Source organism: Hemitrygon akajei, chromosome 22 (assembly GCF_048418815.1).
Source record: "Hemitrygon akajei chromosome 22, sHemAka1.3, whole genome shotgun sequence".
Lineage (NCBI taxonomy): Eukaryota > Metazoa > Chordata > Chondrichthyes > Myliobatiformes > Dasyatidae > Hemitrygon > Hemitrygon akajei.
In genome coordinates, this window is record NC_133145.1 from 4721896 (window position 1) to 4866074 (window position 144179).

At 45.7% G+C, this 144179-nt stretch overlaps 1 protein-coding gene and 1 non-coding gene across 3 annotated transcripts; one reads left to right on the forward strand and one right to left on the reverse strand.

Annotated features, from left to right (window-relative positions):
• The first annotated feature begins 24470 nt into the window (after positions 1 to 24470).
• On the forward strand, positions 24471 to 97189 carry tmem260 (transmembrane protein 260). 2 transcript variants are annotated; one of them, XM_073026632.1, is made up of 16 exons: positions 24471 to 24649; positions 29421 to 29452; positions 31245 to 31396; positions 43416 to 43593; positions 48773 to 48886; positions 50648 to 50827; positions 51362 to 51402; positions 55460 to 55546; positions 58855 to 58969; positions 71062 to 71234; positions 74747 to 74918; positions 80615 to 80763; positions 82660 to 82836; positions 83442 to 83495; positions 91854 to 91944; positions 95452 to 97189. In XM_073026632.1, the coding sequence occupies exons 1-16, from the start codon at positions 24502 to 24504 to the stop codon at positions 95710 to 95712; spliced, it is 2124 nt and encodes a 707-aa protein (XP_072882733.1). In that variant the 5' UTR covers positions 24471 to 24501; the 3' UTR covers positions 95713 to 97189. The 2 variants fall into 2 exon arrangements, with proteins under 2 accessions (XP_072882733.1, XP_072882735.1); XM_073026634.1 differs by lacking the exon at positions 48773 to 48886.
• A 5536-nt stretch (positions 97190 to 102725) lies between these two features.
• On the reverse strand, positions 102726 to 103046 carry LOC140715003 (small Cajal body-specific RNA 2). The gene has a single exon (XR_012096044.1).
• Between the last annotated feature and the right edge of the window lie 41133 nt (positions 103047 to 144179).

Consider the following 144179-nt stretch of genomic DNA (forward strand, 5'->3'; position numbering starts at 1 on the left):
CATATCCTTTCTTAGAAAAGGAGCCCAAAACTGCTCACAATTCTCCAAGTGCAGTCTGATCAATCCCTTATAAAGCCTCAGAATTACACCCTTACTTCTGTATTCTAGTCCTCTTGAAATGAATGCAACCACTGCATTTGCCTCCTCACCACTGACTCAACATGCAAGCTAACTTGCCAATAATTTTCTTTCCATGAAGAGTGCAATTTGCAATTTTCCAGTCCTTATGAACCATTCCAGAATCCAGTAATGATCTTTCAAGAATCACCAAACCTCCAGAATCTCTTCAGCAACTAGTATCAGAACTCTGGGGTGTAGTCCATCTGGACCAAGTGATTCCTAAGCACCTTTTCCTCAATAATAGCTTACTTCTGCATTTCTGGCATTCCATATGATACAGGAGGTGGCCATTTGGCCCATTGAATCTGCTCTGCTATTTCATCATGGCTGATCCATTTCACTCTCAACTCTAATCTCCTGCCTTCTCCCGGCATCCCTTCATGCCCTGACTAACCAATTTCACAGACTGACCACTCTCAGGCCAAATTCCCATCTCCATTCCAAATAGACGTCACTCTATTCTGAAGCTGTCCCTCTGGTCAAAGACTCCCTCACCACAGGAAGCATCCTCTCCACAACCTCGAAGTCCTTTCAATATCTCCCCCCCCCCCCACTCCACCCCATTCTTCTGAATTTCAGTACAGGCCCAGAGCCAAAAGCTCCTCATACAAGCCTTTCAATCCTGGAATCATTTTTGTGAACCTTCTTTGAACCCTCTCCAATGCCAATCCATCCTTTCATCCTTTCTTCAATAAAGGGCCCAAAACTGCTCATAATATTCCAAATGAAGCCTCAGCAATGCCTTATAAAGCATCCTTGCTTGTAATCTAGACCTCTTGAAATAAATGCTGACATTGCATTTGCCTTTCCGGCCACTGATTCAACCTGCAAATTAACATTTAGGGTATCCTGCATGAGGACTCCCTAGTCCCTTTGCACCTCACTTTTTTGAAATCTCTCCTCATTTAGAAAATAGTCTATGCTTTTATTTCTTCTACAAAAAGTGCACAACCTTAACTTTCCTGACACTGTTCCATCTGCCACTTCTTTGCCATTCTGCTAGTGTCTTCCACAATAAAGACTGATGCAAAATACTTAAGCTTGTCCATTTCTTTGTCCCCCCATTACTACTTTCCACTGTCATTTTTCATTAGTCTGATGGCCACTCTCGTCATTTTTACTTATTATATATCTGAAAATACTTCTTGTATCCTTTTATATTATTGGTTCTTGCCTTCATACTTCATCTTCTCTCTTTATGGCTTTTTAGTGAGAAAAGATGAAATATGAAGGGAAGCTAGCAAATAGTATGAAAGATGAGAAAGAACAGCTTCTTTCCCTCTGCCATCTGATTTCTAAATGGACATTGAACCCTTGAACACTACCAGATATTATTTTTGTTTTCTGGCATGACTTTTAATCTATTCAATATATGCATACTGTAATTGATTCACTTTTATTATTTTGTTCTTCCATATTATGTATTGCATTGAACTGCTACTGCTAAATTAACAAATTTCACGACACATGCTGGTGATAATAACCCTGATTCTGAGAAGTAGGACATGGATAATAACTGGGAGGGCATCAAGAAATGCAATGAACAGAGAAACCTTGGGGATCAAGTCCACAATTTCCTGAAAGTGGTAAAGACATGTGGCATTCTTGTCTTCATGGATTAGGGCACAGAATACAAATGCTGCAGCCTTACAGAACACTGGTTAAACCACACTGGGAACTCTGGTCACACCATAGGAAGGACATGGATGTCCTGGAGAGAGTGCAAAAGATATCGTTTGGAATTTAGTTATAGAGAGATAATTAGATTTTTTTTTTAAAGAACACAACTGAGCAAAACAGGCTCAATAGAGGCAAACAAAATTTTGAGAGGCATAGATGAGATAGTCAGCCAGAATATTTTCCCTATGACAGGGGTATCAAATACAAGATTAAGTTGAGAACTTTGATGTTGAGATGGGGGAAAGCTGGGGTGTTTCCCTCAGTGGTTGATATCGGGAACTTGCAATCAGAGTTACGTTCAATCACTACATTTAGACAGGTACTCAGATGGGCAAAGTAAACCCAATCTGGACAATGTAATTAATATAAGCGAGTGAAAACAAAACAGGATGGATACAGAGAGACAGAAAGTCTGGTATTGTGTTTGTTATGTGAGAACTGGTCCCTTCAACCAGACAACAAGTGAGCTTTTAGAGTTCTCTACCCAAGTGCAAAGGCTCTGTACATTCATGACATTTCAAAATTAATCTATTAAGTGAATCATAGATATAGGATTAATTCAAGAATGTATCATAAAATTGACAGCCTGCCCCACCACCCAGTACATGATTGCTAATCTGCCCCAGACCTCAACTTCTCCACCAGAGCCTTCAATCTTTCAAATCTACCTTCACTTAACTATCAAAAGATGCTTGACCTAACTGTCAAGCATCTTTTGATAAGAATCTTTTCATCCCAAGAATTAGCCTGGAGAATCTCAAAGTTCAAAGTACATTATCAAAATATGTATACTATATCTAATTTGTCTCCAACAGTTACCAAAGAAACCCAACAGAACCCATTAAAGACCATCAAAGACTCAGACAAAAAGATATATCAAACTGTGCAAATAATAAAGGTAAACAAACACTTAAAACTGAAGCTCACAAAAGTGCGTTCACAGCCATGAAGCCTGTCACAGCCGATTCAGGAACCCGCTAGTTGAAGGTCACAGTCTTAGTTCAGTTCAGCATAGAGGTGAGTAAACCTCGCCACTGGCTGATTTGCTGAACTTTTCAACCTGGCCCAGTGCTTAAAATCATCCAAATAGCGGGCTGTTCCTCAATGTTGGGCCTGGGCCCACCACCTCAACTTGGCTCCAGGCCCACTCCAGCGATGGCTGCTCCTCACTCTCGGGCCTGGACCCACCACCTCAACTCGGCTCCAGGCCCACTCCAGCGATGGCCGCTCCTCACTCTCAGGCCTGGGCCCACCACCTCAACCCGGCTCCAGGCCCACTCCAGCGATGGCTGCTCCTCACTCTCAGGCCTGGGCCCACCACCTCAACCCGGATCCAGGCCCACTCCAGCGATGGCCGCTCCTCACTCTCAGGCCTGGGCCCACCACCTCAACCCGGCTCCAAGCCCACTCCAGCGATGGCCGCTCCTCACTCTCGGGCCTGGACCCACCACCTCAACCCGGCTCCAGGCCCACTCCAGCAATGGCTGCTCCTCACTCTCAGGCCTGGGCCCACCACCTCAACCCGGCTCCAGGCCCACTCCAGCGACGGGCCCGAGCTCCGTCGCCTCATTTGGCCAGTATACACCACACCGCAACATCCTACACTTTCTAGACTTCAGTTAACACTGCAAAAGTGCCAGGCTGCATAGGCAATTCAAAAGCTCTACTCCAACTGAGAAGTTACAGTCCATTGATTGCAGCGATAGTTTATCAGAAAAAGCAAGAGTAATAAAGTAGTTTGTAATTTTGTTTACTCTCAACAAGTTGTCACTGTGCTTCACCAACACCATGTTAAAACAAAATCTCTTTTGGATTCCTTCCAATGCTTTTTTTTTTTAAAAATAAAAAAGGAGACCACAACCACACAGTATTTCAGGAGTTGCCTTTGCCAACATTGATAGTTAAAACAACATTTCACCATTTCTGAACTCCAACCTCTTTACAATAAACATCATCCTTACACTTGCCTGGTTAACTCCACCTATCTAACTCGTGATTTGAGACCATGAACACCTTCAATTTCATTTGCACTTCACTCATTTGCAATTTCTTCCCTTTCAGATAAAAATCTGCTTTTTGATTCCTCTCTCACTATACCACTTTAAACTCTATTTACAGTGTTTCACCCATCAGTCAAGCTACATCACCTTGCAATGTCACAATATTCTCATCACAACTTGCCCCTCAACTGTTTAAGTCATCAACAAATGTGCTCACCTTAAATGCTGCCCCTCCTGCAGTTCATCAGTAATAGGCGAGGACCAAGAACCACATCCTCCAGGTACTATCACTCCAGTCTTAAATGTATTTATTCCAACTGTCTGCTACATGTTAACTACTTTGCAATCCAAGTTACCCACTTTATCCATACCCAAGCCCTTAGCTTGTGCAGCAACATTTTGTGGCACCTTGTCAAAAGCATTTTGGAAACCGAATACATTTACCGATTCCCACCTATCTACTCTATTTATTACAAGCTCAAAAAGCTGTTAAACATTTCAGAGGTCCTGAAGAAGGGTTGACTGTTAATTCATTTCCATAGATGCTGCCTGACCTGCTAAGTTCCTCCAACATTGTGTATTGCTTTGGATTTCCAGCATCTGCAGACTGTTTTTGTTAAACATTTGTTGCCCTTCATAAAGGTTTGATTATCTTCAACTTTGAACTGCTTCTTGGATTATTGGTGGCAGCATCTTTCCAACAATAAACATTCAGTTTTACTGTCGTTTGACTTCCTCCCTTTTGGAATCAGGGACTGACATTTGTTCCTTTTCCAATTCACTTTCATCCACTTAGAATTTAGATTTTGAGAAACTTCAACAATACATTGACAATCTCTGCAGTCACTTTTGCAGCGAAGACCAGTGCAAAAAATTAACACACCTGCCATTTCCTTGTTCTACACTACACCAACCTTAAAATCTGTTTTTATGCACATAAACTTGCAGCTCATTTTGTTATTACATGAAAGTTTTCACTTTTGATCTTTTTAAATTTGGTTCCTGAAAGATTCAGTGCCCTTGTCTACCACTAGCCTCTGCCCTACTTTTTGATTTAACATCATCCTTGACTAAAAGGATCAGCATGAGCAATAAAATAACCTAGTTCTGCTTCTATTTTTATTGCTCCATTACTAGGACAGAAATGTCTTCATAATCAACAGGTATCTTTTTAGGCACTTCTCACGATAACTTGGAAACATTCTCCATAATCCCTGATGTCCTGCCTATTATTTATCCCCTAAAGTAGAGATTTATCAGGTGCATTGGTAAATGATGCCTGGGATAACAACCCAGACAGCAGAATTCAAATCCCATCATGGCATTTGTAGAATTTTAATAATATTAAAAATCTGTAATTTTAAAAACAAGATATAGTAAGCACCAAAAATAGAGCCTGCTCTGGCATTTACCGCAGCAGATCTTTACCTCAATAGATACATTAAAAGTCAGAAATGTATACAATATACATCTTGAAATACTTTTTCCTCAGAAACATCAATGTCATCGTGCACTATCACAATATCCCTCAATTTTCTTATATTCAGTTTCAATCTGGTTTGAATACAAACACTGAGCCTCCACAGACCCCCGCCATCCCCCCCCCCACCTTCAAGGCAGAGAATTCTAAAAACGCGCCACCTCGTGTGAAGAAGTTTCCCCTCCTTTCACTAGGCGTCGGATATCCGGTTGTGAACTCAAGACTCCACAGTTAAGGAAAACATCTTGATCAATTATATCAAACGCTGCAAGAGTTTTGTAAGTTTCAATTGTATCATTTCCCATTCTTCTGATCAAAACAATACATTTTCAAATACCCACTCTGTCCTTGTGCAGCAAACCCAGTCTCTGAAACCAGCCTTCATAACACTCCTACTGCACCAAGTACATCCTTTTAGGCAATGTAACCAAAATTCCAATGCATTCTCACCAAGACCCTATATAATTACAGCAAAATATTTTACCCTTATATTCAAATCCTCTCTCAAAGGCAAACATACAATTTGTCTTCCTAAACATTTGCCATACCTATGTGTCTGTCTTCCATTACTTGTGTATAGAGACCCTGGGACAACCTTTCCCAATCTGTCACCATTTAAAAGGGCTACTTTTCTGTCCTACCACTGTATAAACCTCACTTTCTACTTGTGCAGTCTTTTATCCACTCAATAAGCTTATAGTTGCAAGAAAAAGTTGGGCAACCTTTGCAAACATCTGCTTTTCTGCATTAACTACTCATAAAATGTGGTCTGATCTTCAACCAAGTCACAATAGTAGACAAACACAATCCACCTAAACTAATAACACACAAATGATTGTACTTATCAATATTGATTACAGTACACCTTTTAAACAACCACAGTCTAGGTTCAAAAAAGTATGTGAACATCTGGGGTAATTCCTTCTGCAAAAAGCTATTTGAGTCAGGTGTTCCAATCAATGAGATGAGATTGGTTGGGTTGTAGAGGTGCCCTACACTTCAGTCAGGTTACTGACAGAGCCTGCTCTTCAAGAAGAATCTGTTTGTGTGCACCATGCCTAGACCAAAACAACTCTCAGAGGACCTTGGATTGAAGAACCGTAGGGAAGCATGAAGCTGGAAAAGGCTACAAAAGCATTTCTAAAGACCTGAGTGTTCATCATTCCACAGTGAGAGAAACTGTCCACAAATGAAAGAAACTCCAGTACTCCCTAGGAGTGGGTTTCCTGCACACCAGGAGCACAACATGCAACGCTGAAGGAAATGAAAAAGAACCAGAGGGTAAAACGAAAAGTCCTGCAGAAATTTCTAGAGCTTGCTAAAAGTCCCCGCTCATGTGTCCACTAAAATAAACACTAAACAAGAATGATGTTCATAGAAGGACACCATGGAGGAAACAACCACTCTCCAAAAAAATCTATTTATTTATTTATTTTTAAAACAAACATTGCTGCACAACTCAAGTTGGCTGAAGATCACCTAGATGTTCCACAATTCCCTTGGGACAATGTTCTGTGGAAAGGTGAGACGAACGTTGGAACTTTTTGGCAGAAATACACACAAATCAGTGAGCGCTCATCAGTCTGATAGCCTGGTGGAAGAAGCTGTCCTGGTGGTAGCAGCTATAATATATTGTGGTTGGGATGGTTTGAGTCCCCAATGATCCTCTTCACACACCTGTCTTTGTAGATCTCCTGAGTCATGGGAAGTTCACAACTACAGATGCACTGGGCTGTCCGCACCACTCTCTTCAGAGTCCAGCAATTAAGGGAGGTACAGTTCCCATACCAGGCAGTGATGCAGCCAGTCAGGATGCTCTCAATTGTGCCCCTGTAGAAAGTTCTTAGGATTTCAGGGCCCATACCAAACTTCCTGAACCGTCTGAGGTGAAAGAGGCGCCGTTGTGCCTTTTTCACCACACAGCCGGTGCGTACAGACCACGTGAGGTCCTCGGTGACGTGGATGCCGAGGAACTTGAAGCTGTTCACCCTCTCAACCCCAGATCCATTTATGTCAGTAGGGGTTAGCCCGTCTCCATTTCTCCTGTAATCCACAACCAGCTCCTTTGTTTTTGCGCCATTGAGGGAGAGGCTGTTTTCGTGACACCACTGTGTCAGAGAGATGACTTCTTCCCTATAGACCACCTTGTTATTGTTTAAGGCTAACCAATGTAGTGTCGTTGGCAAATTTAATCAGCAGATTGGAGCTGTGGGTGGTGATACAGTCATGGGTATAGAGGGAGTAAAGGAGGGAACTCAGTACGCAGCCCTTAGGGGCTCCTGTATTGAGAGTCAGAGGGCTGGAGGTGAGGAAGCCCACTTTTATAACCCGACGGTGATCTGACAGGAAGTCCAGGATCCAGCTGCACAAGGCAGAGTCAAGGCCAAGGTCTCTGAGCTTCTTGTCAAGCCTGGATGAAGTATGGTGTTGAATGCTGAACTGTAATCCAAGAACAGCATTCTCACACATGTCGGGGGAGATAGTGGGGATAAGTTCCCACTATCTATTAAATGCTCCCATGGCCTGAATCTCAATAGCCTCTGACAACCAAGTCTGGCTCCTGCGGCTTGGCTACTAAGCCACTGAAAGGAGAATGAGCAAAAGCAGGTTACTGGCAGCTTGAATCCAGCAGCTTCAGGCAGACGGGGTTCATTTACTGTGGTTGGTGGCTCATCTAAGAGATGGAACTGATCTCACACCTCCATTGATGTAGCTATACCCACTCATGGGGAAGGCTTCAGGAGTGAACCCAGAGGGGAAAATCGGGAGCTGAAGTCCCTAAAGCTGTCCCATGTAGTGTTCAACACCTACAACGCTGCTGGTGGCAAACTGCCCTTCCTTTGCATTTGTCAGCTGCATGGAGAGGAGGAGCCTGCTACATGGGCAAGAGTTTGCTCTTCATAGGCCAGTACATGTAGGCAGCTAGGATGCAATATCATAATCAATCCTGACCAACGGAGGACTTCAGCAATATCTTCAAAGAACTCCGATAGATTTGCTGGATGTGACTTCCCTTTCAGAAACCCGTGCTATATCTGCTCAGTACTGTTACTCTTCCTGGTGCTCTGCCATTCTATCCTTCATTATAACAATCTATCCTTCAATCTAACAATTTATCTACGACTGAGACTGGGCTAACAGATCTGCCCTATCTACTATAATTCTCTGTCCCGTTCATAAATAGAAGGTCAAACCATTAACCCACAATCTGCATGAACCATTTGAGAATCCAGAGAATTTCTAAATTTATTGTTTTATTTTAAAAAGAGATGGTAAAACCAAATGGATCCTTACAATGTTAACCAGAAAATCTACCATCCTTTCCCACGTGTGCCTCCAGACAGTCAGCAATGAACTTGGCACTGAAGTGGCCAAGAAAATTATCTGGTTGTACCTTAACCACAATATTAAAGTAGAAAATAAAACTAGACAGAATTAGCATGAACTCTGCCTGTCAAATTGGATAATAGAAAAATGGAGGACTATGTAAGAGGGAACTGTCAGGTTGTTCTGGAAGTAGGTTATCACAAGTCGAAGGTCCTGCACTGCACTGTTATGTTCTATCCTTGCAAAGGTTTCCTCAAACACCAAGCTGATCAGTTTGTGTGATAGTTCCCCCAAGACAACACTCATGAATCTTATACAAAGGATCAGACTTTGTGCAGACTCCATTCCAATCCCCAAGTCATTTCTCATCACAGGGGAGACAGTAAAGTTTTCAGATTGAGAGGCATGACTTTTGAGATGTTAGGGTAAGACTCACTATTTTCATATTGTTAAACAAAAGCCTTCTCTCTCAACTGATAAATCAATGTTCCTCCACATGCAGCAACTCTGAAATACTGTAACTCTGGAAGCATCAAGAGCACAGAATGAACTTTGACATTGACAAATAATCAAGGTATAAAACTATGACTTTCTTCAAATACATCTATGACAAGTAACTGCTGCATGGTACATATGGAAATAAAATTCACCTTCACATTGTGAGGCACTACATTTGTATCAAGTAGGATAAATTCAGCACAGATCTGGGTGCTTAAGACTCTGGACCAGCAGCACCCTATACACCACTACACTCTGTAACCTCACAACCCAGTATATCCCTTACTTCTATCACCAATTAACCTTAGTTCAATTAAGCAATGGCACTCTGGGAGCAGAACAAAGTTAAGCTGCACAGGACTGCATGCAATGGACACAGCTAAGTAATCACGACCAACAGATCAAGTCTGCAGTTTTGCCACATCTAGCAGCAAATAGTGGACAATTAGCAGCAAATGGGGGGAGGTGGCTCCAAGGATAATGTCCTCAACAATGACGGGAGAGTGTACACATGGACTAAAGATATGAAGCAGATGCAATTGTATTGTCAAATGGGAGACCCATCAGGGCTTCCTCAAAACCATCACACAAGCCAGACACCACACCCAGAATGCCAGTGGAACGCAGCAGGCCAGGCAGCATCTATAGGAAGTAGTACAGTCGACGTTTCGGGCTGAGACCCTTCGTCAGGACTAACTGAAAGATTGTAAGACAAGCCAGACTTCAGCTAATTCAATTCACTCTACAAAATATCAAGGAATCACTGAGGACAGCAAAGAATCAAGGACCGGGTAACATCATGGGTACAGAGCTAAGTCTTGTGTTTCAGCCTGGCCAACAGCACATCAAGCTCTGAACATTGGCACTGGCCGACTGTGGAGATTTGATCAGGCATGTCCTTTCACAAAACAGAACAAATCCAGTCCAACTAATTACTTCCTTATTCAAGAAAGGGAGAAGAGGTAGCCCAGGAAATTATAGACCAGTGAGTCTTACCTCAGTGGTTGGTAAGTTGATGGAGAAGATCCTGAGAGGCAGGATTGATCAACATTTGGAGAGGTATAATATGATTAGGAATAGTCAGCACGGCTTTGTCAAGGGCAGGTTGTGCCTTACGAGCCTGATTGAATTTTTTGAGGATGTGACTATACACATTGATGAAGGAAGAACAGTAGATGTAGTATATATGGATTTCAGCAAGGCATTTGATAAGATACCCCATATGCAAGGCTTATTGAGAAAGTAAGGAGGCATGGGATCCAAGGGGACATTGCTTTGTGGTTCCAGAACTGGCTTGCCCACAGAAGGCAAAGAGTGGTTGTAGACGGGTCATATTCTGCATGGAGGTCGGTGACCAGTGGTGTGGCTCAGGGATCTGTTCTGGGACCCTTCTTCATCCAGGTCATTTATAAAAATCACGATGAGTAAGTGGAGGGATGGGTTAGTAAGTTTGCTGATGACACTAAGGTTGGGAGTGTTGTGGATAGTGTGGAGGGCTGTCAGTGGTTACAGCAGGACATTGATAGGATGCAAAACTGGGCTGAGAAGCGGCAGATGTTCAACCCAGATAAGTGTGAGGTGGTTCATTTTAGTAGGTCAAATATGATGGCAGAATATAGTAGTAATGGTAAGACTCTTGGCAGTGTGGAGGATCAGAGGGATCTTGGGAGTCTGAGTCCATAGGACGCTCAAAGCAGCTGCACAGGTTGACTCTGTGGTTAAGAAGGCATATGGTGTATTGGCCTTTATCAACCATGGAATTGAATTTAGCGGCCGAGAGGTAATTTGCAGTTATATAGGACCCTGGTCAGACCCCACTTGGAGTATTGTGCTCAGTTCCTGTCGCCACACTACAAGAAGGACGTGGAAACCATAGAAAGGGCGCAGAGGAGATTTACAAGGACGTTAACATGAGGAAATCTGCAGATGCTGGAAATTCAAGCAACACACACAAAATGCTGGTGGAACACAGCAGGCCAGGCAGCATCTATAGGAAGAAGCGCTGTCAACATTTCAGGCCAAGACCTGACAAAGGGTTCTCTATGTTTCTACGTTTCTATGATCTACTCAAGCACTAATGACTTGATGGGAGGTTTTGTCATAGTTGGTGCTTAGACACCAATAATCAGATCACTAGTTTGTATTATGCCCAGACCATTCTGCTTCAGACAACTGGTAATCCATGATTAACAATTCAAAGGGCACCACCAACCAAAGAAGAACGACCTGACCATATCTGGGACAAAGCTTTTGTTACTCCATCCAGGACCTTGATTATTCACTCCTTCCACAGATACCCAAAAGAGTAAATATGCACCATGTGCAGAATGCACCACAGTTACCTAGCACCTCCCAAACATCCAGGAAGGCAAGGCAGGAATGGGGATATGACCTGTACGTAGCCCTTTGAACTGCATATCATCTATGGAGGGAATACAGGATCTCAGCCTGAGAAGTCAACTCTATTCCCCTTCATAGACGCGGCCTAACTTGCTGAATTCCTCAGGCACTCTATGTTTTCCAGAATCTGCAGATTCTATTGTGTTTGTCAGCATCACTGGTTTAACATCCGGTCTACTCCGCAGCTGAGAGAGTACTTTCCCTAAAAGGCCAGAAGCAATTCAAGGTGCAACGCCCCATCTTTAAAAATGTCAGAGGAATAGGTGATTACCACTGGCCTTAACAGTGACATCTAAATCCTGAAAAGTAATTAACAAGGCTTTGATTTACAATTTATCAGAGTGAGATGTGCACAAATTACACAACACTTTTCTTGCATTATGTTGCACATGTAGACAGAACTGAAGGGTTTTTGGACACTGAGCTTGCATAGGTGTTTCTCCCACTCATCCTGAATTTTCAACTACAAATGCCTTCCTCAGCTCAAGAATCAGAAGAGAATTTAAAAGTTGATCTGAAATCTTAAATACTCATAGCAGCATCAGGACAAGTTTCATTTCTCTTCAGCTTTTAAACACAATTTACAGAAATAAATAGAAACGTTATCATATACTCAACTGAGTACAATTCCACAACAGACAAGCCAATTTACATGTTTGATATATGAATGGGCACATTCACACTTTCATGTACACAATTCTGTAACCCCCAACTTTAGCAGCAGTGTTGTGAGAAAGACTCAACACCTCACTGGACCACTCCCTGAGAGAAGAGGAGCGCCGAAACCCGCACTGCCCCCTTCTGGTGGTATCAAGGCCCAACCACGCCACATTAAATATTTCGCTGACTGAAGAATCCTTTAGTGACCCAAATCAGGAAACAATTTCAACTATTCCCTCTCATGCACCCCCAACTGATTCAGTCATTCTGAGAGGCAAAAAGCCAACAATTAAACCACTAGCAAACTAACAATAGAGAGAAAACATTTAGGCACACATCACATGCAGAACACAAACTACACGGGTACAGCTCCATAGTCCCCTAAACCAACCACCACCCTCACCGACACCCGCTGACCCGCAGCAATTCACTCACCGCTTTCAGTGTGCGGCCGGGGATAAGGCAGTGATCGCAGATGGTCATTACGTCGTGCAAGAAAACACGATCATTGAATTTATCAATTCCTCCAAGTTTATCAGTAACCGAAATCACACAAACCAGTCTTAACAGTTAACCATTTAAGTTCCTGCATCTAGTTACCTACATGGTTCAAAAGCTCAAACAATTTTTAACATAATTATTACCTTCTGCCAATTATTACAGTTCTATCAACCACCATGGGTAAAGTACCCATTTACACTTCCTAATGAAGGGTCTCGGCCTGAAACGTCGACAGTTTGTTCATTTCCATAGACGCTGCCCGACCCTTTGAGTTTCCCCAGCATTTTGCGTGTTACCCCTTTAGACAGATAGAGATCAGAGCAGCCGACAAGTTATCTGTTACGAAACTAGCAGCAGCGTTTACCCCGCTGGATCGCGGCCTGGTCAACACCTCTGGTCGAACACCCGTCTGCAACAGCACCCCGCTCCGCAGAGCCACTGGAGCCTCACTTCTCCCTGACAACCGAGCCCCAGGCTGTGCCTTCCATCCTAGGCCCCAAGCCGGGCAGCCCGGCCAGTCGAGGGGAGGGCGCAGGGCGCGTCGCCCCGCCGCTCGCACTTACCTGGGTTCTCGGCCAAGTCGCGCTGCCTCCCAGCCCACCTCTAGGTGTGTCCCAGCCGGATCCAGCGTCACCCTTCCCGCCGGCCAGGTGCGGGCGCCAGGTAGCCTCTTAAAGGAGCTGCGCCGGCCCGGCTCGGTTCGGCTCGGCTCCGCACCGCGCAATCAGAGCCGCCGGTGAGCAGCGCCTCCCCTTTCAACAACAACGACCGGTTTCTGCACAGCGCCCCGAATGTACCCCTCTGCCGCAGCTGACTTTCCATGGGCGAGCAGCAGGGAGTTACAGAAAGTGGGAACATTGTACGGGCTGGAAAAAATAACAGCCTTAAATGAGAAATTAACACGAGAATATTAGACTGAATACCATCTGTTTGAGCTGTTGATCATTGCCTTTGATCGTTTAAGAAACACAGGTGCTTTTGGTAGAAATGTCAGAAAAAGAGAGGCAATATATGTCCAGATAGGGATGACAGGTGACTTGAAGGATATAGCATTCATAAATCTGATTGTGTGTGTCACAGAGTTATGGAGTGAAACAGAGGGACACTAATCCCGTGGCGCAGAAATAACATGCCAATTATCAAGCACCTACTGTTAAGGGTTAGACACAGTTAGAAATTGGGCATCTTTAGGGGTTATGCAATAGGCATGGCAGGTATTAGCACAAAGACCACCCAGTCTCAAAATCCCTTTTGGAATGTAAAAACACACTGTGATCAGTTTTGGAATTAAATGGTGTCAAGAGATAGGGTTTGTAACATGAAATGTTATGGTTTGCATTAACCAAGCATTAGACAATGGGGGCTACGTTCAATTGGCCTACATCAAACCAACTGCCTCTCAAAGTCCAACCTTACACCACAGGTAAGTCCGGCCAATGGGACTCTGGTGAAGCTGTACAGTGGATACAATGGATTGCGGAAGGATTAATGACCTCCAAACATACTATCAACTTCAGAGGACGATGAAAACAGGACGTCATCAGTGGCTAATTAGGAGCTAATGGCCCAGGTAAGTCAACCAACTACAAGACAGGTTATTTTGTCACTTAGCATATCGAACATGGTCAAGGGCGTACTTACTCCATCACAGAACTAATTTTGTGTGTTTGTGTTTTCTGTCCACAACAGATGACTCCAAGGGTGTCAGCAATTGTGAAGAGGCTTGACCTCAAAGCAAAGCAGTAGAGATGATTTGGCAGTAAATGATACTTTACTAATAAACTGCAAAGTAACAAGCCACAAGGAGCCACAAAACAGGAGAGAACAGATATTAAAGAAATGAGGTAACAGAAGGTGAGGAGCGATTGGTTGAGACTAGCTGGTTCGATGAGTGAACAAGGACTGTGAATGAGTGCTGGGTTTAAATAGGCTGCAGGTGATGAATAGAAAATAAGTGACAGGTGATTCTGGTGCATGCCTGACAGGATCTCCTTCCTACATTGGCATCCAACAGCCCACAGCAATTCAGATGGGTCAAGTGAATTCCTCGATGAGCAATGGATCCAAAATGAAGCTTATGACAGCCAAGACCTCTCATTCAGGCCTGGTATTCTTCCCGGTCGACCAGGTACTGCACACCCCATCCACGATGACGTGAACCACGTACACTGGACCACCCTCAGTGCAGGCTCAGGTGGATTGAGTGATCCATGAGGCACAACACGTGGAAGGTAGGTGTGATCCGGTGGCAGCTGGAGACAGTTAGTGACTGGGTTGATGCGATGGATGATCTTGAAGGGATCAATGAACCGGAGGAGAGCTTCCAGGAGTCGTTGTGCAGGGGAAGACCTCGAGTGGATAGCCAAACCCAGTCCCCAGACTGGCGTAGTCTGGCTGGGTGCCGCTAGGGGTTAGCCTGGTGACACTAGCCATGGTGGTAGTTAGGATGGTTCTCCATGGCCTCTTCCAAGCAGACAAACCAGGGCCCTGGTGGATGAACCCTCCATCATTGGCTCCTCCGCAGGGAGCAAAGGGGGTAGATAGGCATGAAGCACCTCAAAGGGTGACATACCCATGGCAGAGGAGGCGTGTAAACTGTGGGGCAGCTCAACCCAGAAGAATTACGCCTGCTCTGAGAAGGGTTAGAGGTGGCAAAGCAGCACATAGATTTCTCTGCTTGCTGAGTGGGTCCTTCTGACAGACAATAGCCGGGGACAAACTCACTGAGGTGTGGAGGAGGGAACAGAAGGCTGGCCAGAAATGGGAGATGATTTGTAGACCCTGGTTCAACACAGTATCTTGAGACTAGTGGCTGACAGAAGTTTGGGAGGAAGATGCGGTGGGCTGCCTCAGAGAACCAACCCACCACAGGCAAAGGGATTCGGCCTGAAACGTTGACTGGACTTGCTTCCGTAGATGCTGCCTGGCCTGCTGAGTTTCTCCAGCATTTTGTGTGTGTTGCTCACCACTGTCATGATCACTGAGGCCCCATCAGATGGTGAAAACTTGTGAAATGCATGGGGATGTGGGACCACGGGCGTCACAGGGTCGGTAGGGATCACAGGAGCCCAAAGGCCACTGATTGGAGAAATTGGACTGGGCACATTGAGGGCAGGTAGCAAAGAACTGACATACACCTCTGATCATGATGGACCACCAGTACCAGCACTGCAGAAAGTTCAGAGTTGGTCGTACACCTGGATGGCCAGAGAGGGTGCAGAGCCCACATGGTTGATAGGGGGTGTCGGTCAGAGCAGGTTCATGCTGTAAGGTTGGCAATGGTGCAAAAACAGAAAGAAAACATCCAGTAAAAACAACTTGTCAATGAGAGAGGTCAGAGGAGAATGGCCAGACTGGTTCAAGCTGACAGGAAGACGACAATAACTCAAATAACCACATGTTACAACAGTGGTGTGCAGAAGAGCATCTCTGAACACACAGCCAGTCAAACCAGTCAAACCAATGGCCAATTTATTAGGTACAGGACATATATGATGAAGTGACCACTGTATGTACATTCCCAGGGTACAAATGTCAAGAAAATTAATCTTTTTTCAGCAGTGCAGTACATTACAAACATAAATTAACATAAGATGTACATGACTTGCAAGACACGATAAACAAAGATAACATAACAACATTAAACAATGACATTTGTGCAAGGTGAGGGAAATATCGTCCAACGTAGAATTATGGATTTTCACTTGTTGGCAGTAGGGACCAACAAAGGTGTTTGCACCTTCACTGACAGTTACTGTAAATATGTCATTTGTCAGACGCAAAATATTGAAGTAAGCAATGTTTTTGTAACTATAGAAATTGTGTTGAATCACTAGTTACCTTTGATCTTGAGAGTATAAAAATCAAAAGATAAAGATTAGCTTTATTTGTCACATGTACGTCAAAACATACTGTGAAATGTGTCATTTCTGTTGAATCAAATCAGCAAGGATTGTGCTGAGCAGCTTGCTATGCTTCTGGCATTAATATAGCAAGCACGCAACTCACTAACCCTAACCCTAACCCTAACCCTAACCCTATAGCAAGCATGCAACTCACTAACCCTAAACATTACACTCACTAAACCTAACCATTACACTCACTAACCCTAACCCTATAGCAAGCATGCAACTCACTAACCCTAAACATTACACTCACTAAACCTAACCATTACACTCACTAACCCTAACCGTTACTCTCACTAACCCTAACCATTACACTCACTAACCCTAACTATACAGTCACTAACCCTAACCATTACACTCACTAACCCTAACCGTTACTCTCACTAACCTTAACCATTACACTCACTAACCTTAACCATTACTCTCACTAACCCTAACCATTACTCTCACTAACCCTAACCATTACACTCACTAACCTTAACCATTACTCTCACTAACCCTAACCATTACTCTCACTAACCCTAACCATTACACTCACTAACCTTAACCATTACTCTCACTAACCCTAACTATACACTTACTAACCCTAACCATTACTCTCACTAACCCTAACCATTACACTCACTAACCCTAACTATACACTAAATGTTTCACCACTGGGCTGCCCTGATGTGCTTTGAGTTTGGCAGATGCTGCACAGAGGACAACCAAGAGAATGGATACTTGTTGTAATGAGTGAAGACTTGCCATGTTCACCAGTGCCTTCAGCCATAGTCCCGATGCCCACTTACACTCAGCTTGTGCTAATCCTGTTTTTTCACCCACATTCATTCCATCAACTCTCTTTCCCACCAGACTCGATGCTTACTTACACATCAGGGCCATTTTACAGCAGCTAACCCACTAAACCACATCAGACAGTCACAGGAAGAACATGCAAACTTAAAAGTTCAAAATTAAAAGTAAATTTATATCATAGTATGTATATATAATCATATACTACTCCGAGATTTGTTTTCTAGTGGGCATTCACAGTACAACGATGAAATAGAATGGAATCAATGAGAAACCACACACAAAGCAACTACTGTAATGTGCAGAAGACAAACTGTACAACTACAAACAAAACTGATACTGAGTAAATAAACAAGACTGAGAACACCAGTCCTTGAAGGTGAGTGTGCATAGGTTGTAGAATCAGGTACTCCAACCTGAGTGTAGCCTCATCACAACAGTAGAGGAGGCCATGGACTGACATGTTAGAATGGGAATAGAAATGGGAAGTAGAATTGAAATGAGTGCATAGGTTGTAGAATCAGGTCAGAGTTGAGGTGAGTGAAGTCGTCTGATGCACAGACAGGAGGTCGGGATTAAATCCAGGCTGCAGGAGCCGTGGGGCAGCGGCTGTAATAACTACGTTGCTGAGAGTCACATAGGCCAATATTTTGTGGGAGACTTTTAAATCAACTATCAGGAGATTTTAGTGATCAGTGCATGGAGAATCACCAATTGCATGAGAGATCAGAATTATCTCTCGCCCCAAATCACTGGACCCGAAATAATTCGGGTCCAGTGATCACAATGCCATTAGTTTCAATATAATTATGGAGAAGGATAGGACTGGACCCAAGGTTGAGATTTTTGATTGGAGAAAGGCTAACTTTGAGGAGATGCGAAAGGATTTAGAAGGAGTGGATTGGGACAATTTGTTTTATGGGAAGGATGTACTAGAGAAATGGCGGTCATTTAAAGGTGAAATTTTAAGGGTACAGAATCTTTATGTTCCTGTTAGGTTGAAAGGAAAGGTTAAAAATTTGAGAGAGCCATGGTTTTCAAGGAATATTGGAAACTTGGTTAGGAAGAAGAGAGATATCTACAATAAATATAGGCAGCATGGAGTAAATGAGATGTTCGAGGAATATAAAGAATTTAAGAAGAATCTTAAGAAAGAAATTAGAAAAGCTAAAAGAAGATAAGAGGTTACTTTGGCAAGTAAGGTGAAAGTAAATCCAAAGGGTTTCTACAGCTATATTAATAGCAAAAGGATAGTGAGGGATAAAATTGGTCCCTTAGAGAATCAGAGTGGATAGCTATGTGTGGAGCTGAAAGAGATGGGGGAGATTTTGAACAATTTCTTTTCTTCGGTATTCACTAAGGAGAAGGATATTGAATTGTATAAGGTAAGGGAAACAAGTAGGGAAGTTGTGGAAACTATTATGATTAAAGAGGAAGAAGTACTGGTGCTTTTAAGGAATATAAAAGTGGATAAATCTCCATGTCCTGACAGGATATTCCCTAGGACCTTGAGGGAGGTTAGTGTAGAAATAGCAGGGGCTCTGACAGAAATATTTCAAATGTCATTAGAAACGGGGATGGTGCCGGAGGATTGGCTAATTACTCATGTGGTTCCATTGTTTAAAAAGGGTTCTAAGAGTAAACCTAGCAATTATAGGCCTGTCACTTTGACGTCAGTGGTGGGTAAATTAATGGAAAGTATTCTTAGAGATGGTATATATAATTATCTGGATAGACAGGGTCTGATTAGGAACAGTCAACATGGATTTGTGCGTGGAAGGTCATGTTTGACAAATCTTATTGAATTTTTTGCAGAGGTTACAAGGAAGGTTGACGAGGGTAAAGCAGTGAATGTTGTCTATATGGACTTCAGTAAGGCCTTTGACAAGGTTCTGCACAGAAGGTTAGTTAGGAAGGTTCAATCGTTAGGTATTAATATTGAAGTAGTAAAATGGATTCAACAGTGGCTGGATGGGAGATGCCAGAGAGTAGTGGTAGATAACTGTTTGTCAGGTTGGAGGCCAATGACTAGTGGTGTGCCTCAGGGATCTGTACTGGGTCCAATGTTGTTTGTCAGATACATTAATGATCTGGATGATGGGGTGGTAAATTGGATTAGTAAGTATGCAGATGATACTAAGGTAGGTGGCGTTGTGGATAATGAAGTAGGTTTTGAAAGCTTGCAGAGAGATTTAGGCCAGTTAGAAGAGTGGGCTGAACGATGGCAGATGGAGTTTAATGCTGATAAGTGTGAGGTGCTACATTTTGGTAGGACTAATCAAAATAGGACATACATGGTAAATGGTAGGGCATTGAGGAATGCAGTAGAACAGAGTGATCTAGGAATAATGGTGCATAGTTCCCTGAAGGTGGAATCTCATGTGGATAGGATGGTGAAGAAAGCTTTTGGTATGCTGGCCTTTATAAATCAGAGCATTGAGTATAGGAGTTGGGATGTAATGTTAAAATTGTACAAGGCATTGGTAAGGCCGAATTTGGAGTATTGTGTACAGTTCTGGTCACCAAATTACAGGAAAGATGTCAACAAAATAGAGAGAGTACAGAGAAGATTTACTAGAATGTTACCTGGGTTTCAGCACCTAAGTTACAGGGAAAGATTGAACAAGTTAGGTCTTTATTCTTTGGAGCGTAGAAGGTTGAGGGGGGACTTGATAGAGGTATTTAAAATTATGAGGGGGATAGATAGAGTTGATGTGGATAGGCTTTTTCCATTGAGAGTAGGGGAGATTCAAACAAGAGAACATGAATTGAGAGTTAGGGGGCAAAAGTTTAGGGGTGACACGAGGGGGAATTTCTTTACTCAGAGAGTGGTAGCTGTGTGGAACGAGCTTCCAGTAGAAGTGGTAGAGGCAGATTCGGTATTGTCATTTAAAGTAAAATTGGATAGGTATATGGACAGGAAAGGAATGGAGGGTTATGGGCTGAGTGCGGGTGATGCACCATCAATAACTCTAGGAGACTGGAAGTGAACGATAGGCTTTAATTAACAGCGAAAAGGGAGCACAACATGTCGAAGACTGAGGGAGGAGCAGCACCCCAATTGCCTTTATACAGGGGTCTGTGGGAGGAGCCACAGGAGCTGTCAGCAGAGGGGCGAGTCCAGATAGTTTACCACAGCGGGTCAGTGGGACTAGGTGAGAGTAAGCGTTCGGCACGGACTAGAAGGGCCGAGATGGCCTGTTTCCGTGCTGTAATTGTTATATGGTTATATCTGTAGATGGCAGCCCATGATATTCAATATTCATAGAAGATGAACGTGCGAGAGCACAGAAATCATTACATGGGAAATTACTGTGAAAGCTATACGTGAATTCAATAAACTACATGGGAGATAAGAATTATTAATATATGGGTGATTAGTCTAACCATCAGCTGGGAGATCTCAGTAATCAGTGCACAAAAGATCATTGTAGTTAGTGCATGAAGTACAGAGAGTTTGGAACACAAAGAGAGCACTGTATTCAATACATCTGAGGACTCAAACAGGACTCACCAGAGTAATTAGTACATTGAGGATCCCAGTAATCAGTACGTGCAAAAGTACAATAATGATATCACAGTCATCAGTAATTAGGAAAGCTTAATAATTGACGTAAAAATGGAAACTTCAATCTCACAATTGAAACAAGCCAATGGACAATTTCACTGGTCTGCTCTGGGTCATGCCAGAACTTTCAATTATAGATCATGAAATGAACCACACGGGGACAACACACTGATTGGAAACATCTCTTCCGCACTCAGGTGACTTATGGGGGCCAGTGGTTCTATAGACACCTGCTATATAAAAACCATCAACAATCACTGGGACAAGCAGTAGTTCAATTGCCACTATTATCTGTGTATTATCAGAGGTGGAGAAACAAAGTCTTTGATGGGGCAAAGACTAAGAGAGGCTGAATAGCACAAGGAGTCTTGGTGCTCTTAGAGAGAATGTGCAAAGGTTTGTTAGATAAAGCTGAGCTGCTTGGAGGGTGAAGAAAATCTGGAAAAGGGGATAAGGGTTCATGTCGAAATTTATCCTGAGCAGCTGGGTAACAGGGGACTCATGAAACGTACTGGATTTCCAACACAATGAGATACCCATAAGGAAACACTGACAACTGGCACATCCATGGCTGCAGGAGTACGTGCTGTGCAGGTTGACTCTGTGGTTAAGAAAGCATACAATGTATTGGCCTTCATCAATTGTGGGATTGAGTTTAGGAGCTGAGAGGTAATGTTGCAGCTATATAGGATCCTGGTCAGACCCCACTTGGAGAACTGTGCTCAATTCTGGTCACCTCACTATAGGAAGGATGTGGAAACCATAGAAAGGGTGCAGAGATTTACAAGGATGTTGGCTAGATTGGGGAGCAATGCCTTACGAGTAAACTTGGCCTTATTTCCTTGGAGCGACAGAGGATGAGAGGTGACCTGATAGAGGTGTATAAGATGATGAGAGGCATTGATCATGTGGATAGTCAGAGGCTTTGTCCCAGGGCTGAAATAGCTAACACGAGAGGGCATAGTTTTAAGGTGCTTGGTAGGTGTTACAGAGGAGATGTCAGGGGTAAGTTTTTTTTCATACAGAGAGCAGTGAGTGCGTGGAATGGGCTGCTGGCAACAGTGGATACGATAGGGTCTTTTAAGAGACTCCTGGACAGGTACATGGAGCTCAGAAAAATAGAGGGCTATGGATATCTCTAGGTAATATCTAAGATCAGGACATGTTCAGCACAGCTTTGTGGGCTGAATGGCCTGTATTGTGCTGTAGGTTTTCTATGACACGCTGAAGCAGTCTTTCCCCTTCATTTTGGGGGAGACTGCAGTCCAAGATCCAGCCTCTACTGGACACTGAGGCACTGGGACTTGTTGAAAAGCCTCTCCAAACCTCAAAGTATGTATTGTTCAAAGACAACACAAAGGGGTCAATTTATATAGGATATGCCGTACTAACATTACAAATGAATAGATTTGGTAACATTATTAATGTATAGACTGGAGGACACTGACTGTAAGAAAAGCTATGCTTTGCTGCTTCTGTATTATTGGTTACAGTTCTGTATATTATTTATGAATGAAGTTTAATTTGCAAATAAACAAAAGATACCGATGTGTGGTGGAGAGCATACTGATCAATGCAGAGGCTCAATGCACACGATCAAAAGAGGCTGCAGAGGTTTGTAGATTGAGTCAGCTCCATCACAAGTGCAACCCTCCCCACCATTGGGGACATCTTCCAGAAGACAGTCTCCATCATTAAGGACTCTCACCACGTGGGACATGATCTACCAACAGGGTCTTGAAGACCCACAGTGTTTAAGGAACAGCTTCTTCTCATCTGCCATCAGCTTTCTGCACAGATTCAGAGTCCAATTCATTTTTCACATGTACCCTGACCCTGATGTGTTGTTTGCTTTAACCAGCACGCCTAAGGGTGTGCCAGGGGCAGCCTGTGAGTGTTACCACATCTTCAGGTGCCAACAGAGCATGCTCACATTGCTTGGCAGAACAGAGAACACAACAAGTGATAGAACAACAATAACAAAGCAAGCCCCGGTCCCTAACCCCCCCCCCCCCCCCCAACGCGTTTGGATATGGAGTTAATGCCGGAAGGTCATTCATAGCAGTGAAGGGCTGAATGGACACCTGCTCTTATTCTTTGCGTTCATTCGGTTTCTCCCCAAAGCTTGACCTGCCGAGCCTGAGACCTGGAAGCACTGGAACACACGGCAGTATTCACCCCTGTCCTCAACCCTATCCATCACCCTCCCTTACCACCTATCATCAATTCTAACCCTCCACCTGCCCTACCCTCAAACCTAATCTAAGGTCCAAGGGGACACCCACCCCCACTGACCCAAGGAGCACCCCGATTAACCCGGGCCACACCCCCACAAACCCGATGTTTTATGTCAGCGTGGGCCAGATCAAAGTGGCAGGGTTCTGTGATACTGAATCTCAAGTGACGAGATCAAGAAGCACAAGAGGGCTGATTCGCCCACTGCCCGCATACTCTCAACCTACCCCTACCCCTCACCCTACCCCTCACGCTACCGCTACCCCTCACCCTCACCTCCCCCTCCCCCTCACCACCTGCCGTCCCCGGCAGGCAACACCCTCACCCTCCCCCTCCCCCTCACCCTTCACCTGCCGTCCCCGGCAGGCAACACCCTCACCCTCCCCCTCCCCCTCACCCCTCATCCTCACCCTCACCTGCCGTCCCCGGCAGGCAACCCCCTCACCCCTCACCCTCACCCTCACCTGCCGTCCCCGGCAGGCAACACCCTCACCCTCACCCTCCCCCTCACCCTCACCCTCCCCCTCACCCTCACCCTCACCTGCCGTCCCCGGCAGGCAACACCCTCACCCGCCGTCCCCGGCAGGCAACACCCTCACCCTCCCCCTCCCCCTCACCCCTCACCCTCACCTGCCGTCCCCGGCAGGCAACACCCTCACCCTCCCCCTCACCCCTCACCCTCACCTGCCGTCCCCGGCAGGCAACACCCTCACCCTCACCCTCCCCCTCACCCCTCACCTGCCGTCCCCGGCAGGCAACACCCTCACCCTCACCCTCACCTGCCGTCCCCGGCAGGCAACACCCTCACCCCTCACCCTCACCTGCCGTCCCCGGCAGGCAACACCCTCACCCTCACCTGCCGTCCCCGGCAGGCAACACCCTCACCCCTCCCCCTCACCTGCCGTCCCCGGCAGGCAACACCCTCACCCCTCACCCCTACCTGCCGTCCCCGGCAGGCAACACCCTCACCCCTCACCCTCACCTGCCGTCCCCGGCAGGCAACACCCTCACCCTCACCTGCCGTCCCCGGCAGGCAACACCCTCACCCCTCCCCCTCACCTGCCGTCCCCGGCAGGCAACACCCTCACCCTCACCCTCCCCCTCACCCCTCACCCGCCGTCCCCGGCAGGCAACACCCTCACCCTCCCCCTCCCCCTCACCCTCACCCCTCCCCCTCCCCCTCACCTGCCGTCCCCGGCAGGCAACACCCTCACCCCTCACCCCTACCTGCCGTCCCCGGCAGGCAACACCCTCCCCTTTAAAGGATTTTATGCCGACACTCCCAGAATGCTGTGCGGGACGGGACGGGACGGGACGGGGCTGGGCTCAGTGATGGGCTTCCCTGGAAACGGGAGGCCCGAGGGTTCTTCCCTTCCCTCCCGGCACTGGCTGCCGTCGGGTCCCGCCGCGCTGCTCTTCGTCTTCGTGGCTTCTGTGTACCTGCAAACACTGCACCGTGCGGTGCCGGGCGGCGACTCCGGTCAGTGTCGGCGGGCTGAGGGAGGGTGAGGGGAGGGGGAGCGATGGGTGGCGATGGAGGGGAGGGTGAGGGGAGCGATGGGTGGCGATGGAGGGGGAGCGGAGGGGGAGCGATGGGTGGCGATGGAGGGTGAGGGGTGTGCTGGATGGTGGGGGAGGGGGAGGGGGAGCGATGGGTGGTGGTGGGGGGACAGAGTGTTGGTGGGGGGGGAGAAGAAAGGGATTCAGATACAGGGAGGGTGAGGGTGTGAGAGTTTAAGAGAATCTGGAGGGTTTGTTGGAAGGGTACTGTGATAGATTTATTGAGGGTGTTGCAGGGATCAGTGTTGGATAGGCAGTTGTATAAAGTATAACTGAAAGAACTGATGTACTGTAGTTAATACAAAGGTAAAGTAGATGGATTGTGGATTTAGGAAGTGGAAACAGAGCATATAAAGAGATTGATACGGTTTATTGTTGTCTCCTGCACTAGGGTACAATGGTAGACTTGGTTTTGCAAGTCGTCCAAGTTGATCATTTCAGAAATACGTTCTTTGAGGCAGTACAAGGGAAAACTGTAAGAGTGCCGAATCTTGTGTTACAACAGTGAAGAATGCTGAAGGATTGGACAAGAAGCTGGCTGATGGAGAAGAAGAAATTAAGAATGAAAAAGTAAATTATGATTGAAATATAGTGAGAGTACAACATGTGATATCTAGGTATTTGAAGGACATAGTGCCTGAGGTATTGTATAATGTAGGTACATGAGGAAATTGAGAAGGGTGATGGATGGAATGGAGTGTGTTGCCGTTGTTGGAGCAGACGTACAGGTAATTTGATGCTGCAGAGGTGAGACAAAGCCCAGGCTCAACAGTGATGACGTGTGATCTATCTAAGCACCAAGCTGAACTGGAAAGGTTCGGTTCGAGTTGAAATGGGACAGCAGGATTCCGGCCCAAGAGCATATTGAAGCGGCAGGGTCTGGTTTTAAGTGTAAAAAACGGCCAACGTTTGAATAATTTGAGCAATGGGCCAGATTGAAAGGTCAGGGTGTCGGGCCGGGAGATCAGGTCGCTACCCCACAAGGTTTTCTCGTCTCTGAGCTCAGCTGAGGTTGTGGCCTGTGATTTCTGAATGGGCTGTGGACTCACCTTCATGAACTTCAGTTCTGAATGCTGTTCGCTTACCTTTACTGTGTGCACGGGTTGTTTCTTTCTTTCTGCACTCTGGGTGTTTGCTGCCTTTTGTTTTAATGGGTTCCATTGGGCTTCTCAATCTGTGGGTGCCTGTAAGGAGATGAATCTCAAGGTTGCATAAAGTATGCATACAAATTTCCTCCAAGCAAGGGCCAAGCACTCCATTCTATCCATCACCCTTCTCAATTTCCTCATGTACCTACATTATAAATACTTCAGGCACTATGTCCTTCAGATACCTAGGTATCACATGTTGTAGTTCCAGGAAATTTACTTTTTCATTCTTAATTTCTTCTTCTCCATCAGACTTCATCTGCCAGCTTCTTGTCCAATCCTGCAGCACTCTCCACTGTTATAACACAAAATTGATAATATTGGATTAACTTTATTTCTTACATCCTTCACATACGTGAAGAGTAAAAATCTTTGTTACATCTCCATCTGAATGTGCAAATTATAGTAATTTGTAATAAATAGTATGTACAGAAAGATGTACAATAGAACAGACAATATAGCTTAGAAATACGATTGTGTCAGAGTGAATTAATCAGCCTGATAACCTGGTGGAAGAAGCTGTTGGTCCAGGCTTTTATGCTGCAGTACAGTTTCCTGGATGGTAGCAGCTGGAACAGTTTGTGGTTGGGGTGACACGGGTCCCCAGTGGTCCTTCGGGCCCTTTTTACACACCTGTCGCTGTAAATATGCTAAATAATGGGAAGTTCATATCCACAGATGTGCTGGGCTGTCTGCACCACTCTCTGCATAGCCCTGTGACTGAAGGAAGTACAGTTCCCATACTATACAATGATATAGCCGGTCAGGATGCTTACAATTATGCCCTTGTAGAAAGTCGTTGGGATTTGGGGACTCATGCCAAACTACTTCAACCATCTGAGGTGAAATAGGTGCTGTTGTGCTTTTTTCACCACACAGCCGACGTGTACAGACCTCGGTGATGTGTAAGCCGAGGAACTTAAAGTTGTTCACCCTCTCAACCCCAAATCCATTGACGTCAACAGGGGTGAGCCTGTCTCCATTCCTCCTGTAGTCCACAACCAGCTCCTTTGTTTTGTACTTGGAACTTTGAATCTTGCCCTTTATTGTAAGGGCAATGGGGTGTAAGGTAAGGAAACTTTAACTTGAGTTGAAAGAGCTGTTGAGATGGTACCTTGAGTACTGGGCGCAGGTTTGGCCTTTGCAAGGATGAAGGTTCACCTGGCTGCTGTAAGGAAATGAATCAAGCAAACATTCTAGTGAATATAAAGTAATCTTGTAGGGTGGGGGTAGTGTGGGAATGTGGTATGGAGACATCCTACTTATTTGATATTTCTATCATAATGAAACACACAATTCTGAGACATGCTGATGCAGTAGGTACTTCAGGTAATTTCATTGGTGGGGTTTTCTAGCTCATGGGAGGGAGATATTGTTTCAAAATAAGCATTTGCCCAGTTATGATTTTTCTGTAAGGGTTGTGAGACTTTGGCTGAGTGATGCAACCTGAAACCTGCTCCTCATTGCGTCAGAAACCAGGATTCCACTCTGACCTTCAGCACTCTGTTCATGGAATTTCAACAGTTCAAACTTTGTGTAATTTTTTTTTAAATAAAAGTACTTATGTTGCCCATATACAACCCTAAGATTTGTTACCTTGTGGGCATACACAGTAAATTTGAGAAACACAATACAATCAATGGAAGACTGCACCCTACAAGATGGGCAAACAACCAATGTGTGAAAAAAAGAACCATCTACGAATACAAAAGAGAGAAAAAAAGATAAATAAGCAATAAATATGCAGAGTATGAGATGAAGTGTCCTTAAAAGTGAGTCTATAGGGTGTGGGAACTGGGGTGAGTGGCATAATCCCCTTTGGTTCAAAGCCTGATGGTGAGGGGTAATAACTGTTCCTGAATCTATTGTTGTGGCTTCTGAAGCTCCTGTACATTCTTCCTGAAGACAGTAGTGAGAAGAGAGGGTGGCCTGGGTGATGGGGGTCTTTGATGCTGTGTTCCTACAACAGCACTCTGTGCAGATGTGCTCAGTGGTGGGGAGGGCTTTACCCATGACGGACTGGACCATAACACTACTTTTTGTAAGATTTTCTGTTCAAGGGCATTGGTGTTTCCATACTAGGCTGTGATGCAACCACTGAATATACTCTCCACTGCACACCTATAGAAGTTTGTCAAAGTTTTAGATGTCATGCCAGATCTTTGCAAATTTCTAAGCACATAGAGATGCTGGCATGCTTTCTTCATTATTACACTTTTGTACTGGGCCTAGGACATATCCTCTGAAAGGATTACACCGAGGAGTTTAAAGTTGTGAACCTGTGGTCAGGATCATGGAGGAAATCTCTTGGTAGGTAAAACAGTCAGCATTTAACCATTAGATACTCTGGGCCAGAGGAACAAGAGTACGACAAAACTGGCACAACCGAGCACCACGAAGAGTTTATCATGAAACACGGATGCCAACCTTTTTCATTCTCCAAATCAGCTGTTCAGTCCATCCCGTGTATCCAGGTCTTACCAACACATCTGGCGTGTATCGAGTGAGCAAGGTCCCTGAAACAAGGAATGCAGCAATATCCCCTTTCCCTCTGATACAGCAATCTTGCCCTTAGGTCCACAGTCTTGTTCTCCAGTGACTGTACATTTGCTAACCAGATGCTGGGTAGAGGAACTTCATTTCAGTTTGTGTTGGGAGTCCTTCCGCCTCCCTCTCTTGAAGCCATGGCGACATACCTTCATCTACTTAAAGGTGTCGTACCTGCAAACTTGAGAGTTATGTCCACTGGGTCCTTGAGAAAATCGTGAAATTACTAGTTCATTAAGATTGTTCAAAAGTATGTTGCTTAAAGGGAAATTACAGGCGCAGTTTGCAGTGAGTGTTTCAGAAGAGCTATATTTAGAAGTTTAATAAGCAGCTTGCAACTCGTTACTGTGATTCACTGGCACCATCTTAATGTCACTTTCTCCCTGTGACAGTGTGGGTTTCTGTTTTTTTATTTCCCATTTCCAAAAGGTGTGTGGGTTGGTAAGTTAATTGGTCACTGTAACTTTCCTCAGTGTATGTGGGTGATAAAATCTACAGGTTGGAAGGAAGAGAGGGAATATAGAATTAATATAAATTAGATATTTGATGGTCATTACAATCCTGGTGGGCTGAAAGAGCTGTTACCATGCAGTATCCAATGCAAAGATAACCAAGCATTTAAAATACAAGGGTGTTGAGGGTGAGAGAGAGAGAGAGCTGGAAAGTGGTATTGAGGCCAAGATTAACGAACAAGGGAACAGGCTTGTGGGGCACATTGGTCTACCATTGTCCTTGTTTATTACATTCTTACAAAGAAGGGAGTTGAGTTAGCTGAGAGGATGAGGGAGGCTTCTGGATTGAAAGGAATGCGAAATGAAGGGAGGATGGTGGCAAGGGAAGGGAGAGAGCTGAAGATTTGTGCATATGGTAATGGGAATTGGTTAGAGGTAGCAGGGCTGGGGTACAGAGATTGAGGGGTGACCTCTTTGGATGTTGGCTAGGGAAGAGTCTCTTTCTTGATCTATTTTGTCAATAATTTTGTCATTTTTTTTATAGGTGAGTTGTTGACGGCTGCCTGTGAACTGGGGGTGAGTGGCTGCCAGTTTTACACTCGTGGATTGATCTGGGGATTCATCTTGCTGAATTGTTGGTGTGGGCTGGATGGGATTTTTCTGGGTAATGAATCAACTATAAATGTGATTTTTCAGAATAATGACAAGCTACAAGTTGCCTCTGGCAGCAATGGACAACCTGGTAGCTAGGTTTTTGGCAGGAGTGTGTTTTGGGCATTGGTCAGTCTTGCAATCAAGATTGGGGTGTTGGTGAGGGTGCAAACAAATGGGTGGGCAGAGACTGGCCTTGGTCAGTGGAGAGTGGTATCTTGGGTAGTGGATATTGAGTTGGTGTTGAGGAGTCTAGTTATAATGAAAATCTGACTGGAGATTGTGTACAAAGTAACTTGTGGATTTATTGGGAGGGTAGCAGTGTTACATATATGAAGGATTACTGCTTTGGTTTAGGTTAAGTCATGATTTTAAAAAAGCAGACCAAGATTTTATCTGCTGACTATCAAACCTATATAAGAACTAGGAACAGGAGTAGATCATTTGATCCTTTGAGTTTGTCCTAGTCATTAAAGTCCCGGCAGATCTTGTATCTCCTAATCCATTAATATTCCAGAAATCTGTTTTGGATAAACTGAATAACTCCAGAGCTCCCTCAATATTCACCACCTTCTGGGGGATGAAATTACTTCTCAGCTCAGCCCTGTATGGCCAAGCCCCTGGTCATACAGTTGTTTGGATTCTGAACCCTGGTCCTACACATCCAAATATCCTCCCTGTATTTGGCCTGTTGAGCTCAGTAAGTGTATTCAAGTTTCACTGAGCCATCCTTTCATTCCCCTAAACCAGGGTTCCCAATTTTTTTATATGTGCCATGGACCCCTATCATTAACCAACACTTCCATTGACCCCAGGTTGGGAACCTCAACTCCTAAACTTTAGAGATTAGACAGACTTGATCTTTATTTCTTTACAACAGGGAAAGAAGCCACTCGGTTCATCTACACCCACTCACTAAACAATTCTATTACCATGCCTATTTCCTTGTAACCTTGCATTTCACGTATGCTTGCCAACATTCCATTCTCCCATCAACTGTGTCACTGTAATCAGTCTTGTGAATTTTTTTTTACCGCATTTCCTGTACGGCAAGTATCCCCTTTTAGTTCCTTAGGTAAGGAAACTAAAATTGCACAACATAGTCCAAATGCAGCCTCACAAAGACCCAAAGTAACAGCAGTAAGACTTAAATCCTCATATAGTAAGGAACAAATGTGCTTAAACAGCTTTGGCACGGGTCACTACAGCTGTAGGTAGGTTTTCCTGATTTGTGTACTGGGATATGTAGGTCCCTTTGGATGTCAGTATTGAGGGACTTGGAACATTGATTTCAGTGACTGGGGAAAGGTAGAATGGAAAATGTAAGGAAATCATGTTAGTGGACTATATGGTAGCTGGATAGTGTGGCAAGTTTGTGTAAGGGCCAATGAAGCCATTTGTTGAAGTTGTAAGAAGAGGAGAGGCAGGAAAGGGAAGAAGCAGTTGTGTCCCGGTGGGAAGTAGTGTTTCTCCACACTAACTGAATAAGGTTGGACAGGGGTTTATGTTATGCTGGGGTGTGCATCAGCTGTAGTCAATTGTACTTGGCATCATGTAATGGTGCTTCATTTTGTGCATCCCATAATTTGCCAGATTTCCTTTCTGTTGATCGGTGCCATATCTACTGCTGAGTGAGAGGAAGGGTGGGAACATGCAGTCTCTTACATTATGAATACTGCAAGTGGTTTCACATCCTCCTGTCTTCCCTTTGTTGCAGGTAGCACATCCTCCTGGGTATCCATTGTTCACTCTTCTGGCAAGGCTAGCTATGACCATTCTCCCAATGGGCTCTCCTGCTTTCAGAGTTAATGTATTGAATGCAATGCTGGGGGCAGCTACAGCACCTCTGCTCTTTGAGGCAGTTAGCAGGTGAGTCCAGGCAGGAACCAGGGGATCTGTGGATGTTTTGTCAGGGCCATCAATGCCACTCGACTACTGTGAGTGACAAAGCAACAAGAATGTTCCATTGCATTCTCTGAACCTAGTTCACCGTTTAGTTAGATCATGGACAATCTGCATCTTAATTCTCTTTAACTGTAAAACTTACTGTCATATGTAATATTGTATTGGAATGTTGCACAATTAAAAACAATTTTTCTGGAAAACTTGAGTTATTGACAGCTTTAATTGTCAATAAAATGGCAATATTTTTGTGGTCTGAATAAAAACTTTGATTACACAATTTACAAAGGGCAATGATAAATTACTCACTGTTTGAAAACTTGTTCTGAAACATGGTTATGACTTTACTGTGAATAGTTTCGTTCTAATTTTAATGTCAAATTTTGGACTCGTCTATGGATCATTGTACTTCAGGGAGCGCGAAGCGCAGAATCAAATATCAATGTGATGATTGTACGCTCAATTGTTTGGTGACAATAAAGTAAAGTATAAAGTAAAATATCATTGAGACTCCATTATCAAAGAACCATAGAACATTACAGCACAGAAACAGGCCTTTTGGCCCTTCTTGGCTGTGCTGAACCATTTTTCTGCCTAGTCCCACTGATCTGCACCTGGGCCATATCCCTCCATACACCTCTCATCCATGTACCTGCCCAAGTTTTTCTTAAATGTTAAAAGTGAGCCCGCATTTGCAACTTCATCTGGCAGCTCATTCCACACTCCCACCACTCTCTGTGTGAAGAAGCCCCCCATAATGTTCCCTTTAAACTTTTTCCCCTTCACCCTTAACCCATGTCCTCTGGTTTTTTCTCCCCTAGCCTCAGTGGAAAAAGCCTGCTTGCATTCACTCTATCTATACCCATCATAATTTTATATACCTCTATCAGGTCTCCCCTCATTCTACGTTCCAGGGAATAAAGTCCTAACCTATTCAACCTTTCTCTGTAACTCAGTTTCTCAAGTCCCGGCAACATCCTTATAAACCTTCTCTGCACTCTTTCAACCTTATTAATATCCTTTCTGTAATTCGGTGACCAAAACTGCACACAATACTCCAAATTCGTCCTCACCAATGCCTTATAGAACCTCACCATAACATTCCAACTCTTACACTCAATACTTTGATTTATAAAGGCCAATGTACCAAAAGCTCTCTTTACTACCCTATCTACCCGTGACGCCACTTTTAGGGAATTTTGTATCCGTATTCCCAGATCCCTCTGTTCTACTGCACTCCTCAGTGTCCTACCATTTACCTTGTATGTTCTACCTTGGTTTGTCCTTTCAAAGTGCAATACCTCACACTTGTCTGTATTAAACTCCATCTGCCATTTTTCCAGCTGGTCCAAATCCCTCTGCAAGTTTTGAAAACCTTCCTCACTGTCCACTACACCTCCAATCTTTGTATCATTAGCAAATTTGCTGATCCAATTTACCTGATCCACTCTGACTTCTCCCATTGAGCCAATGTCTAATCCAATTTACTACCTCATGTACATCCATGTACACCTAGCGACTGAATCTTGCTAACTAACCTCCCATGTGGGACCTTGTCAAAGGCCTTACTGAAGTCCATGTAGACAACATCCACTGCCTTCCCTTCATCCACTTTCCTTGTAACCTCCTCGAAAAACTCTAATAGATTTGCTAACCATGACCTAACACGCACAAAGCTGTGTTGACTCTCTCTAATAAGTCCCTATCTATCTAAGTACTTGTAGATCCTATCTCTTAGTATCCTTCCAATAATTTACCTACTACTAACGTCAAACTTACTGGCCTATAATTTCCGGATTACTTTTAGAGCCTTTTTTAAACAACGGAACAACATGAGCTATCCTCCGATCCTCTGGCACCTCACCCGTAGATACCGACATTTTAAATATATCTGCCAGGGCCCCCACAATTTCAACACTCATCTCCTTCAAGGTCTGAGGGAATACCCTGTCAGATCCTGGGGATTTACCTACTCTGATTTGCCTCAAGATAGCAAGCACCTCCTCTTCAATCTATATAGGTTCCATGACCTCACTACTTGTTTGCCTTATTTCCATTGACTCCATGCCAGTTTACTTAGTAAATAAAGATGCAAAAAACCCATTTAAGATCTCCCCCATTTTTTTTGGTTCCATACATAGACGACTACTCTGATCTTCAAGAGGACCAATTTTATCCCTTACTATCCTTTTGTTCTTAATATACCTGTAGAAGCTCTTGGGATTATCCTTCCCCTTGACTGCCAAAGCTATCTCATGTCTTTTAGCCCTCCTGATTTCTTTCTTCAGTATTTTCTTGCACTTTTTATACTCCTTAAGCACCTTATTTGCTCCTTGTTTCCTGTACATGTCATACTTCTCTCTCTTCTTTATCAGAGTTCCAATATCCCTGGAGAACCAAGGTTCCTTATTCACTTTGCCTTTAATCCTGACAGGAACATACAAACTCTGCACCCTCAAAATTTCTCCTTTGAAGACCTCCCACTTACCAATGACATCCTTGCCAGAGAACAATCTGTCCCAATCCACGCTTTTTAGATCCTTTCTTATTTCTTCAAATTTGGACTTTTTCCAGTTTAGAACCTCAACCCGAGGACCAGATCTATCTTTATCTGTGATCAAGTTGAAACTAATGGTGTTATGATCACTTGAAACCAAAGTGTTCCCCTACACACACTTCCGTCACCTGTCCCAACTCATTTCCTAATAAGAGATCTAATATTGCATCCTCTCTAGTTGGTACCACTATATATTGATTTAGAAAACTTTTCTGGACACATTTTACAGACTCTAACCCATCTAGACCTTTAACAGTATGGGAGTCCCAATCAATATGTGGAAAATTAAAATCCCCTACTATCACAACTTTCTGTCTCCTGCAGTTGTCTGCTATCTCTCTGCAGATATGCTCCTCCAATTCTCGCTGACAATTGGGTGGTCTATAATACAACCTCATTAATGTGGTCATACCTTTCCTGTTTCTTAGCTCCACCCATATGGCCTCGGTAGACGAACCCTCTAATCTCTCCTGCCTGAGCACTGCTGTAACATTTTCCCTGACTAGCAATGCCACCACCCACCCCCCCCCCCCCCACCCTTCATCCCTCTGTCTCTATCATGTCTGAAACATCGGAACCCTGGAACATTAAGCTGCCAGTCCTGCCCCTCCTGCAGCCAAGTTTCACTAATGGCTACAATGCCATAATTCCACTTGTCAATCCATGCCCTCAGCTTGTCAGCCTTCCCCACAATACTCCTTGCATTGAAATAGACACACCTCAGAAGATTATTACCACCACACACAACCCTTCTAATTGTGACTTTGCATGAACCTTTAACATCATTTATTTTCACCCCCGCTCCATTATCTGCTCTGACACTCCAATTCCCATCCCCCTACAAATCTAGTTTAACCCCTCCCCAATAGCACTAACAAACCTCCCTGCAAAGAAAATAATTTCTCTCTGCTCAATCAAATCTTTTTAATAGTCTTAAACACGATAATAGGATCAGATTTGATCTTTTGAAGAAAAGGGATTGCAAGCCTGGTCCTTGGGACCCGTCTCCACCATTTAACACTTTTACAACTATTTAGTTTGTTCCAGTGACACTTGGGATGATGTGCCATACCAAAGGTACAAAATAGTTTGGTCAGTGTATTCTTCCTTAGGTGCAGTGTCCAGACTCAACACATGGGTTTTAAAACAACTTCTGCATTATTCTTTTTGCAGTCCAATCTTCTGAAAATGGAGGCCATTGTTCATTTAGATTTTCAAATTGCTTTTGATACCTGTCCACTGGTCTTGTGCTTAGGGATTTGGATCTCTAATTATGTGCATCCTGTTTGGTGCTTTACCTTTTATAGGCCTTGGATCACTTTGATTGGAGATGAGGGGAAAATGCTTACTGCATTTCTGGTATAGCTGTAATGACGCGTCTAGTTCCTTTGGGGGATGCAGGGTGGACGGGTTGCAGAAGAAGGAGTTACCAGGGTATTTACTTAGAAGATCACCAGAAAGATTTTCTCAGGGTTTTGATTCCTGCCACAGACAGTGCCCTTGCCCAACCCACAGTTCCTGAGTAGATTATTTGTTGCTCCAGTTTCCAGGCTCTCGTGACTCAGGTTATCTCATTATTTGATTTCTACAACATTTTTGGTTGTACTTCATACTTGTAGTAACTGCAGTTTGCTTTTCCGCCATGGTAACAATAGTCAGAGGCTGCAAGTGACTCTCCAAAGTATTTTCCGCCATGGTAACAATAGTCAGAGTAGGCCAGAGGCTGCAAGTGACTCTCCGAAGTATTTTCAGCCATGGTAACAATAGTCAGAGTAGGCCAGAGGCTGCAAGTGACTCTCCAAAGTATTTTCAGCCATGGTAACAATAGAGTAGGCCAGAGGCTGCAAGTGACTCTCCAAAGTATTTTCAGGCATGTCATGGAATAGCCTTCACTTTCCTGGTTGAATGCGGTGCACCATACATATTTCCTCCCTACGTCACTAGTATACTGTGGCTGCAACGTACCAAGGTGTAGGGAGAGCAGCAGAACAAAACATAAGAGAATTTTGCAGGTGTGGAGACTAAAAATAAGTAAAGTCTGTAGTTATGTTTTTATAGAAAGTTCTAATAGGAAGTAAAAATAGGAATAAAAAAGTGAGATAAATGGAACTAGAGAACCAGAACAGTTAGTGGAGAGGTTGTGGAGATGGATGTTGGTTAAATATCAGACAAAGTCAGGAACCAAAAGGCTGAGCATGGTATGACTAATATCCTGAGTTCCACATATCTCAATGCAAGAAACATCTTAGGAAAGGCAGATGAGCTCAGCATGGATCAACACCTGGAATTCTATATTGTAGCCATTAGTAAGACATAATTGTAGGAGAGGCAGGACTGGCAGCTTAATATTCCAGGGTTTCATTGTTTTAGATGCAATAGAGTGGGGGCAATTAAAGGAGAAGGGCTGGTGTTACTAGTCAGGGAAATGTCATGGCAGTGCTGGATCAGGACAGACTGGAGAACTCGTCTAGTGAGGCATTGTGGGTGGAATGGAGTAATACGAAAGTTATGACCATGTTAATGGGGCTATATTACAGACCAGCCAATAGTCCGAGGGATTTAGAGGAACAAATCTGTAGAGAGGTCGCAGACTGTTGCAAAAAGTAAGATTGTTATAGTAGGTGATTTTACCTTTCCATGTATTAACTGGGACTCCCATACTGTAAAAGGACTCGATGAGATAGAATTCGTCAAATATGCTCGGAAAGTTTTCTTAATCAGATAGATTGATAGATTTTTGGATTATACTTCACACTTCCTGTCAGTCTTACGGAGTCATAGAGAAGTACAGCACAGAAACAGACCTTTCAACCTTTCTAGTCCATGCAGAAACATTTAAATTGCCTAGTCCCATTGACCTGCTCTGGGACTAGACTCCTCTACACCCCTACCATCCATGTACCTATCCAAACTCCTCTTAAACATTGAAATTGAGCTGTCTTCTACACTTCGAATCTTGGTATCATTTTCTCATCCATTTAACCACATTATGGACTCAGCACCAATCCGTGTGGCACACCACTAGTCACAGGACTCCAGTCAGAGAGGCAACCATCTGCTACCACTCTCTGGCTTCTCCCACAAAGCTGATGTCTAATACAATTTACTATCTCATCCTGAATGCCAAGCAATTGAACCTTCTTGACCAACCTGCCATGTAGGACTTTGTCAAATGCCTTACTAAAGTCCATGTAGACAACGTCCACTGCCTTGCCTTCATCATCTTTCTGCTAACTTCCTTGAAAAACTGCAAGATTGGTTAGACGTGACCTACCATGCACAAAGCAATGCTGACTATCCTTAATCAGTCCATGTCTATCCAAATTCTTATATATCCAGACCCTTAGAATACCTTCCAATGACCTTCCCACTGCTGATGTCAGGCTCACTGGCCTATAATTTCCTGGAACACACACAAAATGCTGGTGGAACGTAGCAGGCCAGGCAGGAAGAAGTACAGTCGACGTTTCGGGTTGAAACCCTTTGTCAGGACTATAATTTCCTGGTCTACTTTTAGAGACTCTCCGAACAGCGGAGCAACGTGGGCTCTCCTCCAATACTCTGGTACCTTACCTGTGGCTAATCTCTGATAGGGTCCTGGCAGTTTCTGCACTTGCCTCCTGCAGGGTCCAGAGCATAATCCAAACGTCTATCAGAAGCATGTAAGTGAGAAGAAGGCAGCACAACTGAACTGCTAAGTGAATACTCAAGTTTCTAAATAAAAATGTCATTGTTATGTTGAATGGACTAAAACAGGTTGAAGAAACACCAGGTTTAAATGTATAAATATTTCTATCCAAATGGGATATCTGCCAGGTTTCTGGGGAACATAATGGTGGAAATTCCAGAGGTATTGTACACAGTCTTCCTTCCAGGTATATATATTCATCAATGATGCCTAAAGAAATGGAAATACAAGACCTTTATTTAGCAAAGAATATGTAAAGTGATCATCAGAGGCAGGTTAAATCACAGTGTTCAAAAAGCCACTGATAAGTAGCTGAAGGGAAAACATTCCAGTGCTGTGTGAGAATGGAGGAAATGGAACTAGATTAATTGACCCAACATGGACTTGATTGGAAAAACGATTTTCCTGTAATTTTCATTGATTCTAAGTGAAAGGGAGAACACAACTATAACTGTGAAGATCCTTGCTGCACCTGATGGCCCTGTGATCTCCGTCTCAGAGGCTGATGTTAGACTGTCTTTAAAGTGAGTGAACCCTCGCAAGGCAGAAGTTCCCAATGGAGTACCTGGTAAGGCTCTGAAAACCTGTGCCAAACAACTAGCGGGAGTATTCAAGGACATTTTCAACCTCTCACTGTTACGGGCAGAAATTCCCACTTGCTTCAAAAGGCAACAATTATACCAATGCCTAAGAAGAATAATGTGGGCTGCCTTAATGACTATCACCCAGTAGCACTCACATCTACAGTGATGAAATGCTTTGAGAGGCTGGTCATGACTGGACTGAACTCCTGCCTCAGCAAGGACCTGGACCCACTGCAATTTGCCTATTACCACAATAGGTCAATGGCAGATGCAATCTCAATGGCTCTCCACACAGCTTTAGACCACCTGGACAACACAAACACCTACGTCAGGATGCTGTTCATTGACTATAGCTCAGCATTTAATACAATCATTCCCACAATCCTGATTGAGAAGTTGCCGAATCTGGGCCTCTGTACCTCCCTCTGCAATTGGATCCTAACCAGAAAGCCACAATCTGTGCAGATTGGTGATAACATATCCTCCTCGCTGACGATCAATGCTGGCACATCTCGGGGGTGTGCTTAGCCCACTGCTCTACTCTCTATATACACATGACTGTGTGGCTAGGCATAGCTCAAATACCATCTGTAAACCTGCTGATGATACAACCATTGTTGGTAGAATCTCAGGTGGTGACAAGAGGGCGTACTGGAGTGAGATAAGCCAACTAGTGGAGTGGTGCCACAGTAACAACCTGGCACTCAACGTCAGTAAGATGAAAGAGCTGATTGTGGACTTCAGGAAGGGTAAGACGAAGAAACACATACCAATCCTCATAGAGGGATCAGAAGTGGAGAGAGTGAGCAGCTTCAAGTTCCTGGGTGTCAAGGTCTTTGAGGATCTAACCTGGTCCCAACATATAGATGTAGTTTTAAAAATAGTGGCTATACTTTATTAGGAGTTTAAAGAGATTTGGTACGTCAACAAATACACTCAAAAACTTCTATAGTTGTACCATGAGCGTATTCTGACAGGCTGCATTATTGTCTGGTATGGGAGGGGCTACTGCACAGGACCGAAAGAAGCTGCAGAAGGTTGTATATCTAGTCAGCTCCATCTTGGGCATTACCCTACAAAGTACCCAGGACATCTTCAGTGAGTGGTGTCTCAGAAAGGCAGCACCCATTATTAAGGACATCCAGCACCCAGGGCATGCCCTTTTCTCACTGTTACCGTTAGGTAGGAGGTACAGAAGCCTGAAGGCACACACTCAGCGATTCAGGAACAGCTTCTTCCCCTCTGCCATCCAATTCCTAAATGGATATTGAAGCTTTGGGCACTACCTCACTTTTTTTAATATACAGTATTTCTATTTTTGCACATTTAAAAAAAATCTATTCAATATACATAATTGATTTACTTGTTTATTTATTATTATTATGCTTTTTTTTCTCTCTGCTAGATTATGTATTGCATTGAACTGCTGCTGCTAAGTTAACAAATTTCATGTCACATACCGGTGATGATAAACCTGATTCTGAAGTGTAGGTGCGTAGAGTTCAGGGAGTTGTAGCAATGAATACTCATAGGAATATGATGTATTAACAATAACTGAAATACCTTTTAAAAACGAATAGGTGTACAATCTTTATTTCTGGAAATGTGTTTTAAAAAACTCCAGGAAAAGGGAAAGGAGGTACTGGTTAAGATAGTTGACTTTTGGAGAAGATGATATCCATGTGAGATCAAGGAAGGATCCTATGGATATTCTGCAGACCAATAAATTGTGATGGGGAGATAGAGAGCAACTTGCAGTGATATTAGAGAACTTTTATCGTTTGTTTTTGGGATGGGAGAATAGGTGGCAAGATGAGCATTTGTTGTCTGACACTTGAAAAAGTAATGGTGAATCTTCTTGGAAAGTTTGGAAAGTTGTTTTGAAAGAATATTGGAATAAGATGGTAGTTGACTTAAAAGTAAACCTGAATGACTGTATTTCTGTAAGTGCTTAAAAAGTTTGCACCAACTGTGATGAAAATCTAACAAATCCCATGTACCTGCACATGGTCTGCATACCTTTATTCCATGTCTGTGTGTCTGTGTAAATAACTCTCAAACATTACTATTATATCTGCTTTTACCACTTCAGTGTATTCCAGGCATACTGTGTGGAGAAAGAGCTTGCCTCACACATCTCATTTAAACTGATTAAAGTCTGTGCCCTGTAGTATTTAACAATTCCATACTGTAAATAAGACTGACTCTCTATCCTATCTATGTCTCATAATTTTATATATTTCTATCAGGTTGCCCTTAATTTTCTTTCTCACACCCCAATGCTCCAGAGAAAACTATTGAAGTTTGTCCAATCTCTCCTCATGACTAATGTGTTTCAATCCAGGCAACATCCTGGTAAACTCTTCTAGACTTTTTCCAGCGCCTCCACACCCTTCCTATGTTGTGGTGACCAGAACTGCACTGAACACTCTAAACATTTTCAATGAGTCACCTGGGTTGCCAAGGGAAATTAGGTTGGAACATTTAGACATTCATGATTTCTAATTCTCCCTCAATACATGGAAGGTAAAGGATGTAAAAATATCCTTTAATCAAAAAGGACGTGCTTGGAAACAGCAACTGGTCATTTTGCCCTTGAGGTTGGAATTTTTAAGAAGCATTTTATCTTTTAAGAGGCATTTGGAGAGGTTAGCATTTATGATGGAGAACTAGAATGGATTTGTTCAAAACAGATCCTGCTTGACTAACTGAATTGTTGCAGTAAGAAAGCTGATGAAGTAAATGCAATCAGTTTTGTTTGCATTGATTTTTAGAGGGTGTTTGATAAAGTCTGACAAGGAACTAGCAAAATTGAGGTTCTTAGAATGGGACTCCCAGGTCCTTCCCAGCTTACAAATGTCCAACTTGTGTGCAGTCCATACGTATGAATGAGTGTTCAGGAGACTAGTGGCATGGATGAGGATGGATTTACCGGTTGCTGCTGTGTGGGAACTCAGCATTTCTGACTTGCGAACCGTCTGGGTTATAAACTCTTCACTGGAATCATACAGGTCCTGCCCACAACCTGGAGTGGAGCTGTATATGATTCATGAAGGTACCAGAAAAAGTGTGGGAGCAATTTAACAGAATGATTCTAACAATGGGAATGTCCGCCTTACAGCAAAGTTTGGAGGATATCTGATAGGTGTACAAAATATTGACTGGTTTAAAAAGGCTAATTAGCTACTATTTACCGTCACAGATACTCAAGGACAAGAGAGCGTAGGTTCAACATGTTGGGTATAAGATACAGAGGAGGTGTGAGGAAAACTTATGCAAAAAGTGATTATGATTTGAAATTAATGTCCTATAACTTGTGAGAATCAGGACATCTGAAAGCATATTGGAAAGGCACTTGAAGGAAAATAATGTGAAAGGTTGAATGGAGAGTCTGAGGGACTGAACTGACCAGATTCTCCTGCACAATGTTGGTATGGTGGGTAAGGTGGTCTCCTGTGCAAATGGGTAATTTAGAGATCGATGTGGCAGAAATAATGATGAAATGGTTTGATGGGTTAAAATATTTTGTATCTCCTATTATGCACAGTAAATGCATTGTGGATATTGCAGCATAAAAAAAACAACTTCACGAATTCGGTAGCTTTTACACCCACTGGATTTCCTATGAGATGGAAGGTGTCTGGCGTTTCCTCTAAGGGCTGTGAATCATTGGAGCTCTGAGTGCAAATTGGAAATTGAGATTAGAGATAGATTAGCCATTGTCTTTATTCAGTAGTGGACTCAGTCTTGTGACCTGTTCCTGCTCCTCTTTCCTATGTTTGTATTGATAGATTAGTGGGCAAAAATGATAGGTGGCAAGTGCAAAACCATTTGCATGACTTCTTTTTGTCTGCCCTTCCACTCTGCCTTTTGCATGCTCAACCATTCAATGGCTTTTGCATCCATGTCTAAGGTCTCTTTCATTTATTTCTCTGTCTTTCTATTCACCTCTCAGAGTACAGCAGGTCTGGGAGACGGGTCAGAATAGTGAGCTTCCTGTATAAAGGTAGAGACAGGTCTGTGCCTTATTTGCAGGAGATTCAAGACTCAAGATTCAAAAACTTTATTGTCATTCTAACCGTACATCAGCTCTGCAGGGCAGAATGAGACAGCATTTCCCAGGAGCAGTGCAATCATAACATAACAAATGCAACACTAAATAATAAACATAACAATAAATAGTAAAACACAACAGCCACATGTCAGTTAAAAACAAGTTATAAGTGTCCAGTGCAAGTTAAAAGTGTCCAAAGCAGAGTCAGGTAGAGCAGCTGTTTAGCAGTCTGACTGCCTGTGGGAGGAAGCTGTTTAGTAGCCTTGTGGTTTTAGTTTTGACGCTCCTGTAACGTTTACCTGATGGCAGAAGAACAAACAGTTCATGGAGAGGGTGTGAGGGGTCTTTAATGATGTACTGTGTCTTCTGGAGGCATCGACTCTGAAGGAGGTCTTGGACAGAAGGTAGGGAGACCCCAATAACCTTCTCTGCTCCCCTAAACACCCTCTGCAAGGCTTTTTTCTCGGCAGCACTGCAGCTGGAGTACCAGGTTGTGATGCAAAAGGTCAGCACACTCTCAACCACTCCTGTGTAGAGTGTAGTTAAGATGTTAGTGGGGAGTGATGCTTGTTTAAGCTTCCTCAGAAAGTGCTGTCTCTGCTGGGCTCGTTTCACAATCGCATTAGTGATGTTGGTTAGTGGATTAGTGGTGTTCCTGGACCAGGTGAGATTGTCAGAGATCTGCACCCCAAGGAACTTGATGTTTTCCACTCTCTCCACTGTGGAGCCGCTGATGCTGAGGGGTGTGTGCTCAGGCTGAGACCGTCTGAAATCGACGATCATCTCCTTGGTTTTGGTGACGTTTAGCATCAAGTTGTTGTCACTGCACCAGCTCTCTAGGTGTTTGACCTCCTCCCTGTACATTGTTTCATCATTTTTGCTGATGAGCCCCACCACTGTGGTATCATCAACAAATTTAATGATCAGGTTCTCCTTGAATCTGGCTGCACATATGAGGCATTTAACCTTTCAGTGTAGCATGTGTGAGACTGGGGCTTGTTGGGTGCCTATTATTGGGAGGGGCTGTGGGCTCTGTGGGTTACTCATGCTGGGTATTCTCTGTGCATTCTCCTGTGTTCACATCTCATTCCCGTGTGTTTCAGACTGACAGGATCCAATGCCGGAGGGATTCTCTCTGCGGGTCTCTTTGCCTTTTCCAGACTGGGGTGGCAGTGGTCCGTTACAGCTGAGGTTTTCTCCTTGAACAATTTCTTCATCAGCCTCCTCATGGTGTTAACTGTCAGATTCAGCACAGCAACAACTGCAAGGGAAAGGTCAAAGGTAAAACTTGTACGGGCCTGTTGACTCTAGTGTATGAGACTAAGTATCCTGACTTCAGACTAGATTACTAACTGTCGATGTAACTGAGCCGTGTGAAAGGAGGTGGTCAGCACAAAGTACACTGCAGATGCTGTGGTCAAATCAACACGTACAAACAAGCTGGAAGAACTCAGCAGGTCAGGCAGCATCCGTGGAAATGAGCAGTCAACGTTTCGGGCCGAGACCCTTCGTCAGGACCAGCAGTCAACTGATGCTGCCCGACCTGCTGAGTTCTTCCAGCTTGTTTGTACGTGTTAAAAGGAGGTGGTAGTCTGTGAGGTTGCTTTTCAACTTTGTCAAGTTTCAGATGCAGAGTGCATCATGATTAATTACTCTTGACCTGGGAGGGCATCCTGAGCTGCCTTGGCCTTCAAACACCCATGAATCAGAATCAGGTTTATTAATACAGTCCTACGTGACACAAAATTTGTTGTTTTGTTACAGTGGTACAAAGGTTCATTTATTATCTAAGTATACAGCTCTGAAGTTCTTCTCCGAGTAGGCAAGAAAGAAAATAAAGGCAGCATAATCATCAGCCCCCAAATCCCCCCTCCCGCACAAAAATACAAACAAAACAGAACAGCCACATCAGCCCCCAAATCCCCCTACCCGCACAAAAAAATGAGAAAGATTGGGTGAAAACACAGAAAATAAAAAACTATAAGACTGAGAGAAGTCCATAGTCCAAGGCCACATTCAAAGTGCAGAAAACCTGGGCAACTTCCTCTGGGCACAGCGACAGGCTCTTCTCTCTCTGCTGGAGCAGCAGAGTGATCTTCAGAGATCAAAAGGCAGGCAGCTGGTGTTCACCTTGATGTTTCAATATCCCTTGTCACTTTAATCAGTGAACAACAGAAGCTTTGATCACTGAAATGGAGTCAAATATTGGCCTGAGCCCCACCCTGCACCCTGCCTGCCACGAAGGTCATACATGCTGCCTCTGTCTCCCGGAATTCTCTCAGAGACTACAGAGCGCCGAAGCACCCAAACGATCTCCAAGCTTCTGCACAAACAAGAGAAAATCTACAGAAGCTGGAAATCCAAGCAACGCACACGTTGCTGGAGGAACTCAGCAGGCCAGATAGCATCTATGGAAAAAAGTTCAGTTGACATTTCAGGCCGAGACTCTTCAGCAGGACTGGAGAAGAAGCTGAGGAGTCGATTTAAAACATGGGGTGGGGAGAGAGAAACACAAGGTGATAGGTGAAACCTGAAGAGGGAGCGATGAAGTAAAGAGCTGGGTTGATTAGTGAAAGAGATACAGGGCTGGAGAAGGGGAAGTCTGATGGAAAAGGACAGAAGGCCATGGAAGGAAGAACAGTGGGGAGGAGCACCAGAGGGAGGTGATAGGCAGGCAAGGAGATGAGGTGAGAGAGGGAAATGGAGGCGGGTCATTACCAGAGTTCAAGAAATTGATGTTCATGCCATCAGACTAACCAGACGGAAGATAAGGTGTTGCTCCTCCAGCCTAAGTGTGGCCTCATCGCAACAGTGGAGGAGGCCCTGGACTGACATATGGGAATGGGAAGTGGAATTAAAATTGGAGCCACTGGGAGATCCCACTTTTTCTGGCGGATGGAGTGTACGTGCTTGGCAAAGCGATCTCCCAATCTGTGTCCGGTCTCATCGATTTACACCGGGAGCACCGGACACAGTAGATGACCCCAACAGACTCGCAGGTGAAGTGTCGCCTCACCTGGAAGGACTGTTTGGGGCGCTGAACAGTAGTGAGGGAGGAGGTGTTGGGGCAGGTGTGGCACATGTTCCACTTGCAAGGATAAGTGCCAGGAGGGAGATCGAGGGGGAGGGATGAATGGGCAAGGGAGTCACGTAGGGAGCAATCTCTGTGGAAAGCAGAAAGTGGGGGGGAGGGAAAGATGTGCTTGGTGATGGGTCAATTCACTTTAATCGACAAACAATGGAAGCTTTAATTGGTGAAATGGAGTCAAACATCAGCTCGAGCCGTCCTGCAGCCTGCCCTCCTTGAGGTACACGCACGCTGCCTTTGCCTCCCGGAATCCCCTCAGAAACACAAGAGCACCGGAACACCCAAACAACAAATCACTGTCTTTAACATTTCCAGGATCGCATCCGAAACAAAAAACTAATGTAAAAGACTTAAAAGAAGTGAAATGTATGATTTCATGATCTATCCAGGCGATAGAAGTTGTGTTGTATGCAGGTGCTACCTTGACAGTGCAAAGACATAACATTACTATAAATTACAAAGCAAGTACATAGTGCAAACATTTTTAAAAAAGAAATAATGAGGTTGGCTTCGTGGACTATTCTGAAATCTGATGATGGAGGGGAAGAAGCAGCTTCTGAATTGTTGAGTGTGGATCTTAAGGCTCCTGAAATTCTTTCCTGACAGTGGTAACAGGAAGAGGGCATGTCTTGAATGGTGAGGATCCTGAGTGATGGCTCCGTCTTGAGGCCCTGCCTCATTAAGATGGTGGCAAGGATTTTGCCTGTGATGGAGCTGGCTGAGCTTGGAACTCTCTGCAGCCTTTTGTGATCCTCTGCATTGGAGCTTCCATACCTGACAGTGATGCAGTCAGTAACAATGAACGTCTGTTGAAATTTGCGAAGTCTTTGGTGACATACCATAATTCCTAACAACGTGGAGATGCTGGAGGGCCTTCTTCATGATTGCATCCATCAGTTTTTGGCCCAGGAAGATCCTATGAGATGTCGACACCCAGGAACTTAATGTTGCTCATCCTTTCCACCACTGAACTCTGAATGAGCACTATTATATATTCTCCCGACTTCCCTTTTCTGAAGTCCACAATCACTTCCTTGGGCTTGCTGATGTTGAGTGTGAGGTTGTTGCTGTGATGCCACTCTACCAGCTGATCTACTGCAGTATGACTTCAGGTTAGATGGTGGCAAGCTAGGATGCAGTAGCCACTCCAGGTCCAATCAAAGATGTATTTGTTAATCCTGTACATCTTTTTTTATGATCGCAAGTCACTGCTGGGTATTAAGAGAATCGAGTACTACAGGACTATCCCATCAGCGAGTTGCTTGATACCGATGAACCTGGACTTACTGCATACTGTTGTATTGTCACCTGGACTTGTTGTGTACCATTGTGCTGTGATTGCCTTGGACCTGTTGGACATTGGGAATGTAATACTGTATACAGGTAGTCCCCGAGTTACGAACGTCCGACTTACAGACAACTCGTACTTACGAATCAAGGAAGGAGAACACCGTCCGCCATTTTAAGTCGTTGCCGTTGACACTGTGTTGAGTGTGTAACTTTGTATTTGGCTTAAATTTTTCTTAGCAAGGTTCACCCTGACCCCAGCACCCCCCCCCCCCCCATTCCGGTCGGCTGGTGGCGCAGTGAGATCAGCGCCGGGCTGGAGAACGGAGTTTCTCGAGTTCGATCCAGTGACAGACCGCTCCCGTGCCGGGTTGATGTCGATCCAGTGACTCCCGTACCATCCGTGCCGGGTTGATGTCGAGCGCGCAACTCGACCTCGTAAAAAAAACACTGCCACCTCCAGTTTAAATTCCCACGAGGAATATTGTGGAGGATTAAATGCCCAAACCCAGCACAGCCCCCACTTGTCCCATTTAGCCTGTTCAGTGCGGTGGAGTGTAGGACCCGGGGAATTCAGTGCGGGGGTCCTATGGGAAGTAATCGTGATTGAAAATAAAGTGGAAATAATAAAGCGTTTGGAAAGAGTTGAAATGCCGTTGGTCATTGGAAAAGCATTAGGCTACAGTCGGTCAACGATCAGAACAAGTTTAAAGGATAAAGTGACAATAATGGAGCATGTGAAAGGCCCTGCCCCGATGAAAGCTACAATTATTACTAAGCAACGTAGTGGTTTAATTATTGGAATACATACATTTCTTAAGTGTTTTATATGCATAGAAAGGCAAAATATATACTATATACTATGACAAACGTTTGACTAACTGACGCTAAATAGTACTGGATGTTCTTGTTCCGACTTACGTACAAATCTGACTTAAAGACGGACTCAGGAATGGAACTTGTACCTAACCCGGGGACTGCCTGTACTGCAAGTCCAGTTCACTAGTTCATTTGCTGTTGGCAGGGAAGCTGTGCTGTCTCGGTTGTGTCAAAGATGGCGTCGAAGCCCTGGGGGGCTTGCCTGTTGCAGCCACCCAGGAGAGGCTACTCCGAGGCAATGTGAGAGCGCCTCTGCAGGCACACTACTGTGTTAGGGCCTGGTCGCTTCCCTAAGTGCTGCCTTTAGTGTTTGCTCGGTACTGCTCTCTGGTGTTTGTTTTCTGGAAGGACAAGCTGGACAAGGACTGCAGTCATGCCACTCAGAGGCTTGGGCGATCTTGTTTTCTTTATTTTGTGACTGCATGTTTTTCAGAAATTGGAACCATATGGGCTATTTGTGTTACGTGCTGTGAGCAGCTGGTAATGTGACCCCAGAGGAACGCTATTTTGTTTGGCTGTATTTATGTAAGGTTGAATTTGAACTTGAACTTGAGTGGTGCCATCTGTGAATCCATAAGTGGCATTTGGACCATACTTACCACACAGCCATGAGTTAGAGAGGGACTCGAGCAGTGGGCTAAGTATGCATCTGTGAGGTGTGCCGATGCAGAGGGGGTGTCACTAACTGTGATGGGCCGGGAGCGGTGCCAGCCCCACATGCCCAGCAGGTCAGACAGAGCAAAAGTATACAGCTTGTCGTGTGAAATGGAGGCGGTGGTGAAGGCTGTCCTCTGACACGTCCAGGAACGTGTAACAGACATGAGACATGACAGAGGAACTGGTCACTTCAGCTCCATTTATTGGCTGTCCATAAAATCTTCTATCATTCAAACATATAACTTGTTTGAACATGTCTTCTTACACAAAGGAAATCCCTTCTTCTCTTTTTAAGATCAGACTTGAAGTATTGTGTACACTGTAAGAAGAATGTGGTTGCACTGGAGAGAGTGCAGAGGAGATTCAGCAGGGTGTTGTCTGGATTAGAGAACTTTAGTTATAGTGAGAAGCTGGATAGGCTGGGCATGTTTTCAATTACCGACAAGTATGCCTTACTCTTCAAATGTGATCACCATCTCTATCACTGGGAGAGTCTTTGGACATTGGTTGAGGCGACACAACTGTAATAAATGTGTTTTCTGCTTACAGATTTCTCTACAGGGTGCATTCTGCTGTGGCCTGAGTCTCTGTAATCAGCACACAATTATTCTCTATGTGATGTGTATTGTTCCATGGGTGTTGCTTCGATTATTCAGAGAAAAGGTAGAACGTTACTCACAGATGTCCTCTGCATCTCTCAATCTTTGCCAATGACATCTCCATTCTCTCTCTTTCTCTCTCTCCCTGCTACGTTCTTCAAGTTTAACTTTACTGCTCTGTCTCCCTCATCTTCTATGAGAGTTCTCAATTCTCTTTGCTCCTGTGCCTGCCCTCCCTCCACATGTCCTGACTTATTTTTGTTCTTTGTAAATCCTCTACTTCCCCCTTATTTTCAATCTGTTGCCATCTACGTTTTTTTCTTTCCATGATATCGCGTGATGTTCTTACCTTCCACCTTTCTCTTCTACCCTGTCCTCCACCTTCTACAGCTGCTCTTGAACTTGTACACTAGTGGTCACCAAGCTTTTTAAGCCCAAGATCCCCTACCTCGGCCTTAGTGAAAGACGAGATCGACCCCAGATTGATTAGCTACATGCATGTGCACCGGGGCAGAAAAGACCGGAAGTAAAACCCCACAACCCGGAAGTAGAAATAATGTATAAACACCAGGAATACCCACCGTTTTTTTTGCTCCGCGGACCGATTTAATATTGACAATATTCTTGCGGACTGGCCGACGGGGGGGGGGGGGGGGGGGGCGCTGTGGTGTTAAACACGACCGGAATACAGCGATACTCGAAGCAGGTTCCTTATGTTCTGTCTATTCTGCAATTTACTATTTGCGGCTCTTAGCACTTAGCCGCTGTCTCGCGCTGCTCACGTTTTTTCTGCTGAAAAGACTCAACGGGTTTGCCTTTAAGTGCAGGGTGCTTGGACTCAAGGTACCGAAGCAGTTTTGAGTGCTTCATTGCCTCATTAGACAGCCTCCGGGCCTGAACTCCAGCCTCCCGCCCACCTGCCACCAGACGCCTTGGCCAGGTGCGGCTGGTTGTGGGTGGGTGAGAGGACAAGGTCAGGGCCGGAGGTCCCCGTGCCAGGGCTGTGGCGATCGCAGTCTGGAGAGAGCGACCGACTGAGCGAGGAGTGTGACAGGGTGCGCGCTCACCTTCCCCCCACCCCCCATAGGATCTATCGACAGACAAAAGTTTGTTTCAGTAGATCGCAGCGAGGTAGCTGCTCTGCTACTTACGAAACCCTGAGCCCGAATTAGGTCGAATGTGAATATTTTAGCACCGGGTTCCCCACGAACATTCGGTGTGCTAAACAGGTTTAGAAACGATGCCCATTTGTCCATGCTCTGGTCCGGTAGCAACGGTGCTTCCCGGCGGCCACTCAAAGTCAATCGGTGGCCCCTGGCGCGAGGGTATCACAGCGTTTAGGCGACTGATGCCCTCGCGTGTGTTCAAGTTCAATAGTGGGCGTGACAGGGAATGAGGAAAGATGCAGCTGACTCATAGTGTTTCCTCGCGGCCCAGTGGTTGGGGACCACTGTGTAGTGCGGGGGAGCTACACACATGCGCACTGGGCAGACAGAACGGAACTAAAACCCCACAACCCGGAAACGATCGCTCAACAGTATTTGTGTATTTACTTTTCATTTTTTTCGGGATCTACTAGGAAAGTCTCAAAGATCGACGGGTTGGCGACCACTATTGTACACTTTGCCCTAGCCATTCTCCATTGCCTTCTGTTTGATTGCAATGTTGCTGCTATCTCTGTGTTTCTCTCCCCCCCAACCCTCCCCTCCCTTCCCCCCATCCTCCCCACTCCACTCCTACCTCAGTGTTGTGTTCAGCTGTGTTATGTTTATATTATCTTGACTGTGGAATAGCTAAGTCAACATCTCTGTTACATTCCCATCAGGAGTTGTCCGTGTGTGGTGTCCAGTGGTTGGGCATGAGCTTTGGAGCAGGCCTGCTGCCTTATCTGTATCTGCCCATCTCCTCTTATCTCAATCAAGCACGCTGGAGCTGGGGAGACCAAACCACCCTGAGAGGCTTCAGCACCCACCTGCTGCGAGAGGAGTATGGCACCTTCAGTCTGGTACAGTCTATCCTTTAAGTGCCTCTCTGGGCTTTAGGACCTGTGGGATCACAGACCCAAATTAGAAGAGTAGGACTGTTCAGCTATACATGGGTTTGGCAAGTATTAGAAACTTAAGGAAAAATAGTGAAATTCCACCTGCATTGATCAAACTAAAGCTTGCTTGTTGGTAATCCACAACAATATTCCAGTGCTTGTATTTTCCTCAGTCCTCCCAGTCCACAGGTGAACTATGGTACACTCTGTCCTTCATGCCAACATCCATTATCCACGTGATAACATTTTTGAATTGGATTCATTTTTTAAATTAACTCATTTGCTGCTCTGATGCACAGTCGCAGCATTTCACTCACCATCATTTCCACATTCCCACACCGGCTTGCAGAAACTTTTCAGTCAGTGCCTCACCTTCCTTTCAACTTTCAAGATCCCCCATATCTAATGAATGGATTTCATGCTTCTGGGGAATCAATATTCTTTAAAATCGGAAATATTAATGAAAATGTTTCTTCATTGAACTTCATTTGTTTCTAGGCCAAATATGAAGTGAGTTCAGGACTTCTGCATGTCTGGAGGTGAGTGGAGAGTGATATTTCAACACTCTGTTCAGTGTGTGTTCACAGTCTCCATGTTTCCACACTCCCCTCATTCTGTGTTCACAGTCTCCATGTTTCCACTCTACCCTCAGTCTGTGTTCACAGTCTCCATGTTTCCACTCTCCCCTCAGTCTGTGTTCACAGTCTCCATGTTTCCACACTCCCCTCAGTCTGTGTTCACAGTCTCCATGTTTCCACACTCCCCTCAGTCTGTGTTCACAGTCTCCATGTTTCCACACTCCCCTCAGTCTGTGTTCACAGTCTCCATGTTTCCACACTCCCCTCAGTCTGTGTTCACAGTCTCCATGTTTCCACACTCCCCTCAGTCTGTGTTCACAGTCTCCATGTTTCCACACTCCCCTCAGTCTGTGTTCACAGTCTCCATGATTCCACACTCCCCTCAGTCTGTGTTCACAGTCTCCATGTTTCCACACTCCCCTCAGTCTGTGTTCACAGTCTCCATGTTTCCACACTCCCCTCAGTCTGTGTTCAGTCTCCATGGTTCCACACTCCCCTCAGTCTGTGTTCAGTCTCCATGTTTCCACACTCCCCTCAGTCTGTGTTCACAGTCTCCATGGTTCCACACTCCCCTCAGTCTGTGTTCAGTCTCCATGTTTCCACACTCCCCTCAGTCTGTGTTCAGTCTCCATGTTTCCACACTCCCCTCAGTCTGTGTTCACAGTCTCCATGTTTCCACTCTCCCCTCAGTCTATGTTCACAGTCTCCATGTTTCCACACTCCCCTCAGTCTGTGTTCACAGTCTCCATGTTTCCACACTCCCCTCAGTCTGTGTTCAGTCTCCATGTTTCCACTCTCCCCTCAGTCTGTGTTCAGTCTCCATGTTTCCACACTCCCCTCAGTCTGTGTTCACAGTCTCCATGTTTCCACACTCCCCTCAGTCTGTGTTCACAGTCTCCATGGTTCCACACTCCCCTCAGTCTGTGTTCACAGTTTCCATGTTTCCACACTCCCCTCAGTCTGTGTTCACAGTCTCCATGTTTCCACACTCCCCTCAGTCTGTCCACACTCCCCTCAGTCTGTGTTCACAGTCTCCATGTTTCCACACTCCCCTCAGTCTGTGTTCACAGTCTCCATGGTTCCACACTCCCCTCAGTCTGTGTTCACAGTCTCCATGTTTCCACACTCCCCTCAGTCTGTGTTCACAGTCTCCATGGTTCCACACTCCCCTCAGTCTGTGTTCACAGTCTCCATGTTTCCACTCTCCCCTCAGTCTGTGTTCACAGTCTCCATGGTTCCACACTCCCCTCAGTCTGTGTTCACAGTCTCCATGTTTCCACACTCCCCTCAGTCTGTGTTCAGTCTCCATGTTTCCACACTCCCCTCAGTCTGTGTTCACAGTCTCCATGTTTCCACACTCCCCTCAGTCTGTGTTCACAGTCTCCATGGTTCCACACTCCCCTCAGTCTGTGTTCAGTCTCCATGTTTCCACACTCCCCTCAGTCTGTGTTCAGTCTCCATGTTTCCACACTCCCCTCAGTCTGTGTTCACAGTCTCCATGTTTCCACTCTCCCCTCAGTCTGTGTTCACAGTCTCCATGTTTCCACACTCCCCTCAGTCTGTGTTCAGTCTCCATGTTTCCACTCTCCCCTCAGTCTGTGTTCAGTCTCCATGTTTCCACACTCCCCTCAGTCTGTGTTCACAGTCTCCATGTTTCCACACTCCCCTCAGTCTGTGTTCACAGTCTCCATGTTTCCACACTCCCCTCAGTCTGTGTTCACAGTCTCCATGGTTCCACACTCCCCTCAGTCTGTGTTCACAGTCTCCATGTTTCCACACTCCCCTCAGTCTGTGTTCACAGTCTCCATGTTTCCACTCTCCCCTCAGTCTGTGTTCACAGTCTCCATGTTTCCACACTCCCCTCAGTCTGTGTTCACAGTCTCCATGTTTCCACACTCCCCTCAGTCTGTGTTCAGTCTCCATGTTTCCACACTCCCCTCAGTCTGTGTTCACAGTCTCCATGTTTCCACACTCCCCTCAGTCTGTTCACAGTCTCCATGTTTCCACACTCCCCTCAGTCTGTGTTCAGTCTCCATGTTTCCACACTCCCCTCAGTCTGTGTTCACAGTCTCCATGTTTCCACACTCCCCTCAGTCTGTGTTCAGTCTCCATGTTTCCACACTCCCCTCAGTCTGTGTTCACAGTCTCCATGTTTCCACTCTCCCCTCACTCTGTGTTCAGTCTCCATGTTTCCACACTCCCCTCAGTCTGTGTTCAGTCTCCATGTTTCCACTCTCCCCTCAGTCTGTGTTCACAGTCTCCATGTTTCCACTCTCCCCTCAGTCTGTGTTCACAGTCTCCATGTTTCCACACTCCCCTCAGTCTGTGTTCAGTCTCCATGTTTCCAATCTCCCCTCAGTCTGTATTCACAGTCTCCATGTTTCCACTCTCCCCTCAGTCTGTGTTCACAGTCTCCATGTTTCCACACACTGCTCAGTCTGTATTCACAGTCTCCATGTTTCCACTCTCCCCTCAGTCTGTGTTCACAGTCTCCATGTTTCCACACACTGCTCAGTCTGTGACCTCGGTCTGCACACTAACCCAGGCAATAGTACATGGCTGAAACTCATTTTTTGTTGTCAAACAGAAAGGAAATTCATTACAACATGCTGGAGGAACCCAGCTGGTCGGGCAGCATCTGTGGAAACGAACAGTTAACATTTCGGGCTGAGATCCTTTGTCAGGACTGAAGAGTGAGGGGGCAGGGGCCCTATGAAGAAGGTGGGGGGGGGGAGGGTGGGAAGGAGAAGGCTGGTACGTGCCAGCTGAAAGGGGAAAGATCAAGGGGTGGGGGTTGGGATGTAACGAGGGGAGCACCGGGTGCAATTCTGCAGGGATCGTTCCCTCTGCGACTCCCTGGTCCACTCGTCCCTCCCCACAGATCTCCCACCGGGTACTTAGCCCTGCAAGCGTAAGTGCTACACCTGTCCCTATGGCCTGAAACATTGACTGTTCGTTTCCATGGATGCCGCCCGACCTGCTGAGTTCCTCCAGCGTATTGTGTGTGCTGCTTTGACCCCAGCATCTGCAGACTATTTTGTGTTAAGGAAATTCATTATGTGTCCATTGTATCGTCTTGGTCTTTGTTCATAAAACGAGTGTTGTTAACTGAGTTTTTGTGCTTAATTTGAGCACTATTGAACTTTGTTTAGAATATGAAATGACAAATTACTCTCCTGTTCTCATTTATCTGCGTCTGTGGGCAATGTTACACATCTGCTGAGAGGATGAATTAGACACAGTTGTATAGGTCAATGGGAGAATGGAGTTGGATTGGAAACCACTCCCAACATTGTGGAGTCACCAAGAGCATGGACACAGTAACAGCATCTACTGGGATAACACAATGGGATGAGTAACAGCACTCCCTGCGAGTATCAGCTGATTGTTTGCCCTTCAATATAAACACAAGATGAAAAACAGAGGGAAAGTGACATACGTAATCAAGTTGCTGCCTCAGTACCAGAGATCAAAGTTCAGTTCTGACCACAGGTGCTGTCTGTGTGGAGTTTGTACATAATACCCCGTGACCTCATGAGTATCCTCCCTTATCTCAAAGCCTCATGGGTTCATAGGTGAGGTGTCCGCAGGAAATCGACCCTGGTGTGTTGGTGAGTGGTAGAAATTGAGAGGAGCTAATTGGAATCTGCAAAGAATAAAAAATGGTAGAACTGGTGGCGATGGACAGTTGGTTATCAGTCTGGACCGAGTGGACGAAAGGCCTGCTTTCATGCCATCTTGTTTCATGACTGTTTTGTTGAAGTGACTACTCTAGGGTACAATTTTAAAATTGGTCCTCCGACCTTTTGTATACTCTGGCTAATGTGCAGTATGTATTTTACTATCTTAAATGCTGTTTTTTTATATATTGAAGGGTCTGCATGAATTAATGTGGTGAGGTGACAGAGCAGTTTGTATATTTAATTATCTAACGTTAAAGTTGAGTAGAAGAAGGAAAGTAATGACAGTGAACCACACGGTCGCAAAGCTAATGCCTGTATCCTTCTGCTCCCTGTAGTTACCAGATGATGCAAATAAAGAGTGAGCTGACAGCATTCGGGGCGGCCTTGGCACTTGTGGCCATTCCGCTACAGGGCCTAAAAAGGTATAACCCATGGTTCCTGATTCTGCACAGTCTCACCAGCCACCGGCGTCCCTGCAGTCGGTGTACGTCTTTATTTATTCATTTATCTTTATTTAGAGGTATAACCCATGGTTCCTGACTCTGCACAGTCTCTGTCTTTCAACTCCATTTTCCCAGTCTTTAAGCACGACGTGTGCTCACCAGCCACCGGCGTACATCTTTATTTATTCATTTATTTTTATTTAGAGATACAGTGCTGTTTCAAGGGCCTTCCAGCCCTTCAAGTCGCACCGCCCAGCAACCCCTGACAACCTGTATTTAACCCTCACCTGATCACGGTTTCAACGACTAGTTAACGTACTCAGTATGTCTTTGGACTGTGGGAGGAGCCGGATGCATTCCATGGGGAGGACATACAGAGACTCCTTGCAGTGGATGCTGGGATTGAACTCTGAACTCCAGTGCCCTGAGCTATAATAGTGTTGTGCTAACTGCTATGCTACCGTGCACCTCATTATTCATTAAAATGTCCTAACAGGGTCCAGGAAGTAATGAAGAAGTTTGTGGAATGCTGGTTGTTATACATAGAGGGCTAGAGATCACGATGGTTGTCGTGAAACTGTAGCAGTACAAAGCCCTATTTGGGCCACACTGGAGTTCTGTGTGAAGTTGTAGGCATCACACATTGAGTAGAGTATAGTCCACACAGAAAGTGACTCAGTACCACTTCCCTGTATGAACCCTTATAACTCGCTTCCCTCAGTAACAGAAATAAACATAAGAAATAGGAGCAGGAGGAGGCCATTGAGCCTGCCCACCATTCAATAAGATCATGGCTGATCTGTCCGTAAACTCAGCTCCATCTACCTGCCTTTTCCCCGTAACCCTTAATTCCCCTACTATGTAAAAATCTGTCTAACTATATCTTAAATATATTTAGTGAAGAATCCTCAACTGCTTCCTTGGGTAGAGAATTCCACAGTTTCACCATTCTCTGGGAAAAACAGTTTCTCCTCATCTCTGTCCTGAATCTCTCCTGAATCTCGAGGCAATGTCTCCTCATTCTAGTTCACCTACCAATGGAAACAACTTTCCTACTATCTTATCTATCCCTTTCAAAATTTTGTATGTTTCTATAAGATCCCCTCTCATTCATCTGAATTCCAGAGAGTATAGTCCCAGGCGACTCAATCTCTCCTCATAGATTAACCCCTTCATGTCTGGAATCAACCTGGTGAACCTCCTCTGCACTGCCTGCAAAGCCAGTATATCCTTCCTCAAGGATGGAGACCAGAACTGCACACAGTACTCCAGATGCGGCCTCGCCAGTACCCTGTATAGTTGCAGCATGACCTCCCTGCTCTTGAATTCAATTCCTCTAGTAATGAAGGCCAACATTCCGTTTGACTTCTTAATAACCTGTTGTACATGCAAGCCAACTTTTTGCGATTCATACACAAGCACTCCCAAGTCCCTGTGCACAACAGCATGCTGCAGTCTTTCACCATTTAAGTAATAATCTGGTTTTCTATTATTCCTTCCAAAGTGGATGATCTCACATTAACCTACATTATATTCCATCTGCCAGACCTTGGCCTACTCACTTAACCTATCTGTATCCCTCTGCAAACTCTCCTCATCCTCTGTACAATTTGTTTTTCCACTCAGTTTAGTGTTATCAGCAAATTTTGCTTCATTACACTCAGTCCCCTCTTCCAAAATCATCAATGTAAATAGTAAATATCTGCAGGCCCAGCACCAACCCCAGCGGCACCCAACCCACCACCGACTGCCAACCGGAGAAACACCCATTTATACCAACTCTCTGCCTTCTATTGGTTAACCAATCCACTATCCATGCCAATACACTTCCTCCGACTCCATGCATCCGTATCTTATTTATAAGGCTTTTGTGCAGCACCTTATCAAACGCCTTCTGGAAATCCAAGTATACGACATCCACCTGTTCCCTCTATCCACTGTATTCTTTATGTCCTCAAAGAACTCCAGTAAGTTTGTCAAACAAGACCTGCCCTTTCTGAATCCATGCTGCGTCTGTCTAATGGGACCAGTCCTTTCTAAATGTTTCGCTACTTCTTCCTTAATGACAGCTTCAAGCATTTTCCCGACTACAGATGTTAAGTAACTGGCTTATAGTTGCCTGTCTTTTGCCTACATCCTTTTTTCTCCCAACCTGTCTTAAATAGATTGAATAAGTGAATATATTAAATAATCCTTATAGGCTGACTGATACTTCAAAAGATCCCCCATTCTTCAGGTGCTTGAATTTGATTTCTCATCTCAGGCCTGAATGGGTAACTCTTATTTTGAGACTGTGACCCTTGGTTCAAGACTCCTCAGCCAGGGGACACATCTGTTAAGCCCAGTAAAAATCTTGTCTATTTCTGTCCGATCCACCGTGATCTTACTGAATGTTAGAGCAGGCTCATGGTGCTACGCAGCCAGTCCCTGATGCTGTTTCGCCTGCTGTTGATTAACACATCACAAGCAGCAAATGCAGTGCTCTAACAAACCTCCACATCACCTGGAAGGAGGATAGGGAACCTTTAAATTGGAACACATGAAGTGATGCATCCCCTGCCTTTAAATTGGAACACATGAAGTGATGCATCCCCTGCCTTTAAATTGGAACACGTGGTGTTGCCGTGACTAAAGAAGGGAGCAGGGGATGGTCATATAATGAGAGAATCAGAGGATCATACAACTTATGGCATGGAATGTGGGGATTCTACTCTCTGTATTCGTGTCAACCAAAAACGGTTGGTTAATCCCACTTCATAGCTTCTGGTCCCTGGCACTTTGGGTTTTGGGCAGCGTATAAAATGTGGGGAAGGTTTCTGCCACCACTGACTTTTCCAGCAGTCAGTTCCAGAACTTTATTGAGTGGGGGTGGAGGGGTTGGTGCTTCTTCTGGTGCAAATGGGGGGATGGTGAGGGTTGATGCTTGTGTGTGGGAGTGGGGGGGCTTTGGGTTCTGATATTACATCATTCATTCTTTGGGATTCTTGTTTTGTGGATGATTCTGAAGAGTAAGAATTTCAGGTTGTATACTGTATACATTAACTGATATTAAACCTTTTGAATGTTTTTACACTTCTGTAATTTAGTTAATTACCAGATCAGGCCCTTCTAGTTAATGCTCTCTCTCCTAAGGGGAAAGGAGCATTCCTCTCTCCCTATCTAGCACCCTCCTTGATCTGAACTGTCTGTCCCCCGTCTGAAATGCTCAGAACGTAGATGTCTGGTGGTTTGTGGCTGTGATGGAACAGATGGATTTGTTGAGGCTCTGGATTGTTATGTGTTTGCAGGAGCTCTCCTCAATCCTCGGTCTTGTGGCTTTTCACTGTGATGCTGTGCTCCTACTCCTTGTTTTTCTCCTGGAGAGCTAATCTGGACATCACCAAACCTCTCTTTGTCGGTGTGGTGAGTGTCTCAGTGGTTTATTGAGTTTATTTGATAATGCGATGAGACGTGTTTAGTGTGTGATTCACTTTGTAATGTGCTACAACTCCACTGGTTTACAGTACATGTTGTACAGTGCCAGTGCCAGGGCTTTATTGTTTCCATATTACCTGGCATGCCAACTGTTCAATCTGATGATCACAGTTTTCCAGATATGAGCCAGCATAAGTAAACAAATGACCACAGTGTCACTGAGCCATTGGTAAATTTATTAAAATAAAAGAAAAGCAGGTGGCATGTTGGAGCAGCAGTCATCACTGTGAGCCCCAAGGTCTCAGATTGCTGGCCACGAGTTTCACCAGGAGTGTATATGTTCTCCCTGTGACGGTGTGGGTCTCCACTACGGGTTCCTGTTTCCCCCACATCTCAAATGCATGCCAGTAGATTCATTGGGTTCTATGAATTACCTTTGGTGTAGGTTAGTGGCAGGGAGTTGATGAGAGGGGAAATGGGATTGCTGTGCTGGGAACTAGCATGGACCTGATGGAACAATTAGCATCATATTGAAGGATATGCTATATAGGTACTGGATGGTCATTCAGTAATCGTGTCTCTGTTGAACCTGCTGGGTGGAAGTTAGAAAGGTCGTCAGTCTCCGAAAGACCTTGTAATTATGCCCATGGTACATCCACCTGCTGGTTAGCTTTCATATTCAACTCTCGGAGTAAACAACTCCTGAAATCAACCTAACCTTCCCTTTGTGTCTTGCTTCCCTTTCTTACGCTCTTGGTTCACTTTGGGGTTAACCTCAGTATATTTTAGGTCCCTCCTGGTTCAGACTCTGACACAGATGGTCAGTTTCCTAGTACCTCTCGGCAATGCTGTTAGGGCATGGTTTACCTGTATCTTGGTGACAAAATCTGAATGCAGTTAGAGGTGCTACCAAGATTAAAGCCTAAAGGTCAGGTGATAGGTTCAGCATTCTCTATTCTAGTTCATTTATTGCTGTCATAGGCAATAGACTCAGGGTAGAAATGCCTTCTTAATTAGCATATTGAAACAACAGCACAGTACATTGCAAACATGACAACATTAATTTAATTTAAATATTTTTCAAATGTCTGTGCACAAAAAAATAAACACCGAATTAACTACTTGTCAGTTCTGCTGCAGAGGAAGTGATTGAGGTGTCATGCTGTTGTAACAATCTGGAGTTGAAGTAAGACTGCTAGGTGAAATTTAGCCCCTGTGCTGCAACGAATTTGAGGTTGTAGCATTTGACCACACTAGACCTGGCAGTGTAACTAGATTGGCAGTGAGCTGCCTTGAGGAATGGGGCTGTAGAAAGCAGAACTTGCTGTGCTTCACAGTCTGGAAGAGAGAGAAAGGGAATGGCAGACAAAATGAAAATGTTCAGTGAAAAGATGTTGCTTCTGTTGTTGCTGACCTGCCTCACACTTTCTGTTATTAAATACTTTTCTGTTTTATAATAATTCCAAGAAGGAGTGAATGTTCACAAGTGGAACTCCTGCCTCAGCACGGACCTGGACCCACTGCAATTTGCCTATCACCACAATAGGTCAACAGCAGATGCAATCTCAATGGCTCTTCACACGGCTTTAGACAACCTAGACAACACAAATACCTACGTCAGGATGCTGTTCATCAACATCAGCATTTAATACCGTCATTCCCACAATCCCACAAACCTGGGCCTCTAGCTGCCTCTGCAATTGGATCCTCGACTTCCTAACCAGAAGATCACTATCTGTGCAGATTGGTGATAACATATCCTCTTCGCTGACGATCAACACTGGTGCACCTCAGGGGCGTGTGCTTAGCCCACTGCTCTACTCTCTATATACACATGACTGTGTGGCTAGGCATAGCTCAAATACAATTTGCTGATGATACAACTATTGTTGGTAGAATCTCAGAGGGTGTACAGGAGTGAGATTTGCCAGCTAGTGGAATGGTGCTGCAGCAACAACCTGGCACTCAATGTCAGTAAGACGAAAGAGCTGATTGTGGACTTCAGGAAGGGTAAGACGAAGGAACACATACCAATCCTCATAGAGGGATCAGAAGTGGAGAGAGTGAGCAGCTTCAAGTTCCTGGGTGTCAAGATCTCTGAGGATCTAACCTGGTCCCAACATTTTGATGCAGTTATAAAGAAGGCAAGACAGTGGCTATACTTCATTAGGAGTTTGAAGACTTCTGGTATGTCAACAAATACACTCAAAAACTTGTATAGGTTAACTGTGGAGAGCCTTCTGACAGGCTGCATCACTGTCTGGTATGGCGGGGGCTACTACACAGGACAGAAAGAAGCTGCAGAGGGTTGTAAATTTAGTCAACTCCATCTTGGGTACTAGCCTACAAAGTACCCAGGACATCTTTTGGGAGCGGTGTCTCAGAAAGGCAGTGTCCATTATTAAGGATCTCCAGCACCCAGGGCATGCCCTTTTCTCACTGTTACCATCAGGTAGGAGGTACAGAAGCCTGAAGGCACACACTCAGCGATTCAGGAACAGCTTCTTCCCCTCTGCCATCCGATTCTTAAATGGTCATTGAACCCTTGGACACTACCTCACTTTTTAAAATATATAGTATTTCTGTTTTTTTGCACAATTTTTAATCTATTCAATATATCTATACACTGTATTGTTATGAACCCTGTAACTGGGTCACTTACCAGCAAAAATGGAGAGGTCCGTTGAAGTCTGATGGTACTATTTTTAACAGTATTTATTAGTAAAAATACACAAAAATAATATCAATGCAAACATACAGATAATATACGTCGTCAATACTAAATCTAAAAGTGCGGGTATAATAATAATCAATAAGAAATAAGCTCTATCGTTGTCTAGGGGATAATGTATTGTCCGATGGAAATATAAAAGTCACTCAGTTCATTCAGGCTGCAACCTTTGGTTGGAGAGAGAGAGAGAGAGATTTTTGAGAAACTTGCTGGCTTTGCCTTTTATGATTTCGATCCGTCGGGAGTCCCGTTGGGGTGGCCGTTCACTTGTGGCCTCTCCTTTAGCTAAAGCCGTTCTTCCGTGGTGAGGCCGCCAATCCCAGGCAAAGGGAAAGGACGCACACGAGCCCCCCACCGGCTGTCGCTATTAAACGCTGTCACGGGATTTCTAGCGTTTCTCCTGGTGCGTCTAAAGGGGTTGTTCCCCAGACCCTCTTTTATCCTTACTCACGGGGTCTCAGATGTCAATCAGGTTGGGATGATGCAATCCCTCAACCAGCCCACTCTGGTCATCCCCTGAGGGGCTTCAATGAATAGTACAGTACTCAATACACAATTCTGTCTCCAAGAGACAATGGTGGCTTTGTTTTCGCTGACGCCAGGACACATTCCAAAACCTTGTAGATTCTGCATGTCTCTCTCTCATTTCCTGGGTCCCAGACCCAAATTAATAGCGATCTTGCGATTCTCAAAAAGGAGGGGGCGACTTTGTACCCTTCGGCCCCTCAGAGTTGTGGCACATTCGTAACAGTATAAAGTATACTAAATAAGATTAATTGATTTATTTATTTTCTATATTATGTAGTGCATTGAACTGCTGCTGCTAAGTTAACAAATTTCACGTCACATGCCGGTGATAATAAACCTGATTCTGATTTTAGCTCAGCTACAGTGTTGCTTTAAGTGGTCATCACTAGAGAGAGAACTTGAGCTTAAAATGACGTTACCAAGAGATGTATCAGAGGAAGAGACTGTGGAGATTGTGATGGGGTTGGAGGACACAGGTTGCAGAGAAAGGGTAGGGCAAGGCTATTGCAAGATATGAAACCAAGAAATTCAGTTATAAAATAAACACACAACGGTGTTGATTACCTATTACAGTGGATTCCAGTTAATTGGGATTGGGACCAGTGTATTTTGGCTCAGTTAAGTGGCTGCCTCAATTTGCTGAGGTTTCATGGAAATTGTTAAAAAGACTAACTACCATTTAAATGAGAAACCAATTATGTATTTAAATGAAATACTAAACAAGTTAAAATACTACCAAAACAACTACAGTACTATAAAACTGTATTAGTTCCTAATAGTAATCGGTGGAGGAATTCATCCAGTGTACGCAGTCTTTTGACTGACTGCAAATGAACAAAATCAGCACAGACATCTAGTTTAGACAATGGACTGCCTTTGTACAATGTTTTTGTTGATTGCATCTTCGAAGTCTTCAATTTCATTGTAACATTAAAGATGATTATTGATACCTTCAAATTCTTCGTAGTCCTTAACTTGTTTAATAAGTGAAATAGTTTTGTTTTCACTCCTGGCCATTTGTGACAGCTCCAAGCCTGAATGCTTGAAACCACAAGTGAGCAAAGCAGTTCTGAATTGTCTTACAGCATATTGCTCACCAATTTTCAGAGACAAAAATCACTGCTTTCTGAACACAAACGCATGCAACTGATGCTATTTTAAAAACTCAACCACAAGGAAATCTGCAGATGCTGGAAATTCAAGCAACACACACAAAATGCTGGTGGAACGCAGCAAGTCAGGCAGCATCTATAGGGAGAAGTACAGTCGACGTTTCGGACCGAGACCCTTCGTCAGGACTAACTGAAAGAAAAGATAGTAAGAGATTTGAAAGTAGGAGGGGGAGGGGGAGATACGAAATGATAGGAGAAGACCGGAGGAGGAGGGATGAAGCTAAGAGCTGGGAAGTTGATTGGCAAAAGGGATACAGAGCTGGAGAAGGGAGAGGATCATGGGATGGGAGGCCTAGGGAGAAAGAAAGGGGAGGGGAGCACCAGAGGGAGATGGAGAGCAGGCAAGGGGTGATTGTGAGAGGGACAGAGAGAGAGAAAAGAAGAAAAAAAGGGGAAATAAATAAATAAGGGATGGGATAAGAAGGGGTGGAGGGGCATTAACGGAAGTTAAAGAAGTCAATGTTCATGCCGTCAGGTTGGAGGCTACCCAGCCGGTATATAAGGTGTTGTTCCTCCAACCTAAGTGTGGCTTCATCTTGACAGTAGAGGAGGCCATATCAGAATGAGAATGGGACGTGGAATTAAAATGTGTGGCAATTATGATGAAACCACACTCAGGTTGGAGGAACAATGCCTTATATTCCGTCTAGGTAGCCTCCAACCTGATGGCATGAACATTGATTTCTCTAACTTTGGTTAATGCCTCCCTCCCCCTCTTACCCCATCCCTTATTTATTTATTATTTTTCCCTTTTTCTTCTTTTCTCTCTCTGTCCCTCTCACAATCACTCTTTGCCTGTTCTCCATCTCCCTCTGGTGCTCCCCTCCCCCTTTCTCCCTAGGCCTCCCATCCCATGATCCTCTCCCTTCTCCAGCTCTGTATCCCTTTTGCCAATCAACTTCCCAGCTCTTAGCTTCATCCCTCCTCCTCCTGTCTTCTCCTATCATTTCGTATCTCCCCCTCCCCCTCCCACTTTCAAATCTCTTACTATCTTTTCTTTCGGTTAGTCCTGACGAAGGGTCTCGGTCCGAAATGTCGACTGTACTTCTATCTATAGATTAGGGTGGCCAGACCGCGGCTCGCGAGCCACGTGCGGCTCTTTGGCATTCAACGCGCAGCTCGTGGAAGTATGTTGGTTGACCTTTTTACCACGTGCTGCCATTGCGTAGAAATGAATGGGAAAGCATTTTGGCAATAAATAGAACCGTGGGAAATCCCTTGAGACTTAATTCCATCGCTCAGGAGTTGGTGAGAATCGCTACGTGGTGCTGAAGACAGCTGGAAGACAGGCGCGAGTTTAAAAATACACGACGTAGATCTACGCCGTTGGACGCTGAAGGCAAAAGTAGTGCAGACGTAGATCTACGTTGTTTGGCGCTCAAAGTGTTAGTGAGTCTAGGCCCGACCTCACTCACGTCATGTACATTAACGCAGTGTAACACAAGACGCTGAATTGTGCAGACCTAGTTGGTACACTGCGGATACAAGTTTTGTTTACAAGTGTCTGCGAAAATTTTGTGAAGGAAGATGGCGTCATCAAATTGTAAGAAACGAAAATATGAAGATGAAAACAGACATTTTAAGCCACAGTGGGAGGAAGATTTTGCATTCACCATTAAAGGAGTTAAACCTTTGTGTCTTATCTGCAATGTGTCACTCAGTCATTACAAAGCCAGTAACGACTCACAGCCAAGATGGAGATCCCCAAGACCTCTACTGGCAGTAAATAGCGGCTTTAATAGCCTGATAATTGTAGCATTGTCTGTTTATGTCATAAAAATATTATGATAAGACTGTAATTTTGTAAGGTGGTATCTGATTAAAATATCTCTAATTTTATTGGTTTGCTTTTTTTACATGTTTTGACCAGATATTTACTTAGACAAACAAATATCATTAAAATATCTCATTTTTCCCTTTTATTTTTATTTTTGGCAGTCTAATCTTATGTTATTGAAATGCATATTTTTCTTAGATGTTCCCGTAGTTCATTACCGTGTTAAATACGCTCAATATACAAACCCCATTTCCAGAAAAGTTGGGATATTTTCCAAAATGCAATAAAAACAAAAATCTGTGATATGTTAATTCACATGAACCCTTATTTAACTGACTAAAGTACAAAGAAAAGATTTTCAATAGTTTTACTGACCAACTGAATTGTATTTTGTAAATATACACAAATTTAGAATTTGATGGCTGCAACACACTCAACAAAAGTTGGGACAGAGGCATGTTTACCATTGTGTTACATCACCTTTCCTTTTAATAACACTTTTTAATTGTTTTGGAACTGAGGATACTAATTGTAGTAGATTTGCAATTGGAAATTTTGTCCATTCCTGCTTGATATAAGACTTCAGCTGTTCAACAGTACATGGTCTCCGTTGTCTGATTCTCCTCTTCATGATGCGCCATACATTTTCAATAGGAGATAGATCTGGACTGGCAGCAGGCCAGTCAAGCACACACACTCTGTGTCTACAGAGCCACGCTGTTGTAGCCCGTGCAGAATGTGGTCTGGCATTGTCCTGCTGAAATAAGCATGGACGTCCCAGGAAGAGACGTAGCCTTGATGGCAACATATGTCTCTCTAAAATCCTAATATACTCCTCAGAGTCAATGGTACCTTCACATACATGCAACTCACCCATGCCGTGGGCACTGATGCACTCCCATACCATCACAGATGCTGGCTTTTGCACCTTTCACTGATAACAATCAGGATGGTCGTTTTCATCTTTGGCACGGAGAACTGGATGCCCGTTTTTTCCGAAAACTAGCTGAAATGTGGACTCATCTGACCACAGCACACGGCTCCACAGTCTTTCGGTCCATCTGAGATGAGCTCGGGCCCAGAGAACTCACCGGCGTTTCTGCATAGAGTTGATGTATGGCTTCATCCTTGCGTAATACAGTTTCAAGTTGCATTTCTGGATGCAGCGACGGACTGTGTTAAGTGACAATGGTTTTCCAAAGTATTCCCGAGCCCGAGGCTATAATTGTCACAGTAGCATGACGGTTTCTTAGGCAGTGCCGCCTGAGGGCTCAAAGATCACGCACATTCAACAGTGGTTTCTGACCTTGCCCTTTACGCACTGAGATGTCTCTGAATTCTCTGAATCTTTTCACAATATTATGTACTGTAGATGTTGAAAGACCTAAATTCTCTGCAATCTTGCGTTGGGAAATGTTCCTTTTGAACTGACTAACAATTCTCTCATGAATTTTGGCACAAAGGGGTGAGCCACGACCCATCCTTGCTTGCAAAGACTGAGCCTTTGATGGACGCTACTTTTATACCCAGTCATGATACCTCACCTGCTACCAATTAGCCTGTTTAATGTGGAGTCTTCCAAACCGGTGTTACTTGAATATTCTGTGCACTTTTCAATCTTATTTTAACTCTGTCCCAATTTTTGTTGAGTGTGTTGCAGCCATCAAATTGTAAATTTGTGTATATTTACAAAATACAATTAAGTTGGTCAGTAAAACTATTGAAAATCTTTTCTTTGTACTTTAGTCAGTTAAATAAGGGTTCACGTGAATTAACATATCACAGATTTTTGTTTTTATTGCATTTTGGAAAATATTCCAACTTTTCTGGAAATGGGGTTTGTAGTTAAAACAATCAGTCAAGATTTTGAAAACATTTGGTGTATGTACATTATGATTACTGAAACTAATACAAATTAACAGTTAAAAAAACTACATACATGAATAAATATTATTGCGTACATGTATTTCTTAACATTTATATAAAATTTTTGTAACAAAATGTGTATGTATCAATAAAAGCGTCTGTAAATTTTGTTCATGTCTTGCGGCTCTCAAACATCTGAAGTTAATGGTATGTGGCTCTTACATTAAGTAAGTTTGGCCACCCCTGCTATAGATGCTGCCTGGCCTGCAGCGTTCTACCAGCATTCTGTGTGTGTGGCTATTTTAGAAACTGTTTGCTTCTAAGCACAATGCAGGGTTTAACGGCCACACAAATGCACGTGTTGACGCTGATTAGAAATTGCCCAGCAACAATATCCTGCCCCAATTAAGTGGCATAGTGTCCCAAAAAATGAAGGGTATCCTAGCTATTTTCTCAAGTAGACTTCGTTCTTCAAGAGTTGTCCCAAATAAATTGCTGCTATGATTAACTGCTGGCCCAATTAACTGGAATCCACTGTATATGGATAATGGTTGAACAGATTTTGGTACAAAGTTTTGAATAGAAAGGTCAGTTTTAGATGAGGTTGTTTTACTTTATGGAAGATAGTGCATTCTGAGGTGACAAGTGTTTCAGCAGCAGGTGCTCGGGTGGGGGTGCACAATATGGTACCGAGGTAGATTTGGATAGTTTTGATGACGTCAGATGGGACATTTATGTGATGTCAGCCTCAGTGCATGGGGATGGAATAGAATTATTTGCTAGAAAGTTGAATTTGTGGAGGATGCCAAAGACAGTACTTCCATTCCATTCAACTTTTAACTTCAGAAGGTTTCAGCTGATACGCAGACTGACAGCAAGTATGGCTTGTTTTATTTGACTACATACAATTGACACAAATCATTATTAAGGTGATAACTCTTTTGGATTGGAGGGTTTGAGTTATCAAGAGACATTGAATAGGTTGGGTCTTTTCCCCCGGAATGAAGGTGACATGATTGAGGGATATAAATTATGAGTGACATAGATAGATAGCCGGAGTCTGTTTCCCTTGGCGGGATATCAAAAACTACAAGGCATAGGCTAAAGGTGAGAGGGATGAGGTCGGAGGGGCACATTTTTCACACTGTATAGTCGGTAGTTGCAGAGCAGACCCGGCAGGGCGAAAGGCCTAATTCTGCTCGTGTGTCCTTTGGTGTCTAGAATGTCCTGACAGAGGAGGGTGATAGTAATTATGAGCCATCTTTACAAGTACTAGAATAAGCAGGGCATGAAGGGAAATGGAATTAAAGCAGACCACTGCGATTTGTGCAGTTGGTCGCGATGGTTGGTACAGATGCAGAGGATCAGCAGAACTCTGTAAGTGTAAATGGAATAACAGATAGTGAAGAGGACAAACGAACATGAACGAAAGTTAGTGAACCTGAAAAGAGATGAACCCCAAGATCCCCCAAATATCAAAGTGAGAAATTATTAATTATAACTAATATAGCACCTCATTTAGAGCATTGTGTATGATTTTGACCGTCCTTTATTAAACAAAATATACTTGCACAGAGTGGGTGCAGTCAATTTAAAGAGTGGTGTCTGGAATTGCAAGCCTGTAAGTTAAGTAGGTTCTCTGGAGTTTAAAAGATTGTTTTGCTTCAATTACTTTTTTCAATTGAAGCATTGCCCATCCCTAATTGTTATTGAGAAGGTAGTGGTGAGTTGCCATTTTGAACCACTAGTGAAAGTGTTCCTATAGAGGTGGTAAGGTGGCAATTCCAGGATTTAGACCTAGCTGCAATGTAATAGGAGAAGGCAGCGTGTGTGGCACATTGGTGCAGCTGGTAGGGCCTCTGCCTTTTAGTGCTGGAGACCCAGATTCAATCTCGATCCTGGGTGCTTTCTGTCTGAATGCCTCTCCCACCATCCAGGCCATGCTTTCTTCTCACTGATACCAATGGGAAAGAGGTTCAGGAGCCTTAAGTTCCACACCACCATGTTCAGGAACAGTTATCACCCCTCAACCATCAGGCTGCTGAACCAGTGTGGATAATTTCACTCACCCCAACACTGAACACAGCCTATGCATGTTCTGTCAAGCACTCCAAAACTTGTGTTCTTGGTGTTATTTATTTATTGACTTAACTTCTTATTGTATTTAGACAGTTTTGTATCATTTGAACATTGGTTTCTTGCCAGTCTTTCTTGTAGTTTTTCACTAATTCCATTTTATTTCTTTGTTCTACTGTGCATTGCTGCAAGAAAATGACTCTCAGGGTAATTATGGTGACATTTGTGTAATTTGATAATAAATTTACTTTGAATTTTGATAGTAAGCATGGACTCATAGGCCAAGTCAGCATGTATTATTTTATGTCAATCTGGAATTATTAGAAAATGAGAGATGGTGTTTCAAACTCCTAAGCTGTCCTATCTCAGTGTCTGAAAGGCCGCTTAGTTTTTGTTTCTCTTTCTTTCGTCATACTTGTGGAATCTCTTGTCATCTCTTTTTATATTCCTTGCTAAATTACTTTTGCATTGTATTTTCTGTAACTCTTTGTGTGAATTTACCAAACTTGAGGCCTACCAGTATTTTTCTGAGCACTCTGATTATTTAAATAAAAATTGAGAAATACAGCCCAGCACAGTTTCTGGCCCATTGAGACTGCGGCACCCCATTGCACTCATGGGACCAATTAACCTGTCTTTAAAAAGTGGGAGGAAGCAGGTGCACCCGGAGGAAAACCAGATGGTCACGGGGAGCACGTAGAAATTTATTAAATACAGCAGTGGGAATTGAACCGGTGTCACTGGCACTGTAATAAGCACAGTGCTGCTGTACCACTCTTACTGCGTGGGGTTTCAACCCAGTTCATGCTCCTGGATTACTGCCCAACCCTCATCCTTTCTGTTGTGTCAGCAGCCCTTGACTCTGTGGGTGTTTTCCCATGGAGTTTGATTCCTTTGTTAATCTTTTCTATTTCCCCTGGTCTCAGCTAAACCGCAGAGTTCACACCTGACTTTATTCTTTATATTATAATTTTACTCTTGCATCTCTTACAGGTACATTTATTCCTGTAGGAATGGGCAATGTCATATACCAAGCCCCTGCAGATGTTCTATTCTTAAGAGGTTCCCAACCTGGGGTCCACAGACCTCTCAGTTAATGGTAAGGTTCCATGGCATTAAAAGGGTTGGGAACCCCTGTAAACCTTTCCATAACAAAGAGAGACTACATTTATAGTACATGTGCTAACTGCCTCTCGGGAGAGAAAGTAACACCTTTGCAGAGACACAGGTTCTGCAGATGCTAGAATTTTGAGCAACACACAAACAATGTTGGGGGAGTTCAGCAGGTCAGGCAGCATCTATGGAAGGAAATCATCCTGATGAAGGGTCTCAACCCAAAACAACAGTTGTTTAATTCCCTGTGAAGATGCTGCCAGACCTGCATTTTGTGTGTGCATCTTCTTTCCAGATTGGGGTGATTCAAACAGACAAAAAAAACTTTGTCTTTAAGCTGTTTGTGGGTGTGTGATGCTAACTTTCCACAGCTTGAATTTTCCCTCAACCCTTCATTATCAAAACTACAGCTGTTCGTATCCCTTAGTATTCCAAATAAACCAATGAACAAACTGATGTGCTTCACACCTTCTAACACATTCTGGAACACAAGTTGGGGCAATCCAGGGGCATCTGTTTGTTCTGCTGCCTCACAGCCATCGAGATCTGGGCTCAATTCTGACCTTGGGTGCCGTGTTCTCCCTGTGACCTCATGGATTTCCATTGGTGCTCTGCTTTTCTCCCACATCTCGAAGAAGTATGAGTTTGTGAGTTTATTGACTGCTGTGTAGCTGTGGATGGCAAGGGAATAGGGGTGGGGGGTGGATGTAGGAGGAAAAACAGGATTAGTATAGAGGGATGCTTGGTGATTAACTGTGCCATGAGGCATCTTCCCATGATGTATGACGGTCAGACATTGTTCATTTTCTTTCTACAGGTTGAAAGGTTCTGGCTGCAGAGTAATTTGGTGGTTTGTGTTCTGGCAGGCTGTGGTCTAGCTTCAGTCTGCTCTTTGCTGCAGAGAATATTGGGCAGTCACTCACTGTGGCACTGGGCAGAATGGCTTCCACCTATTCTCCTCATTGTCTTCCAAATCCACCTCAACTACAGGTAAGGGCAGTTTTATAAATCATCCTGACGGTGTCAGCTTTGGCTGGGCTCAGTGGAGTTATTGTTGATGAGTGTGAGTTAGACCCAGCGTGGGAATTCAGTATATATCAAATCTACTACTACTACTACGTTGACTCAGGCCTAGGCGTCAGACAATATATCAAATCAAGTCCAGTTCATTGTCATGTGCACAAATACACGTACACACAGGTGCAATGAAACTCTTGCAGCCCTATCATAGGCACAGAGCATTAGGTATACAACATTCAAAAGAAAAATGTAAATTGTTCAAAAATTATACAAGAAAAAACGTGATTAGAAAACAAATGTCCATTGTGGTGCAAAGTGATGATAGTGTTGCTAAACTTTAGTGATCAGGGTTGTGCTGGTTTGTTCAAGGATTGAATGGTTGAGGGGAAGTGGCAGTTCCGATGGAGTGTGACTTCAGGTTTCTGCACCTCCTGCCCGATTTTAGCTGTGAGAAGATGGCACGGCCTGAATGATGGGTTCTTTGAGGCAACACATCCTGTGGATATGTTTGATAGTGGAGAAGGATGTGGCCAGGTTGTATTGGGCAGAGTGACTACTCTCTGCAGCTCCTTATTCTAGTGCGTTCGGATTGTACCAGATCATGATGCATCAGTCGGAACTTCACACTATCAGTGGGAATTTTTTCCGCAGTAACATTGAAGTGTGTCTGCTTGCCTTCTCAGAGAGATCTAAACAGTCCTATATAATTTAAGGAAGCCTTTCTAATGTTTGGGCTGGCTAGTGTGCTGGTTATTCCAGTGATGATGTGTGGGTCATGGGCCCGTACACAGTGGCTCACAGGTTTTTAGATGACTGGTTCAGTGTTAATCTTGAAGATTCAAAGGGAATGGTACACATTTAGAATTGTTCCTTTATTTCTTTAACAATAAGGAACTATTCAGAAGGTTTGAGACTAACACAGATTGGACAGGGTTAAAAGAGGAGATGAGGCAAATCAAATCATGTCAAGGTATGATTCCAAAATGTTGTCTAATGTTAGAGGCTGAGGGACAGTGAACTGTACAGATATAATCCTGAGCTGGAGGTGGTGATGGTGGAGCCAGTCTGGAGCAGAAGTGGAGAACATGTTTAATAAAACATTTGTCCTATGTTGGCGGGAGGGTGGGAGGCTGGAAGTTGAGATAGAATTCAGAGACAGCAGCATGGCAGAGAGCGAGGAAAGACTATTGAATTAAATTCCATTTATTAAAATACATGAGGCTTGACAGGTAAATCGGATGAACTCATGAACTGCTACATTGGATTGGGATATTAACAGTCTGTTGCTCAATGGTAGCAAAACTAAAGATGGGATTGTTGACTTCAGGGAGGGAAACGTGCCAGTCTGCACTGGAGGATCAGCAGTGGAGAGAGTTAGCAGCTTTCATGGATATTAATGTATCAGATGACCTGTCCTGGACTCAGCAAATATAGCAGATGTAATCATGACAAAAGCACACCAGAATCTTTACTTTCTCAGGAGATTGAGGAAATTCAGCTTGTCTAATAAATTTCTACAGATTAGTGTTGTAGATATCCTGAGTGGTTGCAATAGTCTGTTATGGCAATTCCAAAATGCAGGAACATAAAAAGCTACAGAGAATAGTGAACTGACCCAATACATCATGGACACATCCCTCCCCACCATTAGTAGCATCTACAGAGGGTGCTGCTCAGAAGGCAATATCCATCATCATAGATCTTACAATCTGGACCATACCTTCTTTTCACATCTCCCATCAGGCAGGAGATATAAAAGCCTGAAGTCCAACACCACTAGTTTCAGGAACAGCTACTTCAACCATTCAGTTCTTGAACCAACTCCAAAAACCCTAATTACTTCAGTTTAGCAACATTATGACTACACTATTTTTATTTTTATTGTAATTCTTTCTTGGAAAAATTGGTAATTTTATGATTAAATTATGCCTCACCCGCATCTCCTCGATTTCCCGCACTTCGACCCTCACCCCATCCTCCCGTCACCACAACAGGGACCGTGTTCCCCTTGTCCTCACCTATCACCCCACCAGCCTCCTGATCCAGCATATTATCCTCCACCACCTTCAACAGGACCCCACCACTAAGGACATCTTTCCCTCTCTACCCCTCTCTGCTTTTCGCAGGGATCGTTCCCTCCGCGACTGCCTGGTCCACACGTCCCTCCCCACAGATCTCCCACCTGGCACTTTTCCCTGCAAGCGTAAGTGCTACACCTGTCCCTACACCTCCTCTCTTACCACCATTCAGAACCACAAACAGTCCTTCCAGGTGAGGCAACACTTCACTTGTGAGTCTGTTGGGGTCATCTTTTGCATCTGGTGCTCCTGGTGCGGCCTCTTCTACATCGGCGAGACCTGACGCAGATTGGGGGACCACTTCGTCAAGCACCTACGCTCCATCCGCCACTACAGACAGGATCTCCCAGTTGCCACCCACTTCAACTCTGCATCACATTTCTATTTGAATACGTCCATACATGGCCTCCTCTACTGCCATGATGAGGCCAAACTCAGGTTGGAGGAACAACATCTCATATACTGTCTGGGTAGTTTCCAGCCCCTTGGTATGAACATCGAATTCTCCAACTTCCGATAATTCCCTCCCTCTCCCTTCCCCATCCCACCTTCACTCTGTCTCCTCTTCTAACTGCCTATCATCTCTCATGACTCTGCCTTCTTCTACTACCCATAGTGCTTTCCCCTTAGATTCCTTCTTCACCTCTCCTGCCTATCCCCTCCCTGCTTCCCCCTCCCCCACCCCTTGATCTTTCCTTTGATTGGTTCTCCACCCTCCCCCCACCTTCTTTATAGGGCCCCTGCCCCCTCCTTCTTTAGTCCTGACGAAGGGGCTCGACCCAAAACGTTGACTGCTTCTTTCAATGGATGCTGCCTGACCTGCTGAGTTCATCCAGCTTTCTTGTACGTCTTGATTTGACCACAGCATCTGCAGTGTACTTTGTGTTTTTGATTGGTGTAGGTTGTTTCCAGGCAAATGGATATCTCGGAAGAGGAGACTTATAAAAGTGAGATATTGAGAGTTCAAAATATGTATGTTCCCGCAGGAGTGAAGAGCAAGGTTGACAGAAGTAGGGAACCCTGGATGAGGAGGAATATTGAGAGGTCTGGTCAAGAAAAAGGAGGCAGAACCATGTAGGGGCAGTGGGATATGGTAAATGCCTGGAGCAGTGTAGGGGATGCAGGAATGGACTCCAGAAGGAAATCAGGAGGGCGAAAAGGGATATGGGATAGCTTGGGCAGAGAAGTTTAAAGCAAATCCAAAGGGATTTTATAAGTATTTTAAAGGAAAAAGAGCAACTTAGAGAGAATAGATGGATGAAATTCTCAATGATTATTTCTCCTCTTTTTATCATAGAAAAGGGCAAAAAGGCTTTGGAACTTGAGATGTAGAAAAATGTTTTTCTATTCAGTGTTTTTAACCATTAATGCTTTCTTTTCCTCTAACAATCTCATGTTATACAGGATCTGTGACAAGAGTAACAACGATGTTGTCGATAAATTTGGCAGAAATATTTTGGGCAGCATGCCTCCTGATGCCATCATCCTGCTCCGTGGAGACCTCCCAGGAAACTCCTTGCGATACCTTCACTACTGCGAGGGGCAGAGACCTGACCTCAGCATGGTGGATCAGGAGGTAATAGAGATGAGGGCTGCTGACACAACAGAAAGGATAGGGTTGGGCAGTAATCCAGGAGCACGATCTGGATTGAAACCCCATGCAGTAAGAGTGGTACAGCAGCATTGTGCTTATTACAGTGCCAGTGACACCGGTTCAATTCCCACTGCTGTATTTAATAAATTTCTACGTGCTCCCCGTGACCATCTGGTTTTCCTCCGGGTGCACCTGCTTCCTCACACATTTTAAAGCCAGAAAGTTAATTGGTCCCATGAGTGCAATGAGATTGCGCAGTCTCAGTGGGCTAGTAGGGCCTGTTACTGTGCTGAGATATATTTCTAAATTTAAAAAATTAAAATCTGGAGACAAGGAAGCCATTCAACCCATCTAATCCATGGCTGTTCTCAAGAGAGTCCTATCCTGTTGCACTCTTTGGGAATAGGATGGGATGGGAAATTGCTTACAGATAAAAGCAGATCTTCTAAAGAGATGAGTAATGAGTACAATAAAACTCTGATGGTTCAGCTTCTCACTCATCATCTGACACCCAGTGGTTCACCACTGGCTCTGTTGAAAGAAAGGAATGAGCAAATGGACAGGTTGGTACCCAAACTGGGTGATTAATTTCTTCAGATGATGTTTGACAAATACTTCCCAGGGACCTGGTTCCAGTTAACTCTTTCAACTCAGCTTGTTTTGTTACCCACACTCTCTTGAAACGGAAGGTACTTTGGAAAATGTGTTATTCTGCTCCCGTAACATTCAATAATGAAATAAATGAACTGCATGATGGAGATTTAATAAACAAGGCTTTGGGAGGCTACATCTGAAGAAGTTGCCATTTTGCAAGGAAGGACACATTCTAATTGACTTGTCTCATTGCCCTGATCCTATCTCTTTATTGTGATTATCAGATATATTGTTATTATATTCACTGTTTTTAAATTATTAAGCTTTTTTTTTCTCCAACAACCTCATTTTACTCGGGACTAAACCAGCAATGAAGCTGTAGACAAATTTGCCAGAAATTTGTCAGTCCGGCACCACAAAAATCCTGAATGTATCAGATTTTTGCTGTATGTAGATGGGTATTGATACGTGAGGTGCCTTCTCCCTCTCTCCCCCCACCCCACTCCCAACACACCTGCTGGAAAGGGATATTGGGAGTAGTGGGGTTTGTGGCCAGGGGAGGAGCAGAATGAAAAATAAAGGTTCAAATGTGGAGAAGTGTTTTCACTGGGGAGGGTGACAGAGAGGGTCATTGTCCTGATGGTGAGAGTTCAGTAAAAGAATGAGGAACATAGGGAATGATCAGAAGAGTCTGGATTCTGGGGCAGAGTGGGACGGCTTTGGCTCAACAGGATTCAGTATGAACAGGCAGAAGCGAGGGTAGGTTCCGGTAAGTTCTGTTTCAATTGTTTAGAGTAGAGAGAATGCCAGGCAGGATGTTGGAATGCTCCTCTTGCAGGATGTGGGAAGTCAGCGAGACCGGCGACGTACCTGACAACGATACCTGCAAGAGGTGCATCCAGCTGCAGCTCCTAACAAACCGCGTTAGGGAACTGGAGCAGGAGCTGGATGACCTCCGGATCATGCGGGAGAATGAGAAGTTTATAGATAGTAGCTACGGGGAGGCAGTTATGCCAAAGGAGCAGCGCACAGGTAATTGGGTTACCGTCAGGCGAGGGAAGGGGAAAAGGCAGGCAGAGCAGGGCTCCCCTGTGGCCATTCCCCTCAACAACAATATACCGATTTGGATACTGTTGGGGGGATGACTGACCTGGGACAAGCTGCAGCAGCCAGTGCCAGTGAGGGTAAGAATAGGATGCTCTGGAGGATGAACACGTGGCTGAAAAATGGTGTAGGGGGCAGAGTTTCAGATTTCAGGATCATTGAGACCTTTTCTGGGGCTGGTGCGACCTGTACAAGAGAGGTGGGTTACACCTGAAGTACAGGGGGGCCAATATCATTGCAGGGAGGTTTGTTACTGCTATTGGGGAGGGTTTAAACTCGATTTACAAGGGGATGGGAACCAGACTGCCAGAGTAGATGGTGGAGCGGGGGTGAAAATAAATTATGTTAAAGTTTCATGTAAAGTCACAAATAGAAGGGTTGTGTGTGGTGGTAATAATCTTCTGAGGTGTGTCTATTTCAATGCAAGGAGTATTGTGGGGAAGGCTGACGATCTGAGGGCGTGGATTGACATATGACATTGTAGCCATTAGTGAAATTTGGCTACAGGAGGGGCAGGACTGGCAGCTTAATATTCCAGGGTTCCGATGTTTCAGACGTGATAGAGGCAGAGGGATGAAGGGTGGGGGGGGGGGAGGGTGGCATTGCTAGTCAGGGAAAATGTTACAGCAGTGCTCAGGCAGGACAGATTAGAGGGCTTGCCTACTGAGGCCATATGGGTGGAGCTGAGAAACAGGAAAGGTATGACCACATTATTGGGGTTGTATTATAGACCACCCAATAGTCAGCGAGAATTGGAGGAGCATATCTGCAGAGAGATAGCAGACAACTGCAGGAAACAGAAAGTTGTGATAGTAGGGGATTTTAATTTTCCACATATTGATTGGGACTCCCATACTGTTAAAGGTCTAGACGGGTTAGAGTTTGTAAAACATGTCCAGGAAAGTTTTCTAAATTAATATATAGAGGAACCGACTAGAGAGGATGCAATATTAGATCTCCTATTAGGAAACGAATTAGGACAAATGACGGAAGTGTGTGTAGGGGAGCACTTTGGTTCCAGTGATGATAACACCATTAGTTTCAACTTGATCATGGATAAAGATAGATCTGGTCCTCGGGTTGAGGTTCTAAACTGGAAAAAGGCCAAATTTGAAGAAATGAGAAAGGATCTAAAAAGCGTGGATTGGAACAGGTCGTTCTGTGGAAAGGATGTGATTGGTAAGTGGGAGGCCTTCAAAGGAGAAATTTTGAGAGTGCAGAGTTTGTATGTTCCTGTCAGGATTAAAGGCAAAATGAATAAGAATAAGGAACCTTGGTTCTCGAGGGATATTGGAACTCTGATAAAGAAGAAGAGAGAGATGTATGACATGTATAGGAAATGGAGAAAATAAGGTACTTGAGTATAAAAAGTGCAAAAAAATACTTAAGAAAGAAAACAGGAGGGCTAAAAGAAGACATGAGGTAGCTTTGGCAGTCAAGGTGAAGTTTAATCCAAAGGTCTTCTACAGGTATATTAAGAGCAAAAGGATAGTAAGGGATAAAATTTGTCCTCTTGAAGATCAGAGTGATCGGCTATGTACGGAACCAAAAGAAATGGGGGAGATCTTAAATGGTTTTTTTGCGTCTGTATTTACTAAGGAAAATGGCATGGAGTCAATGGAAATAAGGCAAACAAGTAGTGAGGTCATGGAACCTATATAGATTGAAGAGGAGGAGGTGCTTGCTATCTTGAGGCAAGTCAGAGTAGGTAAATCCCCAGGACCTGACAGGGTATTCCCTCAGACCTTGAAGGAGACTAGTGTTGAAATTGCAGGAGCCCTGGCAGATATATTTAAAATGTCGGTATCTACGGGTGAGGTGCCGGAGGATTGGAGGATAGTTCATGTTGTTCTGTTGTTTAAAAAAGGCTCTAAAAGTAATCCAGGAAATTATAGGCAGGTAAGTTTGCCATCGGTAGTAGGTAAATTATTGGAAGAAGTACTAAGAGATAGGATCTGCAAGTATTTAGATAGACAGGGACTTATTAGGGAGAGTCAACACGGCTTTGTGCGTGGTAGGTCATGGTTAGCAAATCTATTAGAGTTTTTCGAGGAGGTTACAAGGAAAGTGGATGAAGGGAAGGCAGTGGATGTTGTCTACATGGACTTCAGTAAGGCCTTTGACAAGGTCCTGCATTGGAGGTTAGTTAGGAAGATTCAGTCACTAGGTATACAGGGTGAGGTATTAAATTGGATTAGACATTGGCTCAGTGGGAGAAGCCAGAGGGTGGTAGTGGAGGATTGCTTCTCTGAGTGGAGGCCTGTGACTAGTGGTGTGCCACAGGGATCAGTGCTGGGCCCATTGTTATATGTCATCTATATCAATGATCTGAATGATAATGTGGTAAATTGGATCAGCAGATTTGCTGATGATACAAAGATTGGAGGTGTAGTGGACAGTGAGGAAGGTTTTCAAAGCTTGCAGAGGGATCTGGACCAGCAGGAAAAATGGGCTGAAAAATGGCAGATGGAGTTTAATACAGACAAGTGTGAGGTATTGCACTTTGAAAGGAAAAAACAAGGTAGAACATACAAGGTAAATGGTAGGACACTGAGGAGTGCAGTAGAACAGTGGGATCTGGGAATACAGATACAAAATTCCCTAAAAGTGGCATCACGGGTAGTAAAGAGAGCTTTTGGTACATCGACCTTTATAAATCAAAGTATTGAGTATAAGAGTTGGAATGTTATGGTGAGGTTGTATAAGACATAGGTGAGGCCGAATTTGGAGTTTTGTGTGCAGTTTTGGTCACCAAGTTACAGGAAGGGTATTAATAAGGTTGAAAGAGTGCAGAGAAGGTTTACAAGGATGTTGCCGGGACTGGAGAAACTGAGTTACAGAGAAAGGTTGAATAGGTTAGGACTTTTTTCCCTGGAGCATAGAAGAATGAGGGGAGACTTGATAGAGGTGTATAAAATTATGATGGGTATAAATAGAGTGAATGCAAGCAGGCTTTTTCCACTGAGGCTGGGGAGATAAAAACCAGAGGTCATGGGTTAACGGTGAAGGGGAAAAGTTTAAAGGGAACATTGGGGGGGGCTTCTTCACACAGAGAGTGGTGGGAATGTGGAATGAGCTGCCAGATGAAGTGGTAAATGTGGGCTCACTTTTAACATTTAAGGAAAACTTGGACAGGTACATGGATGACAGGTGTATGGAGGGATATGGGCCAGGTGCAGGTCAGTGGGATTAGGCAGAAAAATGGTTCGGCACAGCCAAGGAGGGCCAAAAGGCCTGTTTCTGTGCTGTAATGTTCTATGGGTTGGAGAGGGAATCCCTGGCTGGGTAAGAATGGATGTGGGTCCAGACTTGTCCAGGTGAAAGGTCCTGACCCAAAACGTTGTTTGTACACTTTCCTCATTGATGCTGTCTGTCCTGCTGAGTCCACAACCTTTTTTATGCCATGGGCCAATACCATTAAGCAAGGGGTTCGTGGATCCCACATTGAAAACCTCGGCTCTAGTCTAGTATTTTGTGTGTTGCTGAAGGAGATTGGGGAGGTTGGGAGAATAGGTTGTGGCAATGGGGAATGAGAACAGGGTCAAAGAGATAAGTTTCTATTGGTCAGCTGTTTTTCGGGTCAGAGCCTGTTCTTGCTGTGTATCCATCACTTATCCTGAAGCTCTTTGATTGGAATAATCTGCATTCAGCTTCATTGCTTAGTTAGGCCCTGTTTATTTATTATTATATATTTCTTGCTGGAACTTAAAGTAATTTTATGTGGTGCACTGTACTCCTGCCATCAAACAATAAATTTTGTGACATACTGATAATAAAAATGATTCTGATGCAAAGGCAGAAATGGCCATTTAAAAAAAAAATTCCAAACAATTGGTTTATTGATCATTACAGAATGTCTTGCTGGTGCTTCCCACTCCCTCCCCTCTCCCTTCCCTTTTAAATGGCCATTTTTAAGCATCGTTTATTTATATTTGTTCCTTGACAGTAAAGAAAATAACTTGAAATTGTTTCCTTTTCAGATGATGACGTACGACTGGTATTTGCCAAAGTTGGCCAAACACCTACCCAATGTGCATTTCCCTGGCAATCGCTGGCACCCTGTGGACAGGGAGGAATCTGCTGGAATTGTAACATTCAACCTGCATCGATTATTCAATGAGAACAGAGAGTGAGTCACTGATGGAAAGCCACCACAACCAATGAGAACGAGCCATTCAGCCTCTCCACCCATCCAGAGATAGTCTGCTGCACATCAGGGCAAATGTTGTCCCTCTGGGAAGCTGTTCTCTCTGGATCTGTGTGAAATGCGCTGGATGTTTTTAATCATAAATTAGGGTTGGGAGTAACTTAGTTAGAGATGTGTGGATGAACAGAGTTGTTATGAGTAGGGGCCACAGTGATTAGCACCAGATGAGCACAACTTCTATCAATGATTTAGAGGGAAAGGTAGAGTATAAAGACCAGGTTTACTGCTGCAACTAGAGGCCTGCAGAGCACGTAGACTGGAAATGGAGTCTGCAGAGCGGGTGCACTGGAAACGGAGTCTGCGGAGCGGGTGCACTGGAAATGGAGTCTGTGGAGCGGGTGCACTGGAAACGGAGTCTGCGGAGCGGGTGCACTGGAAACGGAGTCTGTGGAGCGGGTAAACTGGAAACGGAGTCTGTGGAGCGGGTGAACTGGAAACAGAGTCTGTGGAGCGGGTAGACTGGAAATGGAGTCTGGAGTGGGTGGACTGGAAACGGAGTCTGTGGAGCGGGTGGACTGGAAACGTTGTCTGTGGAGCGGGTAAACTGGAAATGGAGTCTGTGGAGCGGGGTGAACTGGAAACGGAGTCTGTGGAGCGGGTGAACTGTCTGGAAACGGAGTCTGTGGAGCGGGTGAACTGTCTGGAAACGGAGTCTGTGGAGCGGGTGAACTGTCTGGAAATGGAGTCTGTGGAGCGGGGTAAACTGGAAACGGAGTCTGTGGAGCGGGTGAACTGGAAACGGAGTCTGTGGAGCGGGTGAACTGGAAACGTTGTCTGTGGAGCGGGTAAACTGGAAATGGAGTCTGTGGAGCGGGTGAACTGGAAACGGAGTCTGTGGAGCGGGTGAACTGTCTGGAAACGGAGTCTGTGGAGCGGGTGAACTGTCTGGAAACGGAGTCTGTGGAGCGGGTGAACTGTCTGGAAACGGAGTCTGTGGAGCGGGTAAACTGGAAACGGAGTCTGTGGAGCGGGTGAACTGGAAACGGAGTCTGTGGAGCGGGTGAACTGGAAACGGAGTCTGTGGAGCGGGTGAACTGGAAACAGAGTCTGCGGAGCAGGTAAACTGGAAATGGAGTATGTGGAGTGGGTAAACTGTCTGGAAATGGAGTCTGTGGAGCGGGTGAACTGGAAACGGAGTCTGCGGAGCGGGTGAACTGGAAAAGGAGTCTGCGGAGCGGGTGAACTGTCTGGAAATGGAGTCTGCGGAGCGGGTGAACTGGAAACGGAGTCTGCGGAGCAGGTGAACTGTCTGGAAATGGAGTCTGCGGAGCGGGTGAACTGGAAACGGAGTCTGCGGAGCGGGTAAACTGGAAAAGGACGGGGACTACTCTGGAGGATGTTAGATGAAAGTCAATATGGGTAAATGTGATGCTACTGATCTCAGTAAGGAGAGTATTTTAGAATCAGTGGAAAAACTCAAATGTTGTGTTGAGGGATCCTGTGGTGTTGCTTTATCAGATTGACAGCAAGCAAACAAATGGTCTGCTGGAGGAATTCAGCAGGTCAAGCACCATTTGTGGGAGGAAAGGAATTGTGGAAGTTTCTGGTTGAAACCTGCATCAGAGCTAATGGATTTGAATGCGTTTGATTTCCCTCCTGGTGAGACAACAGGCATCACCCACATCCTGCTCCCCACACTGGGAGGACCAGGACAGTGGTCTCAGTGAGGTCCACAGATGGACGAAGGTGTAAGAGCAGAGCTTCCCACAACTTCTAGCTGCTCCAGAAGGGAATAGTGGTGTAAAATGTATCTGCTGCAAAACTTCAGTAGTCTGGGATTACTGCCATATTCTGATGTAGACGTCTCTGTTCTTCCAGGAAGGAGATCTTTGTGTGCATTGGTCTGCACGAAGGAGACTCCAGCTGGAAGCAGAGTTACTCCCTCTGGCCATGGGGAGTGTGTGAAAAACTGGTCCACTCAACCAGTCTGTTCAGCCCTGAGAGCTGGATCCAGCATACCAGGCACTTGTACAACTGGACAGAGGAGTATGGCAGGTAGGTGTCGTTGTCTCTCAGGAGACCACTTTACCAGGAGCTGTATCTTGGGGATTGGTGGATGTATCCTTGTTAGGAACCTCTCTGATATATTCAGAGGTGACTTTTGCTCCAGACAGTCTGCCAGGATGATCACTAATCATGGGGGTCAAAAAGAGTACAGACAGGACAGGAAGCATTCAGCCCTTTGGGTCTGTGCACCCTTTCAAAGCACACCCACAGTCTCAATTCCAGCTGTTTCACAATAGCACTTCTTTCAAGCATACAGTACATCCTTTTCATCAATGTTCTTTGAATTGAAGAGTTGTGGGGACCATCATTTTGATTTTTTTATTCTCTACTCCTCAGGTGATGTCCACATTTTATAGCCTTTTTGATGGACAAATAATCTGAGTACAACTGGACTGATGCCGATGCATCAGGAAATCAACTCTCAAAAGCTGAGCAGTCTTAATGATCCATAGTGATCTCAGCTTCACATTTAAATCTGTATTATCAGTACTGGAGCTACCTCTATCCACAGGGGTTTATCTATCCCATCATCTGAAGGACAATGGGTTTGAGATGCATTGCTGGTGTGACATCAGATGGCTTCTGTTTTTCAGCTATGACGAATTTTCATGGGAAGCCGTGGCAAATGAAGAGATGTGGCAAGCCAGGTAATCTTTTCACCTCTCAAGCACTTACCTAATGGTGTAATTGTCTCTCCCCTGCACCATCCTCTACCTTTCTCAGTGCCTCCCACTCACCCCCACTCAGTTTTATTTCTGTTCTAAATTATCTCGGAAAATTCTTTGCAATCAGAATTTGTGGCTGAACGAGTGCAATGCAAGGCCACTTTAAACCATTCAATTTTAGAACTGAACTAACTTATTATGAATTCACTTGGATAGAAATACAGTATATTTACAGTATACTATTATCAACTAGCAGGTACTCCGACAGGAGGTAAACTGTGTAGAGATATTAGATATCTACTTGATTTTGAAGGAGGCCCAAAGCAGTGGAGCAATACAAATCTATGCTGGGGTGCTAACTTTTTATTTGGGATCAATAAAGCTGGTTGTGTGTATTGTTTATGAGTGAAATTCATCTTGGGCTTTGACAGAATTAACACACCTGTCTTACTTGAGTTGGAGAAAGCCAGCCTAGCCAGAATAGAAATTATTCTGTCTAATTCTTGTCTGTACACGTACCACATTTAAGGAGGCTATTGGAAAGTTAGTCTTCAGAACTGAAGGGCTAGAATATAAAGTGAAGTGTTGCTATAGGTTTTGCTCAGTTCTGTAGTATCATGTACACTTTAGGTCTATGTACCTTTGAATAATGGCTTGGGAAGAGAGCAATGCCGGTTGGACATATTGACAGACCTCTTATTAAAGATGTTACGTAACTGAGCCACTGCTTCAAGGACATGACAATACTAGTAGGAGACTTTTTTGCAAAGGTTGGTGAATATGAAACTATCTCCCCCCAAAAATCAACTTCTGTAATCAACAGATTGCTTTTAAGATCACAATTGAAGGCAGAGCATTGAATGTGGTGTATACGGACTTTAGCAAAGCACTTGACAAAGTTCCCAAGTTAGGCTCAGTCAGAAAGTTGGGAGGCATGGGATCCAGGGATCGTGGTGTGCCCACAGAAGGCAGCGGGGTGGTTATAGAGTCATAGAGAAGGCCAGCACAGAAACGGGTCCTTGCCAACCCATTTAAACTGCCAACTTCCATCGACCTGCACTGGGATCATAGCCCTCCATATCTGTGCCTCTCCAAACCTCTCTTAAAATGTGAAATCAAACTTGCATGTACCACTTGCTCTGGCAGCTCGTTCCACACTCTCACAACCCTCTGAATGAAGAAGTTCCCTCTCATGTTCTCCTTAAACTTTTCAACTTTCATCCTTAACCCATGACCTCTAGTTAAATTAGTCTCACCCAGCCTCAGTGGAAAATGTCTGTTTGCATTTACCCTATCTGTACCCCTCATTTACCCTATCTGTACCCCTCATTATTTTGTAATTCTTTATCAAAGCTCCTGTCAGTCAATCTTCTACATTTCAAGGAATCCGGACCTATTCAATCTTTCCTTATAACTCAGGTCCTTCAGTCCCAGCGACATCATTGTAAGTTTTCTTTGTATTCTTTCAACCCTATTTACATTTTTCCTGTAGTTTGGTAACCAAATCAGGCCTCACCAATGTCTTAAATCTCCTGTACTCAGTACTTTGATTTATGAAGGCCAATGTGCCAAAAGCTTTCTTTATGACCTTATCTACCTGGGATGACACTTTTTCAGTTACTTATGGACCAGTATTCCTAGATCCACTCCTCAGTGCCCGACCATTCCCTGTGTAAGACCTACCCTAGTTAGTCAAACACTTCACACTTTCTGTATTCAATTCCATCTACCATTTTCCAACCCATTTTCCAGCTGATCCACTTTCCTTGCCTGGAGAAGGAGGAGTCTGTTAGGAGACGACAGAAGACCATGGAAGAAAGAAAAGGGGGGAGGATCACCAGGGAGAGGCGATGGGGGAGGATCACCAGGGAGAGGCGATGGGTGAGGATCACCAGGGAGAGGCGATGGGTGAGGAACACCAGGCAGAGGCGATGGGTGAGGATCACCAGGGAGAGGCGATTGGGGAGGAACACCAGGGAGAGGCGATGGGTGAGGATCAACAGGGAGAGGCGATGGGGGAGGATCACCAGGGAGAGGCGATGGGTGAGGATCACCAGAGAGAAGCGATGGGGGAGGATCACCAGAGAGAGGCGATGGGTGAGGATTACCAGGGAGAGGCGATGGGGGAGAAACACCAGAGAGAGGCGATTGGGGAGGATCACCAGGGAGAGGCGATGGGGGAGGATCACCAGGGAGAGGCGATTGGGGAGGATCACCAGGGAGAGGCGATGGGTGAGGATCACCAGGGAGAGGCGATGGGGGAGGATCACCAGGGAGAGGCGATGGGGGAGGAACACCAGGGAGAGGCGATTGGGGAGGATCACCAGGGAGAGGCGATGGGTGAGGATCACCAGGGAGAGGCGATGGGTGAGGATCACCAGGGAGAGACGATGGGGGAGGATCACCAGGGAGAGGCGATGGGTGAGGAACACCAGGGAGAGGCGATGGGGGAGGATCACCAGGGAGAGGCGATGGGGGAGGAACACCAGGGAGAGGCGATGGTGGAGGATCACCAGGGAGAGGCGATGGGGGAGGAACAACAGGGAGAGGCGATGGGTGAGGATCACCAGGGAGAGGCGATGGGGGAGGATCACCAGGGAGAGGCGATGGGTGAGGATCACCAGGGAGAGACGATGGGGGAGGATCACCAGGGAGAGGCGATGGGTGAGGAACACCAGGGAGAGGCGATGGGGGAGGATCACCAGGGAGAGGCGATGGGGGAGGAACACCAGGGAGAGGCGATTGGGGAGGATCACCAGGGAGAGGCGATGGGTGAGGATCACCAGGGAGAGGCGATGGGGGAGGAACACCAGGGAGAGGCGATGGGGGAGGATCACCAGAGAGAGGCGATGGGGGAGGAACACCAGGGAGAGGCGATTGGGGAGGATCACCAGGGAGAGGCGATTGGGGAGGATCACCAGGGAGAGGCGATGGGTGAGGATCACCAGGGAGAGGCGATGGGTGAGGATCACCAGGGAGAGGCGATGGGGGAGGATCACCAGAGAGAGGCGATGGGGGAGAAACACCAGGGAGAGGCGATGGGGGAGGATCACCAGGGAGAGGCGATGGGGGAGGAACACCAGGGGGAGGAACACCAGGGAGAGGCGATGGGGGAGGAACACCAGGGAGAGGCGATGGATGAGGATCACCAGGGAGAGGCGATGGGGGAGGAACACCAGGGAGAGGCGATGGGTGAGGATCACCAGGGAGAGGCGATGGGGGAGGATCACCAGGGAGAGGCGATGGGGGAGGATCACCAGAGAGAGGCGATGGGGGAGGAACACCAGGGAGAGGCGATGGGGGAGGATCACCAGAGAGAGGCGATGGGGGAGGAACACCAGGGAGAGGCGATGGGGGAGGAACACCAGGGAGAGGCGATGGGTGAGGATCACCAGGGAGAGGCGATGGGGGAGGAACACCAGGGAGAGGCGATGGGGGAGGATCACCAGGGAGAGGCGATGGGGGAGGAACACCAGGGAGAGGCGATGGGGTAGGAACACCAGGGAGAGGCGATGGGTGAGGATCACCAGGGAGAGGCGATGGGGGAGGATCACCAGGGAGAGGCGATGGGGGAGGATCACCAGAGAGAGGCGATGGGTGAGGATCACCAGGGAGAGGCGATGGGTGAGGAACACCAGGTAGAGGCGATGGGTGAGGATCACCAGGGAGAGGCGATGGGGGAGGAACACCAGAGAGAGGCGATGGGGGAGGAACACCAGGTAGAGGCGATGGGTGAGGATCACCAGGGAGAGGCGATGGGGGAGGATCACCAGGGAGAGACGATGGGTGAGGATCTCCAGGGAGAGGCGATGGGGGAGGAACACCAGGGAGAGGCGATGGGTGAGGATCACCAGGGAGAGGCGATGGGTGAAGAAAACCAGGGAGAGGCGATGGGGGAGGATCACCAGAGAGAGGCGATGGGGGAGGAACACCAGGGAGAGGCGATGGGTGAGGATCACCAGGGAGAGGCGATGGGGGAGGAACACAAGGGAGAGGCGATGGGTGAGGATCACCAGAGAGAGGCGATGGGTGAGGATCACCAGGGAGAGGCGATGGGGGAGGAACACCAGAGAGAGGCGATGGGGGAGGAACACCAGGTAGAGGCGATGGGTGAGGATCACCAGGGAGAGGCGATGGTGGAGGATCACCAGGGAGAGGCGATGGGTGAGGATCTCCAGGGAGAGGCGATGGGGGAGGAACACCAGGGAGAGGCGATGGGTGAGGATCACCAGGGAGAGGCGATGGGTGAAGAAAACCAGGGAGAGGCGATGGGGGAGGATCACCAGAGAGAGGCGATGGGGGAGGAACACCAGGGAGAGGCGATGGGTGAGGATCACCAGGGAGAGGCGATGGGGGAGGAACACAAGGGAGAGGCGATGGGTGAGGATCACCAGAGAGAGGCGATGGGTGAGGATCACCAGGGAGAGGCGATGGGGGAGGAACACCAGGGAGAGGCGATGGGTGAGGAACACCAGAGAGAGGCGATGGGGGAGGAACACCAGAGAGAGGCGATGGGTGAGGATCACCAGGGAGAGGCGATGGGGGAGGATCACCAGGCAGAGGCGATGGGGGAGGAACACCAGGGAGAGGCGATGGGTGAGGATCACCAGGGAGAGGCGATGGGTGAGGAACACCAGGGAGAGGCGATGGGTGAGGAACACCAGGGAGAGGCGATGGGGGAGGAACACCAGGGGGAGGCGATGGGTGAGGAACACCAGGGAGAGGCGATGGGGGAGGATCACCTGAGAGAGGCGATGGGGGAGGAACACCAGGGAGAGGCGATGGGTGAGGAACACCAGGGAGAGGCGATGGGGGAGGATCACCAGAGAGAGGCGATGGGTGAGGAACACCAGAGAGAGGCGATGGGGGAGGATCACCTGAGAGAGGCGATGGGGGAGGAACACTAGAGAGAGGCGATGGGAGAAGAACACCAGGGAGAGGCGATGGGGGAGGATCACCGGGGAGAGGCGATGGGAGAAGAACACCAGGGAGAGGCGATGGGGGAGGATCACATGAGAGAGGCGATGGGTGAGGATCACCAGGGAGAGGCGATGGGGGAGGAACACCAGGGAGAGGCGATGGGTGAGGAACACCAGAGAGAGGCGATGGGGGAGGAACACCAGAGAGAGGCGATGGGTGAGGATCACCAGGGAGAGGCGATGGGGGAGGAACACCAGGGGGAGGCGATGGGTGAGGAACACCAGGGAGAGGCGATGGGTGAGGAACACCAGAGAGAGGCGATGGGTGAGGATCACCAGGGAGAGGCGATGGGGGAGGAACACCAGGGGGAGGCGATGGGTGAGGAACACCAGAGAGAGGCGATGGGGGAGGAACACCAGGGGGAGGCGATGGGTGAGGAACACCAGGGAGAGGCGATGGGTGAGGAACACCAGAGAGAGGCGATGGGGGAGGAACACTAGAGAGAGGTGATGGGGGAGGATCACCAGGGAGAGGCGATGGGAGAAGAACACCAGGGAGAGGCGATGGGAGAAGAACACCAGCGAGAGGCGATGGGGGAGGATCACCGGGGAGAGGCGATGGGTGAGGATCACCAGAGTGAGGCGATGGGGGAGGATCACCAGGGAGAGGCGATGGGGGAGGATCACCTGAGAGAGGCGATGGGGGAGGATCACCAGGGAGAGGCGATGGGAGAAGAACACCAGGGAGAGGCGATGGGGGAGGATCACCAGGGAGAGGCGATGGGTGAGGATCACCAGAGAGAGGCGATGGGGGAGGATCACCAGGGAGAGGCGATGGGTGAGGATCACCTGGGAGAGGCGATGGGGTAGGATCACCGGGGAGAGGCGATGGGCAGGTAAAGAGGTAAGGTGAGAGTGGGAAAAGGTGATGGGGAATGGTGAAGTGGGGGGAAGGGAAGTTACCAGAGGTTAGAGAAATCAATGTTCATGCCATCAGGTTGGAGGCTTCCTAGACAGAATATAAGGTGTTGTTCCTCCAATTTGAGTGTGGCCTCATCGCATCAGTAGAGGAGGCCATGGACTGACATTTTGGAATGGGAAGTGGAATTAAAATGGGTGGCCACTGGAAAATCCCGCTTCTTCTGGCCCGCGAAGCGCAGGTGTTTGGCAGAACAATCTCCCAGTTTATGTCGGATCTCACCGATACACAGGAGGCCACACCGGGAGCACTGGACACAAGAAATGACCCCAACAGACCCACCTGGAAGGACTGTCAGGGGCTCTGAATGGTCGTGTGGGAGGAGGTGTAGCACTTGTTCTGCTTGCAAGGATAAGTGCCAAGAAGGAGATTATTTTGGGGGGGAAACGGGGGATGAATGGACAAGGAAGTCACATGCGGAACAATCCCCTGGAAAGCAGAAAGTGGGTGCAGGGGGAGGGAAAGATGTGTTTGGTGGTGGGATCCTGTTGGATTTGGTATCCAGCACATAATTCTCCAGACTCACCTACCACCCCACCAGCCTCCACATCCATGACATAATTGTTCAGACTCACCAGACTGCACATCCAGCACATGATTCTCCGCAACTTCTGCCATCTCCACTTCACAGTGAGTTTGTTGGGGTCATTTCCTGTGTCCAGTGCTCCCGGTGTAGCCTTCTGTATGTCGGTGAGACCCGACGTAGATTGGGAGACTGCTTCACCGAGCACCTCGGCTCGGTCTGCCAGAAGAAGCAGGAACACCCAGAGCCCACCCATGTTAATTCTACTTGCCATTCCCATTCCAATATGTCAATTCACGGCCTCCTCTAGTGTCACGATGGCGCACTCGGGTTGGAGGAACACCACCTTATATTCCATATGGGTAGCTTCCAACCTGATAGCATAAGCATCGATTTCTCAAACTTCTGGTAATGCCCCCTCCCCCCTCCTTCATTCTCCATCCCCTTTTCCCTCTCTCATCTTATCTCATTACCTGCCCACCATCTTCCTCTGGTGCTCCTCTCCCTTTTTCTTTCTTCCACGGACTCCTCTCCTATCAGAGCCCCCCTTCTCCAGCCCTGTATTTATTTCACCAATCAACTTTTCAGCTCTTTACCTCATCCCTCCCCCTCCCGGTTTCACCTATCATCTTGTGTTTCTCTCCTCTCTCTCCCCACGCCTTTTAAATCTACTCCTCATCTTTTTTTCTCTAGTCCTGCCATAAGGTCTTGGCCCAGAATATTGACTACTCTTTTCCATAGATGCTGCCTGGCCTGCTGAGTTCCTCCAGCATTTTGTGTGTGTTGCAAGGCATATAATATGTTAGTTTTGAGTTCAAGAAATGTGAGATAACATTCAGTTCTATAAGACTCTGGTTAGACCACACTTGGAATATTGTGTTCCCTTTTGGTCGTCTTGTTTTTGGAAGGATGTGGAAACTTTAGAGAAGTGCAGAGGAGATTTTAATCCAGGCAGCATCCTGGCAAAAGCATCTCTTATAAGGACAGGCTGAACTAGTTAGGAACTATTCTCTGGAGAGTTGGTAGATGAGTAGTGACTTCATAGAGGTAGAAACAGAAACATAGAAAACCTACAGCACAATACAGGCCCTTCGGCCCACGAAGCTTTGCCAAACATGTCCCTACCTTAGAACTACCTAGGCTTTACCCATAGCCCTCTATTTTTCTAAACTCCATGTAGCCATCCAGGAGTCTCTTAAAAGACCTTATCAGTTCTGCCTCCACCACCGCTGCCAGTAGCCCATTCCACACACTCACCACTGCATATAAGACTTATCCGACATTTCCTCTGTACCTGCCTTAAACCTGTGCCCTCTTGTGCAAGTCAATTCAGCCCTGGGGAAAAGCCTCTGACTATCCACACGATCAATGCCTCTCATCATCTTGTACACCTCTATCAGGTCACCTCTCATCCTCCGTCACTCCAAGGAGAAAAGGCCAACTTCACTCAACCTATTCTCATACGGCATTCTCCCCAATCCAGGCAACGTCCTTGTAAATCTCCTCTGCACACTTTCTATAGTGTCCTTCCTATTGTGAGGCGACCAGAATTAAGCACAGTACTCCAAGTAACAAGGTGTAGAAGATGATAAGATGTCTAGATAGGTGGACAGCCAGAGACTATTTCCCAGGGCAGAAATGGCTAATACAAGGGAGAATAGTATAGGAGGGATGTCAAAGATAGTTTTTTTTAATAGGAAGGTGTGTGGATTGCATTGCTAGGGCTAGTGGTAGAAGCATTATGGACAGTTAAGTGACTATTAGATAGGCACCAAGATGAAAGAAAAATGGATGGCTATGTGGGAAGGAAGGGTTAGATTGATCTTGGAGTGGGCCAAAGGGTCTGTACTATTAAAAATGTGTTAAGATCACAGAATTCAGTGGACAATATTTGTCTAATTTGTATTGGGGTTTTGCAGAATGAAGACACCTTTCTTCTTATTTGAGTTGGCGGAGAGTCCAGCCCAGCCAGAGTCGGTAAAGTTGCAGCTATATACATTTGCGTATAAGGTGAGACTCCTGTCTTTTTACCCCTTATCCAGTTCCATTGGCCTAAGATTGGTGTTTGTTTAAATGTATCAAAGGTGGTGACAGATCAGCATATAGGAGAGAGATTGAAAACAGGCCTCCCAACAGTAGCTGGGATGTGGACCACAGATTACAACAGGAAATAGGAAAGGCAATGTCATGATAGTCACGGGAAATGTCAACATGCAGGTCAATTGGGAAAATCAGGTTGCGAAAGGATCCCAGGAGAGTGAGTTTGTTGAGTGCCTACGAGATGGCTTTTTAGAGCAGTTCGTTGAGCCTACTAGGGGGTCAGCTATACTGGATTGTGTGTAATGTAATGAACCAGAGGTGATTAGGGAGCTTAAGGTAAAAGAACCCTTGGGAGGCAGTGATCACAATATGATTGAGTTCAACTTGAAATATGATAGGGAAAAAGTCTGACGTGGCAATATTTCAGTGGAGTAAGGAAAATTACAGGGGTATGAGAGAGGAGTTGGCCAAAGTAAATTGGAAGGAGATGCTGGCAGGGATGACAGCAGAGCAGCAATGGCTGAGTTTCTGGGAAAAATGAGGAAGGTGGAGGATAGACTCATTCTAAGAATGAAGAACTACTCAAATAGCAAAATAGTACAACCCTGGATGACAAGGGAAGTCAAAGCTATTGTAAAAGCAAAAGAAAGGCCATACAACAAAGCAAAAATTAGTGGAAAGATAGAGGATTGGGAAACTTTTAAAAACCTACAGAGAGCAACTGAAAGAATCATTCGGAGGGAAAAGATGAAATAAGAAAGCACGCTAGCAAAAATGTTATCAATGTGGGTAGTAAAAGCTTTTTCAAGTATGTAAAAAAAAAAGAGATGAGAGTGGACATAGGACCACTAGAAAATGAGGCCGGAGAAATAATAAAGGGACAAAGAGATGGCCGATGAACTAAATGAGTATTTTGCATCATTCGTCACTGGAAGACACTAGCAGTGTGCCAGATGTTAAAGGATGTGAGGAAAGAGAGTGGGTGCAGTTACTATTACAAGAGAGAAGCTGCTCAAAAAGTTGAAAGACCTAAAGGTACACAAGTCAACCGGGCCAGATGAACTGCACCCTAGGATTTTGAAAGAGATAGCGGAAAAGTTGTGAAGGCATTAGTAATAATCTTCCAAAAATTATTGGACTCTGACATTGTGCCAGAGGACTGGAAAATTGCAAATATCACTCACTACATTCTTCAAGAAAGGAAGGAAGCAGCAGAAAGGAAGTTACAGACAAGTTGACCTGACCTCAGTGGTTGGGACGATGTTAGAGTCAATTGTTAAGGACAAGGTTATGGAGTATTTGGTGATACCGGACAAGATAGTACAAAGTCAGCATGGTTTCTTTAAGGGAAAATCTTGCCTGACAAACCTGTTGGAATTCTTTGAGGAGATTACAAGTAGGATAGATAAAGGGGATGCAGAAGGCCTTTGACAAGGTGCCACACATGAGGCTGCTTACCAAGTTAAGAGCCCATAGCATTACAGGAAAGTTACTAGCATGGCTGGAGCATTGGCTGATTGGTAGGAAGCAACGAGTGGGAATAAAAGGATCCTTTTTTGGTTGGCTGCCAGTGACTAGTGGTGTTCTGCAGGGGCCAATGTTAAGACTGCTTTTTATGCTGTATATCAATGATTTAGATGATAGAATAGATAGCTTGGTTGCCAAGTTTGCAGATGATATGAGGTGGAGGGGCAGGTAGTGTTGAGGGAATAGTGTTGCAGGACTTAGACAGATTAGGAGAATGGGCAAGTCAGTGGCAAATGAAATACAATGTTGGAAAATGCATGGTCATGCACTTTGGTAGTAGAAATAAATGTGCAGATTATTTTCTAAACGGGCAGAAAATACAAAAATCTGAGATGCAGAGGGACTTGGGAGTCCTTGTGCAGAACACCCTAAAGGTTAACTCGTAGGTTGAGCTGGTGTTGAGGAAGGCAAATGCAATATATTAGCATTCATTTCAAGAGGTCTAGAATATAAGAGCAAGGATGTGATGCTGAGGCTTTATAAGGCACTGCCGAGGCCTCACCTTGAGTATTGTGAACAGTTTTGGGCTCCTCATCTAAGGTATGCTGGCATTGGAGAGCGTTCAGAGGAGGTTCACAAGGTTGATTCCAGGAATGAAAGGGTTATTATACAAGAAAAGTTTGATGGTTCTGGGTTTGTACTCGCTGGAATTTAGAAGGATGGAGGGGGGACCTTCTGAATGTAGAAAGGCCTAGACAGGGTAGATGTGGAAAGGATGCTTCACATGCTGGGGGAGTGGTGTTGTTCTAGGACAAGAGGGCATAGCCTCAGGATAGAGGGGCATCCATTTAAAACAGAGATGCAGAGAAATTTCTTTAGCCAGAGGGTGGTGAATTTACTGCCAGGTTATTGGGTGTATTTAAAGTAGAGCTTGATAGGCTGTTGTTCGGACATGGCATCAAAGTTTATGGGGAAAAGGCTGGGGAGTGGTACTGAGGAGGGGAAAAAGGATCAGCGATGATTGAATTGTAGAGCAGACTCGATGGGCCAAATGGCCTAATTCTGCTCCTATGTCTTACGGTGCAATAACAACAACCTGTCACCAAAACCAAAGAGCTGGTCATTGACTAACCACAGGTCTATGAGCCAGTTCTCATCAGGGGATCAGAGTTGAAGAAGGTCAGTAACTTTAAATTCCTTGCGTTAATTATCATTTCAGAGTATCTGTCCTGGATCCAGCAAGTAAGTGGCATTACAAAGAAGGCATATCCATACATTCACTTTCTTAGAGATTTGTGAAGATTCAGCATATCATCTAAAAGTTTGACAAATGGAAAACTTTGCATGGTGGAAAATATATTGACTGGTTGCATCACAGCTTGGTGTAGAATTAGCAATGCCCTTTAATGAAAAAGTGATGGATACAGCTCAGTCCATCATAGGTAAAGCCCTCTCCACCACTGAGTAAATACAAAGAGCAGGGAAACAGCATCTATCAAGAAAACCCCCCATCCACGTCATGCTCCCTTGCTGCTGGGTACAGGAGCCTTGGATCCCACAACACAGGTTCAGGAAAAGCTATTACCCCTCAACCATCAAGCTCCTGAAACAGAGCGAGTAACTTTACTTGCCCCAACACTGAACTGATTCCACAACCTATGGACTCAATTTCAAGGACTTTACAACCTATGTTTTTACTATTGTTTATTTATTATTATTTTGCTTTTTTTTCTGTTTTGTATTGACACAATTTGTTGTTTTTAGCACATTTGTTTATCCATCTTTGTGTGCAGGTTTTCATTGTGCTTCTTTGTATTTACAGCGAATACCTGCACGAAAATGAATCTTGGCTGTATATGGTGACATATGTGCTTTGATAATAAATTTACTTTCAACTTTGAGCTCTTTATTACCATCTAAAGCAGCCTCAACCTTTCTGACTGAAGTTTATGTAGTACTGATTACTCTGTTTAATCTAATCCTCACTTTCAAACTTTGGTTTTTCTTCAGATGTATCAGGAGCTGGTCTCTGCAGAGAAGCACCCTGCTAACTGGCACAAGAACTATGCAATAGTCTGTGAGAGGATGTTGCGGCACTCTGCACAGGCTTTAGCTGCTGTTGATCCCGAGTTTCTCCTGTCAGAAACCATCAAACATTTCTCACTCTATGCAGACAAAGCACCAGATGACGCACAAATAAATGCCATTGTTCAGGTAACTGGGCACCTGAAGGAGGAGCAGGAGCGGCTAAGAAAACAGAACAGAGGGTGACATTGCAAGATTGAAATGTTTTATTTCCCCTCAGTGAACAGCCAAGCAACCTCAGAATTCATTGACTGATCAATATCGTCCTTAGACTTGTTAATCAAGGTCACTTGATAATAGTTCTAATTTTCTTGCATGTGGCCAAGTGACACCAGGGCATTAACAATGAAGAACGGATTACCTCTGATGAAATTGCACATGGTTTTATATTTCAATAATGGTTCTTTTTAATGGCAACTGAGATATTTGTTTAAAAAAAATGCCCTTCTGTGCTCATTTCCTAGATCACTGGGAGTTTAACTCCAGATATTTGACATTGATGGTGATGATTAGTTGGTACTTGCTTGCTTAGGCAACCAGTCCCAACTGGGGGTGTTGCCTTTGTTTTGTGCTTGTTCCTCCCTCGAAGCAGATTGCTGTGGATGGGGACTGTACTCCAGGAATTTTATCAGAAGGACCCTTTTGGTGTTAGCCTTCCCTACACCTTTGTTGTCAGTCAAAATTTGCCAGAGGGGTGCATCTCCTCCCAAGATGTCCAGAAGGATCAGTTGTCTCCCTCTAGAATGTGGACCAGAGTTAGTGTAGAAAAGCTCTCTGGCCCATCTTTAACTTCCACATTTGGTAAGCCTGTTAGTTCTACGTTAGCGTGTTAGTCATGTTGTTGACTAATACAGCAATTGCTGAGAAGCTGGTCTCACTCACTCCTGATGGCAAGGACAATTCTATTCTTCATCCTATGGCCATCTACTTGTCATGTTCCACTAAGGCCAGCAGTGCTGATCTGTAAGATTATTGGGTTTCCTGGCTAAAGGATCACAGATCGAACTTATATGCCGTATACATTTACATGTACAGGTGTCCCCCGCTGTACGAATGTTCACTTTACGCCACTTTGCTTTTACAAAAGACCTACATTAGTAACCTGTTTTCACATTACAAAGAGGATTTTGGCTTAAGAAAGGTTTCATAGGAACACTTTACCTTTGTAAAGGGGGGGAACGCCTGTATTAGGAATTTGCTGTGGCGTGTTGGCACAACATGCAATAAAAACAACTGAAAGGTAATAATGAATGAAGAATTATATATAAGAATATTAATAGAGGCTAAAGTATTGTTAGGGTTAATGTTAGGGTTAATTCGAGACTGCCATTACAGGTCAGGAGTGGCTCACGTAATATTAGGGGACCGGAATGCGAGGGAGGGGGGGAAGCGAAACTGGGGATTCCGCTACACCGAAACTACTAGTGTCACGCGATTCAGTAAACAAAAGAAACAGGTAACTCGTGAGTGTATGGCATCGGGCCAATAAGATGGACACAAGTGCCCGATATTACCTAATATGTAGCGGGGGGTTGTGCTGGGGGGGAAAAGGGATATAAATAAGAGCAGATTGTAAGGGGAAGTCGGAACGCGCCTTCTCCAGCGACTCCGTGGATTCGCTGTGCCAGTTACGGATTCTGCAATAAACCCAAGTTTTGTAATATTCCGGTGTTGGTTGTCTCTCTTCCTAAACGAACACAGGGCAGAATTTCAAGCCCAACATTATCAATATGGAATAGAATATGCGTAAAAACCGGGGGTGGAGTGGGGGCAGACTAACTAGAATGGTTGATCACATAACCTGCTTCTGGGAAGAAGTTTGTTTTAGTAGACCTATAGTGCTTTCTAGAAGAGAAACTTTTGGAAAGGTTTGCTGAGTGGGTCATGTCCACAGTGATTCTTCCTGTCCACATCTTCATGTTAGACACATACAAGTCCTGCAGTGATGATGAACTGCTGCCATCCTTTTCTGCTGTCATCATTTGCTGTAGTTTTTGTGGATTGTGAGAGGATACTACATCAAACTAGACAGTGATGGCTGATGTGAGGATGCTCTCTATAATGGCAGTGTAGAATTGTACCAGCTTGTACTGGGAAAAGAACATAGAATAGTACAGCACATTACAGGCCCTTCGGCCCACAATGTTGTGCCGACCCTCAAACCCTGCCTCCCACATAACCCCGCCACCTTAAATTCCTCCATATACCTATCTAGTAGTCTCGTAAACTTCACTAGTGTATCTGCCTCCACCACTGACTCAGGCAGTGCATTCCACGCACCAACCACTCTCTGAGTGAAAAACCTTCCTCTAATATCCCCCTTGAACTTCCCTCCCCTTAACTTAAAGCCATGTCCTCTTGTTCTGAGCAGTGGTGCCCTGGGGAAGAGGTGCTCGCTGTCCACTCTGTCCATTCCTAGCTCCCTTAATCTCTGATCATAATGCATACTCTCTAAACCAGGCAGCATCCTGGTAAATCTCCTCTGTACCCTTTCCAATGCTTCCACATCCTTCCTATAGTGAGGCGACCAGAACTGGACACAGTACTCCAAGTGTGGCCTAACTAGTGTTTTATAGAGCTGCATCATTACATCGCATCTCTTAAACTCTATCCCTCGACTTATGAAAGCTAACACCTCATAAGCTTTCTTAACTATCCTATCTACCTGTGAGGTAACTTTCAGGGATCTGTGGACATGTACCCCCAGATCCTTCTGCTCCTCCACACTCCCAAGTATCCTGCCATTTACTTTGTACTCTGCCTTGGAGTTTGTCCTTCCAAACTGTACCGCCTCACACTTCTCCGGGTGGAACTCCATCTGCCACTTCTCAGCCCACTTCTGCATCCTATCAATGTCTCTCTGCAATCTTCGACAATCCTCTACACTATCTACAACACTACCAACCTTTGTGTCATCTGAAAACCTGTCAACCCACCCTTCTACCTCCACATCCAGATCGTTAATAAAAATCACGAAAAGTAGAGGTCCCAGAACAGATCCTTGTGGGACACCACTAGTCACAACCCTCCAATCTGAATGTACTCCCTCCACCACAGCCCTCTGCCTTCTGCAGGCAAGCCAATTCTGAATCCACCTGGTCAAACTCCCCTGGATCCCATGCCTTCTGACTTTCTGAATAAGCCTACCGTGTGGAACCTTGTCAAATGCCTTATTAAAATCCATGTAGATCACATCCACTGCACCACCCTCATCTATATGCCTGGTCACCTCCTCAAAGAACTCTATCAGCTTGTTAGACACAATCTGCCCTTCACAAAGCCATGCTGACTGTCCCTGATCAGACCATGATTCTCTAAATGCCCATAGATCCTATCTCTAAGAATCTGTTCCAACAGCTTTCCCACCACAGACATAAGGCTCACTGGTCTATAATTACCTGGACTATCCCTCCTTCCTTTTTTGAACAAAGGGACAACATCCGCCTCCCTCCAGTCCTCACAAAAACAGGTTTATTATTGTGCTGATGAGCAGCTGGGCACATCACAAGTCCTGGTGATGCAACTACTGACGCCAGGCAGACAATCTTAAGAGTACTGATCATACCTGCAGACACCAGTCTTGTAAAGACACGGCCCAGAAGGCAATGGCAAACCACTTCTGTAGAAAAATTTGCCAAGTACAATCATGGTCATAGACCATGATCACCCTTGTCATATAATGATGATAATTGTGCTCCTTCAAACTTTATCATCCAACTCACTCCATCTCAGGTGAAATACTTCAAAGGATAGAGGCAAGGTTAGAAAATTAGTTGATATAAAGTATTATTTGAATTTCAGATAAATCACACACTTCATTTAGAATAATAGAAAAGTCAAGATTCCCTGATTGCAATTTTCTAGTCCTCAGATATGTAAATTGTATCCTTGGAACGAAGGGCGGCTCCCTGCAGCCCCTCTTAGAAGGCAGATAAATCTTTCACCTAATGTCATAAGCAGCTGCACTTCATCCCCATTATTTGAGGTGGAACTACTGTATATTTAGTAATACATGGATTTACCAGTATTGACATTTTTGTTAAAAATGGTTATGTCGACAGGTTATTTTTAAGTGACTGGCTTGACGTACAAATTGGAGTTGTATATAGATTAGACGATGTTGATTTAAGGAGGCATTATTTAGAGATTATCAAGTGTTTTGCATATTCTACTTCAATATGTTTAATGGATTTTTAAGCATTAGTCACTGTTTTAGGAAACTAAAACAATTGACAATACCTATTATAATAGCTATTATAAACTGGACTGGTCAAAGAACACTGAGGCTGTCTACAAGAAGGGTCAGAGCCGTCTCTATTTCCTGAGGAGACTGAGGTCCTTTAACATCTGCCGGACGATGCTGAGGATGTTCTACGAGTCTGTGGTGGCCAGTGCTATCATGTTTGCTTTTATGTGCTGGGGCAGCAGGCTGAGGGTAGCAGACACCAACAGAATCAACAAACTCATTTGTAAGGCCAGTGATGTTGTTGGGGTGGAACTGGACTCTCTGACGGTGGTGTCTGAAAAGAGGATGCTGTCCAATTTTTAAAAAAAATTAAAAAAACACGAAATGCTGGCAGAAATCAGCAGGCCAGACAGCATCTATGGGAGGTAATAACGATGTTTCGGGCCGAAACCCTTCATTAGGAGTGAAGTAACATGGGATGGTCGAGGGGGGAGGGGATAAAGTAGAGAGCTGGGAAGTGATAAGCTGGAGGGAAATGGGCTAGGGGGAAGGTGGAGAATTATGGGAAATAAAATAAAGAAAGTAGGGCTGGGGGGAGAGATTATAGTGAGGGGGAGAAAAGAGAAAGAGAACCAGACTAAAATAATAGATAGGGATGGGGGGCAGGGGTATCAACGGAGGTCAGTGAGTTGGATGTTCATGCCTCCTTCCTGCCGGCATGAACATCTAACTCACTGACCTCCGTTGATACCCCTGCCCCCCATCCCTATTATTTTAGTCTGGTTCTCTTTCTCCCCCCTCATTATACTCTCTCCCCCCAGCCCTACCTTTCTTTCTTTTATTTCCCATAATTCTCCACCTTCCCCCTAGCCTATCACTTCCCAGCTCTCTACTTTATCCCTCCCCCCACTTCTTATCCCCCCTCGACCATCCCATGTTACTTCACTCCTGATGAAGGGTTTCGGCCCGAAGCATCGTCACTACCTCCTCCCATAGATGCTGTCCGGCCTGCTGAGTTCTGCCAGCATTTCGTGTTTTTTTAAATTTATTTCCAGCATCTGCAGATTCACTCATGATGCTGTCCAAGTTGCATGCCATCTTGGACAATGACTCCCATCCACTCCATAATGTACTGGTTAGGCACAGGAGTACATTCAGCCAGAGACTCATTCCACCGAGATGCAACACTGAGCGTCATAGGAAGTCATTCCTGCCTGTGGCCATCAAACTTTACAACTCCTCCCTCGGAGTGTCAGACACCCTGAGCCAATAGGCTGGTCCTGGACTTATTTCCACTTGGCATGATTAACTTATTTAATTATTTATTGTTTTATATTGCTATATTTCTATACTATTCTTGGTTGGTGTGGCTGTAACGAAACCGAATTTCCCCCAGGATCAATAAAGTATGTCTGTCTGTATAATCTCTCTAAAATTGTACCTATTCTTTCATAAGAAGTGGGTGTTGCTGCTGAGCCCAGCATTTGTAAATTACCACCTGACCAGAGCACCATGCTGAGCCACGTCAACCTCTGCAGACAGGTCAGGTTTTCTTCTATGAGGGTGTTCAGTAAACGGTATCTGAGAGCTTCATGGGATATTGTAGCTGAGACTTGATTTCTCCAGCTGCCATAATGAAATTTAAACTTGTGTCCAGGTCTCTGAATACTTGTCTAGTAATTTGTGTGGATGAAGGTTAAAAGTAATTAGTGATTACTAATTAGCCAGGAAATCCCTGTATTTTTGTTAGAGCTTTTACCTTCACCTGGATTACATGGTCATGTCTTCAGTGGGAATGAACCCACATTTTAAAAACATTACAGCAGTTTATGGCCATCTGACACTCTTTCTCACAAGATTCATTTGGAAAATCTAATGGTATACAAGTGACAACTCTGGTTAGTGTTTGTTTACATCTGGACAGATATGGATTGTAAACAGGCTATTTTGTGCACTTAAATGGTTATAAAAGGACATACAAGAGCAACCGGAAGTTGAATCCAAAACACATGAAGATAACACTTCCATAAAACGTAAACACAGGAGATTCTGCAGATCCAGAGCAGGAGGAACTCGGGCAGCATCCATGGAAATGAAGTGGATGTTTTGGGCTGAGACTCCTATTCAGGACTGCAAAGTGGGAAGATGCCAGAATAAAAAAGTGGGGTAGGGGAAGGTGGAAGCCATGTTGATGGAAAAGGTCAAGGGCTGGAGGAGGATTCTGATAGGAGTGGAGCATGGAAGAAAGGGGGAGGTGTTAGGTGGGTAGAGAAGAGGTAAGAAGCTAGAGTGAGGGATAGAAGAAAGGATTTTTTTAACGGAAGGAGAAATCAATATTCATGCCATCACATACATAAGGTGTTGCTCCTTCACCCTGAGGGGGACTCTGGGCACAACAACAGGACGCGGGCCAACAATGTTGGATCATTGGGAAGTTCTGCTTTCATAAAACATGCTGCAAAAATTTAACAGGTCAAGCAACATCTGTAAAAAAATTTAAAGTTTCAGGTTGATAATCTTAAACATAAGAACTGGTAAAGGTTATACATCAAAGATGCTTTAAATGGCACTAAGGGCAAGGTATACAGATTCCAAGGAAAATCAGTGATAAAATGTAGAATAAATGACACTGGGGTTTGGGCTGAAGGTGGTGAAAGCTTGTTGTTTACCGTTTATCTGAATAGAACGGGGAGAAACTAAAGGAACTAAAAAATAATTTATGTTAGAGATTATTGACCTCTCATTAAATCTGATAAATACTGACACAAACTGGAAAGGCTGATATTATGAAATTTATTAAGCCCGGTGGGCTGTGACACTGTTATTCATTGTACTGGAGCAATGCAAGAGGCTAAAATGGACATTTGAAGAATTAAAGTGATGGTTGCACGAGGTCCTGAACACAATGCGGTTCCATCACTGGACCTTCGCGCCTCAAAAACACATCTTTCAGTAAGAAACGGCTTGACAAGTCCGACTAGGGAGGAGCTGGTGTCGGCGGCGGAGCGGGTTTGCGGATCAGAATCGCCTCGATACTCAGCGGCCGGGCAGAGCCGCAGCCTCGTCTATCTGATCGGTTCATCACATCCGCAGGCCCGGGACTTGGCCGCCGCCCGCTCACCGCCGGAGCTCACACGCGGCTTCTCATCACGCCGGTCCGGCGCCCGGGATGCCGGCCGATCAAATAAGATCAGTGTAGGGGGCGACGCTCCACTCGCTCACTCATTCACACTCACACTCGCTCACTCATTCACACTCACACTCTCTCACTCACTCACACTCACACTCTCTCACTCACTCACACTCACACTCTCTCACTCACTCACACTCACACTCTCTCACTCACTCTCACTCACACACTCACTCACTCACTCACACTCCTCACCCTCTCCGCGCCGCCCGCGAAATGGCCGCTTTCCCGATGTCCGCTCCTTTTCCGCACTCTCACGACAACAATGCGCTCGATGGAGGAGGTGCCGCGAAGCGCTGATCTGCTGAACCTCCCACACTAGCGCCCCCAGCGCTCCCGGAGGAGAAAAAATCTTGGCTACTTTTACAAGAATAATTTCAAACACGATTTTGGAGTGAAATTAAAGATCGTTATCTGTAAATAATAAACCCCGGATTCCAGTAAGTTAAAAAACAAGGAAATGGTGAATAATTGTAATAGTTTTTTCAAAGTTCAGATTCCAGGTAAGGAACACTGCTATTAGTCAGATTGTAGTCAACAAATGCAGTCAAGAGAAACGTGCCAGATCCCTTTGTGATTCCCTCGTCCATTTTTCCCTCCCCACTAATCTCACTCCATATGAGAGAAATGCTAACTCCTGCCTCTTCACCTCCTCCCTCACCCCCACTCAGGGCCCCAAACAGTCCTTCCAGGCGAGACAACACTTCACCTGCAAATCTGCGGGGATTGTCTATTGCATCTGATGCTCCCGATGAGGCTCATCGTAAATTGAGGGACTGCTTCATCAAACACTTCTGCCCCATCTCCCAAAACCAGGACTTCCCAGTGGCCAAACATTTTCCTTCCGATTCCCATTCCAGTTCCGACATGTAGATCCCTGACCTCCTCTTGTACCAACCTGAGGCTACCCTCAGAGTGCAGGAGCACCCTCCAGCCTGATTGCATGAATAGGAATTTCCCCTCCCCTTCCTCTATTTCACGTTCTGACTTTTCACTTCTCAACTGCCTACACTTCTCCCTAAAATCCCCTCCTCCTTCCCTTCCTCCTATTGTCAGATTCTTTCTTCTCCAGCCTTTGACCTCTCCCACCCACCTGGCTTCACCTCTCACCTTCCAGCTAGCCTCTTTCCTCTAACCCCATCTCCCCCTTTCCTCCTCAGTCCTGAAACATCGACTGTTTACTGTTTTCCTGACCTGTTGAGTTCCTCCAGCATTTTGTGCGTGTTGCTTTGGATTTCTGGTGTGTACCGAATTGTAATTCAAGAAGAATCAGCATGAATCTGACTGATCACCTCTCCTTCCTCACTCTCTCAACTGCGCACCTCTCAATAAGGTCAGGATTTGAAGGCCAAGATCTAGCCTGTCATTAAAGAACACTTTTACACGAAACATCCAGAGGTAAAGGGTTTGCTGCTAATTTGTCCTCCCTGCAGAAACACCACGATTAAAATCCACAAGGAGATCCCAGAAACCATGGACCGGTCCACACCGGAGTGTGTGAAAAGAGCAGCTTTTAATCAGGACAGCGATCGAGAATTAGAAGGCAGAGTTCCACGGCAGTTTTCCTGATTTGAGGAGCGACCAATCAGCAAGCAGCATTGTGTAAAAAGAGTTACCTTTTGGTCAGGTCCGTGTTCAAGATGTTTAAAAGCAAAGCTTCGAGCCACTTTACTCTGAGTTGGACAATCCACACACAGAGCTTCGAGCCACTTTACTCTGAGTTGGACAATCCACACACAGAGCTTCAAGCCAGTTTACTGTGAGTTGGACAATCCACACACAGAGCTTCAAGCCAGTTTACTCTGAGTTGGACAATCCACACACAGAGCTTCGAGCCAGTTTACTCTGAGTTGGACAATCCACACACAAAGCTTCCAGCCAGTTTACTCTGAATTGGACAATCAACACCCAGAGCTTCCAGCCAGTTTACTCTGAGTTGGACAATCCACACACAGAGCTTCGAGCCAGTTTACTCTGAGTTGGACAATCCACACACAGAGCTTCCAGCCAGTTTACTCAGAGTTGGACAATCCACACACAGAGCTTCCAGCCAGTTTACTCTGAGTTGGACAATCAACACACAGAGCTTCCAGCCAGTTTACTCTGAGTTGGACAATCAACACACAGAGCTTCCAGCCAGTTTACTCTGAGTTGGACAATCCACACACAGAGCTTCGAGCCAGTTTACTCTGAGTTGGACAATCCACACACAGAGCTTCCAGCCAGTTTACTCTGAGTTGGACAATGCACACACAGAGCTTCGAGACGATTTACTCTGAGTTGGACAATCCACACACAGAGCTTTGAGACAGTTTACTCTGAGTTGGACAATCCACACACAGAGCGTTGAGACAGTTTACTCTCAGTTGGACAATCCACACACAGAGCTTCGAGCCAGTTTAATCTGAGTTCGACAATCCAAACACAGAGCATCGATCCAGTTTACTCTGAGTTGGACAATCCACACACAGAGCTTCGAGCCAGTTTACTCTGAGTTGGACAATCCACACACAGAGCTTCGAGCCAGTTTACTCTGAATTGGACAATCAACACACAGAGCTTCCAGCCAGTTTACTCTGAGTTGGACAATCCACACACAGAGCTTCGAGCCAGTTTCTCTGAGTTGGACAATCCACACACAGAGCTTCCAGCCAGTTTACTCAGAGTTGAACAATCCACACACAGAGCTTCGAGCCAGTTTCTCTGAGTTGGACAATCCACACAGAGAGCTTCAAGCCAGTTTACTATGAGTTGCACAATCCACACACAGAGCGTCGAGCCAGTTTACTATGAGTTGGACAATGGACACTCAGAGTTTCGAGGCAGTTTACTCTGAGTTGGACAATCCACACACAGAGCTTCGAGCCAGTTTACTCTGAGGTGGACAATCCACACACAGAGTTTCCAGCTAGTTTACACGGAGTTGGACAATCCACACACAGAGCTTCCAGCCAGTTTACTCTCAGTTGAACAATCCACACACAGAGCTTCGAGCCAGTTTCTCTGAGTTGGACAATCCACACACTGAGCTTCGAGCCAGTTTACTCTGAGTTGGACAATCCACACACAGAGCGTCGAGCCAGTTTACTATGAGTTGGACAATCCACACTCAGAGTTTCGAGGCAGTTTACTCTGAGTTGGACAATCCACACACAGAGCTTCGAGCCAGTTTACTCTGAGGTGGACAATCCACACACAGAGTTTCCAGCTAGTTTACACGGAGTTGGACAATCCACACACAGAGCTTAGAGTCAGTTTCTCTGAGTTGGACAATCCACACACAGAGCTTCGAGCCAGTTTACTCTGAGTTGAACAATCCACACACAGAGCTTCGAGCCAGTTTCTCTGAGTTGGACAATCCACACACAGAGCTTCGAGCCAGTTTACTCTGAGTTGAACAATCCACACACAGAGCTTCGAGCCAGTTTCTCTGAGTTGGACAATCCACACACAGAGCTTCGAGCCAGTTTACTCTGAGTTGAACAATCCACACACAGAGTTTCGAGTCAGTTTCTGTGAGATGGACAATCCACACACAGAGCTTCGAGACAGTTTACTCTGAGTCGGACAATCCACACACAGAGCTACGAGCCAGTTTACTCTCAGTTGGACAATCCACACACAGAGCTTCGAGCCAGTTTACGGTGAGTTAGACAATCCACACACAGAGCTTTGAGACAGTTTACTCTGAGTTGGACAAACCACACGCAGAGCTTCCAGCCAGTTTACTCTGAGCTGGAAAATCCACACACAGAGCTTTGAGACAGTTTAATCTCAGTTGGACAATCCACATACAGAGCTTTGAGCCAGTTTACTCTGAGTTGGACAATCCACACGCAGAGTTTCGAGCCAGTTTACTCTGAGTTGGACAATCCACACACAGAGCTTTGAGACAGTTTAATCTCAGTTGGACAATCCACACACAGAGCTTCGAGCCAGTTTACTCTGAGTTGGACAATCCACACACAGAGCTTCGAGCCAGATTACTGTGAGTTGGACAATCCACACGCAGAGTTTCGAGCCAGTTTACTATGAGTTGGACAATCCACACACAGAGCTTCGAGCCAGTTTCTCTGAGATGGACAATCCACACACAGAGCTTCGAGACAGTTTACTCTGAGTTGGACAATCCACACACAGCTTCGAGCCAGTTTACTCTGAGTTGGACAATCCACACACAGAGATTCGAGCCAGTTTACTCTGAGTTGGATAATCCACACACAGAGCTTCGAGACAGTTTACTCTGAGTTGGACAATCCACACACAGAGTTTCGAGTCAGTTTCTCTGAGATGGACAATCCACACACAGAGCTACGAGACAGTTTACTCTGAGTTCGACAATCCACACACAGAGTTTCGAGTCAGTTTCTCTGAGATGGACAATCCACACACAGAGCTTCGAGACAGTTTACTCTGAGTTGGACAATCCACACACAGAGCTTCGAGCCAGTTTACTCTGAGTCGGACAATCCACACACAAAGCTTCGAGCCAGTTTACTCTGAGTTGGACAATCCACACACAGAGCTTCCAGCCAGTTTACTCTGAGTTGGACAATCCACACACAGAGCTACCAGCCAGTTTACTCAGAGTTGGACAATCCACACACAGAGCTTCCAGCCAGTTTACTCTGAGTTGGAAAATCAACACACAGAGCTTCCAGCCAGTTTACTCTGAGTTGGACAATCAACACACAGAGCTTCCAGCCAGTTTACTCTGAGTTGGACAATCCACACACAGAGCTTCGAGCCAGTTTACTCTGAGTTGGACAATCCACACACAGCGCTTCCAGCCAGTTTACTCTGAGTTGGACAATCCACACACAGAGCTTCCAGCCAGTTTACTCTGAATTGGACAATCCACACACAGAACTTCCAGCCAGTTTACTCTGAGTTGGACAATGCACACACAGAGCTTCGAGACGATTTACTCTGAGTTGGACAATCCACACACAGAGCTTTGAGACAGTTTACTCTGAGTTGGACAATCCACACACAGAGCGTTGAGACAGTTTACTCTCAGTTGGACAATCCACACACAGAGCTTCGAGCCAGTTTAATCTGAGTTCGACAATCCAAACACAGAGCATCGATCCAGTTTACTCTGAGTTGGACAATCCACACACAGAGCTTCGAGCCAGTTTACTCTGAGTTGGACAATCCACACACAGAGCTTCGAGCCAGTTTACTCTGAATTGGACAATCAACACACAGAGCTTCCAGCCAGTTTACTCTGAGTTGGACAATCCACACACAGAGCTTCGAGCCAGTTTCTCTGAGTTGGACAATCCACACACAGAGCTTCCAGCCAGTTTACTCTGAGTTGAACAATCCACACACAGAGCTTCGAGCCAGTTTCTCTGAGTTGGACAATCCACACAGAGAGCTTCAAGCCAGTTTACTATGAGTTGCACAATCCACACACAGAGCGTCGAGCCAGTTTACTATGAGTTGGACAATCCACACTCAGAGTTTCGAGGCAGTTTACTCTGAGTTGGACAATCCACACACAGAGCTTCGAGCCAGTTTACTCTGAGGTGGACAATCCACACACAGAGTTTCCAGCTAGTTTACACGGAGTTGGACAATCCACACACAGAGCTTCCAGCCAGTTTACTCTCAGTTGAACAATCCACACACAGAGCTTCGAGCCAGTTTCTCTGAGTTGGACAATCCACACACTGAGCTTCGAGCCAGTTTACTCTGAGTTGGACAATCCACACACAGAGCGTCGAGCCAGTTTACTATGAGTTGGACAATCCACACTCAGAGTTTCGAGGCAGTTTACTCTGAGTTGGACAATCCACACACAGAGCTTCGAGCCAGTTTACTCTGAGGTGGACAATCCACACACAGAGTTTCCAGCTAGTTTACACGGAGTTGGACAATCCACACACAGAGCTTAGAGTCAGTTTCTCTGAGTTGGACAATCCACACACAGAGCTTCGAGCCAGTTTACTCTGAGTTCAACAATCCACACACAGAGCTTCGAGCCAGTTTCTCTGAGTTGGACAATCCACACACAGAGCTTCGAGCCAGTTTACTCTGAGTTGAACAATCCACACACAGAGTTTCGAGTCAGTTTCTGTGAGATGGACAATCCAAACACAGAGCTTCGAGACAGTTTACTCTGAGTCGGACAATCCACACACAGAGCTACGAGCCAGTTTACTCTCAGTTGGACAATCCACACACAGAGCTTCGAGCCAGTTTACGGTGAGTTAGACAATCCACACACAGAGCTTTGAGACAGTTTACTCTGAGTTGGACAATCCACACACAGAGATTCGAGCCAGTTTCTCTGAGATGGACAATCCACACACAGAGCTTCGAGACAGTTTACTCTGAGTTGGACAATCCACACACAGCTTCGAGCCAGTTTACTCTGAGTTGGACAATCCACACACAGAGATTCGAGCCAGTTTACTCTGAGTTGGATAATCCACACACAGAGCTTCGAGACAGTTTACTCTGAGTTGGACAATCCACACACAGAGTTTCGAGTCAGTTTCTCTGAGTTGGACAATCCACACACAGAGCTTAGAGTCAGTTTCTCTGAGTTGGACAATCCACACACAGAGCTTCGAGCCAGTTTACTCTGAGTTGAACAATCCACACACAGAGCTTCGAGCCAGTTTCTCTGAGTTGGACAATCCACACACAGAGCTTCGAGCCAGTTTACTCTGAGTTGAACAATCCACACACAGAGCTTCGAGCCAGTTTCTCTGAGTTGGACAATCCACACACAGAGCTTCGAGCCAGTTTACTCTGAGTTGAACAATCCACACACAGAGTTTCGAGTCAGTTTCTGTGAGATGGACAATCCACACACAGAGCTTCGAGACAGTTTACTCTGAGTCGGACAATCCACACACAGAGCTACGAGCCAGTTTACTCTCAGTTGGACAATCCACACACAGAGCTTCGAGCCAGTTTACGGTGAGTTAGACAATCCACACACAGAGCTTTGAGACAGTTTACTCTGAGTTGGACAAACCACACGCAGAGCTTCCAGCCAGTTTACTCTGAGCTGGAAAATCCACACACAGAGCTTTGAGACAGTTTAATCTCAGTTGGACAATCCACATACAGAGCTTTGAGCCAGTTTACTCTGAGTTGGACAATCCACACGCAGAGTTTCGAGCCAGTTTACTCTGAGTTGGACAATCCACACACAGAGCTTTGAGACAGTTTAATCTCAGTTGGACAATCCACACACAGAGCTTCGAGCCAGTTTACTCTGAGTTGGACAATCCACACACAGAGCTTCGAGCCAGATTACTGTGAGTTGGACAATCCACACGCAGAGTTTCGAGCCAGTTTACTATGAGTTGGACAATCCACACACAGAGCTTCGAGCCAGTTTACTCTGAGTTGGACAATCCACACACAGAGATTCGAGCCAGTTTCTCTGAGATGGACAATCCACACACAGAGCTTCGAGACAGTTTACTCTGAGTTGGACAATCCACACACAGCTTCGAGCCAGTTTACTCTGAGTTGGACAATCCACACACAGAGATTCGAGCCAGTTTACTCTGAGTTGGATAATCCACACACAGAGCTTCGAGACAGTTTACTCTGAGTTGGACAATCCACACACAGAGTTTCGAGTCAGTTTCTCTGAGATGGACAATCCACACACAGAGCTTCGAGACAGTTTACTCTGAGTTCGACAATCCACACACAGAGTTTCGAGTCAGTTTCTCTGAGATGGACAATCCACACACAGAGCTTCGAGACAGTTTACTCTGAGTTGGACAATCCACACACATAGCTTCGAGCCAGTTTACTCTGAGTTGGACAATCCACTCACAGAGCTTCGAGCCAGTTTACTCTGAGTCGGACAATCCACACACAAAGCTTCGAGCCAGTTTACTCTGAGTTGGACAATCCACACACAGAGCTTCCAGCCAGTTTACTCTGAGTTGGACAATCCACACACAGAGCTTCCAGCCAGTTTACTCAGAGTTGGACAATCCACACACAGAGCTTCCAGCCAGTTTACTCTGAGTTGGACAATCAACACACAGAGCTTCCAGCCAGTTTACTCTGAGTTGGACAATCCACACACAGAGCTTCGAGCCAGTTTACTCTGAGTTGGACAATCCACACACAGAGCTTCCAGCCAGTTTACTCTGAGTTGGACTATCCACACACAGAGCTTCCAGCCAGTTTACTCTGAATTGGACAATCCACACACAGAACTTCCAGCCAGTTTACTCTGAGTTGGACAATCCACACACAGAGCTTCGAGACGATTTACTCTGAGTTGGACAATCCACACACAGAGCTTTGAGACAGTTTACTCTGAGTTGGACAATCCACACACAGAGCGTTGAGACAGTTTACTCTCAGTTGGACAATCCACACACAGCTTCGAGCCAGTTTAATCTGAGTTCGACAATCCAAACACAGAGCATCGATCCAGTTTACTCTGAGTTGGACAATCCACACAGAGAGCTTCGAGCCAGTTTACTCTGAGTTGGAGAATCCACACACAGAGCTTCGAGCCAGTTTACTCTGAATTGGACAATCAACACACAGAGCTTCCAGCCAGTTTACTCTGAGTTGGACAATCCACACACAGAGCTTCGAGCCAGTTTCTCTGAGTTGGACAATCCACACACAGAGCTTCCAGCCAGTTTACTCTGAGTTGAACAATCCACACACAGAGCTTCGAGCCAGTTTCTCTGAGTTGGACAATCCACACAGAGAGCTTCAAGCCAGTTTACTATGAGTTGCACAATCCACACACAGAGCGTCGAGCCAGTTTACTATGAGTTGGACAATCCACACTCAGAGTTTCGAGGCAGTTTACTCTGAGTTGGACAATCCACACACAGAGCTTCGAGCCAGTTTACTCTGAGGTGGACAATCCACACACAGAGTTTCCAGCTAGTTTACACGGAGTTGGACAATCCACACACAGAGCTTCCAGCCAGTTTACTCTCAGTTGAACAATCCACACACAGAGCTTCGAGCCAGTTTCTCTGAGTTGGACAATCCACACACTGAGCTTCGAGCCAGTTTACTCTGAGTTGGACAATCCACACACAGAGCGTCGAGCCAGTTTACTATGAGTTGGACAATCCACACTCAGAGTTTCGAGGCAGTTTACTCTGAGTTGGACAATCCACACACAGAGCTTCGAGCCAGTTTACTCTGAGGTGGACAATCCACACACAGAGTTTCCAGCTAGTTTACACGGAGTTGGACAATCCACACACAGAGCTTAGAGTCAGTTTCTCTGAGTTGGACAATCCACACACAGAGCTTCGAGCCAGTTTACTCTGAGTTGAACAATCCACACACAGAGCTTCGAGCCAGTTTCTCTGAGTTGGACAATCCACACACAGAGCTTCGAGCCAGTTTACTCTGAGTTGAACAATCCACACACAGAGTTTCGAGTCAGTTTCTGTGAGATGGACAATCCAAACACAGAGCTTCGAGACAGTTTACTCTGAGTCGGACAATCCACACACAGAGCTACGAGCCAGTTTACTCTCAGTTGGACAATCCACACACAGAGCTTCGAGCCAGTTTACGGTGAGTTAGACAATCCACACACAGAGCTTTGAGACAGTTTACTCTGAGTTGGACAATCCACACACAGAGATTCGAGCCAGTTTCTCTGAGATGGACAATCCACACACAGAGCTTCGAGACAGTTTACTCTGAGTTGGACAATCCACACACAGCTTCGAGCCAGTTTACTCTGAGTTGGACAATCCACACACAGAGATTCGAGCCAGTTTACTCTGAGTTGGATAATCCACACACAGAGCGTCGAGACAGTTTACTCTGAGTTGGACAATCCACACACAGAGTTTCGAGTCAGTTTCTCTGAGATGGACAATCCAACCACAGAGCTTCGAGACAGTTTACTCTGAGATGGACAATCCACACACAGAGCTTCGAGACAGTTTACTCTGAGTTGGACAATCCACACACATAGCTTCGAGCCAGTTTACTCTGAGTTGGACAATCCACTCACAGAGCTTCGAGCCAGTTTACTCTGAGTCGGACAATCCACACACAAAGCTTCGAGCCAGTTTACTCTCAGTTGGACAATCCACACACAGAGCTTCGAGCCAGTTTACTCTGAGTTGGACAATCCACACACAGAGCTTCCAGCCAGTTTACTCTGAGTTGGACAATCCACACACAGAGCTTCCAGCCAGTTTACTCTGAGTTGGACAATCCACACACAGAGCTTCCAGCCAGTTTACTCTGAGTTGGACAATCCACACACAGAGCTTCCAGCCAGTTTACTCTGAATTGGACAATCCACACACAGAACTTCCAGCCAGTTTACTCTGAGTTGGACAATCCACACACAGAGCTTCGATACGATTTACTCTGAGTTGGACAATCCACACACAGAGCTTTGAGACAGTTTACTCTGAGTTGGACAATCCACACACAGTGCTTTGAGACAGTTTACTCTCAGTTGGACAATCCACACACAGAGCTTCGAGCCAGTTTAATCTGAGTTCGACAATCCAAACACAGAGCATCAAGCCAGATTACTCTGAATTGGACAATCAACACACAGAGCTTCCAGCCAGTTTACTCTGAGTTGGACAATCCACACACAGAGCTTCGAGCCAGTTTCTCTGAGTTGGACAATCCACACACAGAGCTTCCAGCCAGTTTACTCTGAGTTGAACAATCCACACACAGAGCTTCGAGCCAGTTTCTCTGAGTTGGACAATCCACACAGAGAGCTTCAAGCCAGTTTACTATGAGTTGCACAATCCACACACAGAGCGTCGAGCCAGTTTACTATGAGTTGGACAATCCACACTCAGGGTTTCGAGGCAGTTTACTCTGAGTTCGACAATCCACACACAGAGCTTCGAGCCAGTTTACTCTGAGGTGGACAATCCACACACAGAGTTTCCAGCTAGTTTACACGGAGTTGGACAATCCACACACAGATCTTCCAGCCAGTTTACTCTCAGTTGAACAATCCACACACAGAGCTTCGAGCCAGTTTCTCTGAGTTGGACAATCCACACACAGAGCTTCGAGCCAGTTTCCTCTGAGTTGGACAATCCACACACATAGCTTAGAGAAAGTTTATCTGAGTTGGAGAATCCACACACAGAGCTTCGAGCCAGTTTACTCTGAGTTGGACAATCCACACACAGAGCGTCGAGCCAGTTTACTATGAGTTGGACAATCCACACTCAGAGTTTCGAGGCAGTTTACTCTGAGTTGGACAATCCACACACAGAGCTTCGAGCCAGTTTACTCTGAGGTGGATAATCCACACACAGAGTTTCCAGCTAGTTTACACTGAGTTGGACAATCCACACACAGAGCTTAGAGTCAGTTTCTCTGAGTTGGACAATCCACACACAGAGCTTCGAGCCAGTTTACTCTGAGTTGAACAATCCACACACAGAGTTTCGAGCCAGTTTCTCTGAGTTGGACAATCCACACACAGAGCTTCGAGCCAGTTTACTCTGAGTTGAACAATCCACACACAGAGTTTCGAGTCAGTTTCTGTGAGATGGACAATCCACACACAGAGCTTCGAGACACTTTACTCTGAGTCTGACAATCCACACACAGAGCTACGAGCCAGTTTACTCTCAGTTGGACAATCCACATACAGAGCTTTGAGCCAGTTTACTCTGAGTTGGACAATCCACACGCAGAGTTTCGAGCCAGTTTACTCTGAGTTGGACAATCCACACACAGAGCTATGAGACAGTTTACTCTGAGTTGGATAATCCACACACAGAGCTTCGAGACAGTTTACTCTGAGTTGGACAATCCACACACAGAGTTTCGAGTCAGTTTCTCTGAGATGGACAATCCACACACAGAGCTTCGAGACGATTTACTCTGAGTTGGACAATCCACACACAGAGTTTCGAGTCAGTTTCTCTGAGATGGACAATCCACACACAGAGCTTCGAGACAGTTTACTCTGAGTTGGACAATACACACACAGAGCTTCGAGCCAGTTTACTCTGAGTTGGACAATCCACTCACAGAGCCTCGAGCCAGTATACTCTGAGTCGGACAATCCACACACAAAGCTTCGAGCCAGTTTACTCTCAGTTGGACAATCCACACACAGAGCTTCAAGCCAGTTTACTCTGAGTTGGACAATCCACACACAGAGCTTCCAGCCAGTTTACTCTGAGTTGGACAATCCACACACAGAGCTTCCAGCCAGTTTACTCTGAGTTGGACAATCCACACACAGAGCTTCCAGCCAGTTTACATGAGTTGGACAATCAACACACAGAGCTTCTAGCCAGTTTACTATGAGTTGGACAATCAACACACAGAGCTTCCAGCCAGTTTACTCTGAGTTGGACAATCCACACACAGAGCTTCGATCCAGTTTACTCTGAGTTGGACAATCCACACACAGAGCTTCGAGCCAGTTTACTGTGAGTTGGACAATCCACACGCAGAGTTTCGAGCCAGTTTACTCTGAGTTGGACAATCCACACACAGAGCTTCGAGCCAGTTTACTCTGAGTTGGACAATCCACACACAGAGCTTCCAGCCAGTTTACTCTGAGTTGGACAATCAACACACAGAGCTTCCAGCCAGTTTACTCTAAGTTGGACAATCAACACACAGAGCTTCCAGCCAGTTTACTCTGAGTTGGACAATCCACACACAGAGCTTCGAACCAGTTTACTCTGAGTTGGACAATCCACACACAGAGCTTCCAGCCAGTTTACTCTGAATTGGACAATCCACACACAGAGCTTCGAGCCAGTTTACTCTGAGTTGGACAATCCTCACACAGAGCTTCGAGCCAGTTTACTGTGAGTTGGACAATCCACACGCAGAGTTTCGAGCCAGTTTACTATGAGTTGGACAATCCACACACAGAGCTTCGAGACAGTTTACTCTGAGTTGGACAATCCACACACAGAGATACGAGCCAGTTTCTCTGAGATGGACAATCCACACACAGAGCTTCGAGACAGTTACTCTGAGTTGGACAATCCACACACAGCTTCGAGCCAGTTTACTCTGAGTTGGACAATCCACACACAGAGATTCGAGCCAGTTTACTCTGAGTTGGATAATCCACACACAGAGCTTCGAGACATTTTACTCTGAGTTGGACAATCCACACACAGAGTTTCGAGTCAGTTTCTCTGAGATGGACAATCCACACACAGAGCTTCGAGACAGTTTACTCTGAGTTCGACAATCCACACGCAGAGTTTCGAGTCAGTTTCTCTGAGATGGACAATCCACACACAGAGCTTCGAGACAGTTTACTCTGAGTTGGACAATCCACACACAGAGCTTCGAGCCAGTTTACTCTGAGTTGGACAATCCACTCACAGAGCTTCGAGCCAGTTTACTCTGAGTCGGACAATCCACACACAAAGCTTCGAGCCAGTTTACTCTCAGTTGGACAATCCACACACAGAGCTTCGAGCCAGTTTACTCTGAGTTGGACAATCCACACACAGAGCTTCCAGCCAGTTTACTCTGAGTTGGACAATCCACACACAGAGCTTCCAGCCAGTTTACTCTGAGTTTGACAATCCACACACAGAGCTTCGAACCAGTTTACTCTGAGTTGGACAGTCCACACACAGAGCTTCCAGCCAGTTTACTCTGAGTTGGACAATCCACACACAGAGCTTCGAGACAGTTTAATCTCAGTTGGACAATCCACACACAGAGCTTCGAGCCAGTTTACTCTGAGTTGGACAATCCACACACAGAGCTTAGATCCAGTTTACTCTGAGTTGGACAATCCACACACATAGCTTCGAGCCAGTTTACTGTGAGTTGGACAATCCACACGCAGAGTTTCGAGCCAGTTTACTCTGAGTTGGACAATCCACACACAGAGCTTCGAGCCAGTTTACTCTGAGTTGGACAATCCACACACAGAGATTCGAGCCAGTTTACTCTGAGTTGGATAATCCACACACAGAGCTTCGAGACAGTTTACTCTGAGTTGGACAATCCACACACAGAGTTTCGAGTCAGTTTCTCTGAGATGGACAATCCACACACAGAGCTTCGAGACGATTTACTCTGAGTTGGACAATCCACACACAGAGTTTCGAGTCAGTTTCTCTGAGATGGACAATCCACACACAGAGCTTCGAGACAGTTTACTCTGAGTTGGACAATACACACACAGAGCTTCGAGCCAGTTTACTCTGAGTTGGACAATCCACTCACAGAGCTTCGAGCCAGTATACTCTGAGTCGGACAATCCACACACAAAGCTTCGAGCCAGTTTACTCTCAGTTGGACAATCCACACACAGAGCTTCAAGCCAGTTTACTCTGAGTTGGACAATCCACACACAGTGCTTCCAGCCAGTTTACTCTGAGTTGGACAATCCACACACAGAGCTTCCAGCCAGTTTACTCTGAGTTGGTCAATCCACACATAGAGCTTCCAGCCAGTTTACATGAGTTGGACAATCAACACACAGAGCTTCTAGCCAGTTTACTCTGAGTTGGACAATCAACACACAGAGCTTCCAGCCAGTTTACTCTGAGTTGGACAATCCACACACAGAGCTTCGATCCAGTTTACTCTGAGTTGGACAATCCACACACAGAGCTTCGAGCCAGTTTACTGTGAGTTGGACAATCCACACGCAGAGTTTCGAGCCAGTTTCCTCTGAGTTGGACAATCCACACACAGAGCTTCGAGCCAGTTTACTCTGAGTTGGACAATCCACACGCAGAGATTCGAGCCAGTTTACTCTGAGTTGGACAATCCACACACAGAGCTTCGAGACCGTTTACTCTGAGTTGGACAATCCACACACAGAGTTTCGAGTCAGTTTCTCTGAGATGGACAATCCACACACAGAGCTTCGAGACAGTTTACTCTGAGTTGGACAATCCACACACAGAGTTTCGAGTCAGTTTCTCTGAGATGGACAATCCACACACTGAGCTTCGAGACAGTTTACTCTGAGTTGGACAATCCACACACAGAGCTTCGAGCCAGTTTACTCTGAGTTGGACAATCCACTCACAGAGCTTCGAGCCAGTATACTCTGAGTCGGACAATCCACACACAAAGCTTCGAGCCAGTTTACTCTCAGTTGGACAATCCACACACAGAGCTTCAAGCCAGTTTACTCTGAGTTGGACAATCCACACACAGAGCTTCCAGCCAGTTTACTCTGAGTTGGACAATCCACACACAGAGCTTCCAGCCAGTTTACTCTGAGTTGGACAATCCACACACAGAGCTTCCAGCCAGTTTACTCTGAGTTGGACAATCAACACACAGAGCTTCCAGCCAGTTTGCACTAAGTTGGACAATCAACACACAGAGCTTCCAGCCAGTTTACTCTGAGTTGGACAATCCACACACAGAGCTTCGAACCAGTTTACTCTGAGTTGGACAATCCACACACAGAGCTTCCAGCCAGTTTACTCTGAATTGGACAATCCACACACAGAGCTTCGAGCCAGTTTACTCTGAGTTGGACAATCCACACACAGAGCTTCGAGACAGTTTACTCTGAGTTGGACAATCCACACACAGAGCTTCGAGCCAGTTTACTCTGAGTTGGACAATCCACACACAGTGCTTCCAGCCAGTTTACTCTGAGTTGGACAATCCACACACAGAGCTTCCAGCCAGTTTACTCTGAGTTGGACAATCAACACACAGAGCTTCCAGCCAGTTTGCACTAAGTTGGACAATCAACACACAGAGCTTCCAGCCAGTTTACTCTGAGTTGGACAATCCACACACAGAGCTTCGAACCAGTTTACTCTGAGTTGGACAATCCACACACAGAGCTTCCAGCCAGTTTACTCTGAATTGGACAATCCACACACAGAGCTTCGAGCCAGTTTACTCTGAGTTGGACAATCCACACACAGAGCTTCGAGACAGTTTACTCTGAGTTGGACAATCCACACACAGAGCTTCGAGCCAGTTTACTCTGAGTTGGCCAATCAACACACAGAGCTTCCAGCCAGTTTACTCTGAGTTGGACAATCAACACACAGAGCTTCCAGCCAGTTTACTCTGAGTTGGAGAATCCACACACAGAGCTTCGAGCCAGTTTACTCTGAGTTGGACAATCCACACACAGAGCTTCAAGCCAGTTTACTCTGAGTTGGACAATCAACACACAGAGCTTCCAGCCAGTTTACTCTGAGTTGGACAATCCACACACAGAGCTTCAAGCCAGTTTACGCTGAGTTGGACAATCCACACACAGAGTTTCGAGTCAGTTTCTCTGAGATGGACAATCCACACACAGAGCTTCGAGACAGTTTACTCTGAGTTGGACAATACACACACAGAGCTTCGAGCCAGTTTACTCTGAGTTGGGCAATCCAGACACAGAGCTTCGAGCCAGTTTACTATGAGTTGGACAATCCACACACAGAGCTTCGAGCCAGTTTACTCTGAGTTGGACAATCCACACACAGAGCTTCGAGACAGTTTACTCTGAGTTGGACAATCCACACACAGAGTTTCGAGTCAGTTTCTCTGAGATGGACAATCCACACACAGAGCTTCGAGACGATTTACTCTGAGTTGGACAATCCACACACAGAGTTTCGAGTCAGTTTCTCTGAGATGGACAATCCACACACAGAGCTTCGAGACAGTTTACTCTGAGTTGGACAATACACACACAGAGCTTCGAGCCAGTTTACTCTGAGTTGGACAATCCACTCACAGAGCCTCGAGCCAGTATACTCTGAGTCGGACAATCCACACACAAAGCTTCGAGCCAGTTTACTCTCAGTTGGACAATCCACACACAGAGCTTCAAGCCAGTTTACTCTGAGTTGGACAATCCACACACAGAGCTTCCAGCCAGTTTACTCTGAGTTGGACAATCCACACACAGAGCTTCCAGCCAGTTTACTCTGAGTTGGACAATCCACACACAGAGCTTCCAGCCAGTTTACATGAGTTGGACAATCAACACACAGAGCTTCTAGCCAGTTTACTATGAGTTGGACAATCAACACACAGAGCTTCCAGCCAGTTTACTCTGAGTTGGACAATCCACACACAGAGCTTCGATCCAGTTTACTCTGAGTTGGACAATCCACACACAGAGCTTCGAGCCAGTTTACTGTGAGTTGGACAATCCACACGCAGAGTTTCGAGCCAGTTTACTCTGAGTTGGACAATCCACACACAGAGCTTCGAGCCAGTTTACTCTGAGTTGGACAATCCACACACAGAGATTCCAGCCAGTTTACTCTGAGTTGGACAATCCACACACAGAGCTTCCAGCCAGTTTACTCTGAGTTGGACAATCAACACACAGAGCTTCCAGCCAGTTTACTCTAAGTTGGACAATCAACACACAGAGCTTCCAGCCAGTTTACTCTGAGTTGGACAATCCACACACAGAGCTTCGAACCAGTTTACTCTGAGTTGGACAATCCACACACAGAGCTTCCAGCCAGTTTACTCTGAATTGGACAATCCACACACAGAGCTTCGAGCCAGTTTACTCTGAGTTGGACAATCCTCACACAGAGCTTCGAGCCAGTTTACTGTGAGTTGGACAATCCACACGCAGAGTTTCGAGCCAGTTTACTATGAGTTGGACAATCCACACACAGAGCTTCGAGACAGTTTACTCTGAGTTGGACAATCCACACACAGAGATACGAGCCAGTTTCTCTGAGATGGACAATCCACACACAGAGCTTCGAGACAGTTACTCTGAGTTGGACAATCCACACACAGCTTCGAGCCAGTTTACTCTGAGTTGGACAATCCACACACAGAGATTCGAGCCAGTTTACTCTGAGTTGGATAATCCACACACAGAGCTTCGAGACATTTTACTCTGAGTTGGACAATCCACACACAGAGTTTCGAGTCAGTTTCTCTGAGATGGACAATCCACACACAGAGCTTCGAGACAGTTTACTCTGAGTTCGACAATCCACACGCAGAGTTTCGAGTCAGTTTCTCTGAGATGGACAATCCACACACAGAGCTTCGAGACAGTTTACTCTGAGTTGGACAATCCACACACAGAGCTTCGAGCCAGTTTACTCTGAGTTGGACAATCCACTCACAGAGCTTCGAGCCAGTTTACTCTGAGTCGGACAATCCACACACAAAGCTTCGAGCCAGTTTACTCTCAGTTGGACAATCCACACACAAAGCTTCGAGCCAGTTTACTCTCAGTTGGACAATCCACACACAGAGCTTCAAGCCAGTTTACTCTGAGTTGGACAATCCACACACAGTGCTTCCAGCCAGTTTACTCTGAGTTGGACAATCCACACACAGAGCTTCCAGCCAGTTTACTCTGAGTTGGTCAATCCACACATAGAGCTTCCAGCCAGTTTACATGAGTTGGACAATCAACACACAGAGCTTCTAGCCAGTTTACTCTGAGTTGGACAATCAACACACAGAGCTTCCAGCCAGTTTACTCTGAGTTGGACAATCCACACACAGAGCTTCGATCCAGTTTACTCTGAGTTGGACAATCCACACACAGAGCTTCGAGCCAGTTTACTGTGAGTTGGACAATCCACACGCAGAGTTTCGAGCCAGTTTCCTCTGAGTTGGACAATCCACACACAGAGCTTCGAGCCAGTTTACTCTGAGTTGGACAATCCACACGCAGAGATTCGAGCCAGTTTACTCTGAGTTGGACAATCCACACACAGAGCTTCGAGACCGTTTACTCTGAGTTGGACAATCCACACACAGAGTTTCGAGTCAGTTTCTCTGAGATGGACAATCCACACACAGAGCTTCGAGACAGTTTACTCTGAGTTGGACAATCCACACACAGAGTTTCGAGTCAGTTTCTCTGAGATGGACAATCCACACACTGAGCTTCGAGACAGTTTACTCTGAGTTGGACAATCCACACACAGAGCTTCGAGCCAGTTTACTCTGAGTTGGACAATCCACTCACAGAGCTTCGAGCCAGTATACTCTGAGTCGGACAATCCACACACAAAGCTTCGAGCCAGTTTACTCTCAGTTGGACAATCCACACACAGAGCTTCAAGCCAGTTTACTCTGAGTTGGACAATCCACACACAGAGCTTCCAGCCAGTTTACTCTGAGTTGGACAATCCACACACAGAGCTTCCAGCCAGTTTACTCTGAGTTGGACAATCCACACACAGAGCTTCCAGCCAGTTTACTCTGAGTTGGACAATCAACACACAGAGCTTCCAGCCAGTTTGCACTAAGTTGGACAATCAACACACAGAGCTTCCAGCCAGTTTACTCTGAGTTGGACAATCCACACACAGAGCTTCGAACCAGTTTACTCTGAGTTGGACAATCCACACACAGAGCTTCCAGCCAGTTTACTCTGAATTGGACAATCCACACACAGAGCTTCGAGCCAGTTTACTCTGAGTTGGACAATCCACACACAGAGCTTCGAGACAGTTTACTCTGAGTTGGACAATCCACACACAGAGCTTCGAGCCAGTTTACTCTGAGTTGGACAATCCACACACAGTGCTTCCAGCCAGTTTACTCTGAGTTGGACAATCCACACACAGAGCTTCCAGCCAGTTTACTCTGAGTTGGACAATCAACACACAGAGCTTCCAGCCAGTTTGCACTAAGTTGGACAATCAACACACAGAGCTTCCAGCCAGTTTACTCTGAGTTGGACAATCCACACACAGAGCTTCGAACCAGTTTACTCTGAGTTGGACAATCCACACACAGAGCTTCCAGCCAGTTTACTCTGAATTGGACAATCCACACACAGAGCTTCGAGCCAGTTTACTCTGAGTTGGACAATCCACACACAGAGCTTCGAGACAGTTTACTCTGAGTTGGACAATCCACACACAGAGCTTCGAGCCAGTTTACTCTGAGTTGGCCAATCAACACACAGAGCTTCCAGCCAGTTTACTCTGAGTTGGACAATCAACACACAGAGCTTCCAGCCAGTTTACTCTGAGTTGGAGAATCCACACACAGAGCTTCGAGCCAGTTTACTCTGAGTTGGACAATCCACACACAGAGCTTCAAGCCAGTTTACTCTGAGTTGGACAATCAACACACAGAGCTTCCAGCCAGTTTACTCTGAGTTGGACAATCCACACACAGAGCTTCAAGCCAGTTTACGCTGAGTTGGACAATCCACACACAGAGTTTCGAGTCAGTTTCTCTGAGATGGACAATCCACACACAGAGCTTCGAGACAGTTTACTCTGAGTTGGACAATACACACACAGAGCTTCGAGCCAGTTTACTCTGAGTTGGGCAATCCAGACACAGAGCTTCGAGCCAGTTTACTATGAGTTGGACAATCCACACACAGAGCTTCGAGCCAGTTTACTCTGAGTTGGACAATCCACACACAGAGCTTCGAGACAGTTTACTCTGAGTTGGACAATCCACACACAGAGTTTCGAGTCAGTTTCTCTGAGATGGACAATCCACACACAGAGCTTCGAGACGATTTACTCTGAGTTGGACAATCCACACACAGAGTTTCGAGTCAGTTTCTCTGAGATGGACAATCCACACACAGAGCTTCGAGACAGTTTACTCTGAGTTGGACAATACACACACAGAGCTTCGAGCCAGTTTACTCTGAGTTGGACAATCCACTCACAGAGCCTCGAGCCAGTATACTCTGAGTCGGACAATCCACACACAAAGCTTCGAGCCAGTTTACTCTGAGTTGGATAATCCACACACAGAGCTTCGAGACATTTTACTCTGAGTTGGACAATCCACACACAGAGTTTCGAGTCAGTTTCTCTGAGATGGACAATCCACACACAGAGCTTCGAGACAGTTTACTCTGAGTTCGACAATCCACACGCAGAGTTTCGAGTCAGTTTCTCTGAGATGGACAATCCACACACAGAGCTTCGAGACAGTTTACTCTGAGTTGGACAATCCACACACAGAGCTTCGAGCCAGTTTACTCTGAGTTGGACAATCCACTCACAGAGCTTCGAGCCAGTTTACTCTGAGTCGGACAATCCACACACAAAGCTTCGAGCCAGTTTACTCTCAGTTGGACAATCCACACACAAAGCTTCGAGCCAGTTTACTCTCAGTTGGACAATCCACACACAGAGCTTCAAGCCAGTTTACTCTGAGTTGGACAATCCACACACAGTGCTTCCAGCCAGTTTACTCTGAGTTGGACAATCCACACACAGAGCTTCCAGCCAGTTTACTCTGAGTTGGTCAATCCACACATAGAGCTTCCAGCCAGTTTACATGAGTTGGACAATCAACACACAGAGCTTCTAGCCAGTTTACTCTGAGTTGGACAATCAACACACAGAGCTTCCAGCCAGTTTACTCTGAGTTGGACAATCCACACACAGAGCTTCGATCCAGTTTACTCTGAGTTGGACAATCCACACACAGAGCTTCGAGCCAGTTTACTGTGAGTTGGACAATCCACACGCAGAGTTTCGAGCCAGTTTCCTCTGAGTTGGACAATCCACACACAGAGCTTCGAGCCAGTTTACTCTGAGTTGGACAATCCACACGCAGAGATTCGAGCCAGTTTACTCTGAGTTGGACAATCCACACACAGAGCTTCGAGACCGTTTACTCTGAGTTGGACAATCCACACACAGAGTTTCGAGTCAGTTTCTCTGAGATGGACAATCCACACACAGAGCTTCGAGACAGTTTACTCTGAGTTGGACAATCCACACACAGAGTTTCGAGTCAGTTTCTCTGAGATGGACAATCCACACACTGAGCTTCGAGACAGTTTACTCTGAGTTGGACAATCCACACACAGAGCTTCGAGCCAGTTTACTCTGAGTTGGACAATCCACTCACAGAGCTTCGAGCCAGTATACTCTGAGTCGGACAATCCACACACAAAGCTTCGAGCCAGTTTACTCTCAGTTGGACAATCCACACACAGAGCTTCAAGCCAGTTTACTCTGAGTTGGACAATCCACACACAGAGCTTCCAGCCAGTTTACTCTGAGTTGGACAATCCACACACAGAGCTTCCAGCCAGTTTACTCTGAGTTGGACAATCCACACACAGAGCTTCCAGCCAGTTTACTCTGAGTTGGACAATCAACACACAGAGCTTCCAGCCAGTTTGCACTAAGTTGGACAATCAACACACAGAGCTTCCAGCCAGTTTACTCTGAGTTGGACAATCCACACACAGAGCTTCGAACCAGTTTACTCTGAGTTGGACAATCCACACACAGAGCTTCCAGCCAGTTTACTCTGAATTGGACAATCCACACACAGAGCTTCGAGCCAGTTTACTCTGAGTTGGACAATCCACACACAGAGCTTCGAGACAGTTTACTCTGAGTTGGACAATCCACACACAGAGCTTCGAGCCAGTTTACTCTGAGTTGGACAATCCACACACAGTGCTTCCAGCCAGTTTACTCTGAGTTGGACAATCCACACACAGAGCTTCCAGCCAGTTTACTCTGAGTTGGACAATCAACACACAGAGCTTCCAGCCAGTTTGCACTAAGTTGGACAATCAACACACAGAGCTTCCAGCCAGTTTACTCTGAGTTGGACAATCCACACACAGAGCTTCGAACCAGTTTACTCTGAGTTGGACAATCCACACACAGAGCTTCCAGCCAGTTTACTCTGAATTGGACAATCCACACACAGAGCTTCGAGCCAGTTTACTCTGAGTTGGACAATCCACACACAGAGCTTCGAGACAGTTTACTCTGAGTTGGACAATCCACACACAGAGCTTCGAGCCAGTTTACTCTGAGTTGGCCAATCAACACACAGAGCTTCCAGCCAGTTTACTCTGAGTTGGACAATCAACACACAGAGCTTCCAGCCAGTTTACTCTGAGTTGGAGAATCCACACACAGAGCTTCGAGCCAGTTTACTCTGAGTTGGACAATCCACACACAGAGCTTCAAGCCAGTTTACTCTGAGTTGGACAATCAACACACAGAGCTTCCAGCCAGTTTACTCTGAGTTGGACAATCCACACACAGAGCTTCAAGCCAGTTTACGCTGAGTTGGACAATCCACACACAGAGTTTCGAGTCAGTTTCTCTGAGATGGACAATCCACACACAGAGCTTCGAGACAGTTTACTCTGAGTTGGACAATACACACACAGAGCTTCGAGCCAGTTTACTCTGAGTTGGGCAATCCAGACACAGAGCTTCGAGCCAGTTTACTATGAGTTGGACAATCCACACACAGAGCTTCGAGCCAGTTTACTCTGAGTTGGACAATCCACACACAGAGCTTCGAGACAGTTTACTCTGAGTTGGACAATCCACACACAGAGTTTCGAGTCAGTTTCTCTGAGATGGACAATCCACACACAGAGCTTCGAGACGATTTACTCTGAGTTGGACAATCCACACACAGAGTTTCGAGTCAGTTTCTCTGAGATGGACAATCCACACACAGAGCTTCGAGACAGTTTACTCTGAGTTGGACAATACACACACAGAGCTTCGAGCCAGTTTACTCTGAGTTGGACAATCCACTCACAGAGCCTCGAGCCAGTATACTCTGAGTCGGACAATCCACACACAAAGCTTCGAGCCAGTTTACTCTCAGTTGGACAATCCACACACAGAGCTTCAAGCCAGTTTACTCTGAGTTGGACAATCCACACACAGAGCTTCCAGCCAGTTTACTCTGAGTTGGACAATCCACACACAGAGCTTCCAGCCAGTTTACTCTGAGTTGGACAATCCACACACAGAGCTTCCAGCCAGTTTACATGAGTTGGACAATCAACACACAGAGCTTCTAGCCAGTTTACTATGAGTTGGACAATCAACACACAGAGCTTCCAGGCAGTTTACTCTGAGTTGGACAATCCACACACAGAGCTTCGATCCAGTTTACTCTGAGTTGGACAATCCACACACAGAGCTTCGAGCCAGTTTACTGTGAGTTGGACAATCCACACGCAGAGTTTCGAGCCAGTTTACTCTGAGTTGGACAATCCACACACAGAGCTTCGAGCCAGTTTACTCTGAGTTGGACAATCCACACACAGAGATTCCAGCCAGTTTACTCTGAGTTGGACAATCCACACACAGAGCTTCCAGCCAGTTTACTCTGAGTTGGACAATCAACACACAGAGCTTCCAGCCAGTTTACTCTAAGTTGGACAATCAACACACAGAGCTTCCAGCCAGTTTACTCTGAGTTGGACAATCCACACACAGAGCTTCGAACCAGTTTACTCTGAGTTGGACAATCCACACACAGAGCTTCCAGCCAGTTTACTCTGAATTGGACAATCCACACACAGAGCTTCGAGCCAGTTTACTCTGAGTTGGACAATCCTCACACAGAGCTTCGAGCCAGTTTACTGTGAGTTGGACAATCCACACGCAGAGTTTCGAGCCAGTTTACTATGAGTTGGACAATCCACACACAGAGCTTCGAGACAGTTTACTCTGAGTTGGACAATCCACACACAGAGATACGAGCCAGTTTCTCTGAGATGGACAATCCACACACAGAGCTTCGAGACAGTTACTCTGAGTTGGACAATCCACACACAGCTTCGAGCCAGTTTACTCTGAGTTGGACAATCCACACACAGAGATTCGAGCCAGTTTACTCTGAGTTGGATAATCCACACACAGAGCTTCGAGACATTTTACTCTGAGTTGGACAATCCACACACAGAGTTTCGAGTCAGTTTCTCTGAGATGGACAATCCACACACAGAGCTTCGAGACAGTTTACTCTGAGTTCGACAATCCACACGCAGAGTTTCGAGTCAGTTTCTCTGAGATGGACAATCCACACACAGAGCTTCGAGACAGTTTACTCTGAGTTGGACAATCCACACACAGAGCTTCGAGCCAGTTTACTCTGAGTTGGACAATCCACTCACAGAGCTTCGAGCCAGTTTACTCTGAGTCGGACAATCCACACACAAAGCTTCGAGCCAGTTTACTCTCAGTTGGACAATCCACACACAGAGCTTCGAGCCAGTTTACTCTGAGTTGGACAATCCACACACAGAGCTTCCAGCCAGTTTACTCTGAGTTGGACAATCCACACACAGAGCTTCCAGCCAGTTTACTCTGAGTTTGACAATCCACACACAGAGCTTCGAACCAGTTTACTCTGAGTTGGACAGTCCACACACAGAGCTTCCAGCCAGTTTACTCTGAGTTGGACAATCCACACACAGAGCTTCGAGACAGTTTAATCTCAGTTGGACAATCCACACACAGAGCTTCGAGCCAGTTTACTCTGAGTTGGACAATCCACACACAGAGCTTAGATCCAGTTTACTCTGAGTTGGACAATCCACACACATAGCTTCGAGCCAGTTTACTGTGAGTTGGACAATCCACACGCAGAGTTTCGAGCCAGTTTACTCTGAGTTGGACAATCCACACACAGAGCTTCGAGCCAGTTTACTCTGAGTTGGACAATCCACACACAGAGCTTCGAGACAGTTTACTCTGAGTTGGACAATCCACACACAGAGTTTCGAGTCAGTTTCTCTGAGATGGACAATCCACACACAGAGCTTCGAGACGATTTACTCTGAGTTGGACAATCCACACACAGAGTTTCGAGTCAGTTTCTCTGAGATGGACAATCCACACACAGAGCTTCGAGACAGTTTACTCTGAGTTGGACAATACACACACAGAGCTTCGAGCCAGTTTACTCTGAGTTGGACAATCCACTCACAGAGCCTCGAGCCAGTATACTCTGAGTCGGACAATCCACACACAAAGCTTCGAGCCAGTTTACTCTCAGTTGGACAATCCACACACAGAGCTTCAAGCCAGTTTACTCTGAGTTGGACAATCCACACACAGAGCTTCCAGCCAGTTTACTCTGAGTTGGACAATCCACACACAGAGCTTCCAGCCAGTTTACTCTGAGTTGGACAATCCACACACAGAGCTTCCAGCCAGTTTACATGAGTTGGACAATCAACACACAGAGCTTCTAGCCAGTTTACTATGAGTTGGACAATCAACACACAGAGCTTCCAGCCAGTTTACTCTGAGTTGGACAATCCACACACAGAGCTTCGATCCAGTTTACTCTGAGTTGGACAATCCAGACACAGAGCTTCGAGCCAGTTTACTGTGAGTTGGACAATCCACACGCAGAGTTTCGAGCCAGTTTACTCTGAGTTGGACAATCCACACACAGAGCTTCGAGCCAGTTTACTCTGAGTTGGACAATCCACACACAGAGATTCCAGCCAGTTTACTCTGAGTTGGACAATCCACACACAGAGCTTCCAGCCAGTTTACTCTGAGTTGGACAATCAACACACAGAGCTTCCAGCCAGTTTACTCTAAGTTGGACAATCAACACACAGAGCTTCCAGCCAGTTTACTCTGAGTTGGACAATCCACACACAGAGCTTCGAACCAGTTTACTCTGAGTTGGACAATCCACACACAGAGCTTCCAGCCAGTTTACTCTGAATTGGACAATCCACACACAGAGCTTCGAGCCAGTTTACTCTGAGTTGGACAATCCTCACACAGAGCTTCGAGCCAGTTTACTGTGAGTTGGACAATCCACACGCAGAGTTTCGAGCCAGTTTACTATGAGTTGGACAATCCACACACAGAGCTTCGAGACAGTTTACTCTGAGTTGGACAATCCACACACAGAGATACGAGCCAGTTTCTCTGAGATGGACAATCCACACACAGAGCTTCGAGACAGTTACTCTGAGTTGGACAATCCACACACAGCTTCGAGCCAGTTTACTCTGAGTTGGACAATCCACACACAGAGATTCGAGCCAGTTTACTCTGAGTTGGATAATCCACACACAGAGCTTCGAGACATTTTACTCTGAGTTGGACAATCCACACACAGAGTTTCGAGTCAGTTTCTCTGAGATGGACAATCCACACACAGAGCTTCGAACCAGTTTACTCTGAGTTGGACAATCCACACACAGAGCTTCCAGCCAGTTTACTCTGAATTGGACAATCCACACACAGAGCTTCGAGCCAGTTTACTCTGAGTTGGACAATCCACACACAGAGCTTCGAGACAGTTTACTCTGAGTTGGACAATCCACACACAGAGCTTCGAGCCAGTTTACTCTGAGTTGGACAATCCACACACAGTGCTTCCAGCCAGTTTACTCTGAGTTGGACAATCCACACACAGAGCTTCCAGCCAGTTTACTCTGAGTTGGACAATCAACACACAGAGCTTCCAGCCAGTTTGCACTAAGTTGGACAATCAACACACAGAGCTTCCAGCCAGTTTACTCTGAGTTGGACAATCCACACACAGAGCTTCGAACCAGTTTACTCTGAGTTGGACAATCCACACACAGAGCTTCCAGCCAGTTTACTCTGAATTGGACAATCCACACACAGAGCTTCGAGCCAGTTTACTCTGAGTTGGACAATCCACACACAGAGCTTCGAGACAGTTTACTCTGAGTTGGACAATCCACACACAGAGCTTCGAGCCAGTTTACTCTGAGTTGGCCAATCAACACACAGAGCTTCCAGCCAGTTTACTCTGAGTTGGACAATCAACACACAGAGCTTCCAGCCAGTTTACTCTGAGTTGGAGAATCCACACACAGAGCTTCGAGCCAGTTTACTCTGAGTTGGACAATCCACACACAGAGCTTCAAGCCAGTTTACTCTGAGTTGGACAATCAACACACAGAGCTTCCAGCCAGTTTACTCTCAGTTGGACAATCCACACACAGAGCTTCGAGCCAGTTTACTCTGAGTTGGACAATCCACACACAGAGCTTCCAGCCAGTTTACTCTGAGTTGGACAATCCACACACAGAGCTTCCAGCCAGTTTACTCTGAGTTTGACAATCCACACACAGAGCTTCGAACCAGTTTACTCTGAGTTGGACAGTCCACACACAGAGCTTCCAGCCAGTTTACTCTGAGTTGGACAATCCACACACAGAGCTTCGAGACAGTTTAATCTCAGTTGGACAATCCACACACAGAGCTTCGAGCCAGTTTACTCTGAGTTGGACAATCCACACACAGAGCTTAGATCCAGTTTACTCTGAGTTGGACAATCCACACACATAGCTTCGAGCCAGTTTACTGTGAGTTGGACAATCCACACGCAGAGTTTCGAGCCAGTTTACTCTGAGTTGGACAATCCACACACAGAGCTTCGAGCCAGTTTACTCTGAGTTGGACAATCCACACACAGAGATTCGAGCCAGTTTACTCTGAGTTGGATAATCCACACACAGAGCTTCGAGACAGTTTACTCTGAGTTGGACAATCCACACACAGAGTTTCGAGTCAGTTTCTCTGAGATGGACAATCCACACACAGAGCTTCGAGACGATTTACTCTGAGTTGGACAATCCACACACAGAGTTTCGAGTCAGTTTCTCTGAGATGGACAATCCACACACAGAGCTTCGAGACAGTTTACTCTGAGTTGGACAATACACACACAGAGCTTCGAGCCAGTTTACTCTGAGTTGGACAATCCACTCACAGAGCTTCGAGCCAGTATACTCTGAGTCGGACAATCCACACACAAAGCTTCGAGCCAGTTTACTCTCAGTTGGACAATCCACACACAGAGCTTCAAGCCAGTTTACTCTGAGTTGGACAATCCACACACAGTGCTTCCAGCCAGTTTACTCTGAGTTGGACAATCCACACACAGAGCTTCCAGCCAGTTTACTCTGAGTTGGTCAATCCACACATAGAGCTTCCAGCCAGTTTACATGAGTTGGACAATCAACACACAGAGCTTCTAGCCAGTTTACTCTGAGTTGGACAATCAACACACAGAGCTTCCAGCCAGTTTACTCTGAGTTGGACAATCCACACACAGAGCTTCGATCCAGTTTACTCTGAGTTGGACAATCCACACACAGAGCTTCGAGCCAGTTTACTGTGAGTTGGACAATCCACACGCAGAGTTTCGAGCCAGTTTCCTCTGAGTTGGACAATCCACACACAGAGCTTCGAGCCAGTTTACTCTGAGTTGGACAATCCACACGCAGAGATTCGAGCCAGTTTACTCTGAGTTGGACAATCCACACACAGAGCTTCGAGACCGTTTACTCTGAGTTGGACAATCCACACACAGAGTTTCGAGTCAGTTTCTCTGAGATGGACAATCCACACACAGAGCTTCGAGACAGTTTACTCTGAGTTGGACAATCCACACACAGAGTTTCGAGTCAGTTTCTCTGAGATGGACAATCCACACACTGAGCTTCGAGACAGTTTACTCTGAGTTGGACAATCCACACACAGAGCTTCGAGCCAGTTTACTCTGAGTTGGACAATCCACTCACAGAGCTTCGAGCCAGTATACTCTGAGTCGGACAATCCACACACAAAGCTTCGAGCCAGTTTACTCTCAGTTGGACAATCCACACACAGAGCTTCAAGCCAGTTTACTCTGAGTTGGACAATCCACACACAGAGCTTCCAGCCAGTTTACTCTGAGTTGGACAATCCACACACAGAGCTTCCAGCCAGTTTACTCTGAGTTGGACAATCCACACACAGAGCTTCCAGCCAGTTTACTCTGAGTTGGACAATCAACACACAGAGCTTCCAGCCAGTTTGCACTAAGTTGGACAATCAACACACAGAGCTTCCAGCCAGTTTACTCTGAGTTGGACAATCCACACACAGAGCTTCGAACCAGTTTACTCTGAGTTGGACAATCCACACACAGAGCTTCCAGCCAGTTTACTCTGAATTGGACAATCCACACACAGAGCTTCGAGCCAGTTTACTCTGAGTTGGACAATCCACACACAGAGCTTCGAGACAGTTTACTCTGAGTTGGACAATCCACACACAGAGCTTCGAGCCAGTTTCTCTGAGATGGACAATCCACACACAGAGCTTCGAGACAGTTTACTCTGAGTTGGACAATCCACACACAGAGTTTCGAGTCAGTTTCTCTGAGATGGACAATCCACACACTGAGCTTCGAGACAGTTTACTCTGAGTTGGACAATCCACACACAGAGCTTCGAGCCAGTTTACTCTGAGTTGGACAATCCACTCACAGAGCTTCGAGCCAGTATACTCTGAGTCGGACAATCCACACACAAAGCTTCGAGCCAGTTTACTCTCAGTTGGACAATCCACACACAGAGCTTCAAGCCAGTTTACTCTGAGTTGGACAATCCACACACAGAGCTTCCAGCCAGTTTACTCTGAGTTGGACAATCCACACACAGAGCTTCCAGCCAGTTTACTCTGAGTTGGACAATCCACACACAGAGCTTCCAGCCAGTTTACTCTGAGTTGGACAATCAACACAGAGAGCTTCCAGCCAGTTTGCACTAAGTTGGACAATCAACACACTGAGCTTCCAGCCAGTTTACTCTGAGTTGGACAATCCACACACAGAGCTTCGAACCAGTTTACTCTGAGTTGGACAATCCACACACAGAGCTTCCAGCCAGTTTACTCTGAATTGGACAATCCACACACAGAGCTTCGAGCCAGTTTACTCTGAGTTGGACAATCCACACACAGAGCTTCGAGACAGTTTACTCTGAGTTGGACAATCCACACACAGAGCTTCGAGCCAGTTTACTCTGAGTTGGACAATCCACACACAGTGCTTCCAGCCAGTTTACTCTGAGTTGGACAATCCACACACAGAGCTTCCAGCCAGTTTACTCTGAGTTGGACAATCAACACACAGAGCTTCCAGCCAGTTTGCACTAAGTTGGACAATCAACACACAGAGCTTCCAGCTAGTTTACTCTGAGTTGGACAATCCACACACAGAGCTTCGAACCAGTTTACTCTGAGTTGGACAATCCACACACAGAGCTTCCAGCCAGTTTACTCTGAATTGGACAATCCACACACAGAGCTTCGAGCCAGTTTACTCTGAGTTGGACAATCCACACACAGAGCTTCGAGACAGTTTACTCTGAGTTGGACAATCCACACACAGAGCTTCGAGCCAGTTTACTCTGAGTTGGCCAATCAACACACAGAGCTTCCAGCCAGTTTACTCTGAGTTGGACAATCAACACACAGAGCTTCCAGCCTGTTTACTCTGAGTTGGAGAATCCACACACAGAGCTTCGAGCCAGTTTACTCTGAGTTGGACAATCCACACACAGAGCTTCAAGCCAGTTTACTCTGAGTTGGACAATCAACACACAGAGCTTCCAGCCAGTTTACTCTGAGTTGGACAATCCACACACAGAGCTTCAAGCCAGTTTACGCTGAGTTGGACAATCCACACACAGAGTTTCGAGTCAGTTTCTCTGAGATGGACAATCCACACACAGAGCTTCGAGACAGTTTACTCTGAGTTGGACAATACACACACAGAGCTTCGAGCCAGTTTACTCTGAGTTGGGCAATCCAGACACAGAGCTTCGAGCCAGTTTACTATGAGTTGGACAATCCACACACAGAGCTTCGAGCCAGTTTACTCTGAGTTGGACAATCCACACACAGAGCTTCGAGACAGTTTACTCTGAGTTGGACAATCCACACACAGAGTTTCGAGTCAGTTTCTCTGAGATGGACAATCCACACACAGAGCTTCGAGACGATTTACTCTGAGTTGGACAATCCACACACAGAGTTTCGAGTCAGTTTCTCTGAGATGGACAATCCACACACAGAGCTTCGAGACAGTTTACTCTGAGTTGGACAATACACACACAGAGCTTCGAGCCAGTTTACTCTGAGTTGGACAATCCACTCACAGAGCCTCGAGCCAGTATACTCTGAGTCGGACAATCCACACACAAAGCTTCGAGCCAGTTTACTCTCAGTTGGACAATCCACACACAGAGCTTCAAGCCAGTTTACTCTGAGTTGGACAATCCACACACAGAGCTTCCAGCCAGTTTACTCTGAGTTGGACAATCCACACACAGAGCTTCCAGCCAGTTTACTCTGAGTTGGACAATCCACACACAGAGCTTCCAGCCAGTTTACATGAGTTGGACAATCAACACACAGAGCTTCTAGCCAGTTTACTATGAGTTGGACAATCAACACACAGAGCTTCCAGCCAGTTTACTCTGAGTTGGACAATCCACACACAGAGCTTCGATCCAGTTTACTCTGAGTTGGACAATCCACAAACAGAGCTAGGAGCCAGTTTACTGTGAGTTGGACAATCCACACGCAGAGTTTCGAGCCAGTTTACTCTGAGTTGGACAATCCACACACAGAGCTTCGAGCCAGTTTACTCTGAGTTGGACAATCCACACACAGAGATTCCAGCCAGTTTACTCTGAGTTGGACAATCCACACACAGAGCTTCCAGCCAGTTTACTCTGAGTTGGACAATCAACACACAGAGCTTCCAGCCAGTTTACTCTAAGTTGGACAATCAACACACAGAGCTTCCAGCCAGTTTACTCTGAGTTGGACAATCCACACACAGAGCTTCGAACCAGTTTACTCTGAGTTGGACAATCCACACACAGAGCTTCCAGCCAGTTTACTCTGAATTGGACAATCCACACACAGAGCTTCGAGCCAGTTTACTCTGAGTTGGACAATCCTCACACAGAGCTTCGAGCCAGTTTACTGTGAGTTGGACAATCCACACGCAGAGTTTCGAGCCAGTTTACTATGAGTTGGACAATCCACACACAGAGCTTCGAGACAGTTTACTCTGAGTTGGACAATCCACACACAGAGATACGAGCCAGTTTCTCTGAGATGGACAATCCACACACAGAGCTTCGAGACAGTTACTCTGAGTTGGACAATCCACACACAGCTTCGAGCCAGTTTACTCTGAGTTGGACAATCCACACACAGAGATTCGAGCCAGTTTACTCTGAGTTGGATAATCCACACACAGAGCTTCGAGACATTTTACTCTGAGTTGGACAATCCACACACAGAGTTTCGAGTCAGTTTCTCTGAGATGGACAATCCACACACAGAGCTTCGAGACAGTTTACTCTGAGTTCGACAATCCACACGCAGAGTTTCGAGTCAGTTTCTCTGAGATGGACAATCCACACACAGAGCTTCGAGACAGTTTACTCTGAGTTGGACAATCCACACACAGAGCTTCGAGCCAGTTTACTCTGAGTTGGACAATCCACTCACAGAGCTTCGAGCCAGTTTACTCTGAGTCGGACAATCCACACACAAAGCTTCGAGCCAGTTTACTCTCAGTTGGACAATCCACACACAGAGCTTCGAGCCAGTTTACTCTGAGTTGGACAATCCACACACAGAGCTTCCAGCCAGTTTACTCTGAGTTGGACAATCCACACACAGAGCTTCCAGCCAGTTTACTCTGAGTTTGACAATCCACACACAGAGCTTCGAACCAGTTTACTCTGAGTTGGACAGTCCACACACAGAGCTTCCAGCCAGTTTACTCTGAGTTGGACAATCCACACACAGAGCTTTGAGACAGTTTAATCTCAGTTGGACAATCCACACACAGAGCTTCGAGCCAGTTTACTCTGAGTTGGACAATCCACACACAGAGCTTAGATCCAGTTTACTCTGAGTTGGACAATCCACACACATAGCTTCGAGCCAGTTTACTGTGAGTTGGACAATCCACACGCAGAGTTTCGAGCCAGTTTACTCTGAGTTGGACAATCCACACACAGATCTTCGAGCCAGTTTACTCTGAGTTGGACAATCCACACACAGAGCTTCGAGACAGTTTACTCTGAGTTGGACAATCCACACACAGAGTTTCGAGTCAGTTTCTCTGAGATGGACAATCCACACACAGAGCTTCGAGACGATTTACTCTGAGTTGGACAATCCACACACAGAGTTTCGAGTCAGTTTCTCTGAGATGGACAATCCACACACAGAGCTTCGAGACAGTTTACTCTGAGTTAGACAATACACACACAGAGCTTCGAGCCAGTTTACTCTGAGTTGGACAATCCACTCACAGAGCCTCGAGCCAGTATACTCTGAGTCGGACAATCCACACACAAAGCTTCGAGCCAGTTTACTCTCAGTTGGACAATCCACACACAGAGCTTCAAGCCAGTTTACTCTGAGTTGGACAATCCACACACAGAGCTTCCAGCCAGTTTACTCTGAGTTGGACAATCCACACACAGAGCTTCCAGCCAGTTTACTCTGAGTTGGACAATCCACACACAGAGCTTCCAGCCAGTTTACATGAGTTGGACAATCAACACACAGAGCTTCTAGCCAGTTTACTATGAGTTGGACAATCAACACACAGAGCTTCCAGCCAGTTTACTCTGAGTTGGACAATCCACACACAGAGCTTCGATCCAGTTTACTCTGAGTTGGACAATCCAGACACAGAGCTTCGAGCCAGTTTACTGTGAGTTGGACAATCCACACGCAGAGTTTCGAGCCAGTTTACTCTGAGTTGGACAATCCACACACAGAGCTTCCAGCCAGTTTACTCTGAGTTGGACAATCCACACACAGAGATTCCAGCCAGTTTACTCTGAGTTGGACAATCCACACACAGAGCTTCCAGCCAGTTTACTCTGAGTTGGACAATCAACACACAGAGCTTCCAGCCAGTTTACTCTAAGTTGGACAATCAACACACAGAGCTTCCAGCCAGTTTACTCTGAGTTGGACAATCCACACACAGAGCTTCGAACCAGTTTACTCTGAGTTGGACAATCCACACACAGAGCTTCCAGCCAGTTTACTCTGAATTGGACAATCCACACACAGAGCTTCGAGCCAGTTTACTCTGAGTTGGACAATCCTCACACAGAGCTTCGAGCCAGTTTACTGTGAGTTGGACAATCCACACGCAGAGTTTCGAGCCAGTTTACTATGAGTTGGACAATCCACACACAGAGCTTCGAGACAGTTTACTCTGAGTTGGACAATCCACACACAGAGATACGAGCCAGTTTCTCTGAGATGGACAATCCACACACAGAGCTTCGAGACAGTTACTCTGAGTTGGACAATCCACACACAGCTTCGAGCCAGTTTACTCTGAGTTGGACAATCCACACACAGAGATTCGAGCCAGTTTACTCTGAGTTGGATAATCCACACACAGAGCTTCGAGACATTTTACTCTGAGTTGGACAATCCACACACAGAGTTTCGAGTCAGTTTCTCTGAGATGGACAATCCACACACAGAGCTTCGAACCAGTTTACTCTGAGTTGGACAATCCACACACAGAGCTTCCAGCCAGTTTACTCTGAATTGGACAATCCACACACAGAGCTTCGAGCCAGTTTACTCTGAGTTGGACAATCCACACACAGAGCTTCGAGACAGTTTACTCTGAGTTGGACAATCCACACACAGAGCTTCAGGCCAGTTTACTCTGAGTTGGACAATCCACACACAGTGCTTCCAGCCAGTTTACTCTGAGTTGGACAATCCACACACAGAGCTTCCAGCCAGTTTACTCTGAGTTGGACAATCAACACACAGAGCTTCCAGCCAGTTTGCACTAAGTTGGACAATCAACACACAGAGCTTCCAGCCAGTTTACTCTGAGTTGGACAATCCACACACAGAGCTTCGAACCAGTTTACTCTGAGTTGGACAATCCACACACAGAGCTTCCAGCCAGTTTACTCTGAATTGGACAATCCACACACAGAGCTTCGAGCCAGTTTACTCTGAGTTGGACAATCCACACACAGAGCTTCGAGACAGTTTACTCTGAGTTGGACAATCCACACACAGAGCTTCGAGCCAGTTTACTCTGAGTTGGCCAATCAACACACAGAGCTTCCAGCCAGTTTACTCTGAGTTGGACAATCAACACACAGAGCTTCCAGCCAGTTTACTCTGAGTTGGAGAATCCACACACAGAGCTTCGAGCCAGTTTACTCTGAGTTGGACAATCCACACACAGAGCTTCAAGCCAGTTTACTCTGAGTTGGACAATCAACACACAGAGCTTCCAGCCAGTTTACTCTCAGTTGGACAATCCACACACAGAGCTTCGAGCCAGTTTACTCTGAGTTGGACAATCCACACACAGAGCTTCCAGCCAGTTTACTCTGAGTTGGACAATCCACACACAGAGCTTCCAGCCAGTTTACTCTGAGTTTGACAATCCACACACAGAGCTTCGAACCAGTTTACTCTGAGTTGGACAGTCCACACACAGAGCTTCCAGCCAGTTTACTCTGAGTTGGACAATCCACACACAGAGCTTCGAGACAGTTTAATCTCAGTTGGACAATCCACACACAGAGCTTCGAGCCAGTTTACTCTGAGTTGGACAATCCACACACAGAGCTTAGATCCAGTTTACTCTGAGTTGGACAATCCACACACATAGCTTCGAGCCAGTTTACTGTGAGTTGGACAATCCACACGCAGAGTTTCGAACCAGTTTACTCTGAGTTGGACAATCCACACACAGAGCTTCGAGCCAGTTTACTCTGAGTTGGACAATCCACACACAGAGATTCGAGCCAGTTTACTCTGAGTTGGATAATCCACACACAGAGCTTCGAGACAGTTTACTCTGAGTTGGACAATCCACACACAGAGTTTCGAGTCAGTTTCTCTGAGATGGACAATCCACACACAGAGCTTCGAGACGATTTACTCTGAGTTGGACAATCCACACACAGAGTTTCGAGTCAGTTTCTCTGAGATGGACAATCCACACACAGAGCTTCGAGACAGTTTACTCTGAGTTGGACAATACACACACAGAGCTTCGAGCCAGTTTACTCTGAGTTGGACAATCCACTCACAGAGCTTCGAGCCAGTATACTCTGAGTCGGACAATCCACACACAAAGCTTCGAGCCAGTTTACTCTCAGTTGGACAATCCACACACAGAGCTTCAAGCCAGTTTACTCTGAGTTGGACAATCCACACACAGTGCTTCCAGCCAGTTTACTCTGAGTTGGACAATCCACACACAGAGCTTCCAGCCAGTTTACTCTGAGTTGGTCAATCCACACATAGAGCTTCCAGCCAGTTTACATGAGTTGGACAATCAACACACAGAGCTTCTAGCCAGTTTACTCTGAGTTGGACAATCAACACACAGAGCTTCCAGCCAGTTTACTCTGAGTTGGACAATCCACACACAGAGCTTCGATCCAGTTTACTCTGAGTTGGACAATCCACACACAGAGCTTCGAGCCAGTTTACTGTAAGTTGGACAATCCACACGCAGAGTTTCGAGCCAGTTTCCTCTGAGTTGGACAATCCACACACAGAGCTTCGAGCCAGTTTACTCTGAGTTGGACAATCCACACGCAGAGATTCGAGCCAGTTTACTCTGAGTTGGACAATCCACACACAGAGCTTCGAGACCGTTTACTCTGAGTTGGACAATCCACACACAGAGTTTCGAGTCAGTTTCTCTGAGATGGACAATCCACACACAGAGCTTCGAGACAGTTTACTCTGAGTTGGACAATCCACACACAGAGTTTCGAGTCAGTTTCTCTGAGATGGACAATCCACACACTGAGCTTCGAGACAGTTTACTCTGAGTTGGACAATCCACACACAGAGCTTCGAGCCAGTTTACTCTGAGTTGGACAATCCACTCACAGAGCTTCGAGCCAGTATACTCTGAGTCGGACAATCCACACACAAAGCTTCGAGCCAGTTTACTCTCAGTTGGACAATCCACACACAGAGCTTCAAGCCAGTTTACTCTGAGTTGGACAATCCACACACAGAGCTTCCAGCCAGTTTACTCTGAGTTGGACAATCCACACACAGAGCTTCCAGCCAGTTTACTCTGAGTTGGACAATCCACACACAGAGCTTCCAGCCAGTTTACTCTGAGTTGGACAATCAACACACAGAGCTTCCAGCCAGTTTGCACTAAGTTGGACAATCAACACACAGAGCTTCCAGCCAGTTTACTCTGAGTTGGACAATCCACACACAGAGCTTCGAACCAGTTTACTCTGAGTTGGACAATCCACACACAGAGCTTCCAGCCAGTTTACTCTGAATTGGACAATCCACACACAGAGCTTCGAGCCAGTTTACTCTGAGTTGGACAATCCACACACAGAGCTTCGAGACAGTTTACTCTGAGTTGGACAATCCACACACAGAGCTTCGAGCCAGTTTACTCTGAGTTGGACAATCCACACACAGTGCTTCCAGCCAGTTTACTCTGAGTTGGACAATCCACACACAGAGCTTCCAGCCAGTTTACTCTGAGTTGGACAATCAACACACAGAGCTTCCAGCCAGTTTGCACTAAGTTGGACAATCAACACACAGAGCTTCCAGCCAGTTTACTCTGAGTTGGACAATCCACACACAGAGCTTCGAACCAGTTTACTCTGAGTTGGACAATCCACACACAGAGCTTCCAGCCAGTTTACTCTGAATTGGACAATCCACACACAGAGCTTCGAGCCAGTTTACTCTGAGTTGGACAATCCACACACAGAGCTTCGAGACAGTTTACTCTGAGTTGGACAATCCACACACAGAGCTTCGAGCCAGTTTACTCTGAGTTGGCCAATCAACACACAGAGCTTCCAGCCAGTTTACTCTGAGTTGGACAATCAACACACAGAGCTTCCAGCCAGTTTACTCTGAGTTGGAGAATCCACACACAGAGCTTCGAGCCAGTTTACTCTGAGTTGGACAATCCACACACAGAGCTTCAAGCCAGTTTACTCTGAGTTGGACAATCAACACACAGAGCTTCCAGCCAGTTTACTCTGAGTTGGACAATCCACACACAGAGCTTCAAGCCAGTTTACGCTGAGTTGGACAATCCACACACAGAGTTTCGAGTCAGTTTCTCTGAGATGGACAATCCACACACAGAGCTTCGAGACAGTTTACTCTGAGTTGGACAATACACACACAGAGCTTCGAGCCAGTTTACTCTGAGTTGGGCAATCCAGACACAGAGCTTCGAGCCAGTTTACTATGAGTTGGACAATCCACACACAGAGCTTCGAGCCAGTTTACTCTGAGTTGGACAATCCACACACAGAGCTTCGAGACAGTTTACTCTGAGTTGGACAATCCACACACAGAGTTTCGAGTCAGTTTCTCTGAGATGGACAATCCACACACAGAGCTTCGAGACGATTTACTCTGAGTTGGACAATCCACACACAGAGTTTCGAGTCAGTTTCTCTGAGATGGACAATCCACACACAGAGCTTCGAGACAGTTTACTCTGAGTTGGACAATACACACACAGAGCTTCGAGCCAGTTTACTCTGAGTTGGACAATCCACTCACAGAGCCTCGAGCCAGTATACTCTGAGTCGGACAATCCACACACAAAGCTTCGAGCCAGTTTACTCTCAGTTGGACAATCCACACACAGAGCTTCAAGCCAGTTTACTCTGAGTTGGACAATCCACACACAGAGCTTCCAGCCAGTTTACTCTGAGTTGGACAATCCACACACAGAGCTTCCAGCCAGTTTACTCTGAGTTGGACAATCCACACACAGAGCTTCCAGCCAGTTTACATGAGTTGGACAATCAACACACAGAGCTTCTAGCCAGTTTACTATGAGTTGGACAATCAACACACAGAGCTTCCAGCCAGTTTACTCTGAGTTGGACAATCCACACACAGAGCTTCGATCCAGTTTACTCTGAGTTGGACAATCCACACACAGAGCTTCGAGCCAGTTTACTGTGAGTTGGACAATCCACACACAGAGTTTCGAGCCAGTTTACTCTGAGTTGGACAATCCACACACAGAGCTTCGAGCCAGTTTACTCTGAGTTGGACAATCCACACACAGAGATTCCAGCCAGTTTACTCTGAGTTGGACAATCCACACACAGAGCTTCCAGCCAGTTTACTCTGAGTTGGACAATCAACACACAGAGCTTCCAGCCAGTTTACTCTAAGTTGGACAATCAACACACAGAGCTTCCAGCCAGTTTACTCTGAGTTGGACAATCCACACACAGAGCTTCGAACCAGTTTACTCTGAGTTGGACAATCCACACACAGAGCTTCCAGCCAGTTTACTCTGAATTGGACAATCCACACACAGAGCTTCGAGCCAGTTTACTCTGAGTTGGACAATCCTCACACAGAGCTTCGAGCCAGTTTACTGTGAGTTGGACAATCCACACGCAGAGTTTCGAGCCAGTTTACTATGAGTTGGACAATCCACACACAGAGCTTCGAGACAGTTTACTCTGAGTTGGACAATCCACACACAGAGATACGAGCCAGTTTCTCTGAGATGGACAATCCACACACAGAGCTTCGAGACAGTTACTCTGAGTTGGACAATCCACACACAGCTTCGAGCCAGTTTACTCTGAGTTGGACAATCCACACACAGAGATTCGAGCCAGTTTACTCTGAGTTGGATAATCCACACACAGAGCTTCGAGACATTTTACTCTGAGTTGGACAATCCACACACAGAGTTTCGAGTCAGTTTCTCTGAGATGGACAATCCACACACAGAGCTTCGAGACAGTTTACTCTGAGTTCGACAATCCACACGCAGAGTTTCGAGTCAGTTTCTCTGAGATGGACAATCCACACACAGAGCTTCGAGACAGTTTACTCTGAGTTGGACAATCCACACACAGAGCTTCGAGCCAGTTTACTCTGAGTTGGACAATCCACTCACAGAGCTTCGAGCCAGTTTACTCTGAGTCGGACAATCCACACACAAAGCTTCGAGCCAGTTTACTCTCAGTTGGACAATCCACACACAGAGCTTCGAGCCAGTTTACTCTGAGTTGGACAATCCACACACAGAGCTTCCAGCCAGTTTACTCTGAGTTGGACAATCCACACACAGAGCTTCCAGCCAGTTTACTCTGAGTTTGACAATCCACACACAGAGCTTCGAACCAGTTTACTCTGAGTTGGACAGTCCACACACAGAGCTTCCAGCCAGTTTACTCTGAGTTGGACAATCCACACACAGAGCTTCGAGACAGTTTAATCTCAGTTGGACAATCCACACACAGAGCTTCGAGCCAGTTTACTCTGAGTTGGACAATCCACACACAGAGCTTAGATCCAGTTTACTCTGAGTTGGACAATCCACACACATAGCTTCGAGCCAGTTTACTGTGAGTTGGACAATCCACACGCAGAGTTTCGAGCCAGTTTACTCTGAGTTGGACAATCCACACACAGAGCTTCGAGCCAGTTTACTCTGAGTTGGACAATCCACACACAGAGCTTCGAGACAGTTTACTCTGAGTTGGACAATCCACACACAGAGTTTCGAGTCAGTTTCTCTGAGATGGACAATCCACACACAGAGCTTCGAGACGATTTACTCTGAGTTGGACAATCCACACACAGAGTTTCGAGTCAGTTTCTCTGAGATGGACAATCCACACACAGAGCTTCGAGACAGTTTACTCTGAGTTGGACAATACACACACAGAGCTTCGAGCCAGTTTACTCTGAGTTGGACAATCCA

Bases quoted from the DNA above. Each gene is read 5' to 3' on its own strand.
- tmem260 (XM_073026632.1), top strand. From the start codon at position 24,502: ATGGGCTTCCCTGGAAACGGGAGGCCCGAGGGTTCTTCCCTTCCCTCC. The intron at 80,764-82,659 runs GTGAGTCACTGA...CTGTTCTTCCAG, and splicing joins TTATTCAATGAGAACAGAGA to GAAGGAGATCTTTGTGTGCA. The intron at 82,837-83,441 runs GTAGGTGTCGTT...TCTGTTTTTCAG, and splicing joins TGGACAGAGGAGTATGGCAG to CTATGACGAATTTTCATGGG.